Source organism: Oryx dammah, unplaced genomic scaffold (genome assembly GCF_014754425.2).
Source record: "Oryx dammah isolate SB20612 unplaced genomic scaffold, SCBI_Odam_1.1 HiC_scaffold_8, whole genome shotgun sequence".
In the NCBI taxonomy this organism is placed as follows: domain Eukaryota; kingdom Metazoa; phylum Chordata; class Mammalia; order Artiodactyla; family Bovidae; genus Oryx; species Oryx dammah.
The window spans coordinates 48338552-48442181 of record NW_024070192.1 but is presented as its reverse complement, the minus strand read 5'-3'; the positions used below and the strand labels follow the sequence as shown (position 1 = coordinate 48442181).

The window sequence follows — 103630 nt, the reverse complement described above, 5'->3', positions numbered from 1 at the left end:
GAGTTGGTGATGGACAGGGAGGCCTGTCATGCTGCAGTCCATGGGGTCGCAAAGAGTCAGACACGATTGAGCGACTGAACTGAACTGAAACCATGATTCAGGTGTCAGCTACCTTCCAGAGAGCACCCAGGATTCAAGGATAAGGACAATTTCTTCCCTGAAGAACTGTTGTTTGATTTTTTTTTTTTTTTTTTGCCTGCTCGCAAGTGTTCTGGATGTGTTAGGCATTGTATTTTACATTATCTGGCAGAAATGTGGAGCTGGTGAAATTTACACGTTAAAGCCAAAAGTCCTAATCCTCTTGGAGATACAACATTTTATAGGTTTTAGGGAGACAGTTTTAGGTTGAAAATAATGAACAGCTCTCAAAAATTAGTTGCCTGATGATGCACCAGTCAGCCGATGAACTGCCTAGAGCTGGAAGTTTCCAACAGGAGTACTGGATATTTTCATATTAACTATAAAGTTGAACTAGAAAATTCCTAAGGTATATTCTAATACTAAAAGTTCCATTCAGTTCTCAGATTTTTATAAGATGGAATCAAAGGGAAATTCAACAGTTTGCCTTGCCAGGCTCAGGAATTCCACTAAATGCCGAAGCACAAAACACAAACAGCCCAGCTATCTATCCTCTTGGTGCCAATTTGCGGATATCACTTCTAGTAAACTTAAAAACTAATCAAGCTCCTATCAACCTACTATCCCCCCAACTTGGCATGTGTGTAAATACATACACGTATACATGTGCCAACTTATGACTTAAGAACAGGTTTGAGTGGTCTTCAAAAACAAAGGATGATTTTAAGGAACCCCATTAGAGTACTCTCTTGTTTCTATCATATGTGTGTGCTAAGTCGCTACAGTCGTGCCAGACTCTTGGTGACCCTATGGACTGTAGCCTACCAGGCTCTTCTGTCCATGGGATTCTCCAGGCATAAATACTGGAATGGGTTGGCATGCCCTCCTCCAGGGGATCTTCCTGACCCAGGGATCCAACGCAAGTCTCTTATGTCTTCTGCATTGGCAGGTGGGTTCTTTACCACTAGCACCACATGCGAGGCCCATTCTATCACAGGAGATAGTCAAATATTCATAAACAAAACCTTACACTTCCTGAAAAAATTTGTCCAAAACTGAGTCTGCTTTTCAAACTTAACTCCACGAATTCATTCAGAATTTTCAAACTTCACATTATCATTTCCAAAAACAGAAATCATTATTCAAACGTACTCTTTCTGGGATGACTACTTTGTAACTACTACTGCCACGCAACTTCAGTTTCTGATGCCATGTAATGGTAAACACTCCTGTGGTTCCTTATATGAAGGAAGGCGAGTGCAGCAACCTGAAAGGATGGAATAAACCTAAAGTCCTAAGTAACATCCATCAAAAGCCAAACCAACTGGGACCACCAACCTTTCGGTAAGGTGCTAACATCCCTTGCGGCTGCTGTTTCTTTTCACTTGCTTCCTTCAATATCCTGAGACTAGAGACTAAATGGCTTTATGATGGCTTGAATAAATAACAAATTGGTAAGAGAACTGTGTATCATGAGAGCATACATAGTAAGCTTGACTTTTGAACTCATAAAAACCTATGCCCTATTAATGAGATTTATTCTTTGTATAAGTGAAATGACCTCTAACCACTATTTATTTGTCATAGTTTCCTCTATGTAAATATCATCTCACATAACCCATTAGAGCCAAGTAGTGGATACTCACTGAACTTTAAAAATTAGTGAAACAAAAAACTAGATAAGCAACAATCTGTTACAGTGGAAGATCAATAAAAATTTCCTTTAAAAATGTTACTTGCCTCAATAGTTAAAAGAAATTTTTTTTGGCCAATGGGTCTTCGGTGTTCATTTACCTCTTCATAACCTTACTGTTTAAAGGGCTTGGAAAGACACTTGGTGCATATCTGCTATTATTATTAATCTTTAAGAACAATTTTAGATAATGATATAAAAATCTTTTTCTGGATTGTAAAAAGACTCCTCCAATTAAAAATATTAAATTCCAACATGTTATTCCAATCATTTTTATTTTAACTTACTTCTTTCTTCAACCAATACTTTTAGGATATTAGCTATCCAAAAAAAGAAATTTTTTTTAAGACAGGAAAATCACTAGCCCCAGACCTGTTAGCCAGTCTATGTGACAGACAAAAAACTTCCTAGTCATTGACTGAAAAGGAAATCAAATGTTACATAGTGATCTACACCTGAATGTGTCCATGGCACTTTGAAAAGGCAAGGATGGGATGAGAGTTCTAAGGCTGGCTTTCATAATACTAGTTCATTGACTGAATCTCGTCTTCTGAACTATTAAGGTAACTAAACCAAATGTCACTATTTCTCAACGTTTCCTCCCACTTTAAAAACCATGACATCTTAAGGGAGATGTATTTCTGCTCTGCATTGGTTAATTCCAAACAAAACTTGTGCCACACAAATAAACTCAGGTGACTTCATAAACTAATACTTTGACATCTTTCTTATGTCATTTTACAATGTTTGCTAATTATCCTGAAATTCACAACAGTTCCTCCTGTTATTAAAAATGAGGAAACTGAGGCAAGAGAAGTAAGTTGCTACTTTGCAGCAAGCGGGCATCTCTCTGGACACTGCAAGCTGCTGTCCTCCCCTATTAAACCACAGTGCTTTTCTTAACGGTTTAGTGGCTAAGTGGCTCTGACTCTTTGTGGCCCCATGGATTGTAGCCGGCTAGGCACCTCTGTCCATGGGATTTCCCAGGCAAAATTGCCTATCAAATAAATAGGCACATGGAAAGCCTTCTCCTCACAGACATGTAAGACAACTCCACCAAGAAGAGAATTCCTATCCGTGCCCTCCCAAGAAGAAGAAACCATGAAACCAAAGTAACCATGCTTCTCAATCTGCACTGTGGACAAGGGGGTAAAAAAACGAAAGAAAAGAAGGAGTCGAGGAGGACCAACTTCTGAGACTGATGACCACGTTATCAGGTTTATTCCGCACACTGGGCAATTACTGAAACACTGCTTAAGGAGAAACGGAATCAGAAATTTAGAGATTTCAGTCTTAAACCCCAAAACAAAAACACCTGAAATTAAAGTATTTCCGAAACCTGTACAGTTGTTGGCTTATTCTTACTTGCTTCTGTAAAACCCACAAAGCCTACTTGGAGTCCCTAGTATTTAGAGCTGATTCCTAGTGTCCACCAGCGTCAACTTTCCCGCGTCCAATTCCAGAAATACGGCTGGGTCTGATCCAGGCAGGATCTTCCGGCACGTTTTCCTCTGAAATTCATTAGCCTCACACCACCTGGCGACGTCCTACCTCCGACAGCTTCCCGTGAACAGTACCATAAACGTGAGGGAGAGAGTAAGAGCAGGCATGTACCTTTTACTATGTCCCTTAGAGAAAATACTTAATAAAACTCTGGGGGCAGAAACTGGCAAGGGACACCTCGCTCGGCCCCTGGCTCCCACCACGATACAAAGACAGGGAAAGCAGAAAGCAGCCCGGGGTCTCTGCACCCCACAACCTCTCTCTCTCTCTCTGCAAGAGAGAAGCAGACTTTCGGGGCAACTGGACTCAGCTCTCAACAACCCCCTCCCACGTGGATCTCCTTCCTCTCCGCAGCGCAGGGTCGCACTGGAGACTGGGGTCTGGAAGGGATCAGACCACGCCGGGGCTAGCGCGGGAGGACGGAGGGACTCGCTCCAGGCAGACACACCAGCCCCTTTCTAGAGGCCCTGGGCTGTACGCCTCCCAGTTCCGGGGTCTGAGCTTCGACGCCTGGAGACCCCCCCCCCGCCCAGGTGCCTCCACGTCTCCCCCAGAGGGAAACAAGAAGCCCCAGAAGAACTGCGGGGAGAGCCGGGCTGCCAAGCACCGGGTCCGGGCGGGATGGAGCCCGGGCCGCGTGCGACGGAAGACGGGAGGCGGCCCTTTGCAGCCGCCGCCCCTCCCCGGGCCCCGGCCTCTCCCGGTCCCGAATCGCAGGCTGCGGAGCGGCCCTCCCCTCCTCACCTCAAGGCGGCGGCGGCAGCGTCCCGCGGTCCGGCGGTCCCGGACCCCTGCGTGGAGGCGGCGCTGGGCGAGAGGAGACGCCGGTAGCTCCGGCGATGGCTGACAGGCGCGCAGCGCCAGGCCGGCCCGGCACACGGGGAGGGGCGGGGCTTCAGGACTCCGGCCCCGCCCCGCCCCGCCTCCGCTCCCACCTCAGCCGGCGAGCCCCATGAGGTGACTACGTCCGGGGTTACTTGAGGCCGTTCACCTCCGACCCCGCTCCCCACGGCGGCGCGGTCTGGCTGGCCACGCAGAGAGGCGCGGGCCCCGAGGGCCCGGCGACAGCCAATGGGAGGACGGCGCGGGGCGGGGCGACGTGAGGCGATACGGATGGTCCGAGCACCGCTCTGCCATTCGGGGCCCAGCGGCTAGAGGGCGGGCGGGTCCCGGGTGGCCGCCGGCCCTTTCTCCGGGGGCGGTGCCAAGCCGGCGGCCCGGCCGGCTCCCCCTCCCGGCGAAGCGGGGAATGGGGAATGGCGCGAGGGGCTATCCGGCTCGGGGCGCGGGAAGGGAGCGCTGGATCGAGCAGGGCTGAGCGAGGCGGGCGGTGCGCAGGCCGCGTGAGGACCTTACCCTGTTCAATCCCCGGGCCCCGACGCGGAGGGTATCGCATTCATGAAGTGCCCAGGATCACACAGGCTGGTTTCCAAGTTCCGTGCTGGCAAACCAAGCCCTGTTCTGAGACAACCGGCCTCGCTGGGTGGCCCACCCCAAAGGAGGCTGAGGTGCTGAATCCTGAAGCACTTGAGGGGAAGCCTCGATGAAGGAAGCTCAGTAAGAAGGGCAGAGTGCCAAAGGACAGGCTCCTGCGCCTGCCCCGAGCCTGGACGGCACCCAACTCCCGGCTTCTTGGAAAGGAGCGCGCCTCCCCATCTCCACGGTGGTTACACCAGGTCTTTGAGAAGAAGGCAGCCGATTTCTCTAGTTTTGCCCGTTATTTTACAGCAAGACATTCATGGTGATTCTGTGTTGAAAATTAATAGTAACTGGAAAGAATACAAACATATAATAAAACTATAGAGCAGGAGAGAAGGAAAATTAGAGAAAATTGCACTTCAGAAGAGTGAGTTTAACTCTTTCCAATCCTGCCCAGGGTACTTTTCTGAACTTCTAACAAACTTGTGCTAAGTGGTACAGAGGATGACAGTTTGATGGGAAGAAGTCCTGAGCCAGGGAGCAAAGAGTGAACAGGATAGAAATACACAAACTGAGGTCAGAAGTTCTTGGAAGGAAGCCGAAGCAGGAAGATAGGAAGGTTGGTCAACAGGGAAGAGTATTCTAGAAGCCCTCATCATACCTTTAGGTGGTGACTTCTCCAAGAGTACCAACCTACTTGAATAGAATAGAGACTGGAAACACATTCAGAAGGAAAATGTGAACTTTATATAGAGCAGTCACCCAAGTTTCACAATAACTGTCATTAGATGCACCTGTCAGTTGAACAAAGAGAGGAGAGTCAGAATATAAAGATAACTGAGCAAGGCCTCACTGTTTAACAAGATGTTTGACCTGATTGACTGAAAAAAAAAAAAGCATGGAAAGAGGAAACTTTATCTCTTCCCTATGAAGCTGCCATGAAGGAAGCGACTTTACAAAGAACTAAAAATCTTGAGGTTATTTGTCTTATTTTTCATCTACTTTTCCTAGTTCCTACTACTTATAATAGATTTCTTTCTTAGTGATGTTGCTGTTTATCAGCCTTAGGAATACTGCAGAACCAGGGGGTCGTGCTCAGAAACTGTCCTTATGTGAACCTTCAGCAAGCCCTTACATGTCTTGCTTTTGACCTCATTGAACATTTGAATTAACTGAGCTCTATAAAGTACTAGCCAAGGAGAGACCTAATGAATGAACTACCATGAAAGAAAATGAAGGATGAGTTAAGATACACCAAGACTATTTACATGAGATATAGTAATCTAATTATCATCATCAAGTGACAGTTGGACCAAGAGTGGGCAGAGAGCTGTGTCTTTAAGACAGTTCACCTGGATTTCAACTCCGAAGTGGTGTTTAGTTTGATGCATGCCACAACCTGCCCATCTCCACTATAGGCTCTTTAGCGCTGTTCCATGGGTACTTGCCACACAAGCTTATGTCTGTAAGAAGTGGTGGAGAAGAGTTAGAGGGTGGAGAGCTTACTCTACAAGACTAACAGGTGTGAGAGAAGGGAGAAAATGGCACATTTCTAGGTGCCATAATGGCTGTAACAGACTGAACTGTGATCTAAATTTATATGTCAAAGTCTCAACCCTCAAGCACCTCAGACTATTAGTTGGAGATTGGCTCTTTAAAGAGGAAACTGAAGTCATTAGGTGGGCCCTAATTCCAAATGACTGGGGGCCTTATAGGAAGAGATTAGGACACAGACACACAATGAGGGAAGACCATCTGTGAATCACAATTGATGAAGCCTTTACCAGATGTGGCTGTTTTGCTGGAGAAGATGGTCAACTACGAGCCAAAGAAAGAAGCCTAAGAAGAAACCAACTCTGCTGACATTTTAATCTTAGACTTATAGCCTCTAGAACTGTGAAGAAATAAACTTCTATCGTTTAAGTCACTCAGTCTGTGATATTCTACCATGGCAGCCCTAAAAAAACTAATACAAGTTTCCAAATACCAAATGGCTTCCAGGTTTTTAAAAAGAAGGTTAGACTAAGGTATCAGGGATTTTCCCCTGAGCATTCCAACCCTAAAGATGGTCTGTCACCCTATTCTGGGGCAAATAAGAAAAGCCTGAGGGCATAGCTATTTTTAAGATATCCCAATCTAGTTGGGAAGACAAAACTAAACACCAAAACAGAGTGTCTAGATCTTGCTCTTTAATTGATAATCATGTAAGTTTTAAAAGAGCTGTACATAAAGGAGGATAAATTCTCAAAACTAAGTCCAGAAATACATAAGCAGTATGTGTGACTGTCCACGGCATTTTGGCACTTCATTGTCAACTTCAGTTTGTAGTAGTGTTTCTCAAAATATGTTCCACTGACCACCTGAAAGAAAGTCAGTCGGTGCTTGTTAAAAATACGGATTACCAGCCCCACTTCAGACTCTTTTTTTAAGCAGTAATTATTCACCCTGGAGTTAAAGAACAATAGTTTAGGATTTATCATTATTTTTCCCTCTTTGCTGTCAGTGTCTCCAATGAAGAACAACATGTCCTACACCTGCACAAACTAGACAGAAAAGTCTGGCAGGTCAGGCCAAAGTTGAACCAAGGTAGGAAAGAATGTGCCTGAATAAGAAATGGACCCATAGGACTTCCCTGGTGGTCCATCGGTTAAGAATCTGCCCGCCAATGCAGGGGATGCAGCTTCAGTCCTTGGTCCGGGAAGATCCCACGTGCTGCAGAGCAACTAAACCCATGCACCACAACTACTGAGCCCACAAGCCCCACCGCAATGAGAAGCCCATGCACGGCAACAAGGAGTAGCTCCCCACTCACTGCAACTAGAGAAAGCCCACGAGCAGCAACCAAGACCCAGCACAGCCAAAAATAAAAATAAATAAATAGAAAATATTTATTATTTTTTTTAAAGTAAATAGACCCTCAAAGAGCACCCTCTCCTGGTGGCTGTCTGGCCACGGTTCCAAATTCCTTAAATGGCAGAGTCAGCGATAGACCTTTAGGACAGTATTCTTGCCTGGGAAATCCCATGGACAGAGGAGACTGGCAAGCCTGCATGCAGTCCATGGCGTCGCATAAGAGTCAGACACGACTTAGCAACTAAACAACAGCACAATACAGGGGATATAATACGATGTTATTTCCCACTGGCCCCCAGTACAGAACACTTACACTAATCTGGCTTCCAGCTCTTGCCGTGCTTATCTTTACTTTTGCTTATACTGGCAAACTTGTCCTGCCTCTTTCCTAATTTTCTGAATTTTTCTATAGTCTGTGGGAGTCCCATTTTCTCAAAGAAGATCTCTTTTATTTCTCCAGCTCCTACTGATTATCCTTCCTTTGAATTCTACTAGCAATCTGGTCACCACCACATGGTTCAGCATTTACTGGGCTAAAAATTTTTTGTGGGTATGTTGGTTTCAGCTCTCCAGCTGAATTTTAATTGTCTTAAAAGCAGAGAGCACTTCTTACACTTTGGTACTGCCCTCAATAGCTAAGTAGAGATATTCGTATGGGCTTCACTGACTGAAAATAAAGGCTGGCTCTGTACCTCAGAGACCTCTCTGCTTCCAACGTCTGCTTGTCCGTCTTCAGGTCGCGTCTGGGAGGCAAAAACCTCCAGAAGGATACTTCACAGATGGACAGACTTCAAGAAAGTCACTGCCTTGACCAGAACGGAGGCTCTAGTCATGAGATAAGAGAAAAAAGAAGACAAGAAGACTTGATCAGAACATTGTGTACTTCGACTCTGCTCAGCCGTGCAGGTTTGTCCAGGGTTAAGAGCCTGAGGGAACTTCACACCAAAAGGTCAGAAACTGTCTGCAGGAAGGCCACTTTATAAGTCTGGTCCTGATGATGAAAGGCAAGATTACACAACGAGAAAGACAGCGTTCGTCAGAGGCTCTGCATGATGTTTTCACATGGACACTTGAGTTTTCACAAGGCATTTCAGCTTCTCCTCCCTCCTTATTATCCAATCGCAGACACTGCCAAGGCCTAGCTGTCCTATCTATAATTGGCAGTCACCAAAACTTGGCTGCCTCTTGCATGACACCTCCAGTATCTTTTCTCTTGGCTCTGCTGGGTCTTCCTTGCAGTGCATGGGCTTTCTCTAGTTGTGGCACAAGGGCTTAGTAGCCCCGGAGCATGTGGAATCCTAGTTTCCTGACCAGGAATCATTCAAACCTGTGTCGCCTGCATTGGAAGGCAGATTCTGAACCACTGGACCACCAGAGAAGTCCCCAGTATCATTTTTTTTAAGCCCTTTCTAAGTCCTATACACTTCATTACTAAATACCTAGAGAAATTTTAAGTGGGCCTTTATCTGAAGGCAGGGAGGCTAACCTGTTTACCTGTTGCCTGTTCTTGGGATTCTCACATTTCACAGTGATCAGCTGTAGATCTTCTCATCTCCAACCTCACTCTCCTGCAACCCCAGGAGAGCATTCCCAGAGAGCTTACTCCCTGTTCCTGCCTACTGTCTCTTCAGCTTCTCCAGCATCTCCATCTCTCTTGAGTCTGACTTAGCTTTCTCCTGCTACATGTTTAGACCTCACCTGTCTATCCCAAATAAATACTCTCACTTCCCACCACTACTATTATATATGCGTGCATACTAAGTTGCCTCAGTTCAGTTCAGTTCAGTCACTCAGTCGTGTCCGACTCTTTGCGACCCCATGAATCACAGCACGCCAGGCCTCCCTGTCCATCACCAACTCCCGGAGTTCACCCAAACTCATGTGCATCGAGTCGGTGATGCCATCCAGCCATCTCATCCTCTGTCGTCCCCTTCTCCTCCTGCCCCCAATCCCTCCCAGCATCAGAGTCTTTTCCAATGAGTCAACTCTTTGCATGAGGTGGCCAAAGTATTAGAGTTTCACCCTCAGCATCAGTCCTTCCAATGAACACGCAGGACTGGTCTCCTTTAGGATGGACTGGTTGGATCTCCTTGCAGTCCAAGGGACTCTCAAGAGTCTTCTCCAACACCACAGTTCAAAAGCATCAATTCTTCGGCGCTCAGCTTTCTTCACAGTCCAACTCTCACATCTATACATGACCAGTGGAAAAACCATAGCCTTGACTAGACGGACCTTTGTTGGCAAAGTGATATCTCTGCTTTTCAATATGCTATCTAGGTTGGTCATAACTTTCCTTCCAAGGAGTAAGCGTCTTTTAATTTCATGGCTGCAGTCACCATCTGCAGTGATTTTGGAGCCCCCAAAAATAAAGTTTGACACTGTTTCCACTGTTTCCCCATCTATTTCCCATGAAGTGATGGGACCAGATGCCGTGATCTTCGTTTTCTGAATGTTGAGCTTTAAGCCAACATTTTCACTCTCCTCTTTTACTTTCATCAAGAGGCTTTTTAGTTCCTCTTCACTTTCTGCCATAAGGGTGGTGTCATCTGCATATCTGAGGTTATTGATATTTCTCCCAGCAATCTTGATTCCAGCTTGGGCTTCTTCCAGCCCAGCGTTTCTCATGATGTACTCTGCATATAAGTTAAACAAGCAGGGTGACAATATACAGCCTTGACGTACTCCTTTTCCTATTTGGAACCAGTCTGTTGTTCCATGTCCAGTTCTAGCTGTTGCTTCCTGACCTGTATATAGGTTTCTCAAGAGGCAGGTCAGGTGGTCTGGTATTCCCATCTCTTGAAGAATTCTCCACAGTTTATTGTGATCCACACAGTCAAAGGCTTTGGCATAGTCAATAAAGCAGAAATAGATGTTTTTCTGGAACTCTATTGCTTTTTCCATGATCCAGTGGATATTGGCAATTTGATCTCTGGTTCCTCTCCGTTTTCTAAAACCAGCTTGAACATCTGGAAGTTCACGGTTCATGCATTGCTGAAGCCTGGCTTGGAGAACTTTGAGCATTAGTTTACTAAGTCGCCTCAGTCATGTCCAATTCTGTGTGTCCCCATGGACTTTAACCTGCCAGGCTCCTCTGTCCATGGGATTCTCCAGGCAAGAATATTGGAGAGGGTTGCCATTTCCTCCTCCAAGGGATCTTCTGACCCAGGGATTGAACCTGCATCTCTTAGGTCTCCTGCATTGGTGTGCGGGTTTTTAACTGCTAGCACCACCTGGGAAGCCCCTACTATTATGTATGAAACACAATAAATAATAAAACACAACACTAATAATTTTTGAAGAGCCTTTACTTTCAAGGAAAACTGAACCATCACTCAACTTCCTTTCATTCTTCATCCCCAGTCTTTAAAATAATTTTTAAATTTTTATTTATTTTATGTTTGGATGTGCTGGGTCTTCGTTGCTTTTCTCTAGCTGTGGTGTGCGATCTTCCTGTTGCTCTGGCTTCTCTTGTTGAGGAGCATGGGCTCTGAGGCATTCGGGCTTCAGTAGTTGAGGCATATGGGCTAGTTGCTCTGCCACATGTGGGATCCTCCCCAACCAGGAATCAAACCCACGTCTCCTGCATTGGCAGGTGGATTCTTTACCACTGAGTCACTAGGGAAGTCCCATCCCTTCAGTCTTAAAGTTTCCCTCTCTTATAACTTGGAATAGATTTCAGTGTCCCTGTGTTTTTAAATCTCACCTCTAGTTAACATACTAGACCAGCAGGTAGAAAGCAATCCCCACAAGTCTTGTTTATCAGTGGACCTGCTTCACTGATGTGTCCAAATTTCCTAACGAAAATGAAAAGAAAGAAGTGGAAAGCAAAAATGAGTGAAAATAAAATGTAATTTAAATCAATGAATGAGATGGCCATATCGATTGACTAGTATAGTTCTGGGGATGAATATAGGCAAGCAGTCCTGAGAAGTACTAGTTCTTAGTATTGGTGATCTTAGCCAACAGAGGAGGAGGGACGCTGCCTTCCCTGTGTTCTGCACTGTAAAGAGCTGAGCTCTTTAATCAGGTAAACCAGGCTTTACATCCTGACTCCATCACTTAATTAGCTCTGTGACCTAGAGCAAATGACCCCCTTTCTGGGCCTCAGTTTCCTTGTCTATAAAACTGAGATAGAACACCTACCTTGTAAGGTTGAGTTTTGGATTAAACGTTATAGCCAAAATGTAAAGTTTCTAACACAAAACTTCGAGGCAAGCTAAAACTATTACTTCTCCCTTTCTCTCCATTCCCCTCTCCACGTCCCACTAATGTTCAGTACAAGAACAAAATATCCTGTGGATGCTCGATTGGATTCAGGAATGATTATGGTATTAAGTTCACTACCCAACCCCAGCCCAGGGCCAATATTCCCAGAGGAACGGAGCATGTGATCAGAGATCTGGGCTTACATCTGAACCTTTTACCCATACTTGGAGGGAGCAAGTAAACAGGAGAGGGGCTCTGGCCTGAGCTTCTGAGAATGAACTGAAAGGCTGGCAATGTGAGCGTTCGCCAGGCCCTGCTCAGCCCCGTGGCTGCACCACACTAAAAAGGCAATTTGGCCCCTGTAGCAAAAGGAACTTCCATATACTGTCAATGGGAGTGTAAATGGGGACAACCTCTTAGAAAACAGTTTGGCATTAGTTAGTGAAGTTGACCATATCCTGCATGTGCTATAACCCAGCTTCCAGTTATAGATTTATACTCTGGAGAAACTTTCAAATGTGTCCCAGGAACATTTTCTCTTCTGGTGCCAAACTGGTAACAACCCAACGTCTCTCAGCAGTAGAATGGATACATAAGCTATTGTGCAATCCAAAGAAGAGGGGATATGTGTATACATGTGGCTGATTCAGTTTGCTGCACAGCAGAAACTAATACAACATTGCAAAGCAACTATATACTCCAATAAAAAATTTTAAAATAAAGTATGATACCTTCATACAGTAAAATATTATAAAGCAATGAGAATGAACAAACTACTGCTACAAGAAATAATATGGAAGAACTTCACACACATAATACTGAGCAAAAAAAAAAGCCAGACACAAAAGAGTGTGTTTCTTCAAAAATAGGCAAAATTCATTTGTGATGGTAAAAATCTGAATCATGGTAACTCCTGATGGTGGGTAGTGACTGGGAGACAATACAAAGAGAAGTGGATCCACTTTGTGTTATATGTAATAAAAAGTTTACTTTAAGTTACATAGAGTGTGATCTATCCATTTACATAAGTACAACAGCAGGTAAAAAGTATATAAGTACAAAAGCAGGTAAAAAGTACAAGAGCACTAAAAAGTAATTTTAGTGATACATATATAGATAGTTCACTATTTTAAAAAAACAGTCTGGGAAACTAATGACTGGAAGAAGGGAAAGGAGTGTGACCAGAGGGATAGACATATGAAGAGCTTCTCAGCTACTGTGAAAGTGAAAGTCACTCAGTCTTGTCCGACTCTTTTGCAACCCCGTGCGCTGTAATCTGCCAGGCTCCTCTGTCCACAGAATTCTCCAGGCAAGAAATTGGAGTGTGTTGCCATTCTCTTCTCCAGGGGATCTTCCCAACCCAGGGAATGAACCCAGGTCTCCTGCATTGCAGGCAGATTCTTTACTGTCTGAGCCACCAGGGAAGCTACAGGCAATGTTCAATTTCTTACTCTGGACGATGGCTACATACGTTCATATTATTATTACTAAAAATATGCTTGTGTTGGGATTTCTCTGGTAGTCCAGTGGCTAAGATTCTGCATGCCCAATGCAGGGGTCCCGGGTTCAGTCCCTGGTCAGGGAACTAGATCCCACATTCCACAACTGAAGACCCCAAGAGCAGCAAATAAGACCTATTATTCAAATAAATAAATAATAAATACGTTTTAAAATATACTTATGTTTTATATACTCTTCTATAGGCATGCTATATTCCACAATAAAAGAATTAAACATAAACCCAAACAAATAAAAAATACACACCCTTAAAAGACAGAGTAGCAAAATGTAGCACTGAGATCATTTTCAAGAAGGAACAGCCCTTTGAAAACATCTTGTCCAACCATCTCATTCAAGAAACTGAAACAGAAGTCAGAAAAGGTAAGTGTCTTACTCAAAGTGACCCAGTCGATTACAGAGCCTAATCCGGAACCTAGGTGTCCTCCTGTCTTCTGGTCAAATGCTCCAGAGACCCATCCAGACTCACCCCATCAGCTCTAGTTTCCTACTGTCTTCACAGTCACATCTCTCATCTTCACACTCCATGAACCTCACTATCTTACAACCTGTTTTCCTCCTAAACTTGGAAGTTTTGTGGTGGGGAAATGAGATCAGGAGAGAGATCGCTCCCCCTCTATAGATACTGCAAACATTTAGAAAACCACTCAAAATGTTGCGTAGAAGGGAAAAAAAATCTAGTAGTATAGAAACAGTTCTGGGTCTATTTTTCCACTACTGGATATTCTGACTCATTAATGAAGCTCTCGGGCTTCTCTGTACCTCCAACCTGCCGGTTGACTTCTGGGAAGGGTCTGAGAGTCAATGAAAGAAAACTCTACTGGGGAGTTCCCTGGTCCAGTGGTTAGGGCTCCTCACCTCCACTGTAGGGGGAGTTCCCTGTAGGCCTCCTTGCCTCCACTGTAGGGGGCACGGGTGCAGGCCCTGGTTGGGGAACTAAGGTCCCACTTGCTTCGCAGCATGGCCAAACAAAGAAAAGAAAACTCTTCTTCTCTTTGTCCCAGCTTGTTGTTCAGTTGATGAGTCACGTCCGACTCTTTGCGACCTCGTGGACTGCAGCACTCCAGGTTCCTCTGCCCTCCCCAGCCTCCCGGAGTTTGCTCAAATTCGTGTCCATTGCGTTGGTGATCTCCTAGCACAAGCTTTGTTTTTGCAAAGAGTGAGCTCTTCTGCCACCTTGTGACAGAGAATGAGAATAGATCTCACAGCCTTTCCTAAACCTGCTCCAAGGTGGCAGCAATGAAACAGGCTACCCAGATACTAATGGACAGAAAACTTCAGAGAGACAGACAGTAGGGAAAATTGTCTGATACAAGAAGGGAGCAGAGAACCACGCAATCATATTAATGAACTAGTAAGCAAAAAACCATGAAACCTAGGAAAGGCAACGGAGCCCCTTTACTCTCCACCCACCTGCCCTGCCAGGAGAATCTGGCAACTGAGACGATGCTGCTCTGGACCATTGAAGATCTGAGGTGCTGAGGTTCCCTCCACTTGGCTTGCTTCACTTCGTGCCCTTCCATAGGCCGATGTCTTTCAAAGGTGACCTACGCTTCTTCACCTCCAATTCACTCTTAACCCCCGCCTACTTCCACCAACTCTGCTAGAACCACTGTTAGAAAATTGTTAAATCCAGTGAACTTCTATCCTCCTTATACACTCTGCTCAGTGTTTGACCAGTTCACAATTCCTTCCTTGAAATACCCGCCTTTCTTGGCTTCTAGGACATCCATTCTCCTGGTTTCCTTAGCTCAGATGCCACCTTCCTCAGAGAAGTCTTCTCTGACTCCCCTACTTAAAGTGGCTTCTGAGAACTCCCTGGTGGTCCAGGGTTCAGTCTGAAGTTTCACTACCGAGGGCCCAGGTTCAGTCCCTTGGTGGGGAACTACGACCCTGCAAGTCGTGCAACACAGCCTAATAAGAATAAGAACAATAACTTCCCTGGTGGTCCCGTGGTAAAGAATCTGCCTGCCAGTGCAGGGGACACAGGTGTGATTCCTGGTCCAGGAAGATTACACCAGTCACGGAGCAACTAAACCCAGGCGCCACAGCTACTGAGCCCACACGCTCCAGAGTCCGTGCTCCGAAACAAGAGAAGCCGCTGCAATGAGAAGCTCATGCGCCGCGACCAAGAGCTGCCCCCCACTCGCCACAGCTGGAGAAAGCACGGCAACAGAGATCCAGCGCAGCCAAAAATAAATAAATAAAATTAACTTACTTTTTAAAAAGTAACTTAAAATAGTAATAATAATAAAGAGGCCTCAGTCAGTTCTCCTTCACCTCGCCACCCTGTTGCTTCATGATGATTATCACAATCTTTAATTATCTTGTATATTTATTTGTGTATTACTTATTATTAGCCCCCTACCCTATTGAGGGGCCTCCCAGATGGCTCAGTAGTAAAGAATCCACCAGCAATGCAGGCGGTGCAGGAGATGCAGGTTTGATCCCTTGGTTGGGAAGATCCCGTGTAGTAGGAAACGGCAACCCACTCCAGGATTCTTGCCTGGATAAACCCATGGGCAGAGGAGCCTGGTATGGGGACGCAAAGAGCCCCCCATGGACAGAGGACCCATGGGGTTGCAAAGAGTCGGACAGGAATGAGCACCCAAGCACGCACACACTATTTTATTTCCAACTGTTTATCGTCTGCTTCTCATCGTTTCACATGAATGCAGATTTGGCTGGCTCACTGCGGGAAAGGTGTCTGGCACACAATAGGCGCATAATAAAAACGTGTGGCATGAAGGAATGAACTGAAAGGCACTGCAGCTGCACGCTCAGCGCTTCTTCCCCTTCTTCCACATTTCAGGAAACATGTCTTTCAGGGACACCTCTCTCCTTTCTGTTTTCGCACCAAGATTTTCCTTCATGCTCCATTTAGCCAGACTTCAACTTGAATTTACATGTCAGGAAACAGAACAGTACTTAAATTATGATTTGACTCAGATCTTATGAACTCCCTTAAGGAAAGTCCCTTGAATCAAGCTCCCTTTATATCCCCAGAGCATCAGCCTCTAGAACCCACTTAGGCACAGTCAAATGTATGTTGGTTGCAATGGAGTAAGTGCACTCACAGTGGGTAGAGCAACTGCAGAGCCTCTGGACTCAGGCAGAGGGTCTGAGTAGATCTTCATTTCTGCTTTATGATCCCCCTAGCTATGTTGCCACAAGGTCTATAAAGTATTACACGAGATGGACTGTTGTGCTGTTGAAAGTGATAGTAGCTGCCGTGTCTGACTCTTGGCAACCCCATGGACTGTAGCCTGCCAGGCTCCTCTGTCCACAGAATTCTCCAGGCAAGAAAAATGGAGTGGGTTCTCATTCCCTTCTCCAGGGGATCTTCCCAACCGAGGGATTGAACCTGGCTCTCCTACATTGCAGGCAGATTCTTTACCATCTGAGCCACCAGGGACGCTCCCTACACAAGATATGTACGCTTTATTAAAAAAGACAATTTTTGAAAAACCTACAAACTGCACACAGTATCACTCTTCTAGTGCAGTTAGCTCTTCCTCACAACTTTTCATCCCAACAGTCATATGAATATGGTCCACCTACAGTCACTTCACTTTTTTATTTGGTAAATATTTACTTGTTTGTTTCTGGCTGCACTGGGTCTTGGTTGCGCCACATGGGATCTTTTCGCTGTGGCACATGGGTTCTGCCTTGGGGTGCACAGGCTTCTCTCTAGTTGAGGTGTACAGGCTTAGCTGCCCCATCGCATGTGGGATCTGAGTTCCCCCACCAGGGATCGAACCCATGTCCCCTGCATTGCAAGGCAGATTCTTAACCACTGGACCACCAGGGAATTCCCTCACTTCACTTTTCAGAAGTGTGAAAATGTACACAGCTAGACAGGTACATCTGTGCTCAGGTAAGTTTATGTGTATAACAGTGAATGAATTCTAGAGATGACTGGGTTGGAATGCTCCATTCACAGAGGAGAAAACTGTAATTCAGAGAAGTCAAGCAACTTTCTCATGTTGATACATTTAACTGCAGGGGCTCACCTGGAACCCACTTCTGTTGATTTCCAGTGCAGTGCCCCCTTCAGTGTAACTCACTGGATCAGTCCTAGTTGTCTGCGCTACTCTAGAAATAATTTACCTTAATAGAAATCTCGGCACCTCTTTATGTTGGTGTGTAAATCTACATGCCCGTGTCAGTGAGCATGCATGCGAATGTCTACGTGTCTCCCTGCAAGTATTTGTTAAGCATATCGTGTCAAGCATATCACCTCTGTTTATGCCCTGTTTATGCCCTTTCTCCAGGGGAAACCTCTAGTTAATTACAGTTCCTTATGTCCCCACCAGCAGTGAAGTCAGGTGAAGATATTCTGAATCAATCATTAACAAGCAAGCTTGGTCCTCTCTCCAATAAACTCTATTCCTGGGTCCTGAGAAAATGTGGCAGATCAATTAGGGTGGAACCAGACTCGCCCAGGGTCAAACTTAGTTCTAGGGCAGTGAAAGCATTTAGAGACAAGGCTGTGTGTGGTGGTGTCAGACCAGCCACATACAGTCTCTACAAGGAGAATGTGCTCAAGCTAACATGGATACCATCTTGGTTTTCAGCCTAATCATTACATCCTATGATGCTACCAAGAAAGGTAAGTACTCTTCTAGCCGACTGTCCTGAGAAATCCTAAGAGAGTCCTAGAAAGTGTTTGGGGGTCTACTCTGTCAGATAAAGATACAGGCAATACTCAGCACATGAGGCTTTCCAGTCACCCCCAGATAGCCTCTAAGTAAAACATATTCAACTCAGAAAGACAGCTGTCTGTTTCATGGGAGGAAGTCTTCAGAGAATGTGATGCATTCTTCTGCTTTGTTCATGTAACTAATGTTAAAATTCCTTTCACTGAGAGCTTTCTTTGCTGGAAGGTGTTGTCACAGTTTCACTAAGACTCCCGAATTCATTACCCTTCATAAGATGTCTTCCTTTTTAAAATTATTTATTTATGTGTTGGCTGCACTGGGTCTTCATTGCTGTGCGTGGGTTTTCTCTGGTTGCGGTGGCACAGGCTTCTCATTGCCGTGGCTTTCCTTGTTGCCGAGCACGGGCTCTAGCGCACGTGGCCTTCAGCAGTTGCAGCACACGAGTCAGGAGTCGTGGCTCACGGGCTCAAGAGTGTGGGCTCAGTAGTTGTGGGGCTTAGTTCGCGCTCGGTGTGTGCAATCTTCCTGGATCAGGGATCAACCTGTGTCCCCTGCTTTGGCAGGTGGATTCTTATCCACTGGACCACCAGGGATGTCCAGATGTCTTCCTTTTCTAAAGCATTATGTCCTAATAGATGGGGATGCTCTTGGGTGGGAAAAGCTGAGAGAAAAGGTAATGTGAGGGTAGAATGGTACCACTTACTGCTTTCATGGGCTTCCCTGGTGGCTCAGATTATTAATAATCTGCCTGCAAAAGCAGAAGACTCAGGTTCGATCCCTGGGTCAGGGAGATCCCCTGGAGAAAGAAATGCCAACCCACTCCAGTATTCTTGCCTGGGAAATCCCATGAAGAGAGAAGCCTGGAGGGCTATATAGTTCACGGGGTTGCAAAGACCCGGACATGACTGAAGCAACTAAACAGCAGCAGCAGCAACTGCTCTTTGATAACTGTTTATTTAAAATATGATTTTTCAAAGTGTCCTAAATGGTTCATCTCTAAAATTAGCTCATCAGAGCTAAGGCCAAACAGCATGAGGTGCAGCAGCAACAAATTTAACAAATGAAGAACCCTGTGATTTATGTGCCAAAAAGCATAACTGTGACCTATGGTTCTATGGGAAGCTAGAGAGATAGATACCTTGTCCAAAGTTACACTTAATAAATGAACTTTCGAAGGTTGTAATACAAGAAGGTAGATGGGACCGGAAGGGGAAGTGATAATAAGCAGTGTTTGAAGGAATGGGTTGGTTCATCTTTTCATTAACTTAGTTAACTCATCTTTTTTTCCCCCCAAGGATAATAAACTGGTATTCAGTTCTATTTATACTTCACTACCTCCCACTTGCATAAATCTTAAAGTTCTGGGAATTCCCTGGTGGTCGAGAGGTTAAGACTCTGAACTTTAAATGCAGGGGGACACAATTTGGTTGGGGAACCTGCATGCTGCAAGGTGCAGCAAAAAAAAAAATCTTGAAGTTCTTTTGGGGAAATGTCTGATCTCCCCAAGTTTTATGAGAAGAAACTGCATTCTCTTTTTATCTCCCTCTCCAGTGCCCAGAATTCCAAACAGAAAGGACCCAGTCAAACCTTACCTTTTTTTCCCCTCCCCCAGAATTTAGGGATAGCAGCTGCCAAGTGGAACCACTGCCTGATCTCTTCCCAAAGGATGTGAGAAGCATCAGAGCTGAACTAATTCGAGGTAGGCAATGGGCCCTTCCTGAAGAATCACTTTGCCACTCCAGGACCTTTTTTTACCTTCAAAAGATGCTTGTCTCCCCCATTCTGAGCCCAGCTCTCAAACATTCTATTCTAAAGCTATCAATCCCCGAGAGGCTTTCTGGAAAACTTTTTTTTTTCTTTTCTGGCCACACTGCGTGCAGGGATGTCAGTTCCCCGACCAGGGATAGAAACTGCGCCCCTGTAGTGAAAGTGTGGAGTCCTGACCACTGAACCATCGGGGAGGTCCCTGAAAACCCATTTTTAAATTAACTGTTATGGAGACTTCCCTGGTGGTCCAGCGGTTAAGACTCTGTGTTTCGAATGCAGGGGGCGTGGGTTCAATCTCTGGTTGGGGAACTAAGCTCGCATGTGCTTCGCCACATAAATAAATAATCAGCTGCTGTTTAAAAAGACAAACTCTTACGAACTAAGGCATAGCAATATAAATCAAAGAGATGGGATGAAGAAAGAGGAAGCAGATCTCAGGCCCCTCTGTGTTAGAGAAAACAACTTAGGAGCATCTCTCTGCACTGACTACAGTCACCACTGTCTTCAGGGGACCCGTGGTGGGAACGGGGAAAGGCAAGGCTTATATATTCAGTACCGTAGACACATGCTGAGGAAGACCTGATGGAAAAAGAGGAGAAAGTACAGCAGTGGGCCGTGAATGGAAGTGGGCTGGTGGGGCACCATCCAGATTAAGAACTGGCTTCATTTTCCTCTCTCGTTTTTCTCTTTTCAGAAGCTCAGGCAGAAGCCAAAAGGCCCATGTTCATTCAAAACCAGACTGTGGCTACCTTGCAGTGTCTTGGTTCTGGGAGCAAAGTGAAAGTTAACCTTGTACATTCAGAAAAAAGGCAAAAGGTCAAGCACATTCTGAAGAACCTGAGAGTCATGACTGTTCCCTGCAGAAACAGCACGGCCCCCCCAAGCTGTCACCTAACCCCCGCATCCAAGGTTCAGGCTGGATTCTTTGTGACAGGCAAAGGTGAGATTGGAAGTTGAGATGGAGGTAGGCACTCACTTTTAATTGACATCCTTGGAGGCAGGTGGAGCTTGAAAGTCAAAGTGTTAGTCACTCAGTTGTGTCTGACTCTTTGTGACCCATGGGCTATAGCTGCCAGGTTCCTCTGTCCATGGAATTCTCCAGGCAAGAACGTTGGACTGGGTTGCCATTTTCTTCTCCAAGGGATCTTCCCAACCCAGGGACTGAACCTGGGTCTCCTTCGTTGCGGATTCTTTACCATCTGAGCCACCAGAGAAGCCCCTTAAGTGGAGCTAAAGCCTCAAGGACATGGATTAGCCTCTTCTTTAGGCAAATCTATGTAAATCTTTTAAATGTAATTTTAGGGCATGGATTAAGCTCTTTGGCATTTGATTATTCCTGCCGTCTGTTCACCCCATGTAACACTGTGGGATACAAGAGAACTGACATCAAACAAGTGTTTATTCTGATATTATCACCTTTGACAAATTACTTAATTTCTCCAATGTTCAGTTTCCATAGCTACAAATGAGAGATTTGACTAGATGGTCTAATTTCTAGGTATGTAAGTCCCACAGCAAGAAGCAAGTCCTCTTAAATAGCCTTTTCAAGCTGTTAATATTATTGCAGAATAATCTCTAAGATTTCCATTTAAATATAATGTATCTAATGCTTCCTATTTAAAACAAATTATTTTGTAATAAAAGAAAGCATCATCTCCTAAGTTATCCATTTCATCAATTTGGATTTTTATAGAGCTTCTTTAGAAGTGAGGGAATTCTTGCTCAAATATCCTTGACCAAAGAAAAGCTAATGTTGCGATTCCATCAGCACTGGGAATGGAGTGTTTTGTGTTTACAAACATGCTCCACCTTAATACCCAGTTACCTAGCAGAGGAGGCCTAAAAGAGAGGAGATGCCAACAGGGATGACATTAACTTAGCACTCTATTTGTTTGTTTATTTTTGGCTGCGCTGGGGTTTTGTTGCTGCTCGCCGTCTTTCTCTAGTTGCAGTGAGCGGGGGCTGCTCTCCAGCTGCTGTGAGCGGGCTTCTCATTACAGCACCTTCCTCTGTTGCGGCACAGGTTCTAGAGTGCAGGCTCAGTAGTTGCGGTGCAAGGGGTTAGTTACACCCCGCGGCCTGTGGAATCTTCCCGGACCAAGGACTGAATCCTTGTCCCCTTCGTTGGAAGGTGGATTCTTAACCACTGGGCCGCTAGGGATAGGGAAGTCCTGGACATTAATTCACAAGCTGGGAAGAACTGGAAATACACTGACCGATGAAGCCGATTAAGTACGTTTTGAAACAGTGTCTCCCGGGAGGTAGAAGAAAAGCCACACTGAAATGCCATGATCCCTGTGGCTAGTGGGCACAGTTCTTCTATGCCGAGAGAGGATCTCTAGGTTTTGCCTCCTCTCTCTGTTTTTAAATGTTGGTTATTTATTTATTTATGTTTTGGCCACACTACACTGCTTGTGGGATTGTAGTTCCCTGACCTGGGATCAAACCCTGGGCCCTCAACAGTGAAAGCGCACAACCCTAATCACTGGACAGCCAGGGAATTCCCCTTTCCTCCTCTTTTAATCATAACATCACTCAGTTTGAAAGGTATTTTTCACACCTGCTTTCTCGTTTTTGTTACCTATCTTCACATCACTCCTGTGACATAGACCAAGAATTATTTTTGCTATAACCATCCTGCAGATAAGGAAACGAAAACTCAGAGAACTTCTGTTACTTGTCCAAAGTGAGATTTATTTACCTTCATCTCATTTGACCCGGAAACACATCAGTTATCACTTCACAGAACTGACTGGCACTATGATGGAAAAAAATTCTATGCAATTCTCTTGTTTTGCCTTTTGAGCCTGTTGGCTCTTTGTCTCTGCTTATCTTTGCCAACAGTCTTCCTGATTAAATAATAATGGGACTAATTCCCCTGCAATTCATGTACAGTACCTGGTACTGTACCCACTGGTCTCTGAAGTAAAGAACTGTCATTTTCACATCGACTCAAGACCTGGGAGAGTAGTTCAGAAAAGTCAACTAGGACGTACAGACCTTAATTTAGTAGGCAATGACAGGAGACCATTAAAAATAGAACAGGAACCACTGTCCGGATTGGGTTAGATCAATTCTGGAGGCATGTGAAGGTGGCTCCAGCCCACAGCCAGCACCCATCCGCATTCCGTCTTTGCCACGGCTGTCTGAGTCACTACCATCTCTCACTTGGATTCTGCAAGAGCCCCTCAGCAGGTTGCTCTGCTTCTATCAGGCGCCCCTCTACTGTCCATTTCCAACTCAGCAGCCCATTGATTCTTTAAAAACAAAGCCATCCATCCGGTCACTTCTCTGCAAAAAGACTTGCAATGGATCACCATTCCAAGCAGAACGAAAACTGAAGTCCTCAAACTGGCCTGCAAAGCCCAGTGACGGGAATCCATTTGCTTCAGAAACTCCTTCATCCCCTACGACTGTCACCGTGCTCACTCCACTCCAGTCTCACAGGCTTACGTGCTCTTCCTCTAAAACAGGACACACTCTGGCCTCTGCCTAAGTCCCCTGGCATCTGTGTGGCTAGTCCTCTCACCTCCTTCACATCTTTGTTCAGTCCTCATCTTCTCAATGAAACTCCTGTAGGTTGCCCAACCACTGCCCACCTGCACACCCCCCCCATGCTGCGCTCTACTTTGTTTCTTTCCAGAGCATGCATCCTCTTCTAACCAACAACATAGAACTCGCTATACTTACTGTCCTCTGCTTCTCCATGTACTCCTTCCCCTTTGCTAGCTCCCATGCTGGAGTGTGTTCAGCTGCTATGTCCACAGTATGGAAGCAGACCCTGGCACAGCTAGATCTTCATTTGTTTAATGGTTATTGATTTGGCTGTACCAGGTCTTAGTTGCAGCACTCAAGATCTTCATCACATCATGGCGCCTGGACTCTCGTCGCACCCGAATGGGCTTAGTGGCTGTGCAGCATGTGGGATCTTAGTTTCCCAACCAGAGATCAAACCCACATCCCCCTGTATTGCAAGATGGGTTCTGAACCACTGGACCACCAGGGAAGTCCCTAGATCTTCATTTTTAAATATATGCTAAAAGAATGAAATTGAGGGGTGCGTGAAGCTGAGTGGTCTCCCCTTCTTCCAGTTCCTCCTCTTTCTCCAATTCTCTCTCAAAGTCATTGACTTAGACTTCACTCACTAGACAGACCTGCCACAAACTATATTACTTCAGTTCTTCCTTGGACTTTGAAGCCATCTTTTTTAAAGAAGGGACTTTCAACAGTGCTATACCTTCCCATCCTTATTATTATTATGGCTGTATGAGTGATAAGCCAAGAAAACATGGTCCACTCCTTCATTCTGATCCTACGTTAGTAGGATAAAAGCATCAGGGGACTTAATCCATATCTCTTATTACTATATCCTCACTTATTCTTTCATGTTATCAAGGCCCATGCCTTAAACCTATGGATGGATCAACAGAGGCAAAGTTAGAAGTTTTATATCAGCTGGGTAAACTCAGGCAAAACCAAAGGCAGGATAAAGTTTTCTCAGTTGTCCCCTCATTGTTTCTTTCTTGTTTTACAGCTTTTTTACCAGGGTTCTCTCAATGTAAGGTCTATCCAGTGATGGGGGCTTCATCAGAGACTTATCCCTCCACTACTACCTCCATAACTCCTGGGAAAAAAGGAGAGAAAACTACAAAGATTGATGGTTTTTCTAGTCCTCTGAATCAAGGTACAGAATGTGTAGAGGTGAGACAAGAACAGACAGAAAAATTCTCAGCCCCAGCACTAGCCTGGGTCTCCTAGAATTTTCCTGGAAGTAGAGAAGCTACATACAGTATGCATGAGAACATCACTCCATTTCTTATTAAAAAAAAAATCAGCTTCTCTGTAAAGAAGGTCCCAGAAATGTCTGTAGTTTGATACTTTTAATAATCCTTCACCTCCACACAAGTGAGCTCACCTTGTTGCCAGATTTGGTGACAACATACAGGGTTTTGGTGTGGTGGGTAAGATCCAATGTGTGAACAAAGAGACAATGTTTAAACTCTAATCAATCATTACAGTGATGACAGCAACTAAGAAGCATGTTTTTATCTGCATTGTTTTAACCAATAGCCCTCCCTAAATTGGCCAGGACTCAAATTCTGTAGGATTCCAGCTGGGTTACTTCCCAGTTCCAACAGGAAAAATGTAAATATGAGATTAAGAATAACAAGATGCTTATGAGCCATTTGGCCCCAAATTTGGCTTATGACCCCAAAACGATGGCAATTTACTGAAAGTCACTCAGTCGCGTCCCAATCTTTGTGACCCCATGGACTATACAGTCCATGGAATTCTCTAAGCCAGAATACTGGAGTAGGTAGCCTATCCCTTCTCCAGGGGATCTTCCCAACCAAGGAATAGAACTGGGGTCTCCGGCATTGCAACTTGGGTCTCTTTACCAACTGAGCTATCAGGGAAGCCCCCTATTCCTACTATGCCCCACTAAATTGAAAGGAACATAGAAAAGTTGATTTGCTAATCCCATGTGGCATGTGTGTTAGGGTACAAGGGCAGAGATCCTGAGAGGGCTGCTAGAGACAGACTCCCTTGTGTAGATTTGCTTCCCATGAAAGCAGTGCAAGAATCAATCCTCCCAGCAAGCTCACTACTGGGCACATACCGTGATAAACCACAATTCAAAAAGACACATGTACCTCAGTGTTCATAGCAGCACTATTTACAATAGCTAGGGCATGGAAAGCAACCTAGATGTCCATCAACGGATGAATGGAAATAAAGAAGTTGTATATATACACAATGGAATATTACTCAGCCATAAAAAGGAAGGAATTAGAGTCAGTTGTAGTGAGGCGGATGAACCTAGACCTGTTACACAGAGTGAAGCAAGTCAGAAAGAGAAAAACGAATGTATATTAATGCAAATATTATGGAATCTAGAAAAATGGTACTGATGAACCTGTTTGCAGGGCAGGAATAGAGACACAGAGAATGGACTTGTGGACACAGCAGAGGAAGGAGATGGGGGATGAAATGGGGGCGTAGCATTGACATATATACATTTCCATCTATAAAACTGACTCCTAGTGGGAAGCTGCCGTATAACACAGTGAGCTCAGCCTGGTGCTCTGTGACGACCTAGAGAGGTGGGGTGACGGGGGTGGGAGGGAGGTAGAAGAGGGTGGAGATGTGTGTGTGTGTGTGTGTGTGTATAGCTGATTCATGTTGTTGCACAGCAGAACCCAACACAACATTTGTAAAGCAATTATCTTCCAATTGAAAAATTTTAAAAAGAATCAGTCCTACTTGATCATGGAAAAATTCCAAATCCTAGTAAAGGTGACTCTGGGAACACACTGCAAAGGAGGTGAGGGCAGAGGCCATGATGCCTACCCCACTCCTGACTCTGAGTCTGAACTGGAAATTCAGTTTCTGCCTCTGAATCAGGCGGGGCCCCTCTTGGTCTCGTGAACCAGGAGTCCTGCAAGTCAAAGGGTCAATGTCTTCCCTCTCTTCAGTTCTCACTTCTCCCTGTCCACTCCTCTCTGTCCTTTTAGACACAGATGAGAACCTAGAGAAGAGGAAGAAATGGAGCATCGTGGTCAAGGTTCTGATTGCAGTCACCTTGTTTGGCAGTGGAATCGCCATTACCGTGTTCATCATTTTTGAAGTCCCGTGCCCTGTGAGTTTGCTGATGTACTGGATCCTTGGACTTGATCTATACAGACCTCCTTCTGTCCCGGAGGCAGGCGGGCATAATGAGAAAAGCACAGACTCTGGAGTGTGGACATAGCTGCCACTCAATACTCACCAGCTGAGTGGCTTGGAGAAAGCTGTTTGCCTTCTCCAACCTCAGTTGCCTCATCTTTAAAATGGGACTAACGATATTTGCCTCTTATGGTGGTTAAGAAGTTTCAGTGAGATTCTGGGAGAAAGGTTTCTGGCATATAGGGTGCTGTTTAGCTGCTAACTTGTCTGACTCTTTTGCGACCCTATGGACTGTAGCCCACCAGGCTCCTCTGTCCATGGAATTTTCCAGGCAAGAATACTGGAGTGGCTTGTCTTGTCCTTCTCCAGGGGATCTTCCCTACCCAGGGACTGAACCTGAGTCTCCTACTTGGCAGGCAGATTCTTTACCTGAGCTACCTGGGAAGCCCCCTGGCATATAGGAGGTGCTTACTAAATGCAAGTTCCTTTCCTCTGTGGTACTTGGACATTCTCTAGGGAGGATACAGCCAATAGGAATGAATATTTGCTTTTCTTTAGAAGGAGTGATTTTTGGTAATTCTCTGGTGGTCTAATGGTTAGGACTCTGCACTTTCACTACCAGGGGCTGGATTTGATCCTTGGTCGAAAGAGAGAGACAATTTTCTTTAAATCGTCTGATGTGAGGTTTGGAAGATAATCAGATGCATAGCAGCCACCTAAAGTTAATACCAGTCATTTTCCCCCTTCAGAGTCGATGTCAACGAGTCAGAGAGCTATACCAGTGCCAGCGGTTGTGGAAAAGGCCAAGGAAGGAAGACCAGCACCCTGGGACAGCTGAATCCCAGCCTGACACTCAGCCCAAAAAGGAAAGTGTTTTCTGTATGGCTACTGTCATTTGCCTGGAGAAAATGGGGTTCATGTATAAATTCTAGGAGATAGGGAGCTGCTTTAGTTGTGAAGCAAATGTGGGTAATTCTTTATGTGTCAGGAAATGGGCAGGTACAATATTGCTATAATGCAATAGAGTACTTATTGAAAATACCTACTTCTGGGGATCAGATATAATGAATCAGAGTGGCTAGAATGGGACCAGGAATCTTATGATAGACTTTTTAGTAGAGGCAGATTTACTGTGAAATTAATGACGCTTAAATTCAGGATCCATAGGACCTGCACACAGGCCTTGTATCCAATTTTGTACTTTGTATATTTGCACTTTTTATTAAAAAAAAAATGGTTCCTGACATTTTAAGAGCTACAGAGCTCACAATTTATGTCTCTAAAGGCTGGATGCAGCTTCTGAATATAAGAAATTGATGGGTGCCCTCTCTACATCTACAAAAACACACTGAAGCAAAGAGATGAGGTCTCCAATATTTTTTATATTAAATAAGGTGGCTGTTTTTGTAGAATTATAGCACTGAGAATGAGTCTCAAAGATTATCTAGTCCAGGATGAGACACATGCTACCACTCTTTTAATTCCATGTTAATTGAAAATATCAATAATCAAGGGACCTCCCTGGTGGCCCATTGGTTGGGATTCCGAGCTTCCAATTCGGGGAGGGGCATGAGTTCGATTCCTGGTCAAGGAACTAAGACCCAACATGCCACGCAGCACAGCCAAAAAATAAATAAAATAACAATAACAATAATAAAATAATTTTAAAAGAAATACTTAAAAAATCATAACCTACCAGAGTACAATTAGAAGAGGATATGTTCCAGAAGTCTAATGCACAGCACTGTGATTCCAGTCCCAATACTGTATTACATACTTTAAAACTGCTAACAAACTGGACCTTATGCATTCCCATCACAAAAAACAAATGATAATTATATGATGTAATGGAGTGTGAGCTAAAGCTACTGTGGTAATCACGCTGCAATTTATAAATGCATCAAATCAAAACGTTGCACACCTTAAATGTACACAACGTTACATGAAAATTATATCTCAATTTTAAAAAGTCAAGCGTGGCACTCTTTCCACCCAGGCATGGCATCAGAATCTTTATTTCACAGTACTTTAGGTAACGAGTGATGACACATTTGTCATTTTTACCATTTTCTATAATCCTGTTTCTGCTAAGATTAGATGATGTGCCCTTGGAATTAGTATAATTCCATAGTTTGGTGTATTTTTAGTTCTATAATCCCATCTACATTATTATTTCTACTGAACATTGAAAGAAACAGGCCTGAAGAGGACTAAAAAGTCTAGTCCAGAGTTAAAAGTAACCATGTAACAGCAACTCGGATTGAATTTCCTCGATGAACAAAATAAACTTATTAAATGATGAATGAATTAATTTTAAAAAAGCAATTTTTTACACACTGCCTCATTTGAACCTCATAAAAATCCTGAGAGGTAGCTAGGATGGGTATCTACATCTTATTGATACTTACACTAATGCTCAGAGAAGTTATGTGACTTTCCCATGGTCACACAGCTGGGAGAAACAGAACTAAATTCAGAACTAAAATTAATTCCCGTACTTAATTTATTAGCTTATTCACCTCTTCCACAAAGTTTTACTAAAAAGCTTCTATGTGCCAAGTTCCCTCTGTTCAAGAGGTTTATAGTCTATGTTCTACAACAGTTAAGAATTTAGAAAATACATACAAAATCAGATGGGGAATAGATCGGGTATAATGAGACTGTAATGGGATTAGTAAAAAATGTTTGGTCCATGGACTTCCCTGGTGATCTAGTGGTAAAGAATCCACCTGCCAGTGCAGGGGCACGGGTTCAATCCTTGGTCCAGGAAATTTCCACTTGCCACGGGGCAACTAAACCTGTGCACAGCTACTGAGTCTGTGCTCTAGGGCCCGTGCTCCACAACAAGAGAAGCCTGTGCACTGCAGCTAGGAAAAGTCCATGCACAGCAATGAAGACCCAGTGCGGCCGAAAATAAATTTTAAAACAAAATTAAATAATAAAAATAAATAGTTTTAATTATGAAAAAATAAATATCTGGGTCTACATTGCCCCAGATCTTTGTAGCGGTGGTTTAGTCATTTCGACTCAGGTCTCTGCCCCTTCTCAAACACAGTGAGATTGTTCGGGCTGGATGCCAGGAATGAAGTAGAATTCCTGTGCATCTGGGATTCAAAATAGCTGCACATCCAGGGCCCTTTCCACTCAAGGCAAATAGGTCAAGCAAAGGGTGGCTGGGCTGTTTGCTAGGAGGTTATACGTTCCAACAAACTAGCTTCTCATCCATAAGTGCACCTTGCTGATACTTTCTCAGTGTAAGCACAATAATTTTTCTTAAGATTAATGGGGAATAAAGAGGCAAAATGATGTGTCCTTGGAATTTTATGGGGTTCTGTACTGAGCCATCTCTTTATTGGTCCATAAAGAAATACCTATTTGTGTCCTTTATTTTTCATATTTGCCTTCAATCCACAGGTTGGACAAGATGCTCCCAATTCATCAAGTCCCAAGAAAGCTGTAGAGATCACCGTGGTCCACCAGACATACTTCTGAAAAGTTCTGCTCTGCCTCACACATTGGAAGAAGGATAGCACACTGTCTTCTCCTTACTATTAGTCAATATGGGCAGATTCTTGCCAATTTTACCCTCGTATCTTCAGCAGGAACATTACGATCAGACAGTAATGCCAGGTCAGTGAGGAGAAAGCCTGGACTTACAGTCAGAGTTACTCTAATGTCTTTGCTACTGACTCAGCCACAAGCCTTTGAAATTCACTTGGAACTCAAACGAAAAATGGATATTTTTTTCATCTCATCAAATGAAAACAAAGGTCTTCCCTCTAAGCGCTATATGAATGGACACATCACTCTCTTTGACAAAAGGTTTAAACACAGTCTCCGAGGAACTGAGCAAAGCAGCCCTCAGTGTGGCACACTGACTCTCAGCTGACTTCTTGCACTGGCTCTCAGCCAGCTGAGGGTGGGGCTCCTGTTTTCCCGCTGGCATTCACAGGGCTTTAAACCTCTGCCCCAGCTCTCCACACACTGGGGAGGGGAACATGACCCTGAGCATTCCAAAGGGCCTCCTTGTGACTCATCCCCAAGGGCATACAAAGGACCCAGACAATATCTCTTGATAATGCAGAATTCCTGATGTGGAATTATACGCTACCATCACAGTGAGCTGCAGACATTCACAAGCAATCCAGAGCAACGCAGTTATGATGTTCTTTCTCACAGAGGCATGGCTCAGAGTCAAGCCTGACCTCACTCAGAGTTTAGTGAGAAAGTGAAAAGGCTGATTTAAAAAAAAAGAGAAAAACTTAATGCAACATTTATTGTATTTCTTACCTGTTGTATCTTTCCTTCCCTTACTTCAGCTAAGAGATAGTCCAAGAAAGACTCAGTTTATATGGAACTTCCCTGGCGGTCCAGTGGTTAGGAATCCACCTTCCAATGCAGGGGATGCTGGTTCGATTCTTGGTTGAGGCATTAAGATTCCATGTGCCTCGGGGCAACTAAGCCTGAGTCCCAAAACCAGAGAGCCCGCTATACCGCAACTACTGAGCCTGAGCTCTGGAGCCCACGAGCCACAACTTGAGACAAGCTGTGTGCCATGCCAAAGAGCATGTGTGCCTCAATGTAGCCAAAATAAAAAGGCTCAGTGTACAGAATGTATTATGAAATTAGATTTTCACGTATACATTATAATTTAATTATTCATGAAACTCACAACTGTGGGTTACAGTGCATATGAGTTTTGACAATGAAAACGCAACATAAACAATCTATTTTGTATGGCAAAGAATTTATTTACTTTACCATTAAAAATTGTTTTATTCAAGAGATTTTTCTAAAAAAAAAAAAAAAAGAGAGAGAGATTTTTCTAAAAAACTGTCACTTAACATACCGATACTTTCAATGCTAAGATACCTATGTATTACCTAACAAAGAATTTTTGCAACGACTAATCTTACAAATTCAAAATTACAAAACTCAAATTCATGCTCTAAAAACCGCATTTTGGGAAATGCTTTTTTTATGATGGTACGAGACAGCTAACCTTAAAACAGAGTTTAGGTGAAAAGAGGACTGGCAGAAGGGATAAGAAGGGTGTTGTCCTGCTTCTTTTCCTTTTATTTTACTATTTTTTAAATGATTTTTTGAGTTTTATTTTTTGGCTGCACTGTGCAGTGTGTGGGATCTTAGTTCCCCAACCAGAGATTGAACCCACCACCAGGGAAGTCCCCTACTATTTATTTTTTTGTCCTGCTTCTTTCAAGAATCTGAAACCATTCCATTTCATTTTGGTGAAATGTACCTGCACCTAAGTAAATTGTGTGATAAAGTTTTATTAAAGTATAAAGGAGATAGAGAAAGCTTCTGACATAGACATCAGAAGCGGGTAGAAAGATGCTTGCTAGGGTTAGCAATGGAGTTATATACTCTCCAAAGAATCCAAAGAATGTCTGGAAGTTGTAAATCCCTGGTGGCTCAGATGGTAAAGCGTCTGCCTGCAATGCAGGAGACCTGGGTTCAATCCCTGAGGAGGAAATGGCAACCCACTCCAGCACTCTTGCCTGGAAAATCCCATGGACAGAGGAGCCTGATAGTCTACAGTCCATGGGGTCACAAAGAGTCTGAGCGACTTCACTTTCACTCCCATAATTTACATTTTAAGATAACAGAATTAGCCAGAAGGTTTAATCCAGAGGCTGTCCGCAGGCAGGATACATTATTGTTATATAATCCTAAGAAATGTAGAGGGGAAAAAAAAAAGTTTGTCCTTTCTTCCTCCTTGAGAATTCCAGACCCCTCTCTCCTTGGGGACCCCTAGACTTATCAACGTGCCTAGGAAATGACTCTCTCAATCTGATACTCAAGCTGAGCCTTGAAGAGATGGAACCAAGCATGGAAGACACCAGTTTTCAAGGAAGCCCTAGAGATCGTGTGCTTGTGTGTTCAGTCATGTCTGATTCTTTGTGACCCTTTGGATTGTAGCCCGCCAGGCTCCTCTGTCCATGGGGATTCTCCAGGCACGAATTCTGGAGTGAAAAATAAAAAAAGAATACTGCAAGAAATATATTTTCTCCTCCAGGGGATCTTCCCGACCCAGGGTTGAACCTGCACTCCCCTGGGTCTCCAGCACTGCAGGCAGATTATTTACCACTGAGCCATCTGGGGAAGCCCAGAGATCCTGCGAGTGCCCTAAAGTTCCATAGAGCATTCTCTGAAAATACGCTGGGCAGAGAGGATAGGGCACAGGGGCTGGCCCTGGAATAGAGGAGCATTGCCCTCCACTGGTGCATAACATCACCTCCAGTTTATCCTGCCATCTGTGGCTCAGTCTAACGAGGAAATAGTGGCAGGGGTGCGGCGGGGGAGAAGAAGCCTGCTCCTTCCCAAGACCACTGGGAAGGATGATCAAAAGCTTTCCATACTTCATGCTTTTAGTTGAGGACTGATGCCTACAGTCATCTCTACCTTCCCAGGCTTATCCACCAGAGAAAGTGCTTTCATCCAGAAACAGGCAATAAAACTTGCAGCAAAGTCTATACTCATTAGCTCTTCTGCCAGAATATAATGTAGGCAACATGTAGAGTGATTTTTCTTTATAGAGATTCACCGATGGAATAAAAATTGTTTACACTGCTCTGGGGACTTGTTTCCCCAGACAAAGAAAGGTCCCTCTGAGGATTTTCTGACTGCCTAATCAGTTACCAACCACTGGGAATCTTTGAAAACCAAAAGATAGGGGAGAGAGAGGAAGGGAAGGGAGAATGCCCAGGTGGACCTTGGGATGTGACCTGTATTCTGCAGATCGCTTCACAGTGGGGCACAATTCCTCCTGTCACCACGACAGGCTTAGCTATAAACTCAACTTGATAAAATGCCATTTCTATGGGGAGCCAATTACTCCTCTGGAAGTGACTATTACTACCATATTTTCAGTTAGCACAAGTATTAAGTTGTGTTTTTCTCAAGTCATAAGCTAGACAGGACTTAAAGTCATTCTACCTTTTTTAAGAATCTGAGTCATCCCAATTTTTTTTTGTTTTTACTTTTTGGCTATGCTGGGTCTTAGTTGAGGCATGTGGCCTCTTTAGCTGTGGCATGTGGGGTCTAGTTCTCTGACTGGGGATGAAACCTGGGCCCCTTGCATTGGAAATGCAGAGTCAGCCACTAGACCGACCACCTGGGAAATCCCTCCGTACTTTTTGATAGGCCTAATGATGGCAGTTGCTTCGGGTAGAGAAAACACATTCACAGACATCTCCAATTTAACTTTTGCTGCCACTGCTAAAGGACGTTAAGTAAATAGCTGTATTTCTGCACGTGTGCATGACTTTATTCAAATAAGCACTTAAAATATACAATTGTATACCTTGGTTTTCCCATTTTTTCATTTATAAAGATATACCTGTGATTACAAAAATCAGTGACCTAGGAATCTTTGGGCCTCTGACAGGCCTGAGCAGGCCACTAGCACCCCTCCTTCTCTGCACCCCTAGGCTAGTCCAAGGGGTTACTAATCAGAGAGGGACACAGAGGGGTTCTAGCCCTGTACACTTCCCCCCCATCCCAAGTCCTTCCTCTTATTTTGGAAACTTCTTAAGCACAGTCCAGTAGATTCTGATCTAAAGCACTTTTCTTACATCATGTCCCAAACTAGCTATTTTCCAGGACTTCCCTGGTGGTTCGGTGGTTAAGACTCTGAGATGCCACTGTAAGGGGCATGGGCTCAACCCCTGGCTGGGGAACTAAGATCCCACATGCTGCACAGCGTGGTGCCCCAAAATAATCTGCTTTAAAAAAAAAATTCTACAAAACTAGCCATTTTCTAAGGAAGAGTTGCAATTAATACATATTGCTTTTTTCTTGGCCATACCACGTGGATGGGTCCCCAACCAGGTATGGAACCATGCCCACGGCAGGGGAAGCACTGAGTGTTAACCACTGAACCGCCAAAGCCAGAAACCCTTCTTCGTTTTGACCTGTTCAGGCTGATGGTTTTATGGTTCCTCCTCCCCTTCCTCCCCTCTCCCACCTCCGCCCTTCCCCTGCATTCTCAGAGAGGATTCCTTTCCAAGTTCACACCAGCCATCATGCTGCTGGGCTGCTCTTTACCCTTTGATACATACTTCCCAGTTCTTCTGTTTGAAGCCTGTTGTGTTTGTATTAACTTGTTGCTGTTAGTCACTAAGTCGTGTCTGACTCTTCTGCAACCCTAAGCACTGTATCCTGCCAGGCTTCTCTGCCCATGGGATTTCCCAGGAAAGAATACTGGAGTGGGTAGCCATTTCCTTCTCCAGGGGAATCTTCTCAACCCAGGGATTGAACCCACATGTCCTGCATTGCCAGGAGGATTCTTTACCACTGAGCCACCTGGGAAACCTCGTGTTAACTTGTATGTCTCTGTATTACCTGGTGCCTATTAACAAAGCACCATGATCACAGTACACATTCAAAGAAATTGTTGACAATGCCACACCACTAAATGGGTAGCTGAGGGTAGCATAACTGACTTTTTATTAATAGAAGAAAACGAGGTAACCTTTACTTTTACATCAAAGTTGCTATTGGTCACCAGGTGGATGCAAACCAATGAGGGCCCAACCTGCAATTGTTGGTTCAACACTTGAATCCATCTCTCTAGACTTACAATCTTTTTAAAAAATATATATATATATTCTGAGAAATATTTATTTTCACTCATTTATCTGGCTGTGCTGGGTCTTAGTTACAGCACACAGGATCTTTTAGTTGTGGCATGTGAACTCTTAGTTTCAGCATGTGGGATCTAATTCCCTGACCAGGGATTGAAGCTGGGTCCCCTGTACTGGGAGCATGGAGTCTTAGTCACCAGAATACCAGGAAAGTTCCTAGACTCACAGTCTTTTATCTCAATGCTCCTTTGTCTCTTTATCTTTCTTTCCCTGCTCCTTCTTCCAACACTTTTCTTTTTCCTTTCCCTTTTTCTGTGTCATCCAATATTAAAAATGTCTCTTAATCTGCACCGCTAGGGAATTTGATTTCATGTCTATAGTACATGAGTTTCAGTCTCCAGAAGACTTTACACAGGCTGACCCTCTTTTACCTGCTGTACCTTGGTCTGTACTACCCACGCTGGTATTCTTGCCTGGAGAATTCTATGGTGAGCTTCAGTCCATGGGGTCACAGAGTTCGAGATGACTGAGCGACTAACACAACACACACACACTTTCACCAGACTCTTATGAATTCACGCCATCCAGTGGTTAAAGTTGCTAATGTCATCCTCTGAAAAAAGCAGTGTGTATAAATGATTATACAGCCTCAGATATGCAAATGATACCACTCTCACGGCAGAAAGTGAAGAAGACCTAAAGAGCCTCTTGATGAGGGTGAAAGAGGGGAGTGAAAAATCTGGCTTAAAACTGAACATTCAAAAAACTAAGATCATAGCATCCAGTCCCATCACTTCAATGCAAACAGAGGGGAAAAAGCAGAAACCGTGACAGATTTTATTTTCCTGGGCTCCAAAATCACTGCGGTGGGTGACTCCAGCCATGAAATCTTAAAAGTCGCTTGCTTCTTGGAAGAAAAGCTATGACAAACTTAGCATGTTAAAAAGCAGAGACATCACTTTGCTGACAAAGAACCATATAGTCAAAGCTATGATTTTTCTAGTAGTCATGTATGGATGTGAGAGTTAGTTCCACCTCCTCCCTAATTTGGAAATCTCAGACTTAAAAATTTTTGTCAATGGATGACTGTAGTCTCTTATTATTGCTCCTATGTGCATTTGTCTGCTTAACGGTGAGGTTGAGCATCTTTCTATACATTTACTTGCCCTCAGGTTTTCTCTTGCTTGCTTATAGCCTCTCCTTTTTCTTCTGTTGTGCTGATGCTTTTTTAATTGAGTCATAGAAGTCCTGTATTTCTGGCTGTATTTCGGGATACTAATCCTCTGTCTGTGAAACATGGTATAATCAAAGTATATTTCTAATATAAAACAATCCTCCATGCAGAGTTACACATATTAATAAACAAACACCTGTCAGGCTCTGGAGCTCTGGGAGTCCCACTGGCTCCAAGATTCTGTTTTCATTTTTACTTCTGCATTTAAAAAGCTACTGGTTTGCAGCAACGTGGATGGACCTAGAGATTGTCATCCTGCGTGAATTAAGTCAGACAGAGAAAGGGAAATATCATGTCACATGACATCCCTTATATGTAGAATCTAAAAAGAAATGAAACAAATGAACTTATTTACAAACCAGAAACAGGCTCACAGACTTAGAGAACAGACTTACAGTTACCAGGGGAAAGGACAGGAGGAAGGGATAGTTAGGAAGTTTGGGATGGAAGTGTACACATTGCTTTACTTAAAATGGATAACCAACAAGAACCTCGTGTATAGCACATGGAACTATGCTCAGTGTTATGCGGCAGCCTGGATGGCAGGAGAGTTTGGGAGAGATGGATATATGTATACGTATGGCTGAGTCCCTTTGCTGTCCACCTGAAACCATCACAACAGTGTTAACCAGCTATACTCCAATATAAAATAAATTTTTTAAATTAAAACAATGTTTAAAAAGCTATTGATGCTTATGTTTTGAAGTCCCACAAAACTGAACATATTCCTTGGAAGGACTTCAAGAATTCCCACCTTGAAGGACTCTGCTTTGCCAGCACATCCGTGACAAAATAAGACAGCTGGGTCGTCAGCCTGCCTCAACTCTATTCAGTTCTTTACAGCAGGCAGAGAAAAAAGCAGCTCTCAAAAAACTACTCGTATCTGCCATTGTCTTATTCTGAAATTAAACCAGCTAAGTAATACACAGGTTCAATTCCAGAGTGATTTATTCAGATATTGCTTTCCTAGGCATTTATAACGACTCCATGGTATTGAAAAGAAATGCAACCCGTAGCAATATCTAAACTCCTGGGCCTATTTCACACTAAAAAGCACTGAGCTCCCGAGTGAGCCATAAAGTGCCTTTGCCTAACGTTTTTATTTGCCTAAGCATGGAGAAGGTGAACTTTGACAGAACAGACAGCCTATGTGCCAAAGCAACATTACATTAGAGAATTCTCTCTGGTCTTCTCTCTGTTGTGAAATCACCACTGTTTACACTTTTAGCTCTCTTCTTCCGATCTAAAAGAAAACCACCTGTTTCTCACGGCTACACTTCCTATGAAATGACTCCAACGTGCTTGTTCTTCCTAGTGGATTAATTTTAAGCCTTTTACCTCTAACATGAGAGCTTCCCAGGTGGTTCTGGAGGTAAAGAATCCGCCTGATGATGCAGGAGACCCAAGAGACGCAGGTTCTATCCCTGGGTTGAGAAGATTCCTTGGAGTAGAAAATAGCACCCCACTCCAGTACTCTTCCCTGGAAAATTCCATGGGCAGAGGAGGCAGGCAGGCTACAGTCCATGGGGCCTCAAAGAGTCAGGTATGACTGACTGACTGAGCACATCTCTCACTGAAGATAATAATAATAGGTAACATACAATGCAGATTTACTATGTAAGAATTAAAGCTTGTCTTCTGCTAAAGTAACACTAGGGAACAGGTAGGCTAGGGAGCATCTCAAGGGTCTGAACGACCACAGCCTTCCCAAGGCTGCTCCCATGTGTCTCTTCAACTCTAACACAGGTCTCCACCCTGCAGCCAGAGTAAGCCATCCACAGTGCAAATTAGATCTTGTTGCTCTTTGGCCAAAAAACATCCAGGGACTTGCCACTGCTCTCAGGATGAAACTCCAAATCCTTAATACTGTTGACTGCCGATGTTAATCAACTAGGCCACAATAAGAAAGATTACATTTTAAGACTGTCAAGGCCGTCCATTGTCCAATCTGCCCCCTTGTCCAGTCTCATCTCTCCTCACTCATTCCTTTACTCCAGCTACAGCCACAGTAGACTCGCTGCCCTCTTCTTTCCCTTGGGGTCCCCACTGTCCCCTCTGCCTGGAACACTGTTTTCACTCATTCACCTCCCCTTCCCCTTCTTTACTATTTGCCTATTCAACACCTACTCAAATTTCAGATATTGGTTTGATTGCTCAGCTGCTAACTCGTGTCTGACTCTGCGACTCCATGGACTGCAGCATGCCAGGCTTCCCTGTCCTCCATTGTCTCCTGGAGTTTGCTCAAACTCATGTCCATTGAGTTGGTGATGCCATCCAACCATCTCATCCTCTGTTGCCCACTTCTCCTTCTGCCCTCAATCTTTCCAATGAGTTGGCTCTTCCCATCAGGTGGCCAAAGTACTGGATCTTCAGCTTCAGCATCAGTCCTTCCAATGAATATTCAGGGTTGATTTCCTTCAGGATTGACTGGTTGGATCTCCTTGCAGTCCAAGGGACTCTCAAGAGTCTTCTTCAACACTGCAGTTCAAAAGCATCAGTTCTTCGGTGCTCAGCCTTCTTTATGGTCCAACTCTCACATCCATACATGTCCACTGGAAAACCATAGCTTTGACTAGATGGACCTTTGTCGGCAAGGTGATGTCTCTGCTTTTTAATACGCTGTCTGGGTTTGTCATAGCTTTTCTGCCAAGGAGCAAGCATCTTTTAATTTCATGGATTGATAGAATCTCCTTAATAGAGCCCCCCTTGGGACTTCCCTAGTGGTCCAGTGGTTAGGACTCGACGTTTTCACTGCAGTGGCTCAGGTCGGGGTACTACTTGACAGAGCCCTGTCAATTTATATCTTCACTGATATTTCTCTTGGGTGGGTGACCTCTTATCTATTTCCTTATATTAGGGGGATTCACAAATTTTGCAATGCAGTCATAAAAAAAAAATAGAGCCCTCCTTGATCTCCCAAACTCCACCCGGTTCTCCTACTATCTGCCCCCTCTCCTGCTTTTTGGGGGGCTGTGCGGGCCATAGCTGTGGCATGCAGGATCTTTTCATTGCAGCGTGTGGGATCTAGCTTCCTGACCTGGGACTGAACGTGCCCCCTGCCCTGGGAGCACAGTCTTAGCCACTGAATCACCAGGGAAGTTCCCCATTTCCTTCATGGTATGCATCTGTTTGTAATGATGTATTTCTGTGGCATTTGATTGACACCTCTCTCACAGAAGCAAGCTATACTGAGGACCACGGCCAGGTCTGTTTTGCTTGTGTTTACCTTCTATCCTTAGGCCTACAGCTGTGTTTAACACTTAGAGGGGCTTAGTAAATATTAATAACTGCCCTTAATGGAAGAAGAGACATATGGAAATTGAATAGTTTCTCTTCCCTGAATCTCTTTATTTCAAGGATCCCAGATACTAGAAATTTAGAACCCAGATCTCCCCTGTGTCCTTTCTTCTATCACCGTGAGTCACTAGCCTGGCCTTAATCTCACTTAAACCTCTGAAGTAGCTACAATTATTACTTGCATTTTATAGAAAACTGATGATCTGAGACTTGCCCAAGGTCACAGAGCGTGTAAGTGGAGACAGCTGTGATTCCAATATAACTCATTGACCTTAATCTCTATGCTCTTAATCACAACACATAAGCCCTTTCGATTTATATCTTCATTGACATTTGTCTTGGGTGGCTGATCTCTTATCTATTTCCTTATATTAGGGGGACTATTCTTTATGAGTTGCAAACATTCTTTTCCATCTTCTATATATGTTTTGACATTGCTTTAAAGTGTTATGTCACTCTGCAGAAATTTTGAGTGTTGTGTGGTTAAATTATTAACCTCTCCTTTTATGCCTTCTACATTCTGGGTCATAGTTAGAAAGATTTCCCTTCCCTACAGTAAGGTTACAAAGGAATTTTCTCATATTTTCTTTTAGAGTTTTTAATTTTTATTTCAATATTTAATCCATTTGGAGTTTACCCTGTTGTGAGATAAACCTACATTTATTTTTACCCCAAATGGTTGTCCAATTGTCTATGCCATTTATTGAGTAGTCCATCTTTAGCATATACTAATTTCTGTATGTATTTTGGTTTACTTCTGGACTTTACTCTTCTACTAGTATGGGAGTCTATTCATATGCTGGAATAATTGGTACTGTTTCTTTTTGTTCCAGTGGGCACATTTTAACATTTATCTTTGACTTCTCTGTGGTACTTGGCATCATTGACTAATCCACTTTGATGTATTCTCAGTGCTATACTGTTAGATTACTGAGTAGGTGTATAAGCATGTACTTAGGGCACTAGCAGATCAAGGGCACTGAAATAAAGACAGTGAGGATACAATCAAAGAGGTCACCATAGAAAAATCAGAACTTTGCTGGACTTCTCTTACATCTCTTTTATAGCTTATAATATTTTAAATATTTTTTTATTTACTTATTAGCTGTGGCTGGTCTTAGTTGTGGCATTCGGGATTTTTATCTGTGTCCCGTGGGATCTAGTTCCCTGATCAGGGATCAAACGTGGGCCCCTGCATTGGGAGCATGGAGTCTTAGCCACTGGACCACCAGGGAAGTCCCTAAAGCTTATAAATCTATTTTTTACAGATTTATTTATTTAGGCCATGTCACGTGGCTTGCAGGATCTGTTTCCTGACCAGGGATTGAACTCTGGTTCATGGCAGTGAAAGCACTGCATCCTAACCACTGGGCCACCAGGGAACTCTCGATATTTTTATTTTAAATTACATGGGAAGCACTATATTTTCAGTTATTTAGAGCCTAAATGGTCTTTTTAAAATTATTAACTAATTAATTTGACTAGATTGGGTCTTAGTTGTGTCACGGGGGATATTTCATTGCAGGGCATGGAGTCTATAGTTGTGGCTTGGGCTTAGATGCCCTGAGGCATGTGGGGTCTAAGTTCCCTGACCAGGGATCAAATCCATGTCCCCTTCATTGCAAGATGGATTCTTAAACACTGGACCACCAGGGAAGCCCCTAGAGCCTAGAGGGTCTTAATGCTCTGCTGACTGCCTCCCACTCCTCATCTTTACTATCACTTCTCTCTCTTCAATTTACTTCTCCTTTTCTAGACTAAGGGCTCTTCCTCTGTGCCTTTCCTGTCGTTGTCTTTCAAGTTGCTACTCTTTGCCTTTCTTTTCTTTTTCTACTCAATGAGCTCAGACAATCTCATCCTCTCCCATGACTTCAAAATTCCCAGATTTGTGCTGATTTCCTAATCTGTGTCTCTGACCCAGATCTCTCCTTTAGCTTTTTATTTTTTATTTTCAGTTGCACTGGGTCTTCGTTCCTGGGCGTGGGTTTTCTCAAGCTGCAGAGAGCAGGGACTGCTTGTTAGCGGCAGTCTCAGACTTCTCATTGCAGTGGCTTCTCCCGTTGCGAAGCACCGGCTCTAGGCACAAGGCCTTCGGTAGTTGCAGCCTGTGGAATCTGGAGCACTGGCACAGTAGTTGTGGCACAAAGGCATAGTTGCTCTGAGGCTTGAGGGTTCTTTCCGGACCAGGGATTGAACCCATGTTCCCTGTACTGGGAGGATACTTAACCTCTGGACCACCAGGGAAGTCCTCTCTTTTAGCTTTTGAATCTGCCTACTGAACATCACCTGTACAGCCTGCAAACACCTCAAACTCAAAGTTTACAGAACAAACCTGCCCTTTCCCTCTTTGTGTCTGTTTGCCCCGTGGTCCCTCTCTTGGTGAGCAGTGCCTATCCACCCAGTTACCCGAGTTATACATTTGAGAATCATCTTTAATCCTACCAACTTACTCCTCCCCACCCCACACTATTGTTATTAACTATTACTATTTTAGACACAACACTCGACCTGTAGGATTTTAGTTTCCCAACCAGGAATCAAACTTGGGCCCATGGTAGCTGAGAGCACAAAGACCTAGCCACAAAAGCACCATGGAATTCCCCTCAATTACTTCTTTTATTTATTTATTTTTCTTTTTTTTTAATTTTTATTTTTTATTTTACTTTACAATTCTGTATTGGTTTTGCCATACATTGTCAATTACTTCTTAAACACCTTAAATCCATTTACTTTTCCTCATCCCCATTCCAACCATGTTAGTTCAAGCCCTCATCATCTCTTACTTGGACTTCTGAAATTCCTGGTCTTTCCTTTTGCCACCTTTTAGTCCACATCACTGCCAGAGAGGTAGATCTAAAACCAGATTAGTTATTACCACTCCCCAACTCAAAATACCCTACTGGCTCGCCACAGCCTCTGGAGTAACATCCGAAGCCTGCTCTGGTCTGACCCCTGAGTACCTTGCGGTTTCATGGTCAATGGCTCTCCTTTCTTGCTCTCTGTACTCCAGTCACACAGACCAAACTGATTGTGCTATCTCATGCTTCTTTGGATAATTTGATCGGTTTGGAATTTCCTTCCCATTCTTCTCTAAGACTTAACTCATCACTTCCCAGAGACCTACCCCTTAATTCTCCCTAGAATTGGCCGATCTCTTCTCGGAACCCTCAGTGTTAGCACATCACTGTTACAGCACATATTACCTTGTATTGTAACTATCTGCTGCCCATCTCTCCACTGGACACTGAGCTTCTTTTCGAGGGCAGAGCCTTGTTTTATTGTGTGTGTGTGTGTGTGTGCGTGTCCTTAGTCACTCAGTCACTCTTCTGCAACTCCAAGGACTGTAGTCTACCAGGCTCTTCTGTTCATGGGATTCTCCAGGCAAGAATACTGGAGTGGGTTGCCATGCCCTCCTCCAGGAGATCTTTCCCACCCAGGGATCGAACCTGCATCTCTTAAGTCTCGTGCATTGGCAGGTGGGTTCTTTACCACTAGCGCCACCTGGGAGGCCCGTATATGCATATGTATATATATATATATATATATATATATATATAATGCTTAAAATTTGTTGGCTAAGACTCTCTTCCTTAAATGGGCAGAAGAAAATCAGCTTCAACAGGTTCCAGTTCTTCCATTACTAACTAATCCCTCCCTCTTGAAGACTGACTTCTTCTCCCTTTGGATGTGTGTACATATTCCATATTTCTAAAGAGCCATTCTATTTCCTAAATTGAAAAAAAAAAAAACTTGACATATCTCTGCTGGGATGCATTACCTTCTCAGGTTGTATAAAGTCTAGAGGCTGGTAACAGAAGTCTGAACCTCTACTACGCTGCCTGCTTCCATTCTCTGAGCATCAATTTTGGCACCAGTAAAAATGGGAGTAACAACACCTCCCTTAAGAGATTTTTAAGGACTGAAATGAGAAAGTATATACAAAGAGCCTTGCACTGTGCATGTGCTAAGTCGTGTCTGACTCTTCATGACCCCATAGACTGTAGCCCATCAGGCTCCTCTGTTCATGGAATTTTCCAGGCAAGAATCCTGTTTCCTACTCCAGGGGATCTTCCTGATCCCGAGATTGAACTCGCATCTCTTGGGTCTCCTGCCTTGGCAGGCGGGTTCTTTACCACTAGTGCCACCTGAGAAGGCCACGAAGAACCTTGCAAAGTAGCTATTTTTAGTGTTAGGTCAGGAGACAATACTGCTGTGTCATTTTGAAGAGTATGTTTGTGTGTGTTTGAGTGCATGACTTAATAGTAAAGTGCTTCAGGGAAAACTGCTGTCCTTGGCATGATTATAGATTCCACAAAATTAATAAAGTGAGCAAACACTAAAAAACGTGTTTGGCTGCATAAAAACAACCGGTTAGACCATTTATGTAAAAGCTTAACATTTAAGGTTTAATTATCATGCAGCACAATAACAATTATATATATCATTAAATATGCATCAGATTAACCTTGTGAGTTTTATTCGATTACAGTAGTACTCTATAGAACATTTTTATAGTTAATTGCTTGTAATGCATGAGTCTATACACTATTTACATCAATTAAATGAGACAGAGCTCATGAGTGTGTCCTGCATTTGAGGTAAGCCTGATTATCTATCCTTGATTGCAACTATACATTTGCCCTATGACCTACAAGATAACGTATACCTTCTTTAGTTTTGTATAGTGAGGAAGATGCTAAAGAAGAAGGCAGCGAGACTTCCTTGGTGGTCCAGTGGTTAAGAATCCACCTGCCAACGCAGGGGACATGGGTTCGATCCTTGGTCCAGGAAGGTTCCACATGCCTCGGGGCAACTGAGCCCATGCACAGCGACTACGGAGCCTTCACTCTAGAGCCTGAGAGCCACAGCTACTCAGCCTAGGCCACACAACCACTGAAGCCCGCGAGCTCTAAAGCCCATGCTTTGCAACCAGAGAAGCCACCACAATGAGAAGACCGCACACTGCAACTAGAGAGAAGCCCTGCTCTCCACAACTAGAGAAAGCCTATTCAACAACGAAGACTCAATGCAGCCAAAATAAATGAATAATAACTTAAAAACAGGGCTCCCCTGATAGCTCAATTGGTAAAGAATCTGTCTGTAATGCAGGAGACCCTGGTTTGATTCCTGGGTTGGGAAGATCTGCTGAAGAAAGGATAGGCTACGCACTCTAGTATTCTTGGGCTTCCCTTGTGGCTCAGCTGGTAAAGACTCTGCCCGCAATGTGGGAGACCTGGGTTCGATCCCTAGGTTGGGAAGATCCCCTGGAGAAAGGAAAGGCTACCCACTCCAGTCAAACTCATTACCAAATTTTTTTTTTAAGAAAAAGAAGCATGCAGCAAAAGAAAATTCTGTTTAACTGCTCAGTGTTTAAGAAACCCACAGGTTTCCAGAAGATAGTTCTTGATTCAAATAACAAAAATATTCTAAAGCTGACGACTAGCCAACATAGCCTAAAATAACTTCTAAGCAAGTCCCAAGGTCATACTATGGAGCACTTTTGGAATTAAAATTAAAACCACAATTATAATTTATTTGACCCCCACCATGAACTAGGTACTATACATACACCATCATATCCTCATAAGAGTCTTATAAATTAGGTATTATTTTCATTTTATGTATGAGGAGAAAAGATGCACAAAAAGGTAATAATTTGCCTAAATGCTTGAAGGTTGTCAAGGGTGGAACAGGATTCAAATTCCGGAAAGGCTTCTTTCCTGAAGCCTTCTTTCAAACTACATACCTTTTCTTTTTTTTTTTTTTCATACCTTTTCAATTATATTAATTGGTTTCTAACAATTCATGTTTCAAACATTTACTTGTTGGTTGCAAGAGTTGGTTGCCTGTCATCAAATTACACAGAACACTTTAGGAGTCTGGAAAGCCAAAAGGTGGAGGCCTTGTCCATCAGGCTGAAAGGCATGCAGCTAGGCTGCCTAGTAGGCCTTTAAAATTTTCCAGGTAAACAGGAGTCATTCAGCAATAAGACATTTCTGGTTCACCTAGCTTTTTAGATCCTACCCCAGACCTGCTGTTCCAAGAGACAGACATCCTATGCGTTGCAGAGATCAAAAAGAAGACAGGGAGGGAACTGCCTGCCAGTCCAATGGTTAGGACTCGGCGCTCTCACTGCCAGGGCCCGGGTTCCATCCCTGACAGGAGAACTAAGATCCCACAAGCTACACAGTGAGGCCAAAAACTAAAATGTCAGTGAGGTGAGGAAGAGGCAGAAGAGATGGGTAGCAAAGAGCTAGATTCATGAAAATCAGGCTTAATGGCCCTGGGATTATGAAAATCCTAAAACTTGCCAACTTTTTAGCTTGAATAGCCAGAGGGAGTTTATTAGTTACATTTGGACAGATCTGATTTTAATTCTGGCTGTACTACCTAGGAACTGAAGGACTTAGGGTAAGAGGTTTCACCTCTCTGTGCCTCATTTATCCTTATCTGAAGAATAGGTTGTAGTGGGGTCCTTTAGCAGAACTTGTCCGCTTCTTCTTCACCTTTGAGATCTCTGCATGAGTGCTAAGCCACTTCAGTTGTGTCCGACTCTGTGTGACCCTATGGACTGTAGCCCACCAGGCTCCTCTGTCCATGGGATTCTCCAGGCAAGAATACTGGAGTGGGTTTGCCACATTCTTCTCCAGGGGATCTTCTCAACCCAGGGATCAAAACAATGTCTCTTATGTCTCCTGCATTGGGAGGTGGGTTCTTTACCACTAGCACCGCCTGGAAACTTTAGGGTGTCCTTACTTATGCAGAAGCACCCCAGATACACCGCTGTGTAGAGAAACAACTGTATGCAGACCTTACATTTCTTTAAGTAGATTAGCAAAAGTACTTCAATCCTTCCTTGGCAGAATGGTCATGGTTGAGGGTGATCAAGTAAGAAGAGCAGTCTAGCAAATGAATCTAAATCAGGGACACAAGGAATACACTGGCGGTGGTGAAGTGGGGGTAGGGAGGAAAAGAATAAGAGTGGGAGTTTGGGATTAGCAGATGCAAATTAGTATATATAGGATGGATAAATTAACAAGGTCCTTCTGTATAGCAGAGAGAACTATATTCAATACTCTGATAAAATGTAATAGAAAAGAATATGAAAAAGAATGTATGTATGTATATATATGTGTAACGGAGTCACCTTGCTGTACAGCAGTAATTAACACAACACTGTAATTCAACCATACTTCAATAAAAGTAAAATTTTTTAAAATAAGGGACTTCCCGGTGGTCCAATGGTTAAGAATCTGCCTGTCAAGGCAAGGGACACAGGTTCAATCCCTGGTCCTGCAAGATCCCACATGCCACGAAACAACTGAGCCCGTGTGCCGCAACTATTGACGCCCTTGAGCCCTAGAGCGTGTGCTCGGCAACCACAGAGGTGGGAAGCCTTCTTCTCGAGGCAACTACAGAAAATCCACCCAAAGTAACCAAGACCCAGCGTGGCCAAAAATAAATAAATAATTTAAAAACTAATTAATTTTAAAAAAGAAAAAGCAATCTAGGAACCTCCTAGAAGGAATACTCTTATTCCCTAACTCCTTTGACTAGGGTGGCCACAAAAGGAGAAAGATATGGAGGGATGGAGCAAATGAAAACAAGAGGATCGAAACGCTCCTGAATGGAAGAGGCAGCAACAGAGGCCGAAGAAGCTGGACCAGCCCTGAGCTGGGCCGTGGTGGAGTCAGTTTTTTGTTGTTGTTGTTCAGTTGTTAAGTCGTGTCCAACTCTTTGTGACCCCATGGACTGCAGCACTCTAGGCTCCTAGTGTGTGAACTCAAGAGCTGAGCCCTAAGGAGCTGCAATCCCTGGGCTCAGGCCTTTGGTGGAGTGGAGCCCTGTCTACTGACTGCATCACAGGAAACCCCTTGCCTTTAAGAGACCTTGTATTTGGCACAGAGCTCTGTTCCCGGAACTAAATCTCTGGCTAATTCACATTGACTGGCATTATCTGAGTTTAAAGGGAAGAAAGTTGAAATGGGGAAAGCATGGCTAGATTTTTAGATGTTCTGTTTTTATCTGTTTGTATACCACACTACAAACAGCCACCTTAGATACAGGAAAAATAAATAAAAGAGGGGATCAAGTTTCTAGTCTTTCAGTGCTCAGGACATAGTAACTAGAAATGACTATCATTTTCATAGGGAGGAAGGCTCAGAAACTGCACTTCGGATTCTAACCACTGCGATTAAGCAGTGGGAGAGGAGTTTTGGGCAGATTTTGGACTCAATCGATGGTAGCCACATTACAGAGCCTGATGGGAGGAAAGAATTTTCCTTGTTGGGATTTGAGTTCAAAAGTCAACCTCCTCAGTTAGTCAAGAATGGAAGGGCTTGGAGAAGGTGCTATTAGTCTGTCCTGAAGGTCACTCTTTAAAAATATTAGTTCAACAGGGACAGGTGTTAATATTATTAATGTAACTTTCTGTCTTCAAGAGGACAAGAGTTGTTTTTTTCAGGTTCCTTGACAGACAACGCTTAGTGAGGGAGCAGCAAGGTCCTAGCACAGGTTAAACACAGGGTGCACTGGAAGCATGTAAGAGGGGTACTAGATCCAGACTTGGGGAGATCAGAAGAGATGTACCTGACGAAATGAAGTCTAAGTTGAAGTGAAGGTACCTTAGCAAAGGAAACTTGGAAGTAGTGCCTAGGGGCAAAAGGAGGTACTTCTACCTGGTGGGAGAATGAAGAGTAAGATGGGGGCAATAATGACAAAGAAAGAGAAAGACATTGGACCCTGAAGGGCCTTCTTCAAAGAGTGACCATATAATTTACTGTACACTTCTAAGAGTGTACAGACACTTCTAAGAGTGAAATGCAACCTCACTAATTATATGGGGATAATAGGTATAAACCAGGACTGTTCTGAGCAAATTGGGACTTATCACCCTACTCAGAAGTCATGTTCAGGTATGTGGCCCTCTGGTGAAAGCATAAACTGGACATCACCTCTTTTTACCTTACACAATCTTTCTTTTACCTGAGGACTTCATGCATGCCTTTGCTTTTACCCGCTCATTTTGCAAATATTTGTCCAGGAGGTTCTTCTGGGTACTGAGGTTACAAAGAAAACCTACATCCAAAGAAACAGTTCTAATACAGTTAAAACCGTTTTAGCCCTGGTCTCTCCTCTTAGCTTCAAACTTTTATGTCATTTCCATATGCAGGCTGCAAAGCAGATCTGAAACAGAATCTTTCATTTCTCCTCCAAATTTGTGTTCCTCATGTTATAACTTATACCACTGCAATGCTGAAGGCAGAAACTGAGAAAAACACTGCTTTCATCACTGTTATCCTTCCCCTCACTATGCATTTTTAATTTCTCCACATCTTTCTTAAGCACAATGACTAAAGTGGGGCTTAGAATTCTAATGAAGGCCTAACATCAATTGAAGAGGAAGGGTAATTTCCAGGTGCTTGAATGCTATGTTGCTAATGAATAGATCCCTGCATCATGTAGGACTGTTTTTCAACAGTACAACACTGATGAGTCATATTAGTTTGTTGACATTGATGACGTCCAGATCTGGATGTACGCCCTAGCCAGTATCAAAAACTTTCAGTTTAGGAGAAAAAAACATGAAGATAAGTCCTAAAGGTTTGACGCCAGTTTCCGTTTGTGGAGGTGAGAGCGGTTGTAAAGGTGTAGGTGAAACACCAGTACACTGTTAAAAATGGATGATTGAAAGGGCAATTTTAATGCTTCTATTATCTATTCTCCACACAACTGCCAGTGATTCTTTTTAAAACAAATCTGATAAACAATCCGCCTGCAATGCAGGAGACCTGGATTCAATCCCATGGTTGGGAAGACCCCCTGGAGAAGGGAAAGGCTACCCACTGCAGTATTCTTGGCCTAGAGAATCCCGTGGACTGCACAGTCCATGGGGTTGCAAAGAGTCAGACAGGACTGAGCAACTTTCACTTTCACTAATTCAAGGCTCCAGTTAAAACAAATCTGATGATTCCTTTGTTCTCAACACTTCGGTGATATTCTGTCACATTCTAATAAAATCCAAAGTCCAATGTGGCTTACCAGATACATGATCTGGCTTCTGCCTATTTCCCAACTTCTTTCTCTAATTTCTAGTTTCTTCTCCAAGGTGCCAAGCCATCAGGGCTATTTTAATTGCCATTTCTTTTCTCCTAGAACAGTTTCTCTCTAGAAATCCACACAGCTACCTCCCTCATTAATGATTAGATTTCAGCTTATGATGTAGAGGCCTTCCTTGTCTGCCTCATCTAATATAGCCTCACCCCATCACTCTTATCCCTTTGTCTTGATTTTTTAAAAAACCTGCCACATTTTCGGGCATTAGCTATTACATAGTAATATAGTTTATGTATTGCTTATTGTCAATCTCCCCCATTATTATATGAGGCAGAAACTTTTATTCACTGCTGAATTCCCAGCATGTACAACAGTGTCTTCTCATTAAATATTTGATTAATGAATGAATAAACAGATTTTCAGGATACAACATATAAAACTATTCTATATTTATTGACATGAAGCATAAAAAATATCTAAAAGAGTGTATAGCAAAATGTTAAATTACATGGGGGGAGCTGGTTTTCACATTATTTTTGCTCATGCAAATATTCTTTTTTTTTTTAGAACGAACTTGTATGACTCAGATACTAAAAAAAAAAGAATAAAGAGGCCACGCTGGCAGAAAAGTGTAAATGAATTCTATAAGAGGTTGGGTAAATTTATGAATGAAAGACTTAAACAGATGTAGTAGCATAATGGTTAAGTTCAGCAACTGTGTGAACCCCCTTTCATACGTAATCTAGCATGTAATCCCAAATTATTCACAAGGCAGCGTCTAAAGGTTTTCACCTGGAAAATGGGGATGGTAACAATGAGTGTCTACCCCACAAGGTTGTTTCTGAATATTAAATGAGACCATGTTTGCAGCCTCCTTTGTACAATACCTGGCATGCAGTAAATACCCAACAAATGGCAGCTATTACAATAATTAGTAGTAGTAACAAGAGATGTCGGGACATACCTAGCCCTCAAGATTGACATCAGAGTGGACCACCACATCCTCTCATCATTGCGCCTCAATCTGGGCCCCTGAAGCCCAAAGAGGGGATGGTTCTTTCCAAAGATGATAGTTTCGACGTTCCAGGAGCATCTGAATCAAACGTACCCCCCCCTTAAACCATTCAGGCAGTCTGATTAATCCACGAGCGGCACTGCAAGACCCGGCTTCGAGAGGCCACTCCCGCTCGCCGTCCTTGGGCCCAGGCGCTTAGCCTCGATCTCCTTCGAGGCGGTAACAAGGGTGGGAGTGGGAATGTCAGAAAACACAAAAGCGGGGCAGTACTGGCCCGCTCCGGCTCAGCGCACTCTGGAGCGGATAAAACGGCGGCACCAGGCACCAGCCAGCCTACGGCGACCAGCAACACGCCCTCAGGAAAAACGTAATTGCTGGTCCCACTCAAAACTCGGGCAGGCGGCTCAGAGTCCCAGCCTCTCAGGCCTCTCTGCAAGAGGCGGGCGGCGGCCGCGCGGCGAGAACCCCGGACGGGGGCCGAGCCAGGGGCGGCGGCAGGCGCGCCACCCGCGACGGGGCTTCGACGGCCGGGGCGGGGACTGGGCGGAGGAGGCGCGCGCGCGGCCCGCTCGCGCCTGCGCCGCCCGCAGGGAGCGCGCACGCAAGCTCGGGCGCGCGCGCGCGCGGCTGGCGTTTCCCCGGCGCGGAGGAGGGGGAGCTCGCTGAGGTGAGGCACGAGGCGCGGCGGGCCGGTTGTCGGCGGGCCGGTTGTCTGCGGGCCGTGAGCCCCACTCGCGGGACGAGGTGGGAGGCGGGGGACCGCGAGGGGCGGCCAGGTTGCGGGCGGGCTGCGGGCCCCGGCGGCGTCAGGGGCGAGAGGGGCAGGCGGGCGGGCGTGAGGCGCGGGCCTCGCCGCACGGTGGGGGAGGGCGAGGCGGGCGGGGACTGAGCCCTGGGCCCGCGCCTCGCCCCCTGAACGGCCCGCTGGGTCCCCGCCTCGGCCTTCCTGTCGCTGCCGTGGTGGAGCGCGAAATCCCGTCGTTAACAAAGGGCTGACGCGACCCCTTGTTTTCAGATAGGCCTTCCAAGTAGATATTTCGTATCTATAGAGCTGAGGTTGTCTGAGTCTCCAGTAAAATGACGCCCAAGATCACATAATTAATGAGGGACCAAGCGAGGCCTCGAATCTTGTCTGCGAATCTCTTCCAAGCCTGCCCCTGTCCTGTGCACCACACCGAAGAGGAAAGGCTCTTCACGCCCCTTTTCTCCTCCTCCCAGTAACTTCTTGGACTTTGGCAAATGTTAACTTGGAGGTAGCAGCCACCCTTTCGTGAATGTTAGCGTCAGAAATGTCTCCAGTGAGAAGAACGGAGTGGAGAAAGAAGTTGTGCTTAGAACATGGAGCATTTATGAGGCTACGTACATCGTTTAGTTGACTATTAATCTCTGCTGAAGGGACGCTGCTGTTCACTAACTGTAAAACATTGTGCAAATAATCTTTCAGGGCTTCTTTCCCTCCTTGAAAAAGCTCCATGCCTCAGAAGATTGTAAGGATTCACAGATAATCCGCATACAGTGGTGCCACAGTGTCTAGCTTATGAGAAAACTTCAATAAATGTTCGCTATTTGTGGCCCAGATGGTAAAGAATCTACCTGCAATGCAGGAGACCTGAGTTCAGTCCCTGGGTGGGGAAGGTCCCGTGGAGAAGGGAATGGCGACCCACTCCAGTATTCCTGCCTGGAAAATCCTATGGACAGAGGAACCCAGTAGGTTATAGGCCATGGGGTCGCAGAGTCGGACATGACTGAGCAACTAACACAATATTTTGTTACTGAGTGCATAATCCCTCTTACTGAACTCGTGTTTCTTCAAACTCATTTTTCGGGTCTAGAGCAGAGGGAGAACCACTCCGACTCATCCTGAAAAAGACAAGTTCATTGACAGTGTTATCTGAGCGTTGTATACACTTGCTGCTACTGCTAAGTCACTTCAGTCGTGTTCGACTCTGTGCGACCCCATAGACGGCAGCCCACCAGGCTCCCCCGTCCCTAGGATTCTCCAGGTGAGAACACTGGAGTGGGTTGCCATTTCCTTCTACAATGCATGAAAGTGAAAGTGAAGTCGCTCAGCTGTGTCCGACCCTCAGCGACCCCATGGACTGCAGCCCTCCAGGCTCCTCCATCCATGGGATCCTCCAGGCAAGAGTACTGGAGTGGGGTGCCAACACCTGATGACTTATTCCAAGCTAAAACTGTCAGGTGAAAAAAGTCACTGTCAGAGAACTAAAGGTAACCTTTTTGTAGAACTAATATTTATTTGTCTATTGTTCTTGTTTAGTTACTAAGTCATTGGCAGACTTGAACCTATATCTCTGTCATTAGGAGGCAGATTCTTAACCATTGAGCCACCTGGGAAGCCCTCATTTGTCCATTACATTTGTGTTTATTGAATTCTTTCTGCTTGGCACTATGTACCAAGTACTTTAAGACATACAAATTTGTATTTGATGTGGTCCCTGCTTTCTTTAGTTTAGAAGTGGGAAAAATACGCATTCAGAAGTAATTCTCACGAAGGAGAATGTAAACAATGCCGAAGAAAAGACAGAGAGAGAAAAGGCTATGGGAGATTAGAAAGGGGGGATTTTTTTTTTTTTTGCCTAGTGTGAAATAGGAGTTCATTTATGTCTTCAAAAAGATGACTTGGTATATTGTACATACCTACTTCCCTAGGGGTCCAATGGCTAAGACTCTGCACTCCCAATACAGGGAGCCCAGGTTTGATCCCTAGTCAGGGACCTAGATCCTGCAGGCCTCAACTAAGACCTAACACAATCAAATAAATAAATACAGGAAAAAAAAATTCGTTCAAATAATAAATTAGTGAACAAAATGTATGTTGTGATAGGATTCCTAAGTTTTCTAGTAATAGAAGTTCATTCAGATTAAAGTATTATTGGAAAGATAGAGAAATGAGGAGGAAAAAAAAGCTTAAACAGTTGGGCCACCCTTGGGGATGGGAACTTCGAAGGGCCAGATCTCATGGACCAGATTCTTTGGCTAGTGAATGACTGAGCTCCAACTACCCTCTGTCCTTGTGTATCTTACTCAATATTCAGGTTTCTGTAAGACCAGATTGGATTGCTTTAGCTGCTGTAGAGGTGGAAGATAGAGTATTGTGATTCACAATCCCACCAAAGCATTAGGAGATGTGGGAGAGTTAGTTTTCCAAAGGATGGAAGGCTAAGGAGAGAAGTGATGCCAGGCAGAGAAAATCAGTTGTTTATTAGAACTGTGTAGCCTTTATAGCAGAGAAGGCAATGGCAACCCACTCCAGTACTCTTGCCTGGAAAATCCCATGGACGGAGGAGCCTGGTAGGCTGCAGTCCATGGGGTCGCTAAGAGTCGGGCAACTGAGTGGCTTCACTTTCACTTTTCACTTTCATGCATTGAAGAAGGAAATGGCAACCCACTCCAGTGTTCTTGCCTGGAGAATCCCAGGGATGGGGGAGCCTGGTAGGCTGCCATCTATGGGGTCACACAGAGTCGGACCCGACTGAAGCGACTTAGCAGCAGCAGTAGCTTTTATAGAGGACTTAGTATGGGCCAGGCACTATGGTATATTATTTATGTGGCTTTTGATGTTTAACCCTTAACAGCTCTAGGAAGTAGGTATGATTGTAGCATATCCATTTTACAGAGGAGGAAACGAGCTTATAGAGATAAAATAATTTGCTTAGCCTTAACAAAACTAGGATGTGGTACATTGAGTACATTACATTATTTTCTCTTTATCTTGTCCCTTTGAATTATTTCCTTATCCAGGTGCCACTTCTGTTTGTTCACAGGGAGCAGTCATCAGCTTTGGTGTGTTATCTGTTGGCAGGTTCTGAAATCTCCTTGAAGCAACTCAGATTAAAGAAGATCAAAGCAACAGAGTCTTTGCCAACTGGGGAATGGACCGATTAGGTTCCTTTAGCAGTAAGTACTGTGGGAACAAGTCCCAGGTTAATATTCATAGTAAACTAAAGTGGAAGTTGATCAAAGAAGAAAAATAAGTACTTTGAAGTTAAAACCATGTGAATCTGATCCTAAAAGAATAAGAATATCAAATCAAAATAAAATCAATCAACTACTGATTGCCCACTGAACACTTGACACAAACGTATCACCCTAGGTCTTATAAGAAAACTAAGCTCAAATGGATGATGCATAGTATGATTAACCCATAGTTCAGCTGAAAAAAGCAGTTGGAATTTAGCTTTAGAATCAGTAACATATTTCAGGTGCCTTGGTAAGAAATAATGTCAGTGGTGGAATAAAGGAAATGCTCCTGCCCTCTGTTTTTAGCAGAATTTGTATTCTCAGAGTAAGCTACAGTGTAATAACAGTGCAGAGAAGTATGGAGTATGTGTGAAATAAATTCAGGCAGCCATAACTGTGGAGGAAAAAATTAGTACTTTTTCTCTGATTCTGAAGATAAGATATTTGGCAGAAATAGAAATCCACTGTTAGATGTTAGTAGCGTCCCAATGAGACGAATTGGAAAGGCACATTTGGAGTGTAGACTGTTCAGCGATTTCTTAAGGGGAAATCTAATTTGCTCACTCATCACACTCCCTATATAAATTTAGGACAGAATGGAGTTTTCAAGCACATCTAGTTTAAATCTTATTTTATATACAAAGAAAACCTAAATGAATTATCCCCATGCTGGGAGTGTAAACTTGAAACCAGTCTACCTTTTAAAAATAATTTTTAAAATTTAAAAATAATTTATAAACTAAACTTTAAAAATCTCATTTGGAAATAATTTCAAACTCATAAGAAAGTTGGAAGGATAGTACAAAGAATCCCCATACACCTTGTGTAAACCTTTTACCTTATTTGCATATATTATCTCTATAAATACACACATTTGCTTACGTAAGTATGTATATATAAGTAGACATACTCCCATTTTTTTCCCCAGAATCATTTGAGGCTAAGGGACATTCGTCATGGCCTTTACCCTCAAGTAGTTTAGTGTTTATTTCCTGAGACTAGAGATATTCTTTTCTAACCTCAGTAGAGTTACCAACTTTTGTAAGATAATGTTGATAAAATATTTTTCTCTAACCCACCATCTGTATTCCAGTTTTGTCATCTGACTCAGTAATGTCCTTTTTGGTGTTTTCTTCCTTCTTTCCCGTACAGGATACAGTCAGAGGTCATGTCTTGCGTTAAGTTTTAACTCCTTTAAACTGAAACATTTTCACAGCCTTTGTCTTTAGTGACTGACACTTTTGGGGAATCAGGCCTTTTCCTCCCTTTTTAAAAATAGAGGTGTCTCATTTTGGGTTTGTCTGGTCTTGCTCTGTTCCTCATTAGTGATATTAATTTTGAAAACCCAGTCAAGGTGTGCATTTAAGTTCTTCACCATAAAATATTTTTTTCTCTTATGTATAATAAGCAACTCGTAAGGAGACACTTTCTCAGACCATAAAATATTTTGTTCCTCGCCAGAATTTCTCCCTAGTTAGCATCCATTGATGATTTTTGCATTTACTATGATGCTTACAAAATGATTTTTCCCCAGACCCCAGCACTCCAGCACTATCTATTTATTAGTTAGCATTTTATTGTAGTCAAGAGACTTGTTGTTTCACTTATTTATTTAAGTATGGATGCATGAATTGCTGTTTCAATGATTTATAATTCATTATCATACTTAGTTATTTTGATTCTCAGATTGTCCTAATTTGACTGCTTTGAGAATCCCTTCAAGATGTCTCTTGCAGCCTTGTGACTTTCCCCCACCCTCCATCACTTTGTTGAGCATCTCCTTACTTTTTGGTATGGCTACACGTTCCAGGTGTATCTTACCTCCTATCACCCAGCTCTGAAATTAACCACTTCTCTGAGGAGTCCTTGCTCCTTTTAGAGAGAAATGACATTAGAAACCAAGATCTGGTCATTGCTTATTGCTGCTAGAGTGTGTTGGCATCTTGGCTTTTTTGGCCCACAGAGCTCAGAAATATATGTGTGTATATGCTATAAACATATATGCCAATATATATATTCACATATACATGTATATACTTATAGATAACACTTCTTAAGAAATCATGAGTTCACATTGATACTTCCAGTTTATCTTTATAGGTTTTTTCCTTATTTTGTGTCCTGTCATCAGTGAAAACCCTGGCTCCCAAAACATCAGCACATTTGCTCAATCTTTTAATACATCCAAAATTGTTTCAGAATTGCTTTGTGAGTACCACTACATAAAGCAGAGCTACTTCAACAAATTCAGGATTTGTTTACAGTTCTCTGCATCACCCAATACTAAAGGTCTGTTGTTAAATATTCATAAATTACTTGGATTGGTTCTTTTTTTTCCCCTTTTCATTGTGGTTACAGTATTCTTTTGAAACACTTTTGGGTTTATCTGTTCGTTCTGCTTTCAGTTTTTCCTTCCCATATTTACTGATTTAATTTTTTAATTTGTAGAACGTAAATATATTTCCAAAAGTCAAAACTATGGAGATTTTATATATAATTGTTACTCCTTACGTCTTTTCCACTCCATTCCATTCCCTCATTCAGCCCTTCATAGGTTTCCAGCTTCACTGTTTTCTAGTTTACCTGTCCTTTATTTCTTTTCACAAAGACAACTATAGGCATGTATATATATATTTTTAATTGGAAGATAATTGCTTTACAATGTAGTGTTGGTTTCTGCCATACATCAGCATGAATTAGCCATAGGTATACATATGTCCCCTCCCTCTTGAACCTTCCTCCCACCCCATCACACCCCTCTAGGTTGTCACAGAGCACCAGTTTGAGCTTGCTGTGTTGTATAGGAACTCCCATTAGCTATCTGTTTTACATGTGGTAATGTATATATTTCAGTACTACATTCTCAATTCATCCCATCCTCTCCTGCATCCATAAGTCTGTTGTCTATGTCTGAGTCTCTATTCTTGCCCTGCAAATAGGTTCATCGGTACCATTTTTCTAGATTCCATGTATATGCATTAATATACAATATTTGTTTTTCCATTTCTGACTTACTTCACTGTTTGTAATAGGCTCTTAGTTTCATCTGCCTCACTAGAACTGACTCAAATTTGTTCCTTTTTATGGCCGAGTAATATTCCATTGTATATATATGTACCACAACTTCTTTATCCATTCATCTGTCCATGGACATATGGGTTGCTTCCATGTCCTGTCTGTTGTAAATAGTGCTTCAGTAAGCATTGAGGTTCATGAAATGAATATATTTTTGTTTTTCCTAATTTCTTACTGAAAAGGTAACATACTATGTATCTTTGCACCTTTTTTTTTTCTTCCCCATTTAATAATATCTCCTGGAAATACTATATTACTTTATGGAGTTTTGTTTTTTTTTAATAGTTGCATTCTACTCCATTATGTGGATATACCATAATTTGATCAACTTCTGTCCAGTGCTTGGACATCAATATACTTTTTTGCAGTTACAGTTAATATTCTAATGCATAACCTTGTATTATTAGAGGTGTATATTCAGGTAAATTTTTAGAAGTGGAATTCCTGTGTCCAAAAATAAATGGATATTTAGATACTGCTAAATTCCCTTATATAGGAGTTGTGCCATTTTGCATTTCCATAAGCAATACATGAAGATGCCTATTTCCCCACAGCTTGTTGAGAAACTATATTATCAAGCTTTTGAATTTTTGCCAGTCTGATGGGTGAGAACTTTCTGTAGATTGCTCTTCTTATGAGTGAAGTTGAATGTCTTTTCATGTTTAAGGTCCATATTCATCTTTCTTTTTCTTAATTATGTCTTCATGACTCACAATAGGATTTTTGGTTCTTTTTTTTTTCCTCTCAGTTTTTTTTTAATTAATTATTTTGGCTGAGCTGGGTCTTTGTTGCTTTTCTTAGGCTTTCTCTATCTGCAGCAAGTGGAGGCTACTCTTTGTTGTGGTGTGCAGACTTCTCATTGCCATGGTTTTGTTGAAGAGCACAGGCTCTGGAAGTACATGGGTTTCCAGTAGTTGCAGCACGTGGGCCCAGTAGTTGTGGCACATGGAATCTTCCTGGCCTAGGGATCGAACCCTTGGCCTCTGCATTGGCAGGCAGATTCTTACCAACTGTGCCACCTGGGAAGTTCCTTTCTCTCAGTTTTTAAAGGTTCTTTCTATGTTAAGAACGTTAGCCCTTTGTCTATGATATGTTTACAAATATTTTCTTCTAGTTTATTGTTTCTATATTATGTTTATTTCTATATTATGTTTATAGTTTCTATATTATGATTTTTTTTTGCCAAAAAGATTTTTGTTTATTTTGTCTATGTAGTCAAATTTATTACTCTTTTATTGCCTCTGGATTTTGAATGATTGTTAAAAAAACGTCTTTCCCTCCTCCTAGGTTACAGAAAAGTTCTAGATCCTTTGTGAGGGATAGTTTGGCTATATGTATCAGAAACCTTCTGCATACTCAACAGCTGTAGATATAAGAAATAGAAATCCTGAGGAACAAAATGTGAAATGTTATATATTAGGTTGGTGCAAACATAATTGCAGTTTTGGACCGTGAATTTTAAATCATTTATAGCTAGGCTCAAAGTTATCTTTATTAATCAGAATAGGAAGCATTGCAATCAACATATTTTTGCCAACAAGAAATAAGTTTATTTATTCTTACAATGTAAAAATCCATGTTTCGGGATTCAGCAAACTCTTGGAAAGCATTTCTGTCTCCTGCTGGTTATGAAAACATTTTCCCTGCAAAAAGTTGTCAAGATTCTTGAAGAAATGGTAGTCAGTTGGCAGGAGGTCGGGTGAATATGGCAGATGAGGCAAAACCTTGTAGCCCAATTCGTACAACTGTTGAGGCCTTGGTTGTGTGACGTGCAGTCAGACATTGTCATGAAGGAGAATTGGGTCCTTTCTGTTGACCAACACCAGGCATTTTAGTTTCTGGTGCATTTCATCAGTAAACTGAGCGTAATTCTCAGATGTAGTGGTTTTGCTGAGATTCAGAAAGCTGTGGTAGATGAGACTGGCAGCAGACCACCAGTGACCACGGCCTTTTCTGGGTGGGAGTTTGGCTTTGGGAAGCGCTTTGGAGCTGCTTCTCGGTCCAGCCACTGAACTGGTTGTTGCTGGTTGTTGTATACAACCCACTTTTTGTTGCATGTCATAGTCTAATCAAGAAATGGTTCGTTTTTGTGTAGAATAAGATAAGACGACACTTCAAAATGATGATTTTTTTTATTTCAGTCAGTTCATGAGGCACATACTTCTCAAGCTTTTTCACCTTTCCAATTTGCTTCAAATGCCAAGCGACCATAGAGTGGTCGACGTTGAGTTCCTCAGCAACTTCTTGTATAGGTGTCAGGATCAACTTCACTGATGGCTCTCAATCGGCTGTTGACTTCCGATAGCCAGCCACTGTGCTCCTCATCTTCAAGCCTCTTGTTTTCTTTGCAGAACTTCTTGAACCACCACTGCACTGTATGTTCCTTAGCAGTTCCTGGGCCAAATGTGTTGATGTTGTGCATTGTCTCTGCTGCTTTATGAACCATTTTGAACTTGAATAAAAAAAATCACTTGAATTTGCTTTTTTGTCTATTATTTCTATAGTCTAAAATAAATATAAAATAAATAGCAAGTATTAAGTCATTAGCAAAAAAACATAAAGCAAGAAATGTGCATTAAAATGTTGTATAACATAACCACATTTATTTAAGAATTATTCCAATATCAAATGGCAGGGTTCAATAGTGCAAAACTGTAGCTACTTTTGCACCAACCTAATGTACAGGAACATTGACTTCAGCATTTTTTATGAGAGTGAAAAATTGGAAATAACATAAATGCCCAGCAGTAGGGAACTGGTTAGACTAGTGGGTCTCAATCTTATGAGACTCGATGTTTGATTTTTATGTTTTTAAAGCCTCTTGTACTATTTGGAAATGAAATGCATAGATAACATCTATGCCCATGATTTCAAAGAAATAAAGATAATGCCCTAACTGTACTGTAAAGGATAAATAAAAGAAGTAATATATAATAAAGCAATATAGTTTATAACAAAATAATACCTATCTCAATACAGAGAAGGCAGTGGCACCCCACTCCAGTACTTTTGCCCGGAAAATACCATGGACGGAGGAGCCTGGTGGGCTGCAGTCCATGGGGTCGTTAGAGTCGAACACGGCTGAGCGACTTCACTTTCACTTTTCACTTTCATGCATTGGAGAAGGAAATGGCAACCCACTCCAGTGTTCTTGCCTGGAAAATCCCAGGAACGGGGAAGCGTGTCGGGCTGCCGTCTATGGGATCTTACGGAGTCGGACACGACTGAAGTGACTTAGCAGCAGCAGCAGCAATATGTTTAGTCATTACAGTAGAAAGCATAATGCCTTAGTAGTCAGATGCTTGTCTTCATATGTTGAATCACTGTGCATATTACAACTACAAATGCACAGTGATTCATGCGTGTTGCATTGGTGATTCAGAAATTCCACAACTTAAGTCTTAGTAAACTTCTGAACAAAACAAGATAAAATCTCCTCTTGAAGTAATGCAGCTGCCTTCCTGGAAAATTCAATACATATTAGAACTAGCAGAAACATTTTGTCTTATGTGTAATTAGGTTTCAGGTCATGTAACTGTGAGTAAGTTTTCACCTACTTGAACATCTGGTGGGACATTTGAAAGTTGTGCAGTAGACAGGCCAGTTCTGTGGTGTGCAGTAGTATCTTGAGTGCCGTAAGATGTCTAGCATCCCTGGTCCCAAGTGCAGTAGTGCTCCCTAGTCATTATGGCAGCAAGAAAGCATCTCCTCAGATTTACACAATGCTTTCCTAGGAGGCGGTTGAAAACCACTAGGTTAGGAAATTGATATACTGGAATATTATTCATCCATTAAAAAGAATGAGGGAGCTCTGTGTGTACCGTCATGATAGATGTTGAGAATATATTGTCAAGTGGAAAAAAAATGGGCTATAAAACATCATGTGTGGTATCTCACTTTTGTTAAATATATACACACACAAGGAAGAAGGGCTGGAAATCAGAATGTTAATAGAGGGTGACATTCTTTTATTGTCTAAAATTTTTTAAACTGTAAGTTGGATTATTTTTTGTAAAACAATTAACTTATTGACACAAAAGTTCAAAAACTATTTAGGTCAGTCATTGGTCAATTTTTTTGTTATTGTTGAATAAAGTTTGAGGAAAGAAAAACGTATCATTAAAAGGATGTGAGGGAGAAGGTAATTTGATAAAAATTGACATTAAATTAAAATTATTTTTGTTTTAAATGGGAGAAATGGGGTAGTTTCTGCTCCAGATATTTACTTTGAAGCTATGGCCAGAAAGAATACCTTTCTTTCCTGTCACCTTTCTATAGGTCTTCATTTAGAAACAAAAGAATAATAATCACCACTTAAAGGAGCCTTGAAGAGTGTTTCTTGGATTTTCGTTCTATTACAGAATGTGAGAAATGTTTGCCCCAGGCCAAACAGATTAAACAATTATGCCTTCTCTACCTTCAAAGCCTGTGTTCTTAGATTCCTGTGGACCACAGAGAACAACTCTGCTATGTTGCCCTGACTTGAGAGTGGCAGTTTGGGGCAACCAGGGACACACATGTATGCATTTTTATAAGTTTAGAGAGTTTGGGTTGTACTCCTTGCCTTGGTATTTCAGAGACAGTACTGTCATTGGAACTGGAGGAAGGTCTGCTCTGTTCTCTGCTTACTATGGGAGAAAGGAAGGGAGCTGTCCTAGGTTTAACTCCCAACTCGGGTATAAGTTAGTACATCCCAAGGTATATAATTAAAGAGTTTTTGCTCCCAACTTTTTATTATGAAAAATTTCAAACTTGTAAAGAATTTGAAACAACAGTACAGTGATTACTTGTAGCCCATTACCCAGATAGAGCAGTTATTAACATTTTGTCAGGCTTTATCTGTAACTGTATATGTGTTAAGTAGGTATGTGACATTATTTTTCCATGGGAAAATAAATTGTGTGCATTATGAGACTCCCAGTTAAAACCTGTGTTTGTTTCCCTGCAGGTGCCATATCTACTTAAATGCTTGAAATAGTAGGTACTGTAGGAAGGAACAAAGCCGCCCTGAAATAAAAAGGAACATCATTTTTGTGTTTTCCTATTTGGAATGAGCTCATCTTATCTCTATGAACTTTTCTAAAATGATATAATCATTTGCAGATTTCTAGCTTCTGGTGCTGAAGATAGTCATATGGTGTTTTAAAGCTAGTAATTTTTCTTTATGTTCTAGATGATCCCTCTGATAAACCACCTTGCCGAGGCTGCTCCTCCTACCTCATGGAGCCTTATATCAAGTGTGCAGAATGTGGTCCACCTCCTTTTTTCCTCTGCTTACAGGTAACTCATTAAGGGGAGGCCAGTACTCTAGCCTGGAGAATCCCATGGACGGAGGAGCCTGGTGGGCTACAGTTTACGGGGTCGCAAAGAGTTGGACATGACTTTACTTTCACTCACTTTGCCTAGTTTTATAGGCATAGTAAATTCAGTGATGATTGTCAGTTGCTCAGAAGGACCGTACCTTGTTAAATCTATTTTTTCTAGTCAGTCTTTAATTACACATTTTACCAGTGAAAAATTGGAGAACAGAGCAAGATGGATGAGATAGTCTGTTGAATATTCCACTTCCTCCTGTATCAACCTAATGCTGTTTTTGCCAGTAGATTTCAAGTATTGGGACTACAGAAAATAGAATTGGAGGATTATTCCTTTTGATACCCCCTGTGACTCCTTTTTTTAATCTTATTGAAGAGTGATGTTTGGGCAGGTGACAAAGGAACAAAAGTGTTCTGTTGATGATGATAGTAGTCACAGTACTGATAAGTGCTTACTCTCTGCCAGGCTCTATTTTGAGTACTTTGCATGAACTAACTTTTAAATCATCACTGCAGCCCTAGGAAGTAATGATTAGTACTCCTATTTTACAGAGGAAACTTGGACAAAGAGAGGTTAAATAATTACTTGAGGGTCACACAGCAAACACCATATTTTATCAGATCCAAAATGCTATTAATTAAAAGAAACATCCCAATTTCAGAGATGTTAAAGTGTAAAGATGGCTGATGGAAGCTGTAATATACTTTTTATTATAAGATGAATCCATGTTTCAGAGTTGTAAAATATGACAAAATATATCTTAGAATTGCTCAAATACACTAAAGAGCAAGGATTCAATTTTAGACAGTCTGCTTCCTGGGCTTATGCTTTTCTAAAAGGAGGAGTTGTCCTAGGAGTAAGTCTTTTCCCAGTTTGTTGTTTTTTCTCTATGAGGGCCATTGAAAAGCTGTGGTCACGAACCTAACCTTTGAGTTGTGGCTGCAAACAAGAGTAAATGAATTCTTAAAAACTCATTCAAGAGTAAAATACCCCCAAGTCATCTTCTGTCCTTTAAGAAAGCATTTCAAAATGTAACTTTTTGGTAACTTAATTTTCCTTTCTTTTTCAGTGTTTCACACGAGGATTTGAGTACAAGAAACATCAAAGTGATCATACTTACGAAATAATGGTAATGAAGTTGTAGGAATTTCCCTTCATTTTCAGATTCTATACTGGATATTAGTCTTTCTTCATCTGCAAGTATCTCTCTTTTCTTTCCCCCACCTCTGAATTAGGTAATCATTGCCCAATAAGCTTTTTAGGATTTTATGGATCTATTAAAGCATTCAAGTCTGAAAATCATTTTATATACTCAGATTTTTGGTTTAATTCAGAAGGAATTTAACAGAGAAGGCAATGGCACCCCACTCCAGCACTCTTGCCTGGAACATCCCATGGACAGAGGAGCCTGGTGGGCTGCAGTCCATGGGGTCGCTAAGAGTTGGACACGACTGAGCAACTTCACTTTCACTTTTCACTTTCATGCATTGGAGAAGGAAATGGCAACCCACTCCAGTGTTCTTGCCTGGAGAATGCCAGGGATGGGGGAGCCTGGTGGGCTGCTGTCTATGGGTTCACACAGAGTCAGACATGACTGAAGTGACTTAGCAGCAGCAGAAGGAATTTAAAGGAAGTATTCTTTAAGATTTACTATGTAAGGATCAGAGGTGTGCTGCTTTCTAGGTTCATTTATAAACATAGTAAATGTATTGTTGCTGTGTTTGGCTAATGGTATTTTTATGTGGTTCATGTGGGCAGTGGTGAGATTTATGTCTGGCACTCCATCTTCTTGGCCTTGGAGAAATTGGTTACCCTTGGAGAGTTCAGTTATAAGATGAATATAGGGTGAATGATATAGTAATATATAAAATCACTTTGAAGAGATAGATTGACTCATAGTCCAGAATAAGACTTGGCTATAATTTGATTTGATTTTTTTTGACACCGAGAGACGGATGGATATTATTAGTAGTGTCCTTCCAACATTTTGGAGAAGGAAATGGGAACCCATTCCAGTATTCCTGCCTGGGGAATCCCATGGACAGCTGGCAGGGTCACATAGAGTCAGACACGACTGAAGTGACAGCATGCATTCCAATATCTAGCCAGAGGAGTGGGCACTTTACTAAGCCAAAGTAAATATCTGGTATGCTTGGCAGGCATGGATACAGTACCTTTGTCTGTTATCAGAGCCTATCGCCTGGTTCACCAAGTAGTTTTCTTACGTTTGGCCTCCTTTGTTGGTTTTCCTTAAAGGAAGGAATGCTGGTTGGGCATCTTCTTGACAGTAGTTTCACGTCATGGATTAATCGATTGATACTTGTGTAGTTTTCTCTTGCTGCCATAATAACTTATCAAAAATGAGGCAGCATAAGACAGCAGGCATTTATCATCTCACAGTTCTGTTGGTCAGAAGACCAATTATGTTAATTGGTTTGCTCCAGATTCCGTAAGGCCGAAATGAAAGTGTTGGTCTGTCTGGATTTTTATCTGGAGACCCTTGGGGAGAATCCACTTTCACTCCTTTCCCATTCTCATTCAAGTTGGTGACAGAATTCACTGCCTGGAGGTTGTAGGAGTGATGATACTGTTTCCTTCTTGATTGTTGGCCGGGACTTGCTCTCAGCCTCTAGAGGTTCCTGACCCCCTTTGTCCATATTCAAAGCCACCAGCAGCAGGGAGGCCTTGAAGGTTATTGATGAAATACTTGGCCTCTCTGACCTCTCCTGGTTCATGACTCCTGTGCTGGATCTCTCTGACTCCTCTCTCGCTTCAGGCCTGTGTAATTACAGTGGATTTAGCTGCATAATCCCCCTATTTTACAGTCAGTTAATTAGTACCTGGTCAGCACAGTCCCTTCACAGGAATATTTAGTTAGTGTTTGACTAATCAGGGGACAAGAGAGTGGGGGGCATCTTTAGAATTCTGTCTACCATAGTGCTGTAGCATGTCTACTTCTGTCTTTTAGAAGTTTGAAAAGGGTAACTCAGCATCTCCAAGTCTTATTTGTGAAGCCTTGAGTGAATTTCTGGGCCTGTAATGCCAAGAATCAGGTCATGGTCCATAATGAATTAGTCCAAGAAATGCTCCTTAGTAAGAGTTCTTGGCAGCCAACTGTCTGGCCTTCCCCTACCTCTCTAAACACCTTCAGTCTTCTAAGTATTTTCTTTACTAATTATAAGGTGTGGAATATATTTTTTAATATTAAGCTTTGATTTTTAGATCAGTTATAAGTTGACAGCAAAATCGAGTACAAAGTACAGAAATTTCGCGTGTATCCTCTGCCCCTACAAATGCATAGCCTCCCCTATTATCAGCATCCCCAGCAGAATTGCACATAAATTATCCCTGAGGAACCTTCATTGTCCATCATTATCACCCAAAGTCCATAGTTTATATTACGGTTCGCTCTGCGTGTTAACACATTGTGTAGATGTGTGGAAATACGGAATGACATGCATCTACCATTATAGTATCATACAGAGTAGTTTCATGGTCCTAAAAGTCTTCTGTGTTCTGCCTCTTCATCCACCCCTCCCCCTAACTCCTGGCAACCATGGAACTTTTTACGACCTCCATGGTTTTGCCTTTTCCAAAATGTCAGAGTTGGGACCGTATAGAGTGTACCCTTTTCAGATCGGCTTCTTTCATTAAGATATATATAATGTATGTACGTTTCCTGCGTGTCTTTTCATGGCTTGATAGCTTGTTTCTTTTTTAGCCCTGAATAATAGTCTGTTGTCTAGATGTACCACAGTTTATTTATTCATCCACCTACTGCAGGATATCTTGGTTGCTTCCAAGTTTTGACAATTAAGAATAAAGCAACTATAGATATCCACATACAGGTTTTTCTTCAGACCTAAGTTTTCAGTTCCTTTGGGTAAATACCAAGAAACATGGTTGCTGGATCATATGGTAAGGGTTCGTTTTGTAAGAAACCATCAAGCTGCCCAAAGTGGCTGTGCCGTTTCGTGTTCCCACCAGCAGTGGAAGAGAGTTCCTGTTGCTCCACACCCTTGCCAGCATTTGGTGTTGTCAGTGTTCTGGGTTTTGGCCATTCTGATAGGTATATGGTGCCGTCTCATTTTAACTTGGATTTCTCTGACAACATATGATATGGAATATATGAAATATGAATTTTTTTTCCCTTTTGTTTCCCTTTTGTTAATTGCAAAATGAATGCAGGATTGGAGGAAGAGTGTGGTCAGAGTAGCTGTGACTCTGAGTTCATTTCTCTAAGGTTATCCCATCTTCAAAAGTTAGCTTTATTCGTCCCAGATTCACACAAGAATGCTAAGAAGCAGAATACATATTTATTTATTTGAATTGTGATTTAGTGTACTTTAAGTAGATTGAGATTATCCTCTGCAGGAAGACTGACCATGAACTCGTTTTAACTATTCTGGGCCCCATGCCTTCTGCCTAATGCTGATGGCATGAAGTTTCTCTCCAAGTCCATCTAACTCTTCAGATTACATCATTCTTTTCTCATATATTCTACACCCATTCAAACACGTTTCAGAATTCTGTTCTCTATTTTATAGCATTTTTGGAGATTACTAATGCTCTTTTTTTTATTCTTCTAGTCTTTACTCCCAGATAAGGAAAAGATGGATCTCCTTCCATAGGAATGATGACCAAATTTTGGTTTTCTGTACATGAAGCCACTAAAACCTTGATTTTTTTTTTTTTTTTTTTTTCCATATGAAGCCTCAGAAAACTTTAAATGGTTTTCAGTACTTTTGCCATCTCACAGTGCTGTATTTTTGGAAGTTACTCATGCTGTGGTGGGTGGTGCATTAATCAAGATTTCTGAGTTCTTTGCCTATTTTTGTCTTATAATTCTTAGAACCTTGAACAAGTCAAGGCACCTCTTTTTGCCACACCCTTTATACCAGTGATCCTTACACTTTAATGCATAAGAGTCACCTGGGAGCTTCTTACTAGTAAAGATTCCTAGACCTTGCTACTAGAGAGTCTTGTTCAGTAGGTCCAAAATTGGGTTCAGAAATTGAAAAACACTGATTCAACTTTAAGAAAAACTGCCTTATATGCCCATTTTGCTTTGGTGTAGAAAGGCTTTCTGGTTTATCTTATAGTAAAGTTGGTGAGGGCTAATTAATATTAGAAAATACACTTTCAGAAATACAGGCTTTTCAACTATGAGTTGTTGTTGTATTTGCCTGTATTTATGGTACTTTCCAGATTGATTATTTTGAATTTAATACAGATACAGCCTCTGAAATTTCTCATTTGGATCTCATAGTACCTCACGTGAGGCATATTCCTAGTAGGTGCTCAGATAAAATGTATTGCTTATTAGTAATATAATTTGACAGACCACAGAGGGTTTCTTATGTGTGTGTGTGATTAACAGAAGATAGAACAATTTCTAAACAACTGTGTGATTGAAGGATTGCTCTTCTATTTATTTACTTATGTGGCCCTGCCGGGTCTTAGTTGTGGGGATCTTCTCTCGTCGTCGTGGCAAGCGAACTCTTAGTTGCAGCATGCCAGCTCCTTGACCAGAGTTTGAAATTGCACCCCCTGTGTTGAGAGCAGAGTCCTAGCCACTGGACCACTAGGAGAATTCCTAAAGATCTCGTGTGTGTGTGCGTGCGTATGTCCTAGGAAGTGCTCAGGAAGTGTCCAACTCTTTGCAACCCCATGGACTATAGCCTGCCAGGCTCCTCTGTCCATGGGACTCCCGGACAAGAATACTGGAGTGGGTTGCCATTTTCTTCTCCAGAGGGTGTTCCCCACCCAGGGATTGAACCCATGTCTCCTGTGTGTCTCCTGCATTGTAGACAGATTCTTTACCTGCTGAGCCACCAGGGAAGCCCAGGCTCTTGTGTGACTTTTTTTTTTTTTTTTTTAACTATTCTAGGTTGGTTACCTCATATATTTATTCTATGGGTTCTTCCTCTCCTTCCTACCCCTCCCTCACTATTTCTCTTGTTTCATATAGTTTGATTGTTTAAAAACCTGCATTGTTTGTCTTATAGATGTTAGCACAGTCTAGATTTTGCTGATTAACATGTTCATCTGAGTTCTGTGTTTCCTACAAATTAGTAGTAACATATATTGGCTATATCAGATTCATTCACGATCATTGTCTAGATTTGTTCATCTAGGATTGCAAAATACATAGTTCTCTTTTAATTCTATCACTTCTTTTAGGGGTTAAAATAATTCTATAAAAAGAAACATCCCACTGAGGTAAAGTTTGTACAGAAAGGCAGGATAAATTATTTCCCTTTGTTTACCAGTTTTGAATGTATGAGTTCCTTCTCTGGCATCCTCTAGACATTGAGGATGTTTGGCATGTTTTAAACCTTTGCAATTGTTATTCTTTTTAATGTTCAAAATGTTTCATTTTTAGTTAGTGGGAACCTCTACAAGTTGACCTCTGAATCCTTTTGACATAACCCTTATATTCTTTGAGAGTTTCTTTGCTTTACAGTATAACAAAATGTTCCAGTCTCATCTTGTACGTTTCCTCCCCAAAACTAAAATGAGTGTTTTCTTGAAAGAGCCCTGGTTCCTTTAGTGGAAAATTGTACTTAGAGACCACACACAGGGCACTAGAAGTATTCATTGTTGTTGGATTACTCATTTTTTCTAGATCTTTTCATTGAACAGTGTTAGGACAGTTTTCTTGTTTTTTTTTTTTTTATTATTATTTCTTATACAGTTTTTAAAGGTTACACTTCATTTACAGTTATTACAAAATATTGGCTATGTTCCTTGTGTTGTACAGTACATCTTTGTAGCCTATCTTACACCCAATAGTTTGTACCTCCCACTCCTTCACTCCTATATTTTACCCCCCACATATATACTGGTAATCACTAGTTTGTGCTCTGTATTGGAAATTTTTCTTTTAAGTCAAAATACAGAGTTCATACTAAATCAAATACAAGACCACATGGTTTTACATAACCTCATAGATCGCCTATCTTTTTTTCCCCCCAAGCCCCAAATCCCACTGTCCAGTGACACCAGTACAGTTGCTTAACAGCTTTATCCCACACTACATCAACATATGATAATCTCAGAATAACTCCACCAACACTATTTGAAAACGATAGTTGTCAGTCACTACTTGATTTTTTTGGCAGTTCGTTTTACTTTTTAAAGTATAGTCTACGATAAATATATAGTCAAATAATTGTTTTAAAGTCACCTGGGATTGCTTCTTTCTGTGTGATTATGCCTTAAAATTAATCCATAGGTTAATTTGCTGCACTTTACTTTTGCTTCTTGTGATTTTAAAATTTAATACTTAGTGTACAGTATTTATGTTTTCAAAGTCAGGTCTACAAAAAAGGAATATTCAGAAGGATCAGCTTTTATCCTTGTCCTTTCCATCCTGTCTTCTCCCTCCCTCCCCAATAGGTAACTTTGGTCCTAATATATGATTTAATCTTGCATTTTAATAGATAGAAATAGACACATTTGTATTGCTCTCTTAGCCAAGTGGGAACACGCTATTATACTTACCTCTACCTTTGTGCTAAGTTTAAGAAACGTATTTCTACATGATCTAAATGGCATTTGTGGTTGATAATATTTATTGGAGATCGTAATGGTAGAACTAGAGGTGGGGAGTGCGAACAACTAATGAGGACGTTCTTCAGGTGTCTCTCAACACCATGAGAATGATAGCCATTGGACTTAATTAGGATTACATTTGGGGTTGCTGGGTTCTATTTCTCTATCTGTTCTTAGGCAGAACTTTTTCTTCCTCAGACCTCAGATTTTCCTGTTCTTGATCCCAGCTGGACTGCTCAAGAAGAAATGGCTCTTTTAGAAGCTGTGATGGACTGTGGCTTTGGAAATTGGTAAGAGCTTGGGAGGAGGGGTTATCCTGCCCTAGCAGTCTCCAAAAAGACAGTGCTGTTGAATTAAGAGGAGGAACCTCAGAAAAAGGAGTTAGGGGCCGTATGTTGCTTTTCTCTTGACCCATGACTTAGAGACAAGTCCTTTTCCCGTCTACATGTGTTTTTCCAAAGCTGAAATACCTCACAGGGCTACGGGATGTTTAGTGGTCTGTGACTGACCAGCTTTAAAAGACCACTTTGGACATATCAACACCACGGAAGGTTGTTTATTCCTCTCTGAATAGTGGGGAAGCGTAGGCACTATTGGTTATTCTTCCTTTCTGATTTTGTAAACTTTTCTTGGCTGTAGATGGCCTTGTCATTTAAGTGAGTCAGACTTTAGATGAATGGCCATAGCTTGCCTGAGATTCAAATTTGATAGATTGCCTATTCACGTTTTTTGGTTTTAGCTTGTATATACTTGCTTAGTCCTAGCGTGGCAGAATTGAACAGCGTTCAGTTGCCTTATGAGGTGACACTGCTTAATAATGATACTGCTACTTTCATTTTTACCTTTTTGGAATACTTTCCAACTGATGGTTTCTTTCTATGAACTAGATAGCAGAGACATTATTGAATATATTTTGTTCACGAAGAATCTGAAGCTTAGGAAGTTAAAAAACGACTTCTTATGACCACATAGTTTATTAATGTTACCAGAGGACCCTTAAATAGCTCTTCCTTGTCCTGACTTCCTAGAGTATATCCTCTATCAGATGTTGATAAAATATACTATGCTGCCTCCCTTATGTCCAGGGCCTTGAAGAAACAGATTTGAGTTCTATTCATATTTTGCTTATATTTATCAAGCATCATAAAATTTTGTTTACTATAGGAATACCGAATATAGAAAAAAGTGATCATTTTCTTGCTAGTCTTCTTTGGCCTAGTTTTTCATTTTTTGTCTAAAAGGGGTTATTCCTCTTTGTACCTCTTCCTTAGCAAAGACCATCGTTGGTCTCTCTGCTATGGGTAAGGCACTAAGCTTGGTGGTGAGGATGCTGGAGCCAAGAATTATGACATGTATCCTGTCTCCAGGAAGCTTGTAGTCTAGTAGGGGAATCAGCATAAATGTACAGTTGGTTGAAGTACATAAATCAGAGCATAGTGATGCCTTAGGAGGCAAGTGAAATGGAGGCACTTGCCTTATGAGGCACAATACAAGTGAAGTGTCGTGGAAGAGAGAGGTTGAGAGAGGACTTTGAGAGATTTCACCTCTACCTCTGCATCATCTGGGCCAGGAGTCAGGGTTCTTAAGTACAAATTAAGTGGCTTTGACACTTCCGTGTTTTGTGTTCTTAAGCAAGTTTGTTAACCTCTTTGGGCCTCATTTTTTTCATCTGTGAAACTGAGATAGTAAATACACTACACAGTTAATACTAGCATTGATTGACTGTACATATTTCCAGCTTAGAGCTTGGTCTGTCATGAGAGCTCTAGTAAAGAAATGTTTGTTCACATGAAGTGTTTTGTAAACTATAAAATATGCAAATATAAATGTTCTGGCTTATTATTAATTATAGCAATTCTTTTGATAGAGCCTAGCTCACAGGGAAATTCACAGATTTTCTAATAATCTTCCTTATTTTGTTGAAAAGAAAAGGACTTTTTTAGATATTGGCACCTCTACATGGAATAGCAGGATTTGAAACATCAGATTATACCAATGCTGTGTTTATATCACTGTTCTGCCAATAGCTGCATGATATCAGTTTGGGGGTATCAAATTCCACACATTGTATCAGTGGGACTTAAAATATGGAAAAAACAAACCATATTTTGACCATTATGTATAATGAAAACTCTGCTTCCTTTTCTCACTTTCCACACTCTAGGCAGGATGTAGCCAATCAGATGTGCACCAAGACCAAGGAGGAGTGTGAGAAACACTATATGAAGCATTTCATCAATAACCCCCTGTTTGCATCTACCCTGCTGAACCTGAAGCAAGCGGAGGAGGCAAAAACTGCTGATACAGCCATTCCGTTTCACTGTAAGTACCTCCCTGTATCAGTAAGAGAGTCTAGTATGGAAATCATTATAATTAACCATCCCAGTATTAAGTCCAAGAAGCAATTTGTTATTTTCGTTCACTTGTTTGTGGCAATTATAGCAAACTTTTTTTTTTTTTTTCCAATCTCATGTGACTTAGGGACTCATGGGTATAACAAAACATAACCAAACCCATGATGAATTATAAATGGACATCTTTTCTGAATGACTCCCAGGGCACAAATAATGAGATATGATTATTTTTCTTTCCCCTGCCTCTTTCCTCATACTTTCTGGAGACAGTTTCATAGCTGACTAACTCAAAACCTGGGGCTATCTCCTGTTTGGATAGCCCTTCGGATGTTAGCACTTTGTTCTCAAATGGTTTAGACCATTTCTTCCTCATGGCAATGCAGTAAGACAGAAAGAGCAAGTGCTTTGGTTTTGCGCGCAAGGAACCTGAAATTCAGAAAGGTCAAATAATTTGTGCAAGATCACAGGACTAGTGACTCAATTCCAGCTCACTCCAAATCCAGTGGGGTTTTTGCCTATCAGTTGGATGGGATTTGTAAATTGATAACTGAGAAGGGAGCAGAAGCAGACAGGGTAAATACTTAAGTTCTGTAATGCTAGAGAAAAGATCTTTGATTTTCTTTTATATTAGGGAAGTAAAAAGCAGAGGGAATTTTCCGTATTTACTTAGAGGATTCCCTAAATCTTAGTTTCTTTTTTTTTTTTCTTTTCCCTGCCCTTTGTAGCATGTGGGGTCTTAGTTCCCCAACCAGGAATCGAACCCATGTCCCTTGCAGTGGAAGTGCAGTCTTAACCACTAGACCACCAGGGAAGTCCCCTTAATTTCTTTTTTAAGAAGTCAGTTTGTTTCCGTAATACTTTACTTTTTTACTTTCCTTTATAAAAATCTTTTGAATTTTATTTATTCTCTCAGACACTATCTTCCTCCAAATAAAAATATTTCAGAATCTAAATGAGAACTTTTTTTGTGTTACTTTTTTTATGCCAATATTTTATTAAGGTATTAAGAAAAACTCGAAATTCTTTCAGCTGCAGATGACCCTCCCCGACCTACCTTTGACTCCTTGCTTTCTCGGGACATGGCAGGATACATGCCAGCTCGAGCAGATTTCATTGAGGTAGGAGAAACTTGTTTTTGTTTCGAATGAGGCCATGTCTCTTACCTATAGGTTCCATACCACTAAAAAGCTTTTCAAAACACTGTAATTTGTAGGGCCTTAGGCAGTCTCATTTTCTCCATCTGAGTGCCTTTTCTCATTTGTAAACTTTTTCTTTGGAAGGGTAGAAGTTCTTCAGACCAAGAACTTATTTCTTTACCACTAGTGCCACCTGGGAAGGCCCCTTAAGAACTTATTTCTTAAGTCCCATTTCCTTAGTAAGTATAGGGTTTCTATAGTCTGATTCTCATTCCATACCTAGAGGGTTCCAAGGTTGTATTATGTCAGGGGGTTGGGAAACTTTTTCTATTAAGGTCCCGATAGTAAATATTTTAGATTTTGTAGACCATAAAGTCTCTGTTGGAACTAAACTTTGCCATAATTGTGCAGAAAGCAGCATAGATAATAGTAAACAAAGGAGCATGCTGGTGCACCAGTAAAACTTTATTTATAAAAATAGGCAGTGGGCTAAATTTGGTCTATAGGCTGTAGTTTGCTGTCTTCTGTATTATGTTCACAAGTGTATAAAGAATGATGAATGTGTGGAAAAGCTACATGTTCTTGCAGCCATAAAGCCATGTGAATGTAGTCACATGTCTCTTGATTTACCACCTCATCCACAATTATAGCACTCCTGGAGGTAATTAAAGTTTAGCAAACTATAAACAATTTTGCTGGCCACACCCAGGTCAGCATTTTGTTCTTGGCAGCTGCTGTTGTAGAGCTCCCTCATAGACACTACCCCTGCATATTGTACTCATTGAACAGAATATGAACAAATCTACCCACTGAGCTGTATAACCAATATTCTGGAATAAATAGAGCCCTCAGAAGGTGGTAGAAAGGTAGATGAATTAATGCACACAATTTTCTTACCTAAATGCTTGAAGGACTAGTCAGAGTGAGATTTTCTTGATTTACATTTTATGAACAGACTACTTTTAGAACCAAATATTTATTCCTGGACTCATAGCTTTCTCATTTTTTTGCTGTCAGTATTGCCTGAAAGCCTCTCAGATTTTTCCCATGATTTATTACTTATGGCAGTTATCCTGGCCTTGTGCCCCATTCAGTACTTTTTAACAAGTGTTTGTATATTTGCTGTTTGCTTGTAAAGCATGGCTCCTACAAAGGCATTACTCAGAGCTGATGGATCTGAGGTGGGAATTTTTTTCCCCAAACAGGAGTTTGACAATTATGCGGAGTGGGACTTGAGAGATATTGATTTTGTCGAAGATGACTCGGACATTTTACACGGTAACATTTTATTTCAATAAGTGTTTCTATTGATTGCAACCTGTAATGAGACTGTGCTGGCTGCTAGGAATGTAAGAATGAATAAGATAGTCTCCTGCCCCTTATGGGACTGAAAGTATAGTGGTTAAGATGCTGAACATATCCTGTTGCCGGGATTTGACCATAATGAGAAGATCATTTGTGATGATGGTGAGAATGTTGATCATATAATGGTAGGTGGGAATATCCCATCCCTTGGACTGTGTGAGCTTTCTTTTGAGACAAGCCTATGCTGAGGTAATTGGTTAAATGGTCCTCACTGCCTCCTTAAAAGAAAAGGAATCAGGGTGAAAACCTGGGACTTCAACAGCAACTACTGATACTAAATGTTCGTTGTAATTTGTTACCCCAGATTTCCCATAGCAGGGGAAAAGAATGGAAGTTCAAGAGTTTTTAGACCAAGACTGAAAATTTCTTCTTTCTCAGAACTGTTGGATTTTTAGTACTTCTGAATTCTTAAGATTAGCCTGCTGTTGGTCTTTTGTTATAAGTAAATGGTTAATGTCAATAAGGCTCTTAAAAGTGGATGGTTAGACTTTTACTGGAATATCTTTTTTTCCTTTTCTTTCCATTTTCAATGAACTATGTATTTAAAATAATCCCAAATCTTCTGTTTCATTTCAGTCCAGAATTAAGAGTGATAGATGTAGTAAGTGAATCCCTTGGATTCTATATTTCCTAAACAACATCTTTGTTATTTCTCTTAACTGTATATGCCAGGTAGGAAGGGCAAGTTAGACTCCTTGTTGATTTATAAATCGACCTTTCAGGTTGCATTAACTGGTCCTCTGTCTCTTGAAGGGGAAATTTTACTCTTCCCTTCATAGAAGAGCTGTTTAGGTATTTGTTACACCAGATCTGGGACCAAGAAAGAGTCCTCATAAAAATTTTACCTTTAGAATTTTTTTCTCTACATACTTCTTAAGCAGTTTTCTTTGTAAAATTTCATTTCTCTCCTTTTCTCCCACACAACTTTAAGGAAAAGTCAAAGTGACGCAGATTGAACTAAAAGAGGAAAGCTTGAAGGCAAACTACTTTAGTGTTCACTAGAGCCGTTGTACTTGTTCAGTCTTCCATGTCAATCTCTGCTTTTCAACCCTGGTAACTCATGTTATTGTCTGTTCTCACCTAATGGTGGTGTCCCCTTGAAGGTAGTGTGCAGATTGCCATTCAGTATTTCTCCTCATACATGCCAGCTTTAATTAAAATGGTATTATTTCCTGGCTTGTATCATTCTTACCCAGAATGCAAAAAAGCAGTTTTATAAGTATCATTTTTTTAGATGCTATTGAGAAGTACTGAACTTCTGAAAGTCAAAATTTCTAATGTCAATAATGTCTCAACAATGTAAAGGACTTGTTGAATCACATGTCTAGGCCTTAGTCCAAGGTCTTCATTCTTAAGCCTCAACATCATTAAGAAAACTATAGTGATGGTTGGTATTTCATTTTACTCTGCATTCTTTGTGAAAGCAGGATTTGTAGTTTCTTCTGGTACATTTATGGTCCTTCCTATAATTAAGTGGGGCAAAAGGAAAAAAAAATCAAAAAGAAGCAATTGATTAGCAAGTTTTATTTTAGTTAGCATCTCAAACCTATAGCATACTTTAGTTATTTGTGTTCTTTCTACAGATTCTGCAACCTTTTAAGTTACTTGATTCTAATTCATAATCTCTGCCTCCGCTTTCCCATCATGTCTAGTAGTGAACTATAAGATGTTTAGATAGGTGCTTTTTGAAAGGTGATGACATCATTGAGAGGGTTGGCAGGACTGGAGATCAAAGGGATGCTTTGTCGATGGCTCTAAGTTCTCATATTCCTCCTCTGGCAGCATGACCCCACTGTCCAGTGGGGCATATTGTCCTTGAGCTGAGCAGTTTCTCCCAGAACACTCAAGTGAAGGGGACTAGGAGCCTAAGGAGAGTAGGGAGAAATGAGAAGGAGCTTTTTATGCACACTCAGAGCAGAGAAGGGGGCACCTGTTTTCTGTAGATCAGGACAGTGATTCAACCTCGGGCTTGCTTCTGAGTCACTTGGAATCCTGCTTGCAATTTCTCTGTGTCCCTGGCCAACAAAGGATGACACTGACTAGTCAGGGTGAATGTCTTCAATGGAAGAGGGTTCATAATTCAGATTGATGTTATTACCATTCCATTATACTATTACACTCTTATTATTACTGAGCATTTATAACATTCCTTTTATGTTTCCTCACTCACAACTACTAGAAGGAAGTAAATTGTTTGGCTGGGTTTTGTATCCTGTTCCCAGGCATCTAGAAGATGGGGTGATGCCACCAAGGTCTTTTTCTTTCCCAAGACTTTTGCTATGATTCATGGAATTTGTCTAATGAAGGAGGTTTAAATGGTCCATTATAGAGGCCTAGGACACAATGGAGGAATAGATGATTACATTCCAGCCATACCAAACATGTTTCAGAATGGGCCCCCAAAAGATACTACATGTGAAGTAATGTCTGAGGAAGACAATAACGAAGTTCTGGGATCGCTAAATGAAACCTCTTTATACTTTATTTAAATTGTTGGTCTGCAGAGGGAGATGCAGAAGACCCAAAACTCAGTGCCCCCTCTGTCGTAGTGTGTTGTGAGACGTCAGTGCTGACATACAGTGCATTTCCCTTTTCCTCAGGGAATGTTGCTCCCCATCTGCTTGTATTGGGAAAATCTCTCCTAAATTTGTGGACTCGTCTTTCTCAGAGTTTTCCAGGCGGTAAGCCTTAGCACAGCATCTTCTAATCGTTGCCAGCCAATAACCCGGGCAAACAGTTGTTGTCATGAGCTCCTTTCTCAGCACTTCTCAGGGTTGCACACCAGAGAAATTTACTTTGCTTTTGGAAAGCTAATTTCAGCCAACTTTCTTGATCAGATATAGATATGTTCCCCTTCATGCCCCCGATTTTCCTTCTTTGGTCCATATTGTCAGCCTTTGGTCCTCCCAGGTGGCTCAGTGGGAAAGAATCCACCTGCCAGTGCAGGAGATGCGGGTTCAGTTCTTGGGTCAGGAAGATCCCCTGGAGCAGTAAATGGCAACCTACTCCAGTATTCTTGCCTGGGAAATCCTTGGTGGGCTCTCTGTCCATGGGGTCGCACAAGAGTTGGACACGACAGAGCAACTAAACAGCAATTTTCAGTCTTAATGGTATTTATGTCTAAATAGTCCTAAGCACATAGCAGCCAAATCACCATCAAGGGAAAGAAACTGCCAATAGGTAGGTGAGTAGGCACAGTGACCAGGCTGGACTTTTGATTTTCTAACTGTTAAAGGCTCTAAATAATAATAATTAATACATACAGCACTCTCTGTTTGCCAGGTACCGTTTAAGTTTTTGATACGTGTGAACTCAATCCTCACAAAACTCTTTGAGTTGGGTGTTACTACGCCCATTTTATAGATGGGGAAATTGAGGAGTGGAAATATCAAGGTCAAGTTATAACCTGCAAGTGGCAGTGCCATCTCAAGCTTTTAATACTACTGTGCTTAATATATCTGTGCTCTTAATACTACTAGACTTATTGTATCTACCATCTTGAACCTTTTTTTTCTTCTTAGATTTCACGTTTTTTTATAATCTATGACTTAATCACATTCCTGAGAAGTGGAAATAGTCATTTTCCCATTCTCCCTTCAGAGAAATGTACAAAGGAGTGAAACGACTTGCCTAAGGCTTCCTGGTTGCTGACTTTGACCGTGAGGTCACATAGTCATCCTTTTTTCATAGCCCTGATTGTGTCCATCTCGGCCAAAAGCTTCAGGGGCAGGGGAATGACTTTTAAGAAGCTTCATTCTGGGGAATACCTGATTCACAGGTTTGTGCTCGTGTGCTTGCAGTAGGGGTTTTGATTGGTTTCCACACAGTTAAGGCCTCTGAGTTGCTTTTCCTGCCAAGAAAGCAGTAAGTGCCTTCTGTCAGGAAAACAGAAACATGTTGCCAGCTATTTTGAACAATGTTAGAAATACACTGCAGTGGGAAGGAGCTGCCTCTGACTGCTGCCCACTTCTTGCAATATTTTAAGGCAGCCATTTGGAGACTTTGTTATCAGTCCCCAGTGTAATCACAGGGAGACTAGTCATCCCCCCAGACTGGGATTTCAGAGGCCTGACAGTAGTGGAGAGGTTATGGGTGGTTTGGGTTGGTTGGTTTTTACGGAGCTCTGGGTCTTTGTGTGCCTGCTCTACTCAACTCTCCAGTCACTTTAAGAAGAGTGTGAACCTGTGATTGTCCTTCATTCAGTGTCTCCTTCTCATTTCTGTTCTGCCTGCTGTGCTGTGTCCTCCCTGGGTTTTTCATGCAGTTAAGACCTTATAATCAGTTGTTGCGATCTGAGTGTGCTTCATCAAGACAAGAGAGAGCTTCAACTGTGAAATTTTTTCCCTGGGAGAATTCCAGTTCTCCTCGCATTTGTTGCTCTGTGTTCCCTTTCTCCCCTTTGTTCTCCAGAGCTGGTTGTACAAGCTTCCACTACTGAATTGATCAAGCACCAGAACTGTTTATCAGCAGGATTTATTTATAGAGGTTTTTGTAACATAGTCTCTTCAGTTTTTTTTCTCTGTTTTAATTCTTTCCCACACAAATCTTAGGAAACAACATGATATGTTAGTATATTAGAAAAATTACAGAACTGTTTTGTCAAAATTAGCACTAACCTCCCCACTGGATTTTCTGGTAGTTTCTTTCCTACTGAACTCATCTTGTTATTCAGTGGATAAATGAGATAAGGCACCTAAAGAGCCTGGATCGTGATAAATACTCAGTGTATGTTAGCTCTTTACCTATTTGCTTCTTATTTGTTGTATTTGCTTCTCTTTCTGCCTTGAACTGTTGACTTCCTAATTCTCTTTCTCTTAAGAAGGAAGGTAGAGTCCATGCTAAAACTTGCATTTGGTTGTGATGTGAAGTCGCTCAGTCATGTCCGACTCTTTACGATCCTGTGGACTGTAGCCCACCAGGCTCCTTCATCCATGGGATTCTCCAGGCAAGAACACTGGAGTGGGTTGCCATTTCCTTCTCCAGGGGATCTTCCCGACTCAGGGATTGAACCCAGGTCTCCTGCATTACAGGCAGATGCTTTAACCTGGGAGCTTAAAGCTTGCCCTCATTCACGGCAGAGAGAAGGCAAGTGCAAAGGCCTCTAGTCAGGACAGTGCCTGAGCATGGCTGGCAAGTGGACGGGGGCAGGGGTGGCATGAGTAGGCAACCAGGAAGCCAGGGCTGGACCCTGCAGGCCCAGGAAGGATTTATCGTGAACCCTCACCAGCTCTTTTCCCTTTCGACTCTCGAAGTTAGTGAAGAAGCGGAAGCCATCCGTGTCAGAGCCCTTCAGCAGCACCTTGCGGGCAGACGGTCTCCCATCTCTTGTACACGTAGTGCATGTCAAAAACAGGTCGTCTCCTTCCCATTCCTCCTGCCACTTCCACCATAGACTTATATGAAGCCTGTCTCCCCCAGCAGTGTTCTAGGACCTGTCCTTCCATAGCAGGTGTATTAGGAAGCACTGGCAGGGCCTGGGCATCCTGTGATACCTTTGCTTCTATAAGGAACATGTATAAATCAAGAAAGAGTTCATACAGAGAAAGAGTTCTACAACCTGAAAAAAGGTTTGAAATCCATTGCCTTAAATCTTGGACCTGATATTATTGAATTATTTTTACTTTGTGGGTTGTGATGAGGAAAAATGAAGCAACGTTGTTTAAGTTTTTGAACTTGTTAGAAACGAATGACAACAAATCTGATACCTAATACTTTTTTAAAAAAATAACTGAAGTTTAAAAAATACTGCATTCAGTTATCTCTTCAGATCATCCAGCTAGAATTTGTTATTTTTATCTCAGACTCAAGGGAGGATGGCCTGGATAAAGTATTCCTGGTCATTTCCCAGCGACTGAAGTTGTATACAGCTATAATGCATCTGCTTATAGCCCAGTATGTTAGATTTCAGTATTTCTCTCTCCTAATCTGAAACTCTGATATGTGTAGTTTCTAGCCCATGTTTTACTAAAGTTCACACTCCTTATTGAACTGTTATATGAAATTTAATATACATAGCAAGGCATGGTCAAAGTAGATGTTTAGTAGAAAGCAGAATTTGAAAAAAAAAAAAGAAAGCAGAATTTGTTATCCATAGGGTAATCCTTTGTAAACATATACTTAGGAAAAAGAATTTCACTGTAATTTACTGATTGAGAAATTCAGTATCCTAGGATATTTTTTTGTTTCCAAGAGATAGATTCCTTAGACCAGTGAATGTGGAGTAGTTAGCAATACGAGGTTAAAAGTTTAGAACAGCTTGGGCAAAAGGTTTCTTCTTGCCTTGGCTATATTTATATGTAAGTGTTTGTTTGTTTATAGCTTTGAAGATGGCTGTAGTGGATATCTATCATTCCAGGTTAAAGGAGCGACAAAGACGAAAAAAGTAAGTCTGGGAAACCATCCTGCCTTCTTTTGCCTTTGGATTTTTGACCACGTATAGCCCATAAGAACAAGTTCCACTTGTGGCTTATCTTATGACCCTGAGGAATACCCTTAACTTCCTTGACTCTCAATTTTTCCATCTGTTAAAAGTTAATATTCTCCTTTTTTTTTTTTTTTTTTTGCTTTTTTTACCTCCTCCTTCCTTACCCCTTCCTTAATGTTATGACCAATGAATAATATGGGTATGTTCTTTTAAGGGAAAAAGCAACAAGAAAAATTCAAGATATTATTAAGTTGTTATGCTTTTTCTAATGCTCCATTCTGACTGCTGAGTTTTTATGAGAAATCTTATCTAAAAGGATTTCAAAGGAATCATGAGCAAGTTTTAGGCACTCTTGATTTTTCCTTCTCTTTGCAACAGAACAAAACCCATACATTCAGACTGAGAAATTATGGATCCCAGATCTCTGCTGGATTACAGAGACTTTTAATAGTTCAGGGAAGGGCACTCACAGGTGTGTGTGTATATATGCATAGGCATGTTACTAACTAGAGACACGGTGGCATCACAATGAGAAAAAGAAATAGGACTTAGGAGACGCTCTGGAGAGACCGAGACATGATCTGAAGTAAAACTTACTCTCTGCATATCTGGAGTTAGCTTCCAGTGAGCACTGAAGATTATTCAGCTATTCTTGAGAGAAGCTTCATTGCTAGGCAATAGAAATCAAAGGTTCCAGACATGGAACTCTGCATGGTTTACCTAAATTCTGTTCTGCTTAATGCAGTTAGAACTAGACAGTATTGTAGAACTCAGTTGTTGATCTCTATTAGATCTTGTGTTTTATGATGCCCTTCCATTAAACATGCAAAAGATTTATTTCAAATAGCTTCAAGGCATCCTGTGAATGTACAGTTGTAAACATTGAGTGTGTGATCATGGCACCCTTCTAGTTAACAGATTTCCCTTAAATGGTTATTCTCACTTATCATTTCCCTAAAGCTGAATAGATAATTTTTATGCCATGGACACAGATTCCCTTCTGTTTCATCTAAGTTATATTTGTGGGTGCTCCTTGATTCATCCAGCAAATAGTTATTGAGATTCTTCATTACCCAAGGGGAAGAAAAATACATGATACTTGAGAGCCTAAAATTGTGCTAGTGACTCACTGAGCTGCAGAACTTTGAGGGAAGTGGCTTCTCTGGACCTCAATATTCCCCCTTGTAGTATTTATGGTGTCTAATTAAAGCTGCCTGTGGAAGACATCGTTAAATGTGAAATTAATTATCATAGATAATTATGTTTTTCATTCTAGAATTATAAGAGACCATGGATTAATCAATCTTAGGAAGTTTCAATGTAAGTATCAGCATTTCTCTTTAATTTAAAATTTTTCCCATCATTATTGAATAGTTTTAAATCATTTATGGCAGTAGTTCTTTTTTTTTTTTTTTTTTAATTTATTTTTTATTTTACTTTACAATTCTGTATTGGTTTTGCCATACATTGACATGAATCCACCACGGGTGTACATGCGTTCCCAAACATGAACCCCCCTCCCACCCCCCTGGCAGTAGTTCTTAATCCAAGTTGCATATTAGCATCACTAGGGCTCGATAAAGGACAGAAATGATGTGGACCTAACAGAAGCAGAAGATATTAAGAAGAGGTGGCAAGAATACACAGAACTGTACAAAAAAGATCTTCAGGACCAGGATAATCACAATGGTGTGATCACTCACCTAGACCCAGACATCCTGGAATGTGAAATCAAGTGGGCCTTAGAAAACATCACTATGAACAAAGCTACTGGAGGTGGTGGAATTCCAGTAGAGCTGTTTCAAAATCCTGAAAGATGATGCTGTGAAAGTGCTGCACTCAATATGCCAGCAAATTTGGAAAACTCAGCAGTGGCCACAGGACTGGAAAAGGTCAGTTTTCATTCCAATCCCAAAGAAAGGCAATACCAAAGAATGCTCAAACTACCACACAATTGCACTCATCTCACACACTAGTAAAGTAATGCTCAAAATTCTCCAAGCCAGGCTTCAGCAACACATGAACCATGAACTTCCTGATGTTCAAGCTAGTCTTAGAAAAGGCAGAGGAACCAGAGATCAAATGGCCAACATCCAGTGGATCATCGAAAAAGCAAGAGAGTTCCAGAAAAACATCTGCTTTATTATGCCAAAGCCTTTGACTGTGTGGATCACAATAAACTGGAGAATTCTTCAAGAGATGGGACTACCAGACCACCTGACCTGCCTCTTGAGAAACCTATATGCAGGTCAGGAAGCAACAGTTAGAACTGGACATGAAACAACAGACTGGTTCTAAATAGGAAAAGGAGTATGTCAAGGCTGTGTATTGTCACCCTGCTTATTTAACTTCTGTGCAGAGTACATCATGAGAAACGCTGGACTGGAAGAAGCACAAGCTGAAATCAAGATTGCCGGGAGAAATATCAATAACCTCAGATATGCAGATGATACCACCCTTATGGCAGAAAGTGAAAAGCCTCTTGATGAAAGTGAAAGAGGAGAGTGAAAAAGTTGGCTTAAAGCTCAACATTCAGAAAACTAATATCATAGCATCTGGTCCCATCACTTCATGGGGAATAGATGGGGAAACAGTGGAAACAGTGTCAGACTTTATTTTTTGGGGCTCCAAAATCACTGCAGATGGTGACTGCAGCCATGAAATTAAAAGACGCTTACTCCTTGGAAGGAAAGTTATGACCAACCTAGATAGCATATTTAAAAGCAGAGACATTACTTTGCCAACTAAGGTCCGTCTAGTCAAGGCTATGGTTTTTCCAGTAGTCATGTATGGATGTGAGAGTTGGGACTGTGAAGAAAGCTGAGCGCCAAAGAATTGATGCTTTTGAACTGTGGTGTTGGAGAAGACTCTTGAGAGTCCCTTGGACTGCAAGGAGATCCAGCCAGTCCATTCTAAAGGAGATCAGTCCTGGGTGTTCTTTGGAAGGACTGATACTAAAGCTTGAAATACTTTGGCCACCTCATGCAAAGAGTTGACTCATTGGAAAAGACTCTGATACTGGGAGGGATTGGGGGCAGGAAGAAAAGGGGATGACAGAGGATGAGATGGCTGGATGGCATCATCAACTCAATGGACTTGAGTTTGGGTGAACTCTGGGAGTTGGTGATGGACAGGGAGGCCTGGCGTGCTGTGATTCATGGGGTGGCAAAGAGTCAGACAAGACTGAGTAACTGAACTGAACTGAGGAAGCTTTAAAAATTTATGATGCCTAACAGTCACCTCTAATTAAGTCAGAATCTCTGGAGGTAGAGCTCCAGCATCTATTTTTTAAAAGTCTTCAAAGCAATTCTCTTGTATACTAAGAGTTTCAAACTAGTAATATATAGTCAGTAACACTAGAATGAGAAATGTTTTTTAAATTAGTGTATTAATTAAAACCTGAATATTAATTGATCATTTTCCAAAACTGGATAGGATTGTGTTTCAGAATTATATGTTAAACATAATATAACTATAATCATCAGGTTGTGAAAATATTTTTACGGTAGGAATGAACGGAAAGTGACACCTTTATTTTGCATCGTGGGGGCGCTAACAAACGACATTAATATTACATGATGAAAAGAAACCTATAATGATTTTTGAGTGATTGCTAACTTTGACCTTACTCTTAAATATTGGTGATATCTAGGCTGGGCAGAAAGAGTTTCTCTACTTTTTCTTTTATACTGTAGAGTTTCTTCAGCACATAAGAATCATATCATAATAATTGCAGTATTTATATATGTTTATAATAGGTGTATGCCACAAGATTCTGTTTTGTAAAAGTAACCTAATGAGTTGTGCTTCATATGCTAGTTGATAGAATCTTACAGGGTTTGACACACTATGCCACTATCCCACTGGGAGGTCCAGGTCAGTCAGTCTTGGGTTGAATATCTTTTAACAGAGTCATGATCATAAGTAGGTTACATTTTATGTCCTTTAGTTTTTCATTTTCCACTACACATTTTTAAAGCGATTGTAGTGTTTTGATGATATCCCTTCTAATACTTACATAATATGTTATACCAATAACTTTACATATAATGTACGATGTGCTTAACCTGTCTTTATTACTGGATATTTAGCTTATTTTCAGTTTTTTAAAAATCATTACAAATAGCACAAAGGTAAAATTGTTTGTGAATAAAGCTTTGTCTGCCTTTAGAATTTTTTTAAGATAGATTCTGAGAAGTGGAATTACTAGGTCAAAGAACATGATTATTAAAAATGCTTAACACACGCTGCTAGATTGTTTCCTGAAAGATAGTTATATCAATTTATATTCCTTCTGCCAGTATACATTATTGCTTGTTTAACCTCCTCCTAATCGAGAGCTGTGGGTTTGCAAAAAGGACTCCAGGTCAACTCTCCCTTGCCCTTTCTGTCGACAATAATTGGTCATGTTCTGGTTGTGTGTTCCTATGTCTGAAATTGCTGGGCTTTTGGATTTTAACCTGTATGTAGTAGACCTTGACTTGCATAAATTCTGTTCCCAGCTGGTGGACAGAGGTCAGCTTAGCCTGTTTATTCTTTAACTGTTTTTTTACAGATAAAGCTGAGGGGAGGCTCTGTTGCTTCCAAAAAAGACATGGCATGTGCAGTGTAGTCTGAGAGGTTTTCACTTGTCATTGTACTGAATGCACGTGTGACTTTACTATCGTAGGCATAGGAGCTTTTTTCATCAAACTAAATTACTCCAAATTTTTGTATTATTCCTGTAGAAGTAGGGTTTTTTGGTGGTGAATAAAATGAATTTGTGGCTGCCCATCAAATCAGCCCCTAGAATTGGTGGGCAAGAATTTTCCTGCTAAGGAAGAGATTCATCTGAAAAGATGACAATTTAAGTAACTGTCGTAAGTAACAGCCTGTATTTTTAGCCTGAGAGTGGACAGAGCTAGCCTAGTTACTCTTATTGAAATGACTGAGTAGCAATTTGAGAATTCCTGATCATTCCAACCTACCAATTATTGTTGGTGGGTTTTCCTACCCCTCTTTTTGCTGATAGCTCTTTTTATTAGAAATTTGGTCAGTAGTGATCCTCAAAGGTGCTGATTCTGGCTACCTGTAAGGGTATCCCAGGTGGCATATATGACCATTTGCTTCCATGATAGTTATTAAAATATAACTTCATTCGTAGTATATTAAGTTGTGGTACTTAATTAAGTTTAGAGAAAGCAAAATGACCCATGTAGAGAGTGAAGAAGTAAACTCCTCGTTTGAGGATATGGAGTTACAGAGAGGATTTTTAGTGGGACATGGGGGAGATCACACACTTTGCCAGACTGACCTGCCTCTTCCAGATGAGTTAGCGTATCTGCGTGTCCCTTGTTCTGCAGAAGTCAGTACTGGAGATTCTGCCCTACATTGTTCCTAAGAATGCATGATCTGCCTTTAATCATCCTTCCTGTTACTGCCAGCACTTCCTGCCCCTGTGCAGATTGAGAGACAGCGAGGTGTGGGGGTCACCAGAGTGCAGGTGTTCTCTGGCCCTGACAGCGACCCTGAGACATAGTCCCTCTGGTTCTGTTAGATCATGATTAGTGTGCTGCATTCCCTAGCTTTCTGGTTTGCTTCCTGTTATGGGTAAATTAATCATGTGAGGTTAGGAATAATATTCTTCCATTTTACTACTTGTTAAAAAAAATACAGAAAACTTAGAAATCTTTATATTCTTTACTTTCTTTGTAGTAATGGAACGACGCTATCCCAAGGAAGTCCAAGATCTTTATGAAACAATGAGGCGATTTGCAAGGATAGTGGGGCCGGTGGAGCATGACAAGTTCATTGAAAGCCATGCATGTAGGTGGTTTTTTAACCTTGACTATATATTTCTCTGTGTGTGTATGTGTTTATATAAATAGGAATGATAATGGTGCTTTATGTGAAATTCTGTAAACAAATAAGTGGATTAAAAAAAAATTATTTCCTCCCCTTTATTGCTCTAAGATAAATTTGAAACTTCGGGAATGGAGAAGAAAGCTTAAAAATACTAGTGGCATCCCCCCGCCTCGCCCCCCTTAGATGAACAGTAGTTTAGTAGCTTTTCCCCCCATTTTTAATATGGGAGTTTGCAAATACATGGGAGTTCATTATACTGTGATATACGTGTATCCATCACCCAGCTTTAGCAGTTACCCATCCAGTGGCTGATCCGTTGTCATCTGTACCACCCATTCCTTTCCCATCCTCAACTGGATTATTTTGAAGCAAATCATATTATTTTGTTCATAATTATTTTAGTATTAAAACTAGTTTCTAGGTGGGGACAGAGTTGGCTGACTCATGGAAATAATATATAGCACTTCCATTATTTTCCTGCCTTTCTTCTCTGAGAGAGATCTACATAGTTACCATTTGATTTCTCACTATAAAAAATTGAAGTTGTTAAGGCAGTAACGCCTGGACTATAAAACAGTCTGGACTGAGGGGCTGAGTCTATGCCTTTCATCATGAGATTCAGGTATTTGATTTTGACTCCCAAATTTAGTTCAGGAAGGTACTTCATGAAGGCTTGTATCCTGTTGTCTTTGTGCAGATATTTCTTGCATGACATTGCAGGCATTTATCTGAACCGGCTTGGTTGTCCTCACAGACACCCTCTTTAGTTGGCATTCTTTGTGTGATTTATCCTGGGTGGCTGATCTTTACTTCCTGTCCCAGTTTGTACCATCCCTGGTTTATGTGTCACTCCAGGGAACTACACACCATGGATTGTCCAGGTTCTTCCTTCATCCTCTTTTTCAAAGCACCCAGATTTGAACATTCCATCATATAATAATCTGAGCAATGCAACCTGATCTGTGTGCTCAGAGGAGGCAGAAATCTTGGTTTATGGAAAACACACTGCTCTTTGTCCCTGTAAGAGAAAAGCTGTAAAGAAACCATCGGGAACTTGAGCACAGAATTTTGTCCTTCCCTTGCAAAAAGGTCTGTGTCATGTAATACCAGAGACAGGTTTCATACCGAAATTTGGCTTTGTGGCTAGAGCTTTTAACAAGGAATAAATAGAGCAGGGAAACTTGGTGGTTTAAGAAATTATATTCATTACTACTGTAGCTAAATGAATTCAGCCAGGTCACTATGAAGTTTTCTAAGAAACAATTCCAGCTGCTTTCTGCAACTGGAGACAGAAGCCAAAAGACCACTGCAGTACATTTTTGTCAGCTCTTAAGTAAAATTTCTAATGAGATAATAGCAACAATTAGGATTCCCCAAATGGAATTGCCTGGTCTTTTATAGAAGGCAGAATTACTGAAAATATTTAGCAGTAAAAGTGCTCATTGATGTTGATTTTGTTTTTCTGATTTTTCTCTGTCTTTTTTGGGGGGATAAACAGTGGAATTTGAACTCCGAAGGGAAATCAAAAGGCTCCAGGAATACAGGACGGCAGGCATTACCAATTTTTGTAGTAAGTATGTTTATGCTCCACACTAAATCAGAGGGCAGGTGCCTTCCAAACATATAAACAAGCTTTCACATTTCAGAATGAGTTTTTGATCTTTCCAAAAATTTTCATCTATTTAATCCTTATAAATACCATTATATGGATTATCTGAGGTGAAATAAAAAGTATGACAGAGTTGCTACTTTCGATTTAGGATTCTGTTGTGGCCTCTAAAGAAAAAAGATTTTGTATTCCAACTTTTAGCCTCAGCCTTTTTAAATTTAGTGATGATCTGATCATTCCCATTAAGCACACTTCAGTTGGTTCTAGGCACTTGCATCCCAGTTACTTGAGTTAGAGATGATTATATTCATGGCACCTAACCATTCACCATGTTTTGGACTGTACCCTTTATACTTCACCAACTTAAGAGAGGGACTTCTCTGGTGGCTCAGATGGTAAAGCATCTACCTACAATGTTAAGAGACCTGGGTTCAATCCTTGGGTTGGGAAGATCCCCTGGAGAAAGGAATGGCAGCCCACTCCAGTATTCTTGCCTGGAAAATCCCATGGACGGAGGAGCCTGGTGGGCTACATTCCATGGGGTAGCAAAGAGTCGGACATGACTGAGCGACTTCACTTTCACCTTAAGAGGTGGGTATTGTTATTCTCATTTAATAGAGAAGCTAAGGATGAAAGTGATTAACTAGTTGTAGTAGAGCCAGGTTGTAAGAGAAGACAGTTGTGTTAGCAGTTAAGAGCTGAAGTCTAGGCTTGAACAGCTTGGGTTTGGATTCTGGCTCTTTTACCAGATCTGTAATTCCATTTGTTTTCAATTTTCCAAGTCTCTTAGAGTTTCATGTGAAGATTAAATTAGAGATAATGCATGAAAACATAGTATAGTACCTGACGCACCAAGTCCTCAATAAATGGCAGTTTTTGTCGTTTTGTTGTTGTTTTGGGGATGGTCTTCAGCATTCTCTCCTTCCTGTTGGTTGAAAGCTATCACCCGTTCACCCAGTGCTCAAGTTCAGCCCAGCAAAATGGCTCTTTATTTCTAACATTGGAAACTGTTTACAAAATGAAATTTTATGTGGAGCACTAATCCATAAATAAAAGTGGAACTCCTTAGGTTGAAGTCTGATGATTCAGATCATATGTGGAGCCCAGGACCACTAGTATGTTCACAGTAATCCCTGAGATGTTTTCATGGTAAGCTGGGCCTCTGTGGAACTTGGCTTGAAACCCACTGGTTTGATATTTTGCATTTTTATACATTAATAGTGTGGAAAACACTATGCAGCTGTTAGCAAGATGCATGTAAAGACTCTGATGCCAGATTTGGGTTGCCTGATGCTGGCTGTCTCCAGGAAAGAGGTGACCAGAATAGTAATAGTCAATGAGGATTTATTTTTATTTGTAATCCTAACTGGTTTTTAAGGAACAGTGTATGTGTATAGCATTTGTGTGACTTGAAAAAAATACATGGATAGAAAAAATAGAGCAGGAAGTAAATATAACAGTATTAAGTTACTTTTAGGGGATGGTAATAGGAGCAACTCCAACTTTCTTTGTACTTTTCTGTTTTGGGGATTCCCTCTCTCACATTTCTTAAAGGTAGAAAAAGAATAAACACATTTTCATTTCTTATCAAGAAAGAGATTTCAAATTAGGGGAAATCACTTTGCTCTTAGAAAAATAATTCTGGAAGCAGTTTTTCAAAGGAAATTAAAAAACGACTGGGAATCCCCTGGGGTCCAATGGTTAGGGCTCTGTGCTTTCACTGCCATGGGCCTGGGTTTGATCCTTCGTTGGGGAACTAGGATGCCACGAGCTTCATAGCAAGGCCACAAAAATTAAAAATTAAAAAAGATGAACTGTTTGCTGATGAGTTAGGAAGCCCTTTGGTTAGTCCTGCTACCTTGTCATTGTAGTCACTTTTTTAACACCTACAGGTGCCAGAACCTATGATCACCTCAAGAAGACTCGAGAAGAGGAACGCCTCAAACGCACCATGCTCTCTGAGGTCCTCCAGTACATCCAGGACAGCAGTGCCTGCCAGCAGTGGCTCCGCCGGCAGGCTGACATGTGAGGAATTAGTCCGGGGGACAACTTCATGGAGCTTTTGGCCTTTACCTGTATTTTCAGACAGTCCCGTGGGTGCCGTACCCTAAACGGCAGAGCTGTAATAATTAGGTAGCTAGAAGAATTCAGAAAGCTGGAGCAGGCTGTCTCAAACAGTACAGTACTGACAGTTTTGAGAAATGTAACTGGCCTCCTAGAATCCCACTTTGCTACTTTGACCTTATTTTTTAAGATTAGTGTATTCCCTTGCCACACCTTCTTCTTCTGTATCTACTGATGTGATTTTCACTGGAAGATCAAATTCCTGCTTTTTGCTCATGAATGGTCTCTGTGATGTGCCACACCAGGACCTCTTCTTAACAAATCTAGGCAATTTCCTTCCCTGGAACAGATTTCCAGTTTCCTTCCCTGGAACAAATTTCCTTTCCTGAGTCGTGTGCAGTTGGGATAGCCTGTAAAAACATAGTCTAGTCTGTCTCATTACTTCTCTTCTAAGTAGCTGACCTGATAAATGTTACCCAGTCTCTCATGGGCTTTGGGAATTGCTTTCTTTGATGTGACATAAGTTTCAATTCCTCTTCTTTTTTGTAGTGATTCTGGCCTGAGTCCTTCTGTTCCCATGACTTCGAATTCAGGTAATTGTTTTTCAGGCTGGAGGAAGTCACAATTGTGGAGTTTTCATCCTGGGAATTATAGTGACCCAACAAACCCTCCCGCCTTTGTGGGAGCCAGGTGCTTAGGCAAAGGACTGGTGATTATTATACAGATTCATAAACATCAGCAAGTTGATAGAATCTTCACGGCCAAACAGGAACTTTCCTTGGGTTTACAGTACAAAGACAGAAGGAGAGGATCTCAGACAGGTGTTTTTTCTATTTTACCGATGTTCACAGGCAGTTTGTTTACTATGATTTTGTCTACCACAGACTTAAAGATTGTCTCACGGGATAATTTAAAGGCTTTGTATCCTATATAAGCAAGGAGGCACATTACTTGCCAGAAAAGTAAGACTTTCTTTATAAGTCAGAGACTTAAAAGTATTTCTCTTTCTTATCTCTTCTGGCATGTCCTATTTTGAGGTCAGTTTACAGGGCAAGATTAAGCCATATGATATCTGATAATCCTTGCTGCTTGGTAATTAATAAAGGGTAGTGTGGGGTGGTATTAGTTGTAGATGCTGATCTAAGAGCATGGTGTTCGTTTGCCTGTTTTCTTGGTTATCACTCATCCCTGCTCCATATGGTAGATTAGCCACTTCCTCTGATCAGAACGTAGAGACCACTCCACTGTTTACAGACTGGATAAGTTTCTCACATCCAAATCCTCCCCCAGTCTAAACACAGAAATAAGAAAATTTAATGTTGGCTGATTAAAGTGAATGAATGTACTTGACCTAGCTTCTTTGGTATTTGTGTTTTCTGAACCATTTGCACTCACTCTTGGTTGCTTCCTTGGCGGGCATCAGCTTCCCTCAGCTCCTAAGTGATTAGGTTGAGATGACCCTTTGCTCCTTTTCACACTCTGAGTTGCTCCTAAGGCAGTGCAGAGTTGGAAACCTGAATCACTGATCATAACATAGCCTCTCGGAACTGGTGAGGCATTTGAGTGATTGTAATCTCCGTTTCAGGGCATTTAGGGTCAGGCTAGGCCTAGGACTGCGGAGCAGCTCCTGTTCCCTCTGTTGATATTAAAGGGAAGCCTGCTTCGTTGCAGAGCGAGCTGTAACAGCCCCTCCCCCTGCTCTCCACCAGCTAAGCAGCACCCTGCCCCCATGAAGTGTAACGTAGTATTCTACATTTTCTTTTGCTTAACACAGTCCATTCACTCAAGTATACATTCAAAACAAATCCCCAGAGTTGCGCACATCAGGCTTCCCATCCTGGGCAGTGACCTCGTGCTTGGGTCTCTTTCTCAAGGTATGTGAGTTCACCTCAGCCTCTGCTTTGCCATATACTGGCTCATTGTTCCTCTGTGTGGGTCTTTCAGGTAAACAGGGCTACTTTGGGAGGAACAGGTATTCTCTCAAATAATACATAATGAAGGCCCTTTTGCTGGCCTGACTCTGCCTTTGATCTCAAGGTGAATGGTGCCTGGGTAATTACGATGTTTGCCTGCTGGCAGGATGGCCAGTGTTAGGGAATGTCTCTCCTGCAGAGTTGTTATTTCCATTCATCAGCTGTCAAGACAGGCGGCATGTGACCTTTCTTAACTGGATGACATCTGGGCTGTAGATTTTAGAATCTTCTACTGGGTTAGGAAGAATAATCTTATTTGACTCTGAGGTATGTGTGATTATATGTGCATTTTATCAAGGCAAAGGACACTTGACTTACCTTTTTTTTTTGAATCTTTTCTTTCTTATCTTATTTTTGGCTGTGCTGGGTCTTTGTTGCTCTCGTGTGGGCTTGCTTGCTTAGTTGCAGCAAGTAGGGGCTGCTCTTCGCTGCAGTGTGTGGGCCTCTCCTCGTAGTGGCGTCTCTCGTTGCAGAGCACAGGCCCTGGGCGCAAGGGCTTCAGCAGCTGCAGCGCAGAGACTCCAGGGCTGTCAGGGACACGGGCTTAGTTACTCTGCAGCACGTGCAGTCTTCCCCAGCCAGGGAGTGGACCTGTGTCCCCTGCGTTGGCAGGCACAATATTTTCCATGGCACCCCTAGGGAAGTCCTTGACTTACTGTTTTTATTTTCAAGTGAACTTTGGGGTACCTGATGTATAGTAGTTTTGTACCTAACAGGCCTGACCATGCTGAACTTTGTTACACTTTTTACTCCTGAGGTACTGTCTCTTACAAAATACATACCTTTTTCTGTCTGTATCTATAGGTAGACGAAGTGCACCGCCCTTGAACCTCACTGGCCTCCCTGGCACAGAGAAGTTGAATGAGAAAGAAAAGGAGGTAACAAAAAGAAGGGGGAGCTGGTTAGAGGAAAGAGAGTAGGGGCCGGTTATTCACTGAGTTGTTGTGAAAAACACGTTACAGGATCAAACCCATTTTGCTCTGCTCACATCACACACGTGCATGTTCAGCTCTGGTCATCCTCAAGGTCTCTGGGTTAAAGAAGCAACCTTAGCAGGTCTCAGGGACTCCTTTCCTCATCACCCTGCCACCGTTCATCTGCTGGGAGAAGAGCATATGATACATAAATCTAAATAATACCAACTGTCATTTATTGAGCATTTACCATGAACCAGATACTGTACTAAGTACTTATTTACTGAATTTAATTTTTTACAAACTTAAAATAACTTGTAAATGGAAATGGTTATTTCCTATAAGAGTGGGCACTTTCAGAAGTTCTCCTCTTATTCCAACAATATGACCATTACTTAAAAGATTTTTGAATTGTCTCCATGGTATAAGCGCAAAAGAGGAATCGATCATATATAGTCACACATTAATTTTGATTAAAAAAGCCATGACCTACTTTTCTTTTCCACTGTAATCACTTAATCCCTGGATGTGTCTTCTTATGACTGTTAGGTGTTTCTAAACTTTTAAGTCCAGCCTCAGATGAATCATCATCAAACGTTTCCCAAAGAATGTGTGACAACTCTCAAGTCCATTCCAAAGAGGAGTTCCTCCTTCGTTCCTTGTGTACTCTTTTTATAGTTCACAGGATCAGTGTCCTCATCTGCCACTCCGTATCAGAAATTCAGGTCAGACAGAATGGAATAGGGCCTAGTATTAGACTTCTGTTTTACTCAGTAGGAACAGTGAAGATGAGCGTGGGAGGAGATGGGAGTGTATGTTATATCCAAGTGTTGCTGAAGAAGGATTGCCATTTTGATTCAAGTGTGGAATGACCCAGAGTTTCAAGCAGTTTTTTATCCTTAACCGCAAAATGGTGACCTCAGACTGTTCATTGCTGGATAAATGGTAGGTGAACTGGAATTAAACCAGCTTTTTGGATCTTTAGCCGTTAAAGTGACCTCTTCGCAAGATCTCTAGACCTCCTTTCCCTCCAATGTAGGAAGTGTAATCACAAAAGTAGGGACTGTGGGCTTATGCTGATACCAGAAATAATGTGATTCACACTTGGGAACCCAAGTGTCAGCACCCCAACCCCGGGCCCTGCGACTCTTCCCTGATGGGCTGGGCCCGACCGTGCCGGGCCTCTTCCCCAGGCCAGTCCTCAGGACACGGACTTGCACCCGCAACAAACCCCGAGGAGCTGGCTGATAGGTGCCGCAGCTCTCCCGGCATCACCCTCAGCCTTTTTCTGTCTCCTAAGACTATTCTCACCAAAGAAAAGACGGAATGGAATGTGGTCTAGCCACCAGCAGCTCCTGTAAATAGTTGGAGGTTGATGTCACTCTTTACACTTTATTATGGCTATACCTGCTGGATTAAATTTTAAGACTGACAGATGTTAATGTTGATTAAATTTGCCATGTCTTGCAGCTCTGTCAGATGGTGAGGTTGGTCCCGGGAGCCTATTTAGAATACAAATCTGCTTTATTGAACGAATGTAACAAGCAAGGAGGCTTGAGACTGGCACAGGCAAGAGCACTCATCAAGATAGACGTGAACAAAACCCGGAAAATCTATGATTTCCTCATCCGAGAAGGATACATCACCAAAGCCTGAGGCTCCCCTGGAGTGTGGTGGGCCAAAGGACCGCACGGGCTTTCTGGAGCCTTGTTTTTGAACTGAATTCTCATTGTGAAAAGAGGGGAAGAACAAAGGAAATCTTCAGTTTTATTAGTGTCTGCTTTCTTCTCCACCCTGCTTTAAAATACTCCTCTTGTTGGTATTGTACTGCAGTTATGTGCTAGATAAGCTATTGTTAATTGTGTGTGGGCATTCATTCCTAACACCTCTTGTAACTAAAACAAGAACCATAGTACCTCACATCACAGTGTTAGTAAAAATAGAACTAAACCAGTATGTAATCCCAGGAGTCCAGGTCAGATCCTTGTACCTGCTTGGGAGGTTGGTTTTCTGATTATGTTTTGCCTTCAAACGTTACAGGCAGATTTAAAATAAAGAGGTTATAGTGAGAGAAAGCGTTCTCTTTCTGTCTGAGGGTTTCTTTTTAAGCTGACAACTTATGTTTATGAGTAGAAAGGAGGAAAACCTCCCCATGATGGTCTTGTCCCAAACTGTACTTTGAACTTGAATGTCTGGCTATGTAATCTGCAGTCCGACTATCTAATCGGCAGAAGACTTTTGAGGAGGTAGCAATGGATATAAAATGTCTGTTATTTTTAGAATTGATTAAAATGTTTTGCTACTTAGTTTGTGGGTGTGTCAAATATTCTGGTAACTAAAGCACACTTAGGGTGCTGGATGCCCACATGTGTCTTGGGCTCACCCCTGTTGTCACCGGGGGCTTCCCGGGATACCAGGTCCCCGAGGAGGGAGATGATTCAGTTAATTTCAGCGTTGCTTGGATGAGACCTGAACCCTAGTTTCTCAATGGTAAAAGGGTAGCCTACAAGAAGAGCTACTTTTAAAACAAAAGGAACGCCTTTTCATGTGTGGAACTCACTAGATATGAGGGTGAGTGACTCCACCACATCTGAAAGTTGGTCCTTAAATCCTTTTGCACAGTAGGAAGCCAGACTCAGAGGGCTATCCCTATTCTGTTGGAAGCAAACAGAATCTTCACGGATTACCTCCAATAGCTGACTGATTCTTTAGTTCTTTCATCATTCAAAATACCTAATTCAAATATCGTATACTTGGTTGGAAATATCGGCATAGACTTCTTGGCTGATGTAAATATGTATGTGGTTTGCTAATGGACTTCATCTAGGGTTTACAAATGAAAAGGAAACTCTTGGGATCTGAAGGAATTAGAATAAAGGACTTAAGGATTTTAAAAGGGTGTCTTGTGGTTTTCTTTTTTTTTGTTGTTGTTGTTTTCTTGACATAGTCCTATCTTTAGAAAACATAGTCTATCACCACCATCACCCCAAGTTGATTATAAAGGGATTGCCTCTTTTTTTTTTCTTTTTTTTAATGCTAAGACTTTTAAAAAATATTTTTATTTATTATTTTTGGCTGCACCGGGTCTTCGTTGCTGCACATGGGCTTTCTCTAGTTGTGGTGCTCGGGCTTCTCATTTCTGTGACCTCTCTTGTGGCATACGGGCTCTAGAGCGTGGGCTCAGAAGTTGTGGCGCACGGGCTTAGTTGCCCCTCGGCATGTGGAGTCCTCCCAGACCAGGGATCCAACGCGTGTCCCCTGCATTGGCAGGCAGATTCCTAACCACTGGGCCCCCAGGGAAGTCCAGCCTCTTTGAAGTATTGTTCTCAGAGTGCACTAGATGTCAGTGTCTGGTGATGTCTGCTGTGGTCCGCGGTCCTTAATCTTGATTAAGGAAGGCTTCCTGGGAGAGGTGAGGGGGATAAAATGGCAGATGGAAGAGGGAGACTGTTCCAGACATTGTGGGTGGAGGAGGATGTGGAGACAGCCCTGGGAGTAAGGAAAATGGTGCCAAGAGATTTAGTTGGCTAAGACACAAGGGGCAGCTGTGGTGGTTTGGAGTGGGAGGACGGCGGGACAGTCTGATAGAAACCTTGGATCCAGTTGAAGTCTGAAAAGCTGATTGGGGAATCAGATTTGATGAAAATGGCATGGTTGAAAATAGTGACAAAAATAAGGCTGTAATTTCAAAAGACTGGAGTTTAGAAAGTAGGATTATTATGGTTTTGGTAAACCCAATTTTGCAGAATTTAAGACTTAGAATTCTAGGGGGTTTCTCAAACCAAGCCATAATTTTGGGTGAGGAGTAAAAAGGAGTCACTATCCTTTTGCATTTATAATAGAAAAGCATTTGCTGATGATACTTGATGTCGCTAACTAGCTTACTACATTATTTCCTTCCTTCCTTCTTGTCACCAAAGGAAGGCCCTTCTTACTAAAAATCCAGAGCTAGCAAGAACTTTTCAAAGAATACTCCATCCTTCCCCTTTTCTGCTAGATGGAATTGGCCATAAGCCAACTACATTGATATAGGTCTTTCTTGGTCCAGATCATCTCAGAAGGAGGAAAGTTTAAAACTCAACAGCAATGAACAATGAATAAAGACCTTTACCTGTGAGGGATTTTTATTACAATTTAAAGGATTTCTGTTGGAACTTTTTCTTTCTGTTCAGTGACCCCTTCTTGTGCTCAGAGACCTTAACAGTCTCTACTGAAACAAACTATTTGTGATTTATCTCTTCTTGGGTTCCGGTTTTCATCCTTTTATTGTTTACAACTCCCCCCACCCCAAGCGCCCGTTTTAAATCTGGAACTTGGTTAACCAGTCACTGCTAAATGATAAGAACAAACTTCCCAGTTTTGAGTAATGAGATCCTCAGCTTGTGGTTACGGGAAAGGGAAGAAGACCAGTGACATTCATCAATAACAAAGTTCTACTTGGGAACTTTAGGAAAAATGTAGATATATAATAACTAAAGTTTCCAGCATGATGAGTCAGAAGAAGACCAAACTTAACAAAGAGAAGCTTTGGAAAGCTAACTCGTTTGTAACTCTGAAACACCTTGCCTAGTTTCCAGGCAAGAGAGCTGTACTGTGTTCTAAACAGCATTCTGGAATATTGCCCATTCTTTTTTTTAAATTTATTAATTTGGCTGTGCCGGATCTTGCTTGTGGCACATAGATAGGGTGTTTAGTTGCAGCACTTGGAATCTAGTTCCCTGACCATGGATTGAACCAAGACCCCTTGCCCTGGGAGCATGGAATCTTAGCCATTGGACCATCAGGGAAGTCCCTCGCCCATTTATTTTTAAGGATGTCTTTGTAGATACCTTATACACTGTTACTAACACAAAAAGCTTTCCTACACCTTACATGTATCTGGCTTTTTAATGTGAATTTCTGAAAGTTAGTTCCATTCAACAGGAAGCTTTGCTTTCCTTTCTAGTGTGTTCGGCTGGGTGTGAGTAACCTCTCCCATATCAGCCAGAAAGGACCACCTCTGCTACAGTGGGACACTGCCATGTCTGTGGCCTGTGCACAAGAGGTAGCCCAGCTATAATAAAGACTTTCCCTTCAATCGGACACAATAACCAGCCCTCTGCATGAAATGTGATACTGATCTCGGGGTGCAAGGAGAGCCAGAGCAGCCTGGACAGGATGGCAGTGGTCGTGCTGACTCAGACACTTGTTCTGGGAGAGGGAACAGTAGTGAAGAGTAGCTTGCAAGTATCTTGGAACCTACGTCTCCTATCCACGGAGTCCTCATTGGCATTGTGTGCTGCTTCTGAGGACTAGAGGGTGGGGACAGGTAAATCATTTCCCAGAAACTTGGAAAGCCGGTTTTTGTATCTAATGGAGGCAGTTCTTTGTCTGTTCATTGTTTGCCTTGTTGCTTTGGCTTCTACCAGTTGAGATGCACTGAGATAAACTGCCCTTTGATTCAACTGACCAGGTTTACAAGGCAAGAGACACAGGTACTTGAAGGATAAATGTCTTGCATCTGACATTAAAATTCCTTTGTCACTATGAGTTACTTGCTTGGTATGCATTACGTACTGGGCCCCCTTCCGTGTTAAGAGTAGGAATAAGGAAGTTGAGATGAGAATGTGGAAAATGACCATTAAAATGTTTAATGCCCCAAACTGAAAGCTACAAAAAATTTTATTTAATAGATACAGCCTATAAAATAGGTGGAGAAGGAAATGGCAACCCACTCCAGTACTCTTGCCTGGAGAATCCCATGGACGGAGGAGCTTGGTGGGCTACAGTCCATGGGTCGCAAAGTTGGACACGACTGAGCGACTTCACTTTAACTTTATAGAATAGGCTGGATTTCTGTGGCAGCAGATAAACCATTTGATTGAATTAATCTCATGTTCTTAATCGAGCCACACGGTTTTTCAGCTGTCTCTGGCCTCCCTGGAGGTCTTACGTGACAGCTCTCAGGTTCAGTTCAGTTCAGTTCAGTAGCTCAGTCGTGTCCGACTCTTTGAGACCCCGTGAGTCGCAGCACGCCAGGCCTCCCTGTCCATCACCAACTCCTGGAATTCACTCAGAGTCACGTCCATCAAGTCAGTGATGCCATCCAGCCTTCTCATCCTCTGTCGTCCCCTTCTCCTGCCCCCAATCCCTCCCAGCATCAAAGTCTTCAAAGAGTCAACTCTTCATATGAGGTGGCCAAAGTACTGGAGTTTCAGCTTCACCATCATTCCTTCCAAAGAAATCCCAGGGCTGATCTTCAGAATGGACTGGTTGGATCTCCTTTCAGTCCAAGGGATTCACAAGAGTCTTCTCCAACACCACAGTTCAAAAGCATCAGTTCTTCAGCGCTCAGCCTTCTTCACAGTCCAACTCTCACATCCATACATGACTACTGGAAAAACCATAGCCTTGACTAGATGGACCTTAGTTGGCAAAGTAATGTCTCTGCTTTTGAATATGCTATCTAGGTTGCTCGTAACTTTTCTTCCAAGGAGTAAGCATCTTTTAATTTCATGGCTGCAATCACCATCTGCAGTGATTTTGGAGCCCCCCAAAATAAAGTCTGACACTGTTCCCCCTGTTTCTCCATCTATTTCCCATGGAGTTATGGGACCGGATACCATGATCTTCATTTTCTGAATGTTGAGCTTTAAGCCAACTTTTTCACTCTCTTTTACTTTCATCAAGAGGCTTTTTAGTTGCTCTTCACTTTCTGCCATAAGGGTGGTGTCATCTGCATATCTGAGGTTATTGATATTTCTCCCGGCAATCTTGATTCCAGCTTGTGTTTCTTCCAGTCTAGTGTTTCTCATGATGTACTCTGCATAGAAGTTAAATAAGCAGGATGACAATATACTGCCTTGACGTACTCCTTTTCCTTTCCATTCCAGTTCTAACTGTTGCTTCCTGGCCTGCATACAGATTTCTCAAGAGGCAGGTCAGGTGATCTGGTATTCCCATCTCTTTCAGAATTTTCCACAGTTTATTGTGATCCACACAGTCAAAGGCTTTGGCATAGTCAATAAAGCAGAACTAGATGTTTTTCTGGAACTCTCTTGCTCTTTCCATGATCCAGTGGATGTTGGCCATTTGATCTCTGGTTCCTCTGCCTTTTCTAAAACCAGCTTGAACATCTGGAAGTTCACGGTTCATGTACTGCTGAAGCCTGGCTTGAAGAATTTTGAGCATTACTTTATTAGCGTGTGAGATGAGTGCAATTGTGTGGTAGTTTGAGCATTCTTTGGCATTGCCTTTCTTTGGGATTGGAATGAAAACTGACCTTTTCCAGTCCTGTGGCCACTGCTGAGTTTTCCAAATTTGCTGGCATATTGAGTGCAGCACTTTCACAGCATCATCTTTCAGGATTTGAAATAGCTCTACTGGAATTCCATCACCTCCACTAGCTTTGTTCGTAGTGATGGTTTCTAAGGCCCATTTGACTTCACATTCCAGGATGTCTGGGTCTAGATGAGTGATCACACCATCGTGATTATCCGGGTTGTGAAGATCCTTTTTGTACAGTTCTTCTGTGTATTCTTGCCACCTCTTCTTAATATCTTCTGCTTCTGTTAGGTCCATACCATTTCTGTCCTTTATCGAGCCCATCTTTGCATGAAATGTTCCCTTGATATCTCTAATTTTCTTGAAGAGATCTCTAGTCTTTCCCTTCTGTTCTTTTCCTCTGTTTCTTTGCATTGATCACTGAAGAAGGCTTTCTTATCTCTTGTTGCTATTCTTTGGAACTCTGCATTCAGATGCTTATATCTTTCCTTTTCTCCTTTGCTTTTTGCTTCTCTTCTTTTCACAGCTATTTGTAAGGCCTCCCCAGACAGCCATTTTGCTTTTTTGCATTTCTTTTCCATGGGGATGGTCTTGATCCCTGTCTCCTGTACAGTGTCACAAACCTCCGTCCGTAGTTCATCAGGCTGTCTATCAGATCTAGGCCCTTAAATCTATTTCTCACTTCCACTGTATAATCATAAGGGATTTGATTGAGGTCATACCTGAATGGTCTAGCGGTTTTCCCTACTTTCTTCAATTTGAGTCTGAATTTGGTAATAAGGAGTTCATGATCTGAGCCACAGTCAGCTCCTGGTCTTGTTTTTGTTGACTGTATAGAGCTTCTCCATCTTTTGCTGCAAAGAAGATAATCAGTCTGATTTCGGTGTTGACTATCTGGTGATGTCCATGTGTAGAGTCTTCTCTAGTGTTGTTGGAAGAGGGTGTTTGCTATGACCAGTGCATTATCTTGGCAAAACTCTATTAGTCTTTGCCCTGCTTCATTCCGTATTCCAAGGCCAAATTTGCCTGTTACTCCAGGTGTTTCTTGACTTCCTACTTTTGCATTCCAGTCCCCTATAACGAAAAGGACATCTTTTTTGGGTGTCAGTTCTAAAAGGTCTTGTAGGTCTTCATAGAACCGTTCAGCTTCAGCTTTTTCAGCATTACTGGTTGGGGCATAGACTTGGATTACTGTGATATTGAATGATTTGCCTTGGAAGCGAACAGAGATCATTGTGTTGTTTTTGAGATTGCATCCAAGTACTGCATTTCAGACTCTTCTGTTGACCATGATGGCTACTCCATTTCTTCTAAGGGATTCTTGCCTGCAGTAGTAGATATAATGGTCATCTGAGTTTGGCGGTTAATCTTGCCTTGGTCCAGAGTTATGTTGATCAGAAGTAGCATCTCAGGAAGTGTGGAGAGGAGAAGGCCTCACAATTGTTTGAAGAAGCTAGCACTTTATTATTAATCAAAGCAAAAAATGCTAAAATGCTGTCATCACCATTGTGAACTGACCGCTAAGTGCCAACTCATAACACTTCCAATGTACCTCTCTCCTCCCCGGAGAGCTTTCCTTCCAAGTACACTCCCCGTTTCTGTATTGGTGGCTAACCTAACCCTCTTTTCTCTCATTAAACGATAGATAACTATTTGAATTCCCCGTTTCCCTGCCCCCCATTATCACAACATAAAACATTATTTTAAGAAATAAAAAAATACTGGGACCTGCACTGTGGAGTTTAATGTTCCCAAACAATATACCCTATTGGAAAACTCAGTTGGGACTAGGTATCTGATGTTCTTATTTCAGTTTCCAACCTTAGGATGTTGTCTAAGATGAAAAAGGCCATTTTCAGGGTAATTTAATCGCTTTTCCCCACAATCATTGAAAAGGGATGAGAAGTTCAGAAGTGCCATGAAGACACCGGCTCCCAAGTACCAGGGGCCTCAGAGATGGGTGAACTGATAAGAACGCTCAGGAGAGGAGTAGAGCGCCGCAGTGGGCCAGCCTTTACAGCCTGGGAATTTGCTTTGCCTTTGAGAGGTGGAACAGTTTTCCCACACAGTATCCCGTTGGGAGCCTCTTTTAAGCAAAGTCAAGCTGCAGCAGAAAAGCCACTGGACTGGGGGCAGGAGCCAGAGCCCAATTTTTTTTTGCCTAGAGGATGACATCTTTATAT

General features: G+C 42.0%; 3 protein-coding genes and 1 long non-coding RNA gene across 7 annotated transcripts in view; 2 read left to right on the top strand and 2 right to left on the bottom strand.

Annotated features, from left to right (window-relative positions):
• Positions 1–8546, bottom strand: part of ACACA (acetyl-CoA carboxylase alpha) — a 242720-nt gene extending 234174 nt beyond the window's left edge. The window contains exon 1 of the mRNA XM_040244115.1: positions 8239–8546. The gene's annotated coding sequence lies outside the window, so the exon portion shown is untranslated. The remainder of the gene's footprint in view (positions 1–8238) is intronic.
• Positions 8547–12601: 4055 nt separating this feature from the next.
• LOC120866405 lies at positions 12602–51035 on the bottom strand. The gene is made up of 3 exons (XR_005721651.1): positions 50522–51035; positions 13517–13612; positions 12602–13386 (listed from the first exon to the last, which is right to left on the bottom strand). It is a non-coding gene; the product is annotated as an uncharacterized LOC120866405 (long non-coding RNA).
• Positions 17825–29856, top strand: CUNH17orf78 (chromosome unknown C17orf78 homolog). 2 transcript variants are annotated; one of them, XM_040244112.1, is made up of 7 exons: positions 17825–17882; positions 19544–19630; positions 20393–20638; positions 24233–24358; positions 26214–26338; positions 27114–27236; positions 29779–29856. In XM_040244112.1, exons 1-7 carry the CDS (start codon positions 17825–17827, stop codon positions 29854–29856), a joined length of 843 nt encoding a protein of 280 aa, XP_040100046.1. The 2 variants fall into 2 exon arrangements, with proteins under 2 accessions (XP_040100046.1, XP_040100047.1); XM_040244113.1 differs by lacking the exons at positions 24233–24358; positions 26214–26338; positions 29779–29856 and having other exon boundaries at positions 27114–27248.
• A 132-nt stretch (positions 51036–51167) lies between the features above and the next one.
• On the top strand, positions 51168–97080 carry TADA2A (transcriptional adaptor 2A). 3 transcript variants are annotated; one of them, XM_040244109.1, is made up of 16 exons: positions 51168–51239; positions 54358–54490; positions 62802–62908; positions 64014–64073; positions 70700–70791; positions 72666–72823; positions 73885–73973; positions 75197–75269; positions 81675–81738; positions 83057–83100; positions 87475–87585; positions 89123–89194; positions 91126–91258; positions 91847–91890; positions 94075–94148; positions 95655–97080. In XM_040244109.1, the coding sequence occupies exons 2-16, from the start codon at positions 54466–54468 to the stop codon at positions 95838–95840; spliced, it is 1332 nt and encodes a 443-aa protein (XP_040100043.1). In that variant the 5' UTR covers positions 51168–51239; positions 54358–54465; the 3' UTR covers positions 95841–97080. The 3 variants fall into 3 exon arrangements, with proteins under 3 accessions (XP_040100043.1, XP_040100042.1, XP_040100044.1); XM_040244108.1 differs by having other exon boundaries at positions 51177–51239; positions 54335–54490; XM_040244110.1 differs by having other exon boundaries at positions 51224–51316.
• The last annotated feature ends 6550 nt before the right edge of the window (positions 97081–103630 follow it).

What these genes read in the sequence shown, in the direction of transcription:
- CUNH17orf78 (XM_040244112.1), top strand. Translation starts at nt 17,825, where the DNA reads ATGGATACCATCTTGGTTTTCAGCCTAATCATTACATCCTATGATGCT. An exon ending in CAGAGCTGAACTAATTCGAG is followed by an intron (nt 19,631 to 20,392) that starts GTAGGCAATGGG and finishes TTCTCTTTTCAG; the next exon opens with AAGCTCAGGCAGAAGCCAAA. An exon ending in CTCAGCCCAAAAAGGAAAGT is followed by an intron (nt 27,237 to 29,778) that starts GTTTTCTGTATG and finishes TTCAATCCACAG; the next exon opens with GTTGGACAAGATGCTCCCAA.
- TADA2A (XM_040244109.1), top strand. Translation starts at nt 54,466, where the DNA reads ATGGACCGATTAGGTTCCTTTAGCA. An exon ending in TACAGCCATTCCGTTTCACT is followed by an intron (nt 72,824 to 73,884) that starts GTAAGTACCTCC and finishes AAATTCTTTCAG; the next exon opens with CTGCAGATGACCCTCCCCGA. An exon ending in CAATCTTAGGAAGTTTCAAT is followed by an intron (nt 83,101 to 87,474) that starts GTAAGTATCAGC and finishes CTTTCTTTGTAG; the next exon opens with TAATGGAACGACGCTATCCC.